General features: G+C 37.7%; 8 protein-coding genes across 13 annotated transcripts; 4 read left to right on the top strand and 4 right to left on the bottom strand.

Annotated features, from left to right (window-relative positions):
• Positions 1 to 3,158: 3,158 nt before the first annotated feature.
• Cad96Ca (tyrosine kinase receptor Cad96Ca) lies at positions 3,159 to 66,099 on the top strand. 3 transcript variants are annotated; one of them, XM_069502170.1, is made up of 11 exons: positions 3,159 to 3,317; positions 38,134 to 38,424; positions 49,903 to 50,135; positions 50,531 to 51,031; positions 51,610 to 51,717; positions 55,378 to 55,519; positions 58,440 to 58,591; positions 59,566 to 59,748; positions 60,250 to 60,389; positions 63,441 to 63,582; positions 64,793 to 66,099. In XM_069502170.1, the coding sequence occupies exons 2-11, from the start codon at positions 38,367 to 38,369 to the stop codon at positions 65,015 to 65,017; spliced, it is 1,884 nt and encodes a 627-aa protein (XP_069358271.1). In that variant the 5' UTR covers positions 3,159 to 3,317; positions 38,134 to 38,366; the 3' UTR covers positions 65,018 to 66,099. The 3 variants fall into 3 exon arrangements, with proteins under 3 accessions (XP_069358271.1, XP_034829845.1, XP_034829847.1); XM_034973954.2 differs by lacking the exon at positions 3,159 to 3,317 and adding an exon at positions 26,164 to 26,415; XM_034973956.2 differs by lacking the exons at positions 3,159 to 3,317; positions 51,610 to 51,717 and adding an exon at positions 26,164 to 26,415.
• A 4,680-nt stretch (positions 66,100 to 70,779) lies between these two features.
• LOC117987180 (glutamate receptor U1-like) lies at positions 70,780 to 72,762 on the bottom strand (the record flags this gene model as incomplete). Its single annotated transcript, XM_034974138.2, has 1 exon — positions 70,780 to 72,762. A coding segment is annotated over exon 1 (1,983 nt), but the record flags the coding sequence as incomplete, so codon positions are not given.
• A 2,929-nt stretch (positions 72,763 to 75,691) lies between these two features.
• Positions 75,692 to 91,958, bottom strand: CAH3 (Carbonic anhydrase 3). Its single transcript, XM_069502361.1, has 6 exons — positions 91,946 to 91,958; positions 87,018 to 87,167; positions 82,766 to 82,904; positions 80,719 to 80,915; positions 80,063 to 80,202; positions 75,692 to 75,846 (listed from the first exon to the last, which is right to left on the bottom strand). The coding sequence occupies exons 1-6, from the start codon at positions 91,956 to 91,958 to the stop codon at positions 75,721 to 75,723; spliced, it is 765 nt and encodes a 254-aa protein (XP_069358462.1). The 3' UTR covers positions 75,692 to 75,720.
• A 3,300-nt stretch (positions 91,959 to 95,258) lies between these two features.
• Positions 95,259 to 105,975, bottom strand: LOC117986998 (carbonic anhydrase 3-like). Its single transcript, XM_034973961.2, has 8 exons — positions 105,909 to 105,975; positions 105,280 to 105,398; positions 104,217 to 104,300; positions 103,659 to 103,689; positions 101,890 to 102,057; positions 99,288 to 99,535; positions 95,773 to 95,982; positions 95,259 to 95,385 (listed from the first exon to the last, which is right to left on the bottom strand). The coding sequence occupies exons 1-8, from the start codon at positions 105,973 to 105,975 to the stop codon at positions 95,278 to 95,280; spliced, it is 1,035 nt and encodes a 344-aa protein (XP_034829852.1). The 3' UTR covers positions 95,259 to 95,277.
• A 789-nt stretch (positions 105,976 to 106,764) lies between these two features.
• On the bottom strand, positions 106,765 to 108,699 carry LOC117986994 (MYCBP-associated protein-like). The gene is made up of 2 exons (XM_034973957.2): positions 108,160 to 108,699; positions 106,765 to 108,001 (listed from the first exon to the last, which is right to left on the bottom strand). Exons 1-2 carry the CDS (start codon positions 108,657 to 108,659, stop codon positions 106,768 to 106,770), a joined length of 1,734 nt encoding a protein of 577 aa, XP_034829848.1. The 5' UTR covers positions 108,660 to 108,699; the 3' UTR covers positions 106,765 to 106,767.
• Positions 108,700 to 108,884: 185 nt separating this feature from the next.
• Positions 108,885 to 115,192, top strand: LOC117987179 (carbonic anhydrase 1-like). Its single transcript, XM_034974137.1, has 6 exons — positions 108,885 to 108,974; positions 109,743 to 109,961; positions 112,007 to 112,167; positions 112,612 to 112,698; positions 114,074 to 114,301; positions 114,899 to 115,192. The coding sequence occupies exons 1-6, from the start codon at positions 108,947 to 108,949 to the stop codon at positions 115,190 to 115,192; spliced, it is 1,017 nt and encodes a 338-aa protein (XP_034830028.1). The 5' UTR covers positions 108,885 to 108,946.
• A 748-nt stretch (positions 115,193 to 115,940) lies between these two features.
• On the top strand, positions 115,941 to 117,184 carry fh (frataxin). The gene is made up of 2 exons (XM_034973963.2): positions 115,941 to 116,279; positions 116,881 to 117,184. Exons 1-2 carry the CDS (start codon positions 116,004 to 116,006, stop codon positions 117,127 to 117,129), a joined length of 525 nt encoding a protein of 174 aa, XP_034829854.1. The 5' UTR covers positions 115,941 to 116,003; the 3' UTR covers positions 117,130 to 117,184.
• On the top strand, positions 117,164 to 140,360 carry LOC117987178 (uncharacterized). Of its 4 annotated transcripts, XM_069502158.1 has the most exons (19): positions 117,164 to 117,298; positions 117,769 to 117,902; positions 118,394 to 118,509; positions 119,246 to 119,403; positions 119,975 to 120,158; positions 120,445 to 120,551; positions 120,909 to 121,130; positions 121,681 to 121,881; positions 122,390 to 122,576; positions 122,967 to 123,109; positions 123,598 to 123,717; positions 124,304 to 124,508; positions 125,165 to 125,248; positions 128,960 to 129,168; positions 129,614 to 129,709; positions 130,141 to 130,284; positions 136,351 to 136,587; positions 137,931 to 137,961; positions 139,615 to 140,360. In XM_069502158.1, exons 1-17 carry the CDS (start codon positions 117,224 to 117,226, stop codon positions 136,543 to 136,545), a joined length of 2,580 nt encoding a protein of 859 aa, XP_069358259.1. In that variant the 5' UTR covers positions 117,164 to 117,223; the 3' UTR covers positions 136,546 to 136,587; positions 137,931 to 137,961; positions 139,615 to 140,360. The 4 variants fall into 4 exon arrangements, with proteins under 4 accessions (XP_069358259.1, XP_069358258.1, XP_069358260.1 ...); XM_069502157.1 differs by having other exon boundaries at positions 136,351 to 137,961; XM_069502159.1 differs by lacking the exons at positions 136,351 to 136,587; positions 137,931 to 137,961; positions 139,615 to 140,360 and adding exons at positions 133,357 to 133,387; positions 133,858 to 134,819.
• The last annotated feature ends 3,819 nt before the right edge of the window (positions 140,361 to 144,179 follow it).

The following is a 144,179-nucleotide window of genomic DNA, read 5'->3' as shown; positions in this document are numbered from 1 at the left end:
GCCTTTCAAGGCCATCCGTTCAACCGATTTTGATGAAATTTGTTGCAGTGATAGCTTGCATCGGAGGGATAAAATAGCATACTTATGTCCATAAGTAGGCTATTTTATCCCGAAAAATCAAAGTGTTCCCGCGGGATTTTTGATAACCTTAATCCACGCGGACGAAGTCGCGGGCATCATCTAGAAGGCTATATTTTGTTTTCACAAAATTTGTAATAAGAGGACCTATCTTTGTGAACCGAATCGATCCGAGGTCGCTAGTAAATATATACCTAAATTCAACCGCGCTGAAATATTCCAACCTCCAAGTTAATAAAATTTCTAAGATTAATTAAATTAGAAGTAAGTATTTAAATTTAGTTAGAAGTGGGTTCAGCGGAAGCAAGCAAGGTCTAAAAATATCTGGTAGCGGAACAGGAAGCAAGTCTGAATCTACCTACTCGTCTAAAATGGACCGAGAGCCCGTAGGCAATTTTGGGGAGATACTTCATAAAATCTGAAACTGGTATGACGTGGTCTCCTTCTGCATTGCCTGCTATCTAGATATATGAAATTCAAAGTCCTGACTGCGACATATATCAACGCACAGCCTAATCCGCTGGTCCTAAAGACATGAAATTTGGAGGGTCTATTCTTTGTAAAGAGTAGGTATTCACTGAGGAAGGATTTTTCGAAATTCCACCCCTAAGTGGGTTAAATGGGGGATGGAAGTTTGTATGAAAGTCCGTCATTTTTCAAGTTATTTGCATGAAAATTGGTATTTGGGTTTTCGGTCACAAATGAAGAAATACGTGTTTTAGGATTTTTGGAAAATTCGCCCATAAGGTTCGTTCTTGAAGTTAGGTGTCAGCTAAGAAACAACATGAGAAAATCCCCCTCGGAAATCAAACTCGGAATCTTCTATTATTCGGACCACGCGCTCACCACTGAACCAGGGAGGACGTCATTCAGCTTTAATAATTTATTTGGCAAAAATTTTGTTACGGTCCCAAAGAGCGGCTCTCGGGTCAGTTTTCTTAAAATAAATATACTTACTATAAATAACCTCATCACTTTAGTTTAAGAGGCAATTCCATTAAGGAGTTCGGAGTTGTAGAGGTTTCAAGAGAACATTTCCCGTGTTTCTAAATAATTGAATATTTATTGTTTTACTAGCTGATGCCCGCGACTTCGTATGCGTGGATTTAGGTTTTTAAAAATCCTGTGGGAACTCTTAAATTTTCCAGGATAAAAAGTATGTCCTTCCCCGGGTTGCAAGCTACCTCTGTACCAAATTTCGTCAAAATCGGTTGAACGGTTGAGCCGTGAAAAGTTAGCAGACAGACAGACAGATAGACAGACAGACAGACACACTTTCGCATTTATAATATTAAAGTAAAATAAGTAATATAATTATGGAAGTATGGATTTTTAGGTATAAAAAGTAAAGTAATTTCAAAAGGATGGTTCTTTGATCAACATGAGTAGATGCGAATATGATAGAATGAATTGACAGACTTAATGTCTGAAAAAAACTTAAATAGTTGATTGTGGGAGTATCTACCTACCAGGGGTGTTCGGATATTCGAATCCGAATCCGCCAATGCGAAACATCCACATTAATTCAGACATTTTACGGATGCGGATTCATATTTACATCAAGTAACGACTAGCAAAGAAAGTGGGCGGGCCCAGAGTGGCGCGTGCTCGCGCGTGTTTGCTACTTGATATTTTCGTTCGCTTACTGACCAACCAAACAGTGTACACTGTACAATGGTACCCAACAGGGTGTTACGAATATTTCATCAAAATCGGTTTAACGGATGAGCCGTGAAAAGCTAGCAGACAGACTGATAGACGGATAGACAGACACATTTTCGCATTCATAATATTAAGTTTGGAAGTATGGATATGGATTAATTCGCTGTCAAGGGCTGAAGTTTGTAGTAGAATTAAAAAAAACCGTACTAAACTAAACTAAAGCCTGCGCAAAATGTCACAGCAATGATGACATAATACAATTTTATTCCCTAGTGGATTAATTAACGCTTGGTGGTTGGTTTGACTTCCAAAGTTCCGACTTCCAAAGTTCCGACTTCCAAGTTCCGAGAAAATCTATAATTTACCGTATTCTGTTCCGTACATGTTCCGGGAACATGTAATAAACTATACAGGAAGACTTTTTTGATATTTAAGAATACCAAAGTTATCGTTTACCAAATATATCCACTTTTGAACAGATGATCAGGGTCACCCTACAAAGGTTATCTTCAGCTGTTGATTAAAAATTAAAATACACGCACTCACGCCCGATGACGCGCGCGGCGGCTATTAACCTCTGCGCGCTTTAATATCGTCTAAGATGCGAACTTGGTACTTTTTTTTAAAGAGAAAACGTCAGAGTCAGCTAGCGTGCTTAGCTTGCTTTGTTTACGAATAGTATGACCATGATTTGCTTATTTTAAGGTAAAATGAAATTATTTCAAAAAAGGTACAAAATTATGAATGGAAATGTGTTCTATTAACGATACAGAACCACCAAAAAAAATTTGTGCAAAACACAAAAAATCTTCCTGTATAATAATTAGCACTTCGATACGGGTATTGAAATTGGCATTATATACCTACCGTTTGAAAATAAGATTATTTATTATTGAAAGTCGATACGGTTTTGTATTGCTTCAAGACCACATTATGTATTATATTAAAAAGATGGTTAGTATTTAAAATAGCCGAGTTCATTGTGAAAATAAATCAAATCCGGTAAGTTACTGAAAATAGACTTATCTTTCAGAGAATATTTAAAATTTTACAGCTGAATGTTGAAACCCGTTATCACTTTAAACCCGTTTTACCTACTATTTTTTTTTTAAACCGGTCAAGTGCGTGGCGGGCCACGTGCAGTGTAGGGTTCCGTAGGTCACAATTAACCTCGAAAAACAGATCACAGCCCCCACACTAACCTGGTGCGGGATAGCGCGGGTGACGTACGGGTGTGTGGGCTCATACCCCATTGCCATCTCGACCTATCGCGTACTTATAGGAACTCACTTTCCAAAACCAAAACACGATATTTAATAAATGAAATGAACCTTATGCGATTGCATTAACGTAATCGAACGAGTTGAAGGCTGGTGGGGGAAGGCTCTCGCGCAGTTTGACGTGAGCCAGCGTCTATTGTACTCGGTTTTAAAACGGTGTAAGTTCGTAGTAAATCGATACAAAAATAATCGATACAAAATCGTAGTGAAAGTTATATAATGTTATGTTAAGCAATTTATCTCACCGAAGTTTTTGTTTTCACTTGTGATTAGTGATGTGACATGGAATAACACAAGGTAGTATCTAGATAAGTTATACTTACCACGGTTATTTTAATCCTAAGTAGTCTATGGTTCGTTGATGCCTTGATAGGCAATTATGACCTTTAGGGGCACGTATTAAAATGAACCTACTGTTGTTTATATAGGTATCTCGTTTACTACTGATGAGTTATCTGTACAGTACGCGGCCGAAAGTAATGTACACCGACATTTAGAAGATAGCAGATTTGTAGAGCGCTGTCCCTGTCATTGAGACCGACAAAACATCATATAGGTATGAGCTATCTCTATGGGCAGTGGCGTGCAGATCATAGAGGCATAAATGCACTGCTTACCCCAGTTGTAATAGCTCAATGCAAATTTTACATTATGACCTGCCAGTAAACAGGTTCCCCTAACTAATGCCTACCCTGGCTGCAAACCCTGTGCACGCCACTGTCTATGGGTATGAGTGACCGAAATGTCATTCTAAGGCCCGATGTACAGTACTTTCTGCCGCGCACTGTACCTATATAAATTCCGTCGGTTCCTTCCGATGTAATGACTAATTTGTCAAAGCTAATGACATATTTTATTGATTGGATATTGGATAGATTGTTATTTTGTAACTCGGTAGGTAGCTGTTGAAAAATGACAAAATTTTAAGGCACTTTTAATACACCTTTTACAAAGTAGCTATGGTAAATAGATAATTGGGTATTTGACTGCAATTTTTTTATTACTTTATTATAAACTAGGATAAAAATAACGACGTAAACTGAAAAAAACTAATTAAATCGATCAAATAACAAAAAAGTTATAAACATTTAAATATTTCTGTTTAGACAGAGATAGCGATATAGCATTTTGACGTCACACCTTACTAATGCCATACCTAGCTTCGTACGGTTTCATACAAATTTTCGTTTTGCGAGAAAGGGATATACCTAAGACCCTCCCACTCCAAAATTAAAATGGCCAGGGCCAGCTTGGTAGACTATGGCCAAAACCCTTCTCACTTCGAGAGGAGACCCGTGCTCTGTAGTGAGCCGGCGATGGGTTGATCATGATGATGATGACGATGACTGTTGGTAGGTAGTAAGGTAAGCAGAAATAGGATTTTTATTTGCTTAGAAGATATTTTTTTCGATAATAATCTACCTACTCCTTTGATAAGGTTGGATTCGTGAGGGATGAGACAGCTTTACTTTGTTTCTTCAAAGATATCACGGTCCGAGGTGGGCTTAACATAATGGCATCTCTTGTATGTGAATAAAGACCTTATTTTTAGCAAGATTAGGTTTTTGGACAATTTTTAGGACTACCTACCATAGGTAGTACCTCAAAAGGAAAAAGGAATCCCTAATAGGATTACTTCGTTGTCTATCTTGTCTGTCTGTCGTGTCTTTAGAAAAACCCATAGAGTACCTACATCTCGTTGACCTAGAATCATGAATGGCAGGTACCTAGCATGTCCTATAGCACAAGTAAAGAAAAAAATTCGAAAACAGTGCATTTGTGGTTGCATCACAAAAATGTAAAGATTTTTGTCAGCGTGTAGGTACCTTAATTTTGTCAGAGCAAAGTTTCATAGTGTTTCCTACCAATTACAACCCGGGTATCTTTAGAACATCATTGGTATAGGCATCTTCTAGGTAATCGCGTCCCATAATAGGCCACATCATCACTTTCCATCAGGTGTGATTGTGGTCAAGCGTTTGCCTATAATTAATTTTAAAAACCGGCCAAGTGCGAGTCAGGCTCGCGCAATGAGGGTTCCGTACTACAGTCGTATTCTTTCGACATTTTGCACGATAATTCAAAAACTATGATGCATAAAAATAAATAAAAATCTGTTTTAGAATGTACAGGTGAAGACCTTTCATATGATACCCCACTTGATATAGTCACTCACTTCGAAAGTTGAAAATACTAATTATTAGTTCATGACCACAATTTAATTTTTTTTGTGTGATCTAACCCTAAATTCACAGTTTTCAGATTTTTCCCCAAATGTCAGCTATAAGATCTACCTACCTGCCAAGTTTCATGATTCTAGGTCAACGGGAAGTACCCTGTAGGTTTCTTGACAGACAGACGGACAGACAGACAGACAGACAGACAGGCAGACAGACAGACAGACAGACAACAAAGTGATCCTATAAGGGTTCCGTTTTTCCTTTTGAGGTACGGAACCCTAAAAAGCAACATAGACCGACATGGTAGCTTCCAAAGACCCGAAGAGGTTTTATTCGCATTCAGAATTTAAAATAATTATTGTTAATGACGGTCTCAAGTGGAATCACGCCAGTTTATTTTGAATGCACTAAATATGTAGTTCATTAATATGTCGGTACTGAAAATGCGATTGACGATTGTTCCAAACAAGAGGGAGAAAAGTATATTATTTCTCATTTCGTTGCCACGCAATCAATAATATGTTGAGTTTGTATACCTACTTAATATTAAAACAATAACCTACTAAAGAGAACATGGGTAAGTAGAAGGAGGCGAGCAAGATTCCATTACATAGACGGCATTCCGTAATTTCCGCTCTTATGATTCCTTAAGTATTATTCTTAAGCGGAATTAGTTGTTTCTTGGTGAAGGAAATGGTCTTCAATAAAAAAATATATTTTTAGGGTTATAATTTAACATTAGACATACTTTATTTATTGCTTGTTTATATTTTTTTTAGAATATACGATTATATTTAAAAAAACTTAAATCTAAAAAGTAAAAGTAAAATAAAACAACATTAAATTAAAACTAAAATAAATTAAATACAATAAAAAACTCTGACTAGATTTTAAATACATTTTCTATGGCATAAACTTAAATCTAAAAAAAAACATTAAATTAAAACTAAAATAAATTAAATTAAATCTAAAACCTCATCGAGACCACCGCAGCGAGGCATTGTACCCAAGATGCTGGCAGCATTGCCCCTTTGGATGGCCAAACTAATTCTTTGACCAAGGTAGCTGCCAGCTCTCGGGTCCCCGGTTGACTCGATATCCCTTTATTTATTTATTAGTTGAAATATCTTTACTTTGCAAACATACATTTAGTATTTTTTTCTCAAAAACACTTTTCGCTAAACCTTTTTCGCGCGCTTGCTTTCGGTAAAAATAATAGTGCCTACCACCTTTCTCATTCAATGTCAGTTGAAAAAGCAAACAGGTTACCCACGTGCGCCGCCAAGCACAGAGATAGCGAATATTGTGATCTCGGAAAATCGAAAAGTTCCCAAGGGTTTTTTAAAAACCTAAATCCACGAGGATGAACTCGCAAGCATTACCTACTGGTATCTTGTAAACCTAAAATATATAGGTTTACTAAATAGATGAAGCCCATTATTATAATACTTATGAGTCCACTGAGTGTAATATGAATAATGCTCGTTATCTCTACAACGGGTTTAAATTAATACGTGTATTGGAAAACATCACGTGTTTCAAAAGGTTTTACGTTTCGATAAATTTAAACAACAGGGACACATCACACAATACGCTTGAGCTGATTTTAATTTTCAGATAATTTAAAACAAGCGTATTTTGTTTTATTATTTGAATAACTATAAGTGCAAAAAGGACAATGTAGAGCGTGAAACTCAAAAAACTATATACTGATATATCTATGTCTGCAAAATGATTTATGAATTATTTAACTAGAAGACGCGCATGACTTCGTGTGGGTATATGTTTAAAAATCCTGCGGGAACCATAAATTTTCAAGGGATAAAAAGAAGCTTATGCGGCAATCCAGGGTATAATCTATCTCCATTCCAAATTGCAGCCAAATCAGTCCAGTAGTTTTTGCGTGATAGTGTAAAAAACATACACACATACAAACTTTCGCCTTTATAATAATACTAGCTGATGCCCGCGACTAAGTTCGCAAGTTTTTTAAAAATCCCGTGGAAACTCTTGTTTTTCTGGATTAAAAAGTGATAGTATAATATGATGCACTTCTCTACTCAGTGTTAGTTAGTTAATAGTGGCCTCACTCGGCCTCAGGTTCTTTGTCTATGTCTTAATACATGATGTATATTCACTATTCAGCCAAATCCGTCGAGAAGTTTTTGCGTGAAAAAGTAACAAACACACACACAAACTTTTGCTGTGATAGTATGATATGATGTATTTCTCTACTCAGTGTTAGTTAGTTAATAGTGGCCAAACTCGGTCTCAGGTTCTTTGTCTAGGTCTTTATAGGTACATGACGTCAGGTGAAACTAATTCTGAACTTGAACCTGCGCAATGGGTGATTAATCCATCTATTTAGAGACACGGTGCGGTAACGACGGGGTTGTCAGTTCCGCCGCTATATTGCTTCAGCCAATTTCGCTTGGTTTATATGTACCTATGCGTATACTCTCCACTGTTGTCCAGAGCTCTTTTTATACGATGGATATGCCTTATCGAAATCTGCCTACAAATTAAATTTTTGCAAATAACAGTTGCCCAAAACGTTTTAATTTTCTATATGACTGGTCCCTTTGTCGTTTGACTCTAAGAACAATTGATAATATAAATTTTCATTGGCGGCCAAGGGGCAAGGGCATATTGGCCACAGACTTATGGATTGCCAAAATATTTCATTTTCGGACAAGCCCATTTTTACTCTTTGAGTCAAATTACTCCGATTCGTTTTATTAATTGCGACTGGCCTCTTACTTCGGCGTCTTCTGGCGGAGTACGGATTCCACAGGGCCGCGCCGCGCGGAGTGGTAGAAATAACTACGCAAAATTGGTGATTTTTAGAGTTCCGTAGCCAAATGGCAAAAATGGAACCCTTATAGATTCATCATGTCTGTCAGTCTGTCTGTATGTCCGTCCGTATGTCACAGCCACTTTTTTACGAACCTATAAGAGCTATACTGTTAAAACTTGGTAAGTAGATGTATTCTGTGAACCGCATTAAGATTTTTACACAAAAATAGAAAAAAACAATAAATTTTGGGGGTTCCCCATACTTAGAACTGAAACTCAAATTTTTTTTTCAAAAATGATATTGAGGTTTCTAATATAATTTTTACTAAACTGAATAGTTTGCGCGAGAGACACTTCCAAAGTGGTAAAATGTGTTTGTCCCCCTCCTGGCCGGTTTTTAATAAGGTAGGTATCAGAAGGCCTTTTGCACATTAAGTGTATTAAGACAAGAAAAGATTAGTATAGCGGGTGCTAGTGTCTGATCCGACACACGAAAAAATATTATGTACGATCTCATATTACGAGTATAATGATCACAATACGACTGAGTTTCTTACATGATATTTCTCAGAAGACACATGAAGTTTTCTTGTAATGTGCAAAAGGTCGAAGGGTGCTAATGGGACCCTATCTGTCCGTCTGTATGTGGGCTTATCTCGTGAACCGTAATAGGTAGAGAGTTTCACAAAACATGTACTTAATTTCTATTGCCGTTAGAACAACAAATGAGTATTAAAAATTTCAAAATGGCCGCCATGAAAACCATTCGTGTGTGAGTAGGGTTGCCAGATGTGTTGAAAAAAAAAACCGGACCAGTTTTTAATTTTAATATTATTAACATAAAATTAACTTACCTAAAAAGGTAACTTTCTATCTTAACTAAATTTACATTGAATAAGAAAAAAAAACGATCAAAAGAGAAGAGAAAATCATTATTTCCAATAACAGTAGGTAAATCTACTTAAACTTTTTTAATATATTTTGTATTAGATGCCACTGCTTTCAATAAAGATGTATTGTCTGAGATGGCATCTTTGAATTCAGTGCAACTAGCAGATATATTAAAGAAAACGCACAATTCACTCTTCACAGTATTAACGGCGAGACGATTTCTTTCGTCTGTCCATACATTTCCCATGACGCTAAAGATTCGTTCCACAAAAGCATTAGATATGGGAATACTACACACATACTGCACTATTTTCAATAAATTAGGCGCTGCTTCGTTGGTAAAAAACTTGCACCACATATTAATAGAGTTTCCTTCAAGTGAAGAGAAAACACTTTGAAGTGCAGCCAGTTCTTCATAAATGTTTTCAGGGGGATTTTGCTGCTTCCATGGAGACAATGACCATAACTCAATCAATTGATCCAGCGTAGGAAATCTTCCGCATTCGAGATCTAAACAACTAAATGCCTTATAATTGTTATTTTCAAAAGAATACCACTGTTCTATATATGCTAGTGCTCTTTGGTAAACTATTAGAGCGTTTTTAGTAAATTCTCTTGATTGATTTTCTGAAAGATAGCCTTGTCTTAATGCCATATGAACTTTCATTCCGAAATGTTTGTCACTTATTTTCTTTGCAATACTGTCCCGGAATTTCACCATTATATTGTGCAAATGAAATGCTGCTGTGGTACGTTTTTCTAACAAAAGTAAAATTTCTTGAAAAGAAGCCATAAAATTATGAGTGAAATATAAATATAATTCATTGTAAGTAGGAGTGGTTTCACTTGCAATTTCGTCTACTTGATCAGACAAGATAGCCCAAAGAGCCCTAGGACAATTATCAGAACCTTGTTCTAAGAAGTACCTTTTCAATGGTCCCCACGACAAAAGCATCCTATCAAGAGCTTTAAACAAACTAAGCCATCTTGTAGGAACATGTCGTATAACTTCTCTGTATTCGCTCTCAAAGAAATCAAAGCACGCCTTCAACTCTTCTCGTTTCTTCGCGGAACAAGAAAACTCTGCAAATACTTTCATCACTATATTTTCGACATCAACAGGCATTACTTTCAAAGCGATTTTTGCGCAGTTGTGAAATATGTGGTCATTACAGTGAGCAGCTATAATTTCATTATTTTCTTCAGATTTTAGCTTTTGAAAAACGGAATTATTAACTCCAAAATTTACAGAGGCATTATCTGCTCCATATGCTGTTACTCTACTCCACGACAGTTGTGAATTATTCATGACTTGACATAATTGTTCCTTAATAGATCTTGAATCTTCGAATGAGTCTTCATAAAAGTCCAAAATTTTATGACAAATACCGTTTCTTGGTGAGAAATATTGAATCGCAACTGGAAAGAACTTTCTGTTTCCTTTATTAGAAGCATCGGTAGCAATGGAAAACGGAACTTCATTCTTTAAATCCTCCTGCACAAGTTCCATCGAATATGGATATAAAACTTGGTTTGCGATAGCAGTACATTTAGTGCGTCCTCCTGTCATTTGCTTTACGATATCTGAATCTATAATTATTTTTTTTAAAACTTTAAATGAGCAATCTTGAGCAAGATACGAAATATGGTGCTTGATACCATGATAAACTTCAGTCAATTCGGCAATACTAACTTTTTCACTTTGTGCGCTGCCTTTTCGTGTAAAGAAAGAACTCATTCGCTGAGACATGGCTGCAGCACTTTCTGAATCTTTGTGCTTCTTTGACGCAGCATGATGCGTTAATGCTTTCAAGCCATCATAAGCCACCGTGAACTTATTTTTACACAATTTGCAGTAGCCTTTTGTGTTGTCTTCGTAACATTTATTTAACCACGAAAATCGAGATTCCCAGTCAACATTATAGTGGCAAACCCTTCTTACTTTTTTAGGTGGAGTTTCTTTACTTGTTGATGCTTCCTCGTCTTCCATTTTGATTGACAAAGCCACACACAAACAAGATAACGATGAAACACAGCACAGGAAACAAAATATAATAACAATAATAACACGCTGCAAGCGTCGCTAAAAATACTTTAGGGCGCGACTACTTTCACTTGTAACTATTAAGCGACTGAAGTGAAACAAGTGCGTGGGAGCGGGTCGGGGGTGGCGGGCGGCGCGTCGAACGAAGCGTTCGAGAGTGGTTTAAGCGCCAGGTGAATGAACTACTCGTAATTTTTACTAAAACCGGACAATCTTTTGTCCGGTTTACCAAGATTTTCTTGACTGGACAAGCATAAAGAAAAACGGACTGTCCGGTCGAAAACCGGACATCTGGCAACCCTATGTGTGAGTCAGACTCGCACTTCTCTTTTTCACTTCTGATTTTTCTTTCTGTTATAATCTTCTTTAATCGCAGTAGGTAGGTAGGTACTAACTGAATGTTTTTTTAAATCTTTGATTAGATTTTATTTAACGCGGGCCGTTTTAACTGTTTCGTCTAAATGAGTGAGCAAAATATTAAAACATACCTGTTCAAAACTTTAAATTACGAGGTAGTAGCAGTGGCGTGCAGCTCATAGAAGCATAAACGCACTGCTTACCCTCATTATAACAAATCAATGCTTAATTTTCAGTATAACCTGCCGTAAAATAAGTTCATACCTAAATGCATACCCTGGCTTAAACTCCTGTGCACGCCACTGGGTAGTAGGTACACAGAATGGTCATTGCCGGTTTAATAAAGTTGGTGAAACTGTAGTGTAGGTGGCCCCGGGCATTGCTGGTTGGAATTGAGAATGTTTTATGAAACGTTTTACGAGTGGATACCTACCTACGTATTTTGCATGATATTCACAAAGATATTTCAGCTTTTTGGTAATTACTTTGAAAGCGACAAATATTAAAATCTCTGAGGACCTTTCTGGTACAGTGGTGAGCGCTGTGGTTTTATGAGCAGAAGATCTTACGTTTGATTCCCGGCAGGGGCAATCTGGGAATTTATAATTTCGGTCGGTTGAAGCACGGCCATCCGTGCCGTCAAGTGATTTAGCAGATTCTAAACTAATTCTAAACTAGGCTGTACTGTCCCACGTCTGGGCAAAGGCCTCCCTCCGATCCTTCCACCGTTTCATATTCCGTGCCTCTCCAGGCCACGTAACTGCAAAGTGCAAACTTGTCGAATTCATTACATTATGCTCGCGACTTCATCCGCGTAAACTACATAAATTTCAAACCCCTATTTCCCCCCCTTAGGGGTTGAATTTTTAAAAATCCTTTCTTAGCGGATGCCTACCTACGTCATAATAACTATCTGTATGGCAAATTTCAACCCGATCCATCCAGTAGTTTGAGCTGTGCGTTGATAGATCAGTCAGTCAGTCTATCATGTCAGTCAGTCACCTTTTCCTTTTATATATTTCGAGTAAGTGGCAGAAAAGGCTAGATGCTTATTGTGCGGGTACATATTTAAAGCGGGTATTTGACTCCAATTTTTTTACTTCATTAAAAATAATGACGTAAACTGAAAAACAAATTAAATCGATCAAATAACAAAAAAGTTATAAGCATTTAAATATTTCTGATTAGACACAGATAGCGATATAGCATTTTGACGTCACACCTTACTAATGCCATAGTAAGGTGTGACTTATAGTAGTGCTTCGTGCGGTTTCATACAAATTTTCGTTTTGCGAGAAAGGGATAGTAGACCCTCCCACTCCAAAATTAAAATGCCTGTAACTTTGTAAATCTTGTTGGATTTTAATATTTTTTTCAGCGAACGTCATTATATTTATCCTAGTTTATAATAAAGTAATAATATTTATCAAATTCAAAAGTAAGAAAATACCCAATTACGAGTGATTTCTATTACTTCCAAGTTCCAATCTGTACAAAAACCGCTCTATAATATAATTTAGACAAAGCTCGTCCATGTAGGTCTCGTACCTACATGGACAGTGGACTGTGTGGTATTTATTTGTGCTAAAGTTGGTAAACTTTTTGTTGTGATGAACTTTGCATGTTTACTATAGTTTTAGTTAGATTGATAAGGGTTTATTGCTGACGAAATAACACCGTACCGACAATAAATCTCTGGTCACACCAGCGACTTAGCAGCAGCTCTTAAAACTTGTAAAAAAATGAGAAACATCATTTTTTGTACCCCCTTGAGTGTTCGTTAAAATATTTTCAACGATAAGAATAAAAATCAAAAAGAAACCTGAGAAAACTTGCTTGATATAAAAATTTACTATAAATTAAAAAAGAAAACTGACTGTGCATAAACCTACGAAACTTACTTAGATTTTAAAGAATATCGCAGGCAGGAAAAGGTGACTGACTGACTGACTGACTGACTGATCTATCAACGCACAGCTCAAACTACTGGGCAGATCAGGCTGAAATTTAGCATGCAGATAGCTATTATGACGTAAGCATCCGCTAAGAAAGGATTTTTGAAAATTCAACCCCTAAGGGGGTGAAACAGGGGTTTTAAATTTGTGTAGTCCACGCGGACGAAGTCGCAAGCATAAGCTAAGTTGTAAGTAATATTGTTATCGAATTAATATGTAACAGTTTTTACTTTTGTATTTTCCCCGGCTGAGGTACCTACTCTCACTGAAGTTTAATCAGATTTTATAGGCTATTTCGTAGTCGTGGTTTTCTTTTATTTAATTTTTTCCTCTTAAATATTCCTAGTGTGTAGTTGTTGATTTAGGAGTAGCTTTTTGGGGATTAGAATTTTCTAGAGAAAGTTGAAAAATAAAAAAATATATAAGCGACCACAACTTGGGATCTAGTAGTTCTAACGTCTTCTTGCTCCTTTAGTTGTCCGGGCTCAATAAGTTCTTATACTTCCTACTGACTTGTAGAATAACCCTAGGCGAAATGGGATTTAAGTTGTACCACAGAATATATAATAGGTTGTACTTACACAATACACGTGTGTTCACGCGTTGCGGGCGACCGGGAGTGGTAGTCTGGGCCGCCCGAGCTCTTGTTGCACGCTTTTTATAGATATTTATATTAAAAATTCTATGTGCTCTGTTACCATAAAATTATACCGTAATCCCTTAGGGCGTTTTTCCACTAGCCGGCACGGCAGCCCAGGAAGCATAAATGTATGTAATTGTAAAATAATCGCGGACTTTCCGTCCGCAATTTTTTTCTATCGAACCAAATTGTGCCAATTGTGTTTTGGCTCTCGTAACTCACTAAAGGATATCTTTTATTTTATTATAATATTAAGAAATAAATAAACAATTTTGTAGTTTTTAAGGCCAATTGAACATCCGAAATCCGAAATCCGTCCGAAATCCGAAATGTGTCTCAACATCGCTTTTGGGACGGAGAAGTATAATAATTTATAGATCATCTTTATAATATAAAAAAAAATTAATCACTAAATGTGTTGCTCATCGCAAATCTCGAGAACAGCTGAACCGATTTCGCTAATTCTTTTTTTAAATATTCCTTGTAGTACAAGGGTGGCTCTTACGGAGAGAAATATTTAAAAAATTTGAGGCGGTACGAAGTTCGCCGGGGCAGCTAGTGTATAATAAAGACACAGAAAAAAGAACATATTGTATAAGTATACTAGTATTATTATTCAGGTCATATCGAAAAGCTCTTTTATGTACCTAGTTAACAAGTTTATTATCGTGAAAGTAGCAATTACCTACTTTAAAAAATTCCATCTGTCGGCATTGAGATGTACCTAGTTGGTGACAAGAGCGCCCCAGTCAGGCTTTTTACGATTTTTTTAAGATGAATGATATTATGTCGCAAACATACTTTGTAAATAACAGTGTCATATAAGTTTTGAATTTTCTTATCTTACTTTTCATTTTCTATATTAATTAGGTACTACCCATATTATAAACGCGAAAGTGTGTTTGTTTGTTGGTTTATTGGTTTTTTGGTTCGTCCTTCAATTACGTCGCGACCTAGTAACGGAACAAGGTGATTTTTTTCATGGGTATAGTTGAAGACCTGGAGGTTACATTTTATCCCGGAAAATTAAAGAGTTCTCACATTATTTTTAAAGCCTAAATCCACACGGATGAAGTCGCGGTCATCAGCTAGTACCTACTAAATATTTTTTTTGTTGCTGAAACTAGCTGCTGCCCGCAGCCTCGTACGCGTGGATTTAGGTTTGTAAAATCCTGTGGGAACTTTTTGATCTTCTGAGGTAAAAAGTAGCCTCAGGTACTTAACAGCTGTACCATTCAAAATCACGCCGATCCGTTGTTCCGTTGCGGCGTGATTGAAAGACAAACCACTTTTGCATTTAGCTATAAGGGTGTGCTGATGTATGAGGATTGCATCTCTATGGTCTATATAACTCAAGGCCAGGGAATGATTGAACCCGACGCGACGTTGGCAGCTCGTACCTACTTATGTTTAATTTTATGTGTAGCTACGTAAATAGAAAGTCGTTAAGCTTGCCAGGTGTACCGAAATACTTTACTTATTTCCCATAAAAGGTTAAATAGCTGCCGTATTTTAACTTGGGACCCTAGACCTAAAACAGCAAGAAATTAATTAGGTAAGGGTGTACAGGTGTTATAACGATCTCTCTCAGAATAATTTAAATTAATTAGGTACAAGTACTAAATTCTCTGTGCACTTAAGTACTAGAACTTAACAATTGGTTAATTAACACTTTACGACTATCCTTGCGGTTGCCGTTAAACCTTAACTACAAAAAAAAATCGGTCAAGTGCGTGTGGGACTCGCACACGAATGGTTCCGTACCATCGTACAAGAAATAAAACTATAATTTCTTCGCATCAACACATGCAAACTGTAAAACGAACTGCCTTCGACGGTGTTCCCGCTAGATTTCAACACAGGGTTATTCATAAGGAACGGATCAACGTTTTTTTTAAAGCTGGCTGATTGGCAATTCCTCTGGTGCTGCAAATGTTTATGGGCGGCAGTGATTACCTAGATTTCAACTTAGGGCTATTTAAGGGGGCGGAATCAGATCAACAAATTTTTGAAAAGCTGGAAACGCATTGGCGGTTCCTCTGGTGCTGCAAATGTTCATGGGTGGCGGTAATCACTTAAAATCAAGTGACCCGCCCGATCGTTTGCTCGCTATTTTATTTTAATAAACCTTAAGCTTTCTAGCAATTTAAGTAAAATACTGGCTGGCGTCAAGCTAGCTGGGAACAACTTAGCGGCTGGGAACGAGGTCGTAGACCAATTAAGCATTTATCGTTTTTCTTTAAGCGCCATAATTGCTTAAATGCTTGCAGAGTAGCTCCTGAGAACATTTACGATCTATAAAACTGGATAAGAAACCGAGACTGTCACAACAATAAAATACATTTTTCTCAATGGACACAACTGGACACAAAAGCCATTTGTCGAAGTGCCGAACGAATTTCATTTTATTTTGTCTGGATTTATACGAAATTGTATAGAGATAATATAATATAATACCAGCTATTATATAAAGTATACAATCAGGATCAGGAAATAATAACAGTGTAGGTGCCGTTGGCGTCGTAAAAATAGGATCTTACCTTAGAACTTGCGCAGTGGGAAAAACATGATTAGGTATCTCGACTACCTATAACCTACCTCATTTGACCAATATTTTAAAATAGTTTGTGAAACGTGATCAAGTCCGAGAGTTGTTTTTATCACTTCCCAAAATATTATATATTATTATAGCCTCAATAGCTCAACGGTAAAGCTGCGGACTGAAATTCGAAATGTCGCCGGTTCAAACCCTACCCGTTGCACTATTGTCGTACCAACTCCTAGCACAAGCTTCACGCTTAATTGGAGAAGAAAGGGGAATGTTAGTCAAGGGCCATGGGCCGTGGCTAATATTCTTTAAAAAAAAATTGGAGTACCAGTGGTACCAGTTTAGATATTATTAAGTAAGTACTAAGTATAATAGCTGTGTAGAAGGATTAGATAAGTTCCTATTAACCCGGGCATGAGTCACATGACCAATGAAATATCGAATACTTTCACCTGTCGCAAACGGATGCTGGTTGCCTTGCAATACCTAATTTGTTTTTATAGATTGCAAAACATACCAACTAGCTGATGCCCGCAACTTCGTCCACGTGGAGTGTGGGGACTCTTTGACTTTCCGGGATAAAAGAGTGTCTATCTTAAGCCACAGCCACAAAGTTGCCCAGCGATATAAAAAACGATATATCACGGGGTGGAACAAACATGTGAGACCAGCTCATGTAAAAGCTCGACTCTGCTTTCAGTCATGGGTGTGGGCGGGGAGGCCGACATGTGCAGTCACGTACGACGAGATGCGGGAATTCGTAAGTTATTTAAAAATAAACTTAAATGGTGCCAGAACAACGAGGAGCAAATCAAAATGGACATCCTAGCAACGGCGTATGAGACTAAGCATTTCGGCAAGTTCTGGCAGCACATTATTAGACTGAATGCACAGGCGAGTCTTCCGACCGAAGTAGGTGGCGTGAGCGGATCTCAAAAGATTGCTAATATGTTTAGGGAACAATTCAAAGTGGCGCCTCTTAAAATAGACACCATGAACAGTGTTGCTAAGGACATCGTGGTTGACAGAGAAGCTCTGGTGCGTTTTACGCTTAGTGAAGTTAAGGGAGCACTAAAGAGTATGTAATTTTTTGTAAGTAGTTCTATCGAAATCCAATCGATGATCAATAAGCCGAATCAATTTAACTTAAATTAACTGATCGTTGCCTAGCCAACTTATAACGACCTAAGTAATTTTAATGTTATGATCAACGATTGCTTGAATTTGATTCACTAATTTTAGAATTAAACTAGCTCTTACCCGTGACTTCTTTCGCTGGATATAATTTATAGCATAAATCAATCGGGGATAATGTAGCTAAATAAATAGCTATCTACCAGTGAAAGAATTTTCAGAATCGGATCATTAGTTCCAGGCATTACTTACCCCTTACTTCCAAACTTAAAAACTTTAGGTACCTCTTTATAACATTAAATAGTGTGGACTGTGCAGCGCTTCAGAAAAGCTGTTTAATATAACAAAGTATCCTTAAAACTATTATGGGGATTGGGGTAACTTATTCTATCAATAGATTCAACTTTCAAGTCAACGACATTAAATTAATGTATTTTTACTCTTCAATATTAGTTTGCAAGTTTCGAAACCACAAGTGTAAGCGCTTTATACAGAATTCTTTCAAGACATTTCATTTACTTTCCCGAACTTTATTTTACGCGAAATTGACCCTTAGTCTGTAGAAAGAGGCAGTAATAAACTAAATAATAGGTAGTGATTCTATAGGCAGACGTGAAACGGTTAATAGGACCACATTATGATGGAACTTTAAACTTTACCGCTCATAAAATAGAAGGCAATTTGGCTTACGAGCTTTCCAGAAAACCTAGCGTTAGAACATCCGTTTTCTAGATCTGTACTAACTACTACCTACCTGTACCAGTAGTCTAAGATTTTACGTCCCACCAAACGTTGCTAGAATTCGAGAGTCGAAACACTTCTGCTTTATAGTAAACTGGATCTTAAGTGCCTTGTTTTAAAGCTCAAGTTTGTCTACACATCTACAGCCAGCGCTCCAAGCGGAAACCTTGCGAAATTAAAATCAGTGGCATTGAATTTTTGACTTTCAAGGCTCTTTACGTCCATTTTACTTTGATGTTATTGTGATTCGATTCTCGAATTCTAGCAACGTTTGGTGAGACGTATAATCTTGTACTACGGATACTGTATTGACGTAATACGATTTTGCAAAGGACAAGTCGACACGGATCTTATGTAAGTAAACGTTAAAGAAATTTATAAAAGAACTAGCTTATGCTTGCAACTTCGTCCGCGTGGACTACATCAATTTCAAACCCTCATTTAATCCACTTAGGGGTAGAATTTCGAAAAATCCTTTCATAGTGAATACCTACTCTTTACAAAAAAACACACCCTCCAAATTCCATGTTTCTAGGAACAGCGGTTTAGGCTGTGCGTTGATATATAAGTCAGTTAGAGCCTCAATTATAGCTCAACCGGTAAAGGAAAGCCTGAAAACCGAAAGGTCGACGCTTCAAACCCCGCCCGTTGCACTATTGTCGTACCTACTCCTAGCACAAGCCTGGCGCTTAGTTGAAGAGGTAAGGGGAATATTAGTCATTTAGTTAGTCAGTCAGTCAAGACGTTGAATTTGATGTATATACAGATTCTGAATCATTTGGCTTATTTCAATCGCTGAATAGGTATTAATCTTTAGCGAAATCATAAATTTAGACGTGTTGGCAATTTTAATAAGTTTTTCCTTATTCGTTCCGATAAATAGATTTGATTTCTTGTTTCTTAATGAGAAAAGCCTCATCTCCTAATTGGCTCTGACTGCGAAAGATCTGAGGACGTACTTTATTATTATTATTATTTTACTAGCTGATGCCCGCGACTTCGTACGCGTGGATTTAGGTTTTTAAAATCCCCGGGGAACTCTTTGATTTTCCGGGATAAAAAGTAGACTATGTCACTCTCCAGGTCTTAAACTATACCTACCCATGCAAAAAATCACGTCAATCCGTTGTCCCGCTGCGACGTGATTGAAGGACAAACCAACAAACCAGTAAACCAACAAGCCAACAAACCAACAAACAAACACACTTTCGCATTTATAATAAGGGTGATTATACACACATTATGATTTAAAACAAACATCTAAACAACCCTTAATAGTAGGTAAATCTACCTAAAACCCTAAATCTAATATTCTTTTACTTATGTGCCATAAGACTTACCTACCTACCAAATTTATGATTCTAGGTCAACGGGAAGTACACGGAAGTAGACGGACAGACAGATAGGTAGACGGACAGATGGACAGATAGACAGACTGCAGACGGACAACAATCCGATCCAATAAGGGTTCCTTTTTTCCTTTCGAGGTACGGAACCCTAAAAACTTGGCATACCTTGTACCTTCCTAACAATATATAGATACTGTTAGGAAGGTCTGTGAAGATATACATGTATAGACATAGACGTTAAATTAACGTCTTTGAGTTTACTTTCTTCTTTCCCAACATAACAATTACAGCGGTCAGCGAACTCTAATGCGCTATGGGGGTTTCAAAACACAGTCTTCGTTCCAATGACTGACTATTATTTCCCATCTCACTCCATCCTCTGCTGTGTAAAAGAGACAGCATCAAGAGAAATTAGCCAAGGCATAACAGCAATTTTAAATGCTTTCACACGACCGTGTCTAGAGATGTTTGAAATGATGTAATATTGTTTTATTCAGAGCCATGATTGTTTAGAGCTTGGGTCTATTTGAAAGCGCATTGGTTCGAGTATCGGGGTTTTCTCTGATATTAATTTCCTACGTGTACTTACTTATCTATTTTATGAAGAAGCGACGAACTCCCTGGCGCAGTGGTGAGCGCTGTGATCTTATAAGTATACCTAATAAGGAGGCTGCAGGTTCGGTTCCCAGCAGAGGCAATTTGGGAATTTATAACTTACCTACTAGAGGCTACAGTCGTGGCTAGTGACTACCCTACCGGCAAAGCCGTGCCGCCAAGCGATTTAGCGTTCCAGTATGATACCTTGTAGAAACCGATAGGGGTGTCTAATGAAAACTGTCCCCTGCCAAATTTCATGCTTCTAGGTCACCGGGAAGTACCCTATAGGTTTTCTTGACAGACACGACAGACAGACAGACAGACAGACAACGAGGTGATCTTTTTTTCCTTTTGAGCTACGGAACCCTGAAAATATTTATGAACACGCGGCTTGAGCTTTAAATAGGTATATCTCACATTTATTATTATAGAAAATTATTGTCTCCATTGATCATTTCAATGAATATAAATTAGAATAACACGCTTATCAAAAAAGTAAACACGAGGTAAATAATGGACTCGTATGAACAAAACCCTAGTTGAATAGACCTTCTGAATGCTTTGATTTTGTAAGGAGTTTGATTGTGGCGTGTATTGCATTGTGTAGAGATACGTGCGCACTAGTTGGACATCAGTCTGAACTCTGATATACATTATACAGTCACTGATATACAGTGTGTTTTTTTTAACTGGGACGGTATGGGAAAATCCAAAAGCAGTGGCGGATTTGCAGTCTTGGCCGCCATAGGCCCCAGACCATGTAGTAAGTAGGTACCAGCCGCCCTTTTCTCAGCACTCATCATAATTTTATAGACTACATAATGAATTTAATTTATTGCCAACTTTATCACAACATCAGTGAATCCGAATAAATAAAAATAAAATAAAATAAAATAATAGACAACGATAGTAAGTACTTAACGTGGATACTGAAACGCAGATTACTTACTAAACGTAGATTTATGAATACTTTGCGTAGTGTAAGTACAACTAATAAGCCTGTAGGCCAACTCGCACGGTAGCTGGCACTCACGCACAGTGTATTATCCTCATTAATCTCATTAGTAAGTAAGTCGCAAGCTGATTTACACTTCATTATTACACAGTGAATGTCCAAGGAATGTTAGTTATGTAACAAGAGTCAGTGGGAACTGGGAACTTTGTGAGTTTTGTGACTCATAGCCCTAAGTCAATGGGCGCCTAGAAACCGATAAGGGGTTAGGTTGACTGATGAGAGTACTTAGTACTTAGTATAAAATGAAGAAGCGGACTGACTGACTGATCTAACAACATACAGCTCAAACTACTGGACGCATCGGTCTGGAATTTGGCATGCAGATAGCTAAAATGACGTAGACATCCGCTAAGAAAGAATTTTCAAAAACCCCTAAGGAGCTTAAGTAGAGGTTTGAAATTTGTGTAAGTAGTCCACGTGGACGAAGTCGCGGGCATAAGCTACCTAGCCATAATTATAAAAGCAGATTTAGTATCTCGTTGGAGCCGAAAAGTCCTAGAGTGGAGACAGGGCAGTAAAGCGTAGTCTGGGGATTTTGGGACGCTCTCTAGCACGATTGACCGACGATAAAAAAAGAAGATGGCGGCAAATGGCGGGATGAGGAAGGCAGTGTGATAGTGTTAAGTAGGGAAGGCCTATGTCTAACAGCTAAGTTCACAGGTTGACGATGAAGACTATGGTAATGATGAAATACCTAACTCAGTTTGAAACTTAGATCGAATCCAAACATCGAGTGCCCTTGTGTTCAGGTGTGGCAACTTATCAATCCATCCACAGTTTAATGACGTCATAATACACAGCAGAACTATTCTTTATTCACATGTACGTACCGTAGGTACCATCTTTGAAGATAAATATAATAAAATAATATTTTTTATTCAAATAAACTTTCACAAGTACTTTCGAATCGTCGGATGCATCTATCACTGGTTCGGAATGCCTTTCCTACCGAGAAGAACCAGCAAGAAACTCGGCGGTTGCGCTTTTCAAATATTTGCCAGCAGTATATATACATATTACTGTATGGTTGCAACTTGCAATTAGTCAAGTAAACTGTAAGTACCTGTGGTTTGGTAGTGAAGTAAATAAGCGAAATCAGGCGAATATCTATCCAAAATCCGAGTAAATAGATATATAAGTAAATAGATATAATAGGTAAATAGATATAAAAGGTACTAATTTCAGCCCGAGACTTCGTCTGCGTGATACTGAATTTTCAATCGTTGGACACGTACCTACTGCGTACGTACAACGTACAACTGCAGCACGAAAATTCTCGTAGTTTCTCCTGTTTTACCGAGATAAAAATATATAGTTAATCCTTGTAAGTTTCTATACCTGCAGTACCCAAGTGCGCAGTAAACTAAATCTTTGCCGGTAGGTAGGTAACTAGCCAAGGCTGAATTCTACCACCCCGTCAGATCAAACCAGAGCCAATTTTAAAATTATAAATTCCCAAATTACCCCTTGTAAGAATTTAGCATTCCACTTTTAACCACTTATAAGACCACAGGGCTCACCACTGCGCCAGGGGGGTCGTCAAAAGGTTAATGAAATGAATTACCCCACGATAAATACGGGCCCTAAAACAAACCAAACCAGTATTTGCCCTGCAGTGTCTAATTTAAACAAACAAACACTAACCAGCCTTGGAATGCAATACATAGAGTTAGTACGAGATTTTACATCTCGCCAACATTGATAGAATACGAGCGTAGAAATATTTTAACTTCAAAGTAAAGTTCGTCCATGCATCTATAGTCAGCGTTTCAAGCGTAAACCTGGCGAAATGAAACTCGATGCTACATGAGTCTCGAATTTTGCCATTGTTGGCAAGTTAGAAAATCTCATCTCGGTGGACGACTCGTGCACCCACCGGCTTCTTCCACCAGTGGGTGCAAGAGGAATTCGTATTTACCCGTACAGTGTACATCCACTGCATTAGGGTAGGAATTAAATTTAAATATGTTGATACGTGGTATCGATAAATAAATACAAAATAGAAAGTTGAATAGTAGCCCTTTTTATTAAGAGTTAAGAGTGTAAGTGAAGAAAATAGTAAAATATTGCTTTTCGTTCATTCAAGGTTTAATTATTATTATTTGTTTATTTTGATGAATACAGGTTGTGTTTCTGGATTTTTGTAATCGATCCGATGTATCGACATATTTTTAGATTTAATTCCCCTAGCACCCACTGGTAGGAGAAGACGGTGGGTGCACGGGACTTCCACCATGATCTCATACTTACCCTTCAGATATAATAGATCGAGTCCAGATAGGCGCTCGTCCGTTTTGATGCCAGCATTCGTTATGACCTGCCATGGCGTCTACCATTCAATGTCAATCAGATCTGCTGTGGATTTACAATTTATGTATAGTCGCCAAGTACGAATTGATTTTTTAGGTGTTGAGTTGAGAATGAACAGTTATTGGTATTTCTGAGAAAAAATCGTGCTTCAAGTTCAGGTGATATTAGAGAAAACTTGAAGATCAATAAAGAAGAAAAATAAAGCTTTAAGTTTAGTTCGTTTTTAAAGTAATTTAGAGCTTGTAGTTCAATTAGTTTTTGGGAAAATCTAGTGCTTGAAGTTCAGTTAGTTTATGAGAAAACTAGGTATTTAATTAGTTTTTGAGATAACTTAACTTGTACGTTGAGTTAGTTTTTGAGATAAATGGAGCTTAAAGTTTCTTTGCGACCGTCGAAAATATTATATTATTATCATTGATGTTAGAGGAGCCACTGTGACTATTATAGCAAAGTTTTATAGGTAGTACGTAAATATTGAGATAGGACTCTCCATATTTGCTCTAGGTATGTGTCAATTTTTCATATCAAAATTAGGCACCGTCATGGCACCGTACTAAACCATACTTTTGACATGACAGTTGACACATAGAGCAAATAATATGGCGAACGTCCTTACTTATAATATATGCATTACTTGGTTTTGGCTTAGAAAGACTTTATAAGTACAATGCGGCGAAATACCACGCCGATGACGCTACCGTTACTAAAGTCACTGACCATCGCACGTGCTCTCGCAACTTAAACGCCTTGAGACAAGCTTTAATGAGTTCCGTGCCCGAATATACCATAAATACCTGGCTGATGCCCGCCACTTCATTAGCTTTGTTAGTAGGACAAAACCAGGCCACTATGGAGGCATTATTTCCAGAATACACAGGGTCTCATCTTCGTAATAGACAATAATGATCGAAACAATCACGTTAATCCGTTGCCCCGTTGCGACAGGATTGAAGGGCAAACCAATAAACCTACAAAGAAATACACTTTCGCATTTATAATACAGTACGTGGCCAAAAGTGATGACCATCGGCATTTAGAATGACATTTCATCTTTGTAGAGCGTTGTCTCTGTCAGTCATACTCATATGACGCTTTGTCGGTCTTAACGACCGAGACAGTTCTCTATGTTCTCTACAAATCTGCTGTCTCCTTCTAAAGATCGATGTTCATCACTTTTGGCCGCGTATGTATGTGTGTATGTATAATGATGTAATGATTGTACCTGGATCAGGAGAATATACTATTGACCGAATTTCGACCACGATAGTTGACATCAATGCATATGTCACATACCATGTGATACATCGGAGATATAATGTATTGTACACTTGCACAGTTATCGCAAGAATATCATAAATTCAGAAAATTACAACCAAGTATCATGTCGCAAAGAGCGCATTGTGCCAGCAATAACTTCCAAGAATGCAAAGAAAATATGTAACAAAATGGCGTGCTAAAAGATTTATTAATTTTGAGTACGAGGCTCTGAAGATACGAAACAAATCTACCTATCTCTATTATGATAATAATAATAATTTATCTATCTATTACAGGTAAATAACTTTAGGATAGCTAAACAAAGCCTTTGTAAGTTTATCAGTGGTATAGGGATAGGCATTACTTACGAGTCGGTAAATTATAATACCGATTCACACAATTAATTGAATGGTTTCGGATAGGACTTCCTCTTATCAAACTAATGCTTTAATGTCCGAGGGACCGAAAGCAATTTCGATCCTTGGAGATAATATTACCTACCCGAATAGGTATGATGCTCCATGTGGCCAATTTATTTTAATTTAATTTAATTTAATTTAATTTAAGAATCTATTAAGTCATTTCAGACTATTTTGGCTTTAAATAAAATAGTACCCCTACTCAATAAATTGATTAGGTACAGATCAAAAGCACAACATACCTACAGACTTCTTAGGTAATTTGTGTCAAGAGGCACAAATATCCTTGATGGAACCTCAATTTTTGTACTTACTTTTTGAGGTGGACACTCGACTTCAGCTCTTTACAAAGATCTTTTAAAAAGTATACCGGGAATTTAGGGAAATTTATTTTAAATTTTAGTTAAAAATTAAAAAGAACTTATAGCAATACTTATGTTAGATAAAAATAACCGATAATAATAATGAGCATAAAGGAAACAAAAACGATAAAAAAATTGAAAGTCTTGGTCTGATCAACCATCTTGTTTTAAACTTGATTTAATGTTACCTACGCTAAACAACCATGATTAATTAACTGGTCACCAGGTCATAAAAGCTGATAAAAGGAAGTGAATATTACTCAACTTTGCAACTTCTACCTAAATTAAAGACGTTATGCTAATGAAGTGACTTACTTCACATTTTATGGGCAAAGTGAGAGAAAAGTTAACGCAACTTCATGCAAACCTGTGTTTTCCCCAATACGACATCAACCTGCTAATTCTTCAAGCGAATTGAGTAGAAGCGCCTTGACTTTTATTCAATTATAATCTTTATTACTAGGAAAATAAAGTTGTAATTTAGTTGTTAATTGGTTACTTGTGGTGGGGTTTGATGACATTGTCAAGTCTTTAAGTGAGCAGTCAGTAGCAAGACCCGGTGCGCGTGCGCTGTCTGACGCCATTTTGTTTATTTCAAACTTCGAAGCCTTAATTTTTTTTGTTCACGGCTATCAGAATAAATTGTTGACGGTTTTATTTACAAGGTCATACGGAAATTACACATAGTTGAACAGATCCGTGTGCTAAAGTTCTTTGAAATGTTCAATGTGACATTAAGTGTAGTGAATGTGATGTTTCAGTAATACAAATGAGATTTTTGGATTATCATTGGTTTAACGGTACGTATAGTTTTAATTAACTTAATATTGAAGTATATTCGAAGTCTGCACTGTATGAAAGGCAAGATTCTTAATAATTTTTTTTGAAAGTTTGCCTTATTGTTCCTTGCCTAGGTGCATATTAGTTTAATATTTTATTTTCACATACTTTCTTAGTTATGATAATAATGATTTTGATGAAGTCTTTGGAAAAACAAATTATCAAACATGCTACAGATTAAAAGCAAACGACTATTTCTGAATTGAAAAATAATTAAAGTAGGTACCTATGTAATTCCGTGAAGAAAAGCTGATAAAAATACTCTGTAAAAAAGACCGTTTAGATATTGTAACAAAAACAGATGTAGGTGCCTATGACTTTTTTTATTTTGCAAAGCTACCTTCTACCTATACCTTATAATACCATTATTAAAACAGTAAAGAAGATCTAATTACAGTAAAACAGAATAATGGAAGAATACATCAATTCATTATTTCTTATATAGATATAAGAAATAGTGAAACAAATCGCATATGATAAAACACTGAGATAATAGATAGGCAAGTATTAATCACGAACAGAAACAAAAACATGCAAATTCTGACATTAATCCAATTGGCAAATGTGTATTAAGTGTCAATACGAGATGGCCACATGTCGAGTCGAATTAAATTCGATATGTCGATACATGGTCGATACCATAAAACTTTCTATTGATTAATGAATGGATGTTGAACGCGGGTCCAGCGACTTTCCAGTACGTACACTTTCTCTAGACTTGTTGCGTCACTGCGCATGAGTTCGGTGAATTACACCTACTATGAAAATTATTATTTCCAACAAAAAGTTAACTGGGTTGTAGCAAAGCCAGGTTAACCTATATATATAATCTCCTACCCTCTCTTCCTCCACATTCCTGAAGATTATTATTCTTTAGCGCACTTGTGAGTACTGTGGTTTTACCAAATGCAAATTGGTCCCAGCCATGGTCCAATTCCCGGCAGCGGTAATTTGGGAATTTATAATTTAGCTTAGCTTGTAATTCAAAGCGAAAAAACAATATTCTGCGAGTGATCACTAGTTAAAAGATATCATAATAAAAATCCTTTCAGACGTGCCACAATCTCACCATACACAAACACTACACTACATACACTATCATGTATGAAAACGCATAAGTAGTTTGATTCTCAAATAATTATTTTCGTGTGGTAGACGACATAACAACCACTCCCATCACTCGCAAGTTGCTTATGCAAGCAGCCGACTACATCCGGATTCGTGACTTACCATTAATATTTTGTGGCTACGAAAACAATACTTCTGGCAACTCTGATTATTTGCACAATAATAAGAATATTAATACATAATTATTAATAATAAGAATATTAACAGCTTGTCTGAACGGAGACTATACAACTTACGCAGAAGACAATAAAATCCACTAGTCCGATGGGACTATGACAATATTATAAATAATTGATATGATTGAATAGACATTGCTCTATTGCCTCAATTCACTATAGTCCGATGAGTTGGCAATTTGACACGACTGGAGATACTTTAGGCGCAGTATCAACGACTTTACGACAGTTCTACGAGGCACGGGGTTGTAGCCAGGGGTGTCACAGATAATCGCATCTGCCTCCGCAAGTGCACAATATTCGCATTAATTCAGACATCTTGACCCGCATCCGTATCAATTAATGCGGAGCTTTTACGGATGCGGATTCATATCTGCAACAAGTAACGACTTGTGAAGAAAGTGGATTGGGCCAGAGAAGCGCGTGCCTCGCGCGTTTGCTCGTTGCTATCTTCGTTCGCTAACTAACCAATCTATCTTAAAGAATCCTGAAATCTGAATTCGCAGATGTAAACTTCTAATAATCCGCGTCCGCGGATGTCAAGTTTTTTGCATCCGTAAAACCGACCGCTTCCAAATGTCAAACTCCGGGCTGCTGCCTGTTACTGAGCATTTCACACGTAGTAATTTTGGTGTTGTCCGTCTAAATAGACACTTAGTTGAATTTATCACGGTTGTTGTTCAACATGTTGAGCCTTATTGAGAAATAATCGGCCGTATGTAACGCTATCAAACCTAATTTGTACCCGACTAAGACGCGTCAAACTGGTTTCTTGATAATAATATTATTTGGGATCATTCGCACAAACACGTTTTGTCTAATTATAGAAAAATACGTCCGAAAGATTAGTTGATTTACTTTCTAGCATTTAATTGAGTTAACTAATACTTATTTCAGATTAGCTTAAATGTCACTTACAAACCCCTATCAATCATTCAATCCCTAAGGGGGTTAACCCCTTAGGGATCACAATCGAGTCACAATAGAGCGCATGTAACGCTATCAAACCTAATTTGTATCAACTCTTACAAGACACGCCAAACAGGATTCTTGATAGGTAATGTGATTTGGGTTGTTGTTGATGATCCGGCGAGGCGACGTTGGCATGATGAATTAGATAACTTAACAGTTACATGGCCTGAAGAGGCACGGAATAGGAAATGGTGGAAGGATCGGAGGGAGGCCTTGGCCCAGATGTGGGACAGTACAGGCTGATTTAGATTAGATTAGATGATTTGGGCTCATTCGCACAAACACGTCTACTCTTACCCAATACTTTAGAAAATTACTTCTGAAAGATTACATGAATTTATTTCTAGCCTATACTTATTTCAGATTTCTTTGGTGTGTCATCCATGCCATATAATTAAATTAATCAAGTTATTGACTGGCTCCCGCAATTATTTCAAGATGTCGATTTCATCAAACATTCCTTTCTAAAAACACAAATATAAATCAGCTTTGAAAGCTATTTGAAATGATTTACGAAGAAAAGTAATAATAAAATGAAAGCGATTACAGACGTAATACAAACAAATATCATTAAAAAAGCATAAAGCGCTTTGGGTTCGGGGAATACTAAACAGACGATTTTAAGAATGACTAAAAAGACGATTCTCTTACATGACTATAAATTAATTGGAGTGAGTCAGTAACTGGTACGCTCGGCCTACCCACGACTTTTTCCAGCGCGTTGCGGTGAGCGGCAGACACAAAAATTATACCTAGTTTCGTAATCGATTAACAGCACCTTGACTCTCGGAGCTAGATATGTTGCCGTGACGTGAGCTATTCACGCCGAGCGCACTTTGAATTTGCTCAGATATAAGATAGAGTTAAAACGAGACAGATTTATGTGAGAGATATAGGTCTGTCTCGTTTTAACTCTGTCTTAAGTCTAAGCTAAGTCAGAGTGCGCTCTATAGATTTCACCCTAAGACTTTCGCCGAGTCGTGTCCAAAAAATTTGATTTGCAAAATTAGATTGAAGTTGTCGAGAGAGGGAAGGTGCGTGATTCTACGGATTATTACGCACAGCCGGATGTCCACGCACCGCACACAAGGATTTTCCAACGGTGCGTGTCAGTCTGTGTGGGTCTTGAGATTCGAAGCCATTTTAAAGTTGCCGAAAAAAAATTAAAAAAAAAGTACCTACATACCAGATAATTATAAGCTAAAAAAAATTAATTAAGATGTAGCTTTGTTTAATGTAACACTCCCCAACGAACTGCACTTAAGTGTAGCAAGTAACAATAAATTAGAGTAAAACGAAAAAGGCAAAAAAAAAGCCATTCATAGTACCGACCTACAAAAGTCTCCGACCACCATGTCGGAGGAAAAAAGGAAGGAACACAAAAAAAAAAAAAATGCCGACTAGTCGCGGATCACATGCACCGCACCCTACAAGACCTATAAGAGACTAGCTTCTGCCCGCGGCTTCGCCCGCGTGGCCTACAGGAAACAAATGGCATTTTTTTTTTCAGAAACAAACATTATAACATCAGGTTTCTTAGCTGACACCTAACCTCAAGAAAAAATCTACTTTCCAATACCACCCTTATGGGCAAATTTTCCAAAAATCGTGAAACACGTATTTGTTCATTTCTGACCGAAACCCCAAATACCAATTTTCATGCAAATAACTTGACAAATGACGGACTTTCATACAAACTTCCATCCCCCATTTAACCCACTTAGGGGTGGAATTTCGAAAAATCCTTTCTTAGTGGATACTTACTCTTTACAAAGAATAGACCCTCCAAATTTCATGTCTTTAGGACCAGCGGTTTAGGCTGTGCGTTGATATCTATGTCAGTCAGTCAGTCAGTCAGTCAGTCAGAACTTTGAATTTTATATATATAGATAATTTGTGTCCAGCTGTGTGGACGTCTATCGTTGATAATGATGATGATGGCACCTTCCAGGCTAGCCGGCTTCTATCTTAGATTGCATCATCACTAACCAAGTTACGGTCAGATCACAGTTAATTGTCTCTGTATAATAATAGTAAAAAACTCGTACGGTGTTCATGAGTTGAAATGTCACAATTATATTTTACGACTCAATATCCATTCATCTTCAATGTAATTACAATTGCTTGGCGTTGTGCTATTTGAACGGCTCAATCGTCTAACGGTAAATTTTTATAATTGAATTCATGCATGATCGACATGATATTATCCAATTGGGTCTCGACTCTTGCAGATCGAAGATCTCACTATAGACATGCGTTATATTATAACTTATTTAATAGTAAATTAATGTCAGGCGTAAGTATTTATGCTCGCGACTTCGTCCGCGTGAACTACACAAATTTCAAACCTCTATTTCACCCCCTTAGGGGTTGAATTTTCTGAAATCCTTTCTTAGCGGATTCCTACGTCATAATAGCTATCTGCATGCCAAATTTCAGCCCGACCCGTCCAGTAGTTTGAGCTGTGCGTTGATAGATCAGTGAGTCAGTCAGTCACCTTTTCTTTTTATATATTTAGAAGACTAAGTACTACTTGATCCGCCTCTACTTCACTCGGAATTTTCAGAAATTCCATTTTCTGATAGTTCTTAACAGGAGTCAACCTTATGTTGCAAAGAAACATGCAATCTAATCCCAGCTTAGGTTTGAGCTGTGTGTTAATATATTGTATTCTTCCTGGCTGCTAAGGTTTTCGAAAACTATATGAGACAATGCTCTACAAACCAGCTATTTCCTTCTAAAGGTTGATGTATATTACTTTCTGCCGCGTACTGTACAGTGCGACAATCGCAATCACCTTTGATCAGCCGACACTCGCTCAATATTGGCTACAAATTAGGGCATTGTTGCAACAAGAATATCATTTGGAACACCCTTCCAGCATCAGTTTTCCCCTCCAATCATAATATGGGTACCTTCAAGTCAAGAGTGAATAGGCATCTTCTAGGCAAGCGCGCTCCATCTTAGGCTGCATCATCACTTGCAACCAGGTCTGATTGCAGCCAAGCGCTAGTCTATAAATTTAAAGAAAAAAACATAAATTGAACCAATCACAACAATTACGATTGTACGTACATAATAATGATTGCAGCAGGTTTTCCAGAATCGATATGGTCCTAAAACTTAGAACCTCGTGACGATTAGCCGGTAAAAAATTATATGTTTTTTTTTTACGATTCATAGCTAGTTAATGATAGTCTCATAGTAAATGTTTTTTAACAAGTACCTACCACTTTGTAGCATGACTAGGTATATACAACTGTTTGATACATATAAATAAAATATTCGTAGGTTTTCTACCTGTTTGCTCCTGGAAAAAATAGAACTGTTTTGCATAAGGATGTTTAGTCGATTCACCTGTGATTCTTTTTCAGTTGGCATTTGACCTTCTTTTTCTGTGCCCAATTGTGATGTATGAAACCTTTTATATTGATAAATAATATAATAGGTGCTTGAAATTGATGTTTTATTCCCGTTTTATCAAAGTTTAACGTTCAACATAAATGTAAGTGGATATTCAAATTATCTAAAGAGCAAATTTCGCTTAAATCGTTTCTAAATAATAAAACATTTTTCTTTATTGAGGCAACTGGTGTTTAGTGTTTACCTACTTAGGTAATTCAAAATTTAGTCTCTTTATTAAATTTTATTTTCATTGATGAAATGTGCATGTAGCTGCGAACCTCTCTAACACATAAGTACCTTCAAACTCTACATACATGCAAGTAAAACCAAAAACTTATATTTTTGATGTTGTGAGGTGGACAATTTCACAGGTGGCATATGAAAAATAACGTGAAAAGCATTTCCTTTTAAAGGTCCTTCCATATATGTATCTTTCGCTAAATCACATCTTGGGAATCAAGCCCCTATTAGATATAGTACCTACCTACATTATGTGTCAAATAAATTGTATAAAACTACCCGTACCATACCCATACCATACCGTACCAGTACCCGTAGTATAAGATTTTACGTCTCACCAAACGTTGCTAGAATTCGAGAGTCGAAACACAATAACATCAAAGTAAAATGGACCTTAAGAGCCTTGAATTGAAGACAAATATTCAATGCCACTGATTTTAATTTCGCAATGTTTCCGCTTGGAGCGCTGGCTGTAGAAGTGTAGACAAACTTGAGCTTTAAAACAAGGCACTTTAGATCCAGTTTACTGTAACGCGGAAGTATTTCGACTCTCGAATTTGGTTTGGTTTGGTGAGACGTAAAATCTTGTGCTACGGGTACTGGCATTTAAATTTTGTGATAAAGACCGACCGACCGAAGAAGAGAGTGATTTTGTGATTTTGAGAAGAAGAGTGACAAAGGCTACTTTTATCTCGGAAAAACAAAAGTTCCCACGGGATTTTTAATAACCTAAATCCATGCGCAGGAAGTCGCGGGCAACAGCTAGTATGTAATAAAAGCGAAATACCACTTACTTCACTGATTCTCCTACGAATTACGTAAATAGTCTTAGTTAATGATCTCCGCGTAACTCCATTGAAAGCTTGTAGGCAGTTGTAAGGTATTCCTGGCAGGCTAATGCTTCCACTCCAATTAGATTTGGGCTTAGTATCGCTGGGTAAACGTAATTGGGCCCGAATACCTATTAGTTCATCTAGATTCTAATTGCTCTTCGGTCTTTAATTCGCTCTTCGTATCTTAATTTTTTAACCCAAATCCAAAAAGAGGGGTATTATCAGTTTGACGTGTATCTGTTTATTTGCGTATCTGTGCAGGTATATGTCAGCCTGTGTAACTGATTATCCGGAATAAAAGTGACCGTGACTCTTAAGGTCTTTAAAATATTTCTTTAAAACATTCACAGAATATACCGCCCCGGCCTTCCAACATCAATGGTCAAATCAGCTAATTTTTATCAAACGTCAAAACACTCGCTTAGTATGGCCGAGCTTGGATGAAATGCCCTGGAAATACCTACACATATTATTATGTGACGTAGGTACTTTTTTAGTTAAATAGATACCTAATTTAAAATGGTTAGCAAACTTAAAACTAACAGCGGACGTGGATTTTACGAATTTTGGAAGACCCACTATACCTACATATTAATAATTACCTACTAAGAAATAATTTTTTTTTGACCTAGGCATCATCCCCATTGTAGCCAACAGTAGGTTCAACACTGACCAGTCAGAAACACGGATTGCAGCCAAGTTATTAAATTTATATCGCCACCGAGCCTCAATAAAATAAACCGCATCTAACAGCCGCATTCAGAGTCGCTTAATCGTTACTTAAGTTTAGTTACGAGACAGAGCTATATAATTATCTCACATAAATCTGTTTCGTTTTAACTCAATATTAAGTAACGATTAGCGACTCTGAGTACGGCTGTAAGTGTAGAGGCCCATACCTCTAAAACCTGAATAAGCGTTTATAATGCGGAACTAATTCGTAAATACAGTAGGTATCATTCTCAGCGCGCATACATTGAGAAGTCAATTTTTAGGGTTCCGTACCTCAAAAGGAAAAACGGAATCCTTATAGGATCACTTTGTTGTCTGTTTGTCTGTCTGTCGGTCTGTCAAGAAACCTACACTACAGGGTACTTCCCGTTGACCTAGTCATAAAATTTGGCAGGTAGGTAGATCTTATAGCTCATTCGGGGAAAAATCTGAAAACCGTGAATTTGTGGTTACATCACACAAAAAAATTTAAATTGTGCTCATGAACTAAATTAGTATCTATTTTCAATTTTCGAAGTAAGATAACTATATCAAGTGGGGTAACATATGAAAATGCTTCACTTGTACATTCTAAAACAGATTTTTATTTATTTTTAGGTATAATAATTTTTGATTTATCATGCAAAATGTCGATAAATTACGATTGTAATACGGAACCATCAGTGCGCGAGTCTGACTCGCACTTGGCCAGTTTTTTTTTATCGGCGCACATTTTGATCTTTGACTCGGTATTTCAATGTCATTTTCCGTGTCCAATTTGGAGTGATGAGAAGCGAAAGAAGCAAATATGTATGTATTAGGAGCGTGCTCCGTTCAAACCAAGTTTGAATATCAATCAAACTCAATAAGATTTTTATTGACACGCTCTAGAAACAATATATGAGTCTGTGGTTTGCCCGAGTTCTGTTGAAAAGATAAAAACGCTTTTAGACAAGCGCGCTCCATCTTAGGCTGCATCATCACTTGCCACCAATGAAATGATAAAAATTGCCATACCTAAATGAAAAAAAAATTAACTACTTATTTTGTCCTTCTACCTTTTTACTCCTCTTAGAATAAGAAGGGTTTAGGCCATAGTCCGCCCCGCTAGTCAAGTGCGGATTGGCAGACTTCACACACCTTTGAGAACATTAAAGAACTGTCGGGGATGTGTTTTATCACGATGTTTTCCTCGATGATGGCAATAATGATTATTTAAATTTTATAATAATAAAGATTGAAGCTTTTGCAATAAGAGAAATGGTGCTTTTGATAAAGTAACCCAAATATGTGTGCTTTAAGTAAACGTTTTGTCTTAGTTTCTTATATTTTTGAAGTTATATATACGCTTAAGTTTATTTTTATTTTTTTATTGCGTAACAATTTGCGACAGTAGGTAATTCAATACATGATTTAAAAGATGCAGTAAAATCCTATCGATTGCGTGACCAGTCTGAAGTAATTGATTAATTGCAATCATTATTCTAGGTAGCAGATAGTATCTTAGACACATTATAGCTTAGATTGAGGAGATCATTGTGTAAATCGGGCTCGACCTTACCTACTACCAAACACACGAGTAAAGTAACCTATCAACACATGAGTAGATATCCATATGTGCTATCAACACCAAATAACTTTCACCTTTTATCAAATACGCCCTCACCCACAGTCTGGCCTTGTCCACGTCAAAGTTTTATTTCATTTTGATCGTAACATTTTCACAAATTCGCACCAGTTATTTGGGAATGAAACAATACAAAACAAAGGAATTCAGTTTCAACTTACGAAACTATTTCCGAACAAAAGTTCGAAGTTGAATGAAACTACACAATATCAAACCAGAAAACTCTTTCACAGAGCCTACATTTGAATAAGTACCTATATGCTTTAATATTAACTAGCTATGCTCTCGACTTCGTACGCGTGGACTACACAAATTTTAAACCCCTATTTCACCCTCTTAGGGGTTGAATTTTCTTAGCGGATGCCTACGTCATAATAGCTATCTGCATGCCAAATTTCAGCCCGATCCGTCTTGTAGTTTGAGCTATGCGTTCATAGATCTGTCAGTCAGTCAGTCACCTTTTTCTTTTATAATATTTCGGAAAATAGTTGATACTCGCGACTACGTCCGTGTGAATTTTTTTTTTTATGATTCCAAGAGAAATCGAACAGTTGTTCGATTTTCCGAGAAAAAGTCCATCCATCCATCCGTCTATTTAGGTGTCTATGTATAATTCGTCATCAGATGGTATGAATATGAAATAATTATTGTTCCCGTAGATATCGCTACCCAGTACCCATAAACTAGCTGATGCACGCGACTTCGTTCGCGTGTCTTTAGGTTTTAATAAATCCCATGGGAATTCTTTGATTTGGCTTTTCCAGGATAAAAAGTAGCCTATGTCACTCCCCAGGTTTTTTACTTTTCCATGCTAAAAATGACGTCGATCCGTTGCTCAGTTGCGATGTGATTGAAAGACAAGCCACAAACAACCAACCAACAAAACAAACATCAACAAGTATTTTTAACATCTGTTCAGCTTTTTTTTGTCATGTTTATCTAATATTTTGTGGGCAATAAAGTATTTCTATCTATAGATAGATGTCTATCTATCTAAATTCACGTGGACGAAGTAGCGGGTATTAGCTAATAAAATACTAAAGTACCTACTATACGCGCAAATTGCTAATGCGCGTGGCCGCCATTTTAGTGACGTCAGCACTAGACTGAAGTTTCGAGCTGACGCATATTTTTAACCGACTTCAAAAAAAGGAGGAGGTTCTCAATTCGTCGGAATCTTTTTTTACTTAAATATACGTCAAATGACGTCATTTCGATGTTAATGAGACATGGTTCCAGCGCAATAGCAATTTGCGGGACTCATAACTAGTAACATTACACTACTTTTTCTCGCCGAAATATATATTTAATCTAAGATTTAATCCGTCCGTGGAGAAAGCAGGCGCGCTCTAGTGGTCGTGGACTCGTGGTCAAGTGGCTCATACCGGAGTGGTGATTTCGTTCGCTGTACCGATTGAACGATACCATTCAATTATTACTGCCTCTAATTTCTAATGCTGTGATAGCCTAGTGGTTAGGATGTCCGCCTTCTAATCGGAGGTCCCGGGCACGCACCTCTAACTTTTGGGAGTTATTTGCGTTTTAAGCATCGATATAAATGACAAGATATGCCCAAGCGAACAAAATTTTTCACGGTTTTGGAACCAAATAAATAAGCGCCACTTCTTAGATACTAATGAACGAATCGTTTGAAATCCAGACGTCACTGAGGTTGCATTGGTGCTAAAGCACCAATGAGTCGGTGCCATTTTGTTTGTTCAATGGCTCTGTCCATACGAAGTAATATAATATTATAAGTCAATGGTTTTAAGTTATCAAATATCACTTGCTTTAACAGTGAAGGAAAACATCGTGAAAATGAAAAAATTAAAATTAAAATCTTTTTTATTCGTATAAACTTTTACAAGTGCTTACGAATAGTCGGATGCATCTACCACTGGTTCGGAATGCCTTTCCTGCCGAGAAGAACCAGCAAGAAACTCGGCGAGGAAACCTACATAATAATATGTTTGAGAGTTCTTAATAATGTTCTCAAAGGTGTGTGAAGTCTACCAATCCGCACTTGGCCAGCATGGTGAACTATGGCTACCCTTCTCATTCTGAGAGGAAATGCTAATACTTCTCATGATCAGTAGTGAACCGGCGACGGGTTGATGATGATGACGAAAGTATTCATTTGATACTGTCTAGTATCTACCTATCTAATCATAGCGCGTTGATTTCACGGACACGTCGGGCAAATATATCAAATTACTAGTCGATTTAATATTTGATCTCCATGAAAATGCCAAGTATCCATCACTATCAGTGTCTATTAGCTCTTATAGTATCACGATAGTAAATAAAACCCTGAGAAATTGGGCAATTATTTAAGTATACCTAATAACTCCTTATTTATTTATAGGTATTGAACTAAATTAGTACCTATAGAAGCGTTTTTTAAACAACATAATATTAGGTATAGTTTGTTCTATAAAGCTTTCAAAATTAGGATGATACTGGAAAATAACTGCCAGGTCATCCTCCATCCATCCAGTCAGCTTTTCCTTTAATAGTTAAATAGTTAAGTATATAGATGATGATGTTTCACTTCAAAAATGTAACTTTATATTTCTTTTGTTTCAGATCAACTTTTTTGGATAGTGCAGTGAACATTTGTGTATAAACAAAGTGCTTAATACAATAGTTATATCAGCGATGCACACCGCCACATTCCATTAGCTATTGTGTGTTAAACAACAGTTAGACCGTTGATTTACCGCGTGTGTTAACTAAGGTGTACATGTGTCTGTGATGTGGTTACACAGGGGACCAATGAAGCGACGCGGCCCGCGGCTTATCACCAACACATCGGGTCAATGAAAATGAATATAATACGTGTTATTATTGGCATCGTGTCAACATGCATTGTTTTTGGTAAGTACGATGATCTGCCAACAAGCCACTGACCCACCAGTTAAATAGGGGGCGACTGCAGGGGGTGCGGAAGGAAACCACATTTCCTTAACCTAATTTTATTTCAAATAATTTACGTATTATATTATACTATTATTATAAAAATTATCCTAATTGCTCCGACGATTTGTGGCGGAGGCTTCTATGTCTAGTTGTGATGTGTGAACCCAGTCCTCGCGCACGGTAAGCGATTTCTGCCGCGTCAGGGTGTCATTTTCCGCGGCGACTGTGGGAACGCAGTAAGCAGCCACGTCTAGCGTTGTGGCCTGACTATGCCTGCGTAACAAACCTATAAATATTTATTTCTTCATAATCATAATCATAATCATTTATTTATTTTGCTCAGATATGGTAGGTACATGTAAATTATTTACATGGGGTCTTAAAAGTTAGGTAATCAGTTACATATCCTGCCAAGCATGGCGTGCAAAATTATTTCTAAATTATCTTCATAAATTATCTAATTTCATTAATATTGTTATGTCATCACTCATCATGATAATGTTTTTAATAATTCAAATGTCTATTTCTATGCATGCATTATTTAAAATTTGTCATTAAAAAAATCATTAACACTATAATAAGTTTTATTTAGTAGAAAATTAAATAAATAACTTCTAAAAGATCTGAGGTTCATTCCATAGCTTACTTACTAACTTTCTAAAAAATACAGGTTACATACGAGTAAGGCTATGATTAGGTTAGTATTTTTATTTTAGTAAGTACCTATTTGGTTGTGACGGCATCTTTTGATTTGATTATTGTGCCCTAATCAAGTTAATATTGCAGTTAGGTTATTATAAAAGGTATAACTCTCGATAAGCCTCTGCGCGTCGTGATTAATATTTGACTTCACTTCTGGTATGTTTATAGGTATTTAGGTACTTACTCAGTATAGTACTTAGGTACCTAGGTCTACACACTATTATTACTGTTTGTAATTAGGGTCCTCATTAGAGTTTTGCGAGTTAAACAGTGAACGCGGAACGCACCGCTCTAGAGTCTAGACCGATGGCAGTAGGACCGATTTCTAAGGTTTTTGCAGGAGTATCTAAACTCTTTCCAAGAAATAAATAAGACAATTATCTAACTAACCGTTACCCCCTTTGGAATTTTAGTCCTCACCCCCCCGTTTACTAATGTATGGCTCCCGTCCCGCCTTTGAGTTTTGGTAAAAATATAAAACATCGCTGTTCAGCAAAACAAACCTCTTTCTCAGAACATCGTTTATTAATTGGAGGGTGGCACGCAAAAATGTTAAGAATCTTTTCTAAATACAGTCTTTGTTTCACTCTTTATTATTCTAATAACTTTATATTCATTATTATTATCGGCATTACTATTCCCTTTGTACTTGTAGGCTCGGGCTTACTCAAATCGATTTCTCCATCTATCCTTAGTTCGAATAATGAAAATCTTTTCATTTTCCGAAACAGTGAATTGAAAGCTGTTTTTCTAACATCAGTCTACCTAATGAAATGAATATTGCAAAGAGATAAAAATACTAATTGAAGTCTAATTTATCGCTGTCACACATGTCTCACGTTTATCAAGTTCTTTGAAACTTTGTTAGAAACCCCTTGCATTAGAATTCCACCAAGCATTAGATGTTCTTAGAAAGTACTAGGACAAAAGGAGTTTACAGCGAGTCTAGCTAGCGATCCATATGTGGCACACGCTCCCAGAGTCCAATTCACCTACACATTGGTAGACAGTTTTTCTATGATCCTTGTTCCCATCCCGTTCGCACTCATGAATAAATTGAACTTTTATAAGAGAAGGCAAACGGGTTCGTGTCTCTAAGTCATTGACGTGCTCTCCACGTTGGGAGTATCCATTATAATGTTATAAAAATTCCATGTGTGTTGCTTTTCTTATTGTTCAACCGTAGGGAGACGTATATGTATGTGGAAAAGGGACAACAAGGTGGTATTCTGGCATACGATATTCTCCACCATACAATACTAAGGCGACAGGAATACAAAAGGATTAAAAATTAAAAGTTGAGTTGTATAAGGCGGATAAGCTTTGAACTATCCCGAATCCCGATCCAATATCCGGGCGAGTTGCGAGTGGTATACCTACAAAAAGTAAATAATGTAACGGAATAGTTATTGCTACGTACCTATAAATGGTCCGGTTTTTGCGTGCACTGTAGAGTGAATTTTAAAGTTAAAATGACGCGTGAGGAGTTAAATTTTACGCGTTATAAGTTACATACATTATTAAGTGACAATAATTGACATTAGGTATATACCTACTACCTAATATAGGTAGGTATTTGTATAACAAATTGTATATTGAATTGTGCAAACTATTGAACGTACCCAAGTTGAACGCGGCTATGAGATCAAACCCGTTCGCGCAACCCAAGGCAGTGGCGTCTACTCAGGTGTCCCGGCACTAGTAAATTCCTTGCACACCATCTGAAGCGCACCAGGAACACAGAGATGCGCGTCCTATCGGGCGACAGACTGACTCCCCGTATCTATCGTCCCAAAGCCCTTTTCAAAGGGGCAGGCAATCATGGGCGGCCCACACCCAAACCTTCTGCGACGCATAGCATGAGAGCCCATATCATCCTCTCCCATGCACTCCGCTTACTCCTTCCGCGACATCACCCCTCGCAGAATGACTCTACCACCTTCCTAGCGCTGCCCGCCATGGGTTTTACCATGGCTGGTAAAGAGAGGTTTTGCCCTATCGTCACCACAAGCGTTCCTCGTGACTCCGCCCATGCTGGGCTCTGGCTGAGTATGGTCCGCCGTGTCTAAGGCATCGCTACACTCATGGCACTCCTCTGTAGGTTCTCTACCCGCAATCTTGCACAGGTACCTTCCGAAGCAGCCGTACCCCGAAAGATCCTGAACAAGATGGAAGGTAAGATGGAGGGCACGTGCGTGCCCTCCTTCTGTCTCCATCAAAAATTGTTGGAGAACGGGCCGGATCCCCGCCAAGAATTTAATAATTTATACACCTAATAAGCTTGCCTCAAGCACCCTCAACTCAAGTGGTACCTATATCATATATGGAAAAATAAATATTATTAGATAATAGATAATAATATTGCCGGTGTATAAAAGCTTTGAATATGCCGCGTTGAAATTGTACTCGATTTTATTTTATGATGTTTACAGGATTTATCACACTATTTCTGTTCAATATCTTGTACCTATTCAGAAACTGTGATTAGGACGTCCTAGTGGTTAGGACGTCCGCCTTCTAATCGGAGGACGGGGATTCGATCCCGGGCATGCATCTCTAACTTTTCGGAATTATGTGCGTTTTAATTAATTAAATATCACTTGCTTTAACGGTGAAGGAAAACATCGTGAGGAAACCTGCATACCTGAGAGTTATCCATAATGTTCTCAAAGGAGTGTCAAGGCTACCAATCCGCACATGGCCAGCGTGGTAGATTATGGTTAAAACCCTTCTCACTATAAGAGGAGACCTGTGCTTTGCAGTGAGCCAGTGATGGGTTGATCATAATGATTCAGAAACTATGGAAACTGTAAACTACCTAGTGTGGCTAATTCCATTGTTCACAATCTCTAAACTAAACTAAAATGGCACGTCTAAATCTATTGCTACCCCTTTCATAATGTTGCTTGCGGAAAAGGATGGCACTACATTTAGACCTGTTAATTTAGTTTAGTTTAGAGATTGTGTACAAGAGAATCGGCCCCATTAAATTATGAAAATTATGATGATTTATACCGCTAAATAGGTACGAATTAATCGAAATAAATTGCCGCTTAGAATTATTTAGATAAAAAATCAGCTCTAAAAATTTAAAATCGTGCAGTTTGCATCGGTGCATTTTTCGCTTGTCTAAAATAGCCTTAATAAGACCTGACGTGCTGGAAATTGGAATAGATTAGTCTAGACTAACCTAAGAGCTAGGTACGATACCTCAGCCATTTAGTCAAAAAGCTGATAGCAAAAATTTAAATATATTAGAGTATGAAATATTTATTAAAAATTTGTGAATTAAGTATATTTTTCTAGATAATTGGTAGAAATGGTCCGCGACAGGTTGAAATGGCAATCGGGGTATGAGGCGGGGTGACGCCTAGCACACCCGCACGTCACCCACGCTCGCCAGCACCGGGAAAGCACGGGGCCTGTGCGGGTGAGGGGGGCGGTTCCTCCGATTGTCATTTCGACCTGTCGCGTACTATAGACAGGTACCTACGAGATGTCATATCAGGTTACACTTCGTTGAAATCTATACCTAATATTATAAAGAAGTAAAGTTTGTAAGTTTGTTTGAAGGGGCTTATCTCTGGAACTACTCAACCGAAAGCCACATTATTCCTGAGTGACACAGGCATTATTTTTAGGGTTCCGTACCTCAAAAGGAAAAACGGAACCCTTATAGGATCACTTTGGTGTCTGTCTGTCTGTCCGTCTGTCTGTCAAGAAACCTACAGGGTACTTCCCGTTGACCTAGAATCATGAAATTTGGCAGGTAGGTACATCTTATAGCTGACATTTGGGGAAAAATCTGAAAACCGTGAATTTAGGGTTAGATCACACAAATAATTAAATTGTGGTCATGAACTAATAATAGTATTTTCAACTTTCGAATTGAGATAACTATATCAAGTGGGGTATCCTATGAAAGGTCTTCACCTGTACATTCTAAAACAGATTTTTATTTATTTTTATACATCATAGTTTTTGAATTATCGTGCAAAATGTCGATAAAATACGACTGTAGTACGGAACCCTCAATGCGCGAGCCTGACTCGCACTTGGCCGTTTTTTTTTTAATTAGAGATCCCTATGAAAAATATAATTAAGCTACCCGTGCGAAGTCGAGGCAGGTCACTAGTATTGAATAAATTGAATTTTATCTAGGTATGGTTAGGCATTTATAACACTAAATATTACTTTTATATAAATAAAGCGTGCCTAGTAGGTAGGTATATCATATTTTCTTTGAGGCAGGAAATAATATTGTTTTACAGGTTCTAATAGAGCAGTCCGCAATCCCGAGTCCGCTGTCCTCAACCGCGATTATTTTTATGACTTCTTACAACTCTTGAAGTGGGAAAATATGTTTGCGTATGTCATACAGAGGACAGGTGAAAATTGAATCTGCACTCGTTCGCCCCAATCACGAAGAAATATAATTCATAACAAGTAAGACTTAAGATCCAAAATAGTTCAAGCAAAGCATCGTAGTCTACTCCTATTTTTTTAATCCCATGACAAATGACTTCCAACTGTAACGCGTTGATTTTAAGAGTATTTTGCTACAGACAATGCTGTTCAGTAAAGTTCCATGCCTTTCTGCAGCCCTAGTACAATCTGACGCACACACATGGAGGTGGCCCGGTTGCTTCCATATATCAGGGTCACATACGTGCATCTATCTCGTTCGCACGTCAACTTAAATTATAGGGATGACAAGGTCGTGTATATTAGATTGGACACACGTACACGTCATGACTGTAACCGCAATAGAAACTTTCGCGTACAGTATGCCCTAACTACTTAGTACTGAGAATCGAGTTTCTAGTCAATCGCAAACTCTAATGAGGACCGGACCCTAACTACAAACAGTAATAATAGTGTGTAGACCTAGGTACGTACGTACTATACTGAGTAGATACCTAAATACCTACTAATCTTGGTATTTAATACACGTCGTGCGAAAGTCGCTGGAACATGTGGATTTCATCTATTTGCCTATTTTGGGCTAATTGTTTTAGCATATTAATGAATTAACTTACCTTAGACACGAGTAACATTAAACCACAATGTTGGCTCTGATAAGCAAGTCTAAACTAAAATTGATAAAATAATTAGGCACTCACTACTACTATAATAGGTAGTAGCTACGTACTACGTGCCTTTAGGAAGACGCGCTTCTCCATACAAACGTACTTTACGCTGATTATTCTATTAGGTATTTGTTGTCATATAAGTAACTAGCGAATAACCAGCATGTGCTGTTACGCTAAAAAACCTCTAAAACCATCTTCGCATTATTGCCTTTCCAATGAAACTGGTTTGGGGCACAACGATTGGATGGTTTCAAAATCTATAGGCGGACACAGGTAGAAATATTTTTGTGTTTTATACACTAAAGATTATGGGCCTTGAAATATTACCTTTATTTTAAGCCAAGTTTTGAGGCCTATAAAATCTATGCCATAAGTAAAACTTAAGCTTTTCCGATTTAAAAGTTTAATAGTAGGCATAAAAAATCAAATAACTCGGTCTGTAACTTTCTAAATCAGGTCTATACCTGAGTTATTAAATAAAATTGCTTCACAAAACATTAAAATGTAACGGCTACCATAAAACGTATAATATTAGAATCCGCCGTAAAATCATCTTTATGAAATGCCTAAAGGCAGTTTATGCTTAATTGTTTTTAACATAAACTGTTAGATAAGAAAACAGGCATTCAATGTTACGCAGCGGTAAAAATGTCCATTCTTTCAACCATAGACTCATCATAATCATCATTGAAAGGCATTCCGAACCAGTGGTAGATGCATCCGACGCGGACGATTCGAAAGCACTTGTGAAAGTTTACTTGAATAAAAATATTTATTATATGTTATTAGTATTATTGGAATTTCTTTGAGGGCCCGGGCCCTGTACCAAAAGATTTATCCATCTGTCGTTCAATTCTTGTCGATTTATCCATTAACGCTCCATTTCGAGCTCTTTTAGAAGCCGCTTGGTGTCTTGGTTAACTCCACTGAATGGATAAATGTTAAACTCCTGAGGGCCTGGCCCTATCCATACCAGAAGATTTCTCCATCTGTCTTGATGTCTTGGTCCAACCACCGAAGTTTTGGCTGCCAAATTTTCCGGGATAAAAAAAAACATCTCGATCCGTTGCTCTGTTGCATTGTGATTGAAGGACAAATCAATAAATCAAATTAGTAAGTAGTGATATTAGAAGTTGACTCAAAGAAGTCGTTAAGAAAGTAATTATTTGTTTCTTAATGACGGCTTTTTGTTTGGGTTAGACAAACTCAACAAATGATTAATTTTAGTCTTGTTAAGTCCCGAATTCTATTTAATCCCTCTCATGCCAGTTTCTGCCGTCTTTGAAAGTGGCCAATCAATTAATTTTCTCCATTAATTAAGCGCTGGACCAAAACGGGATAATTTATTGTAAGACTCTGAGATGGACAGACTGGTCTTTACATAAACTTCCAATTTACTACGGTTCGTTCACTTTATCGTTGCCTGTTACATATAAACAAGTATAAAAAGGCCCTGACATTAGTCGGATAAGGCAGCATTAACAGGAAACAGATTCCAGACTTGATGGTGAGACATTCAAGGCGTACTGTAGGGTAAGTCCAAGTTTGTACATCTCGTTAACGTTGATAAATTTCGAGCATCGAAAAAATAACAATTTGTCTTATTTTGATATTAATTCTATTTTTAGTTCTACTTAAGTAAGTATTATATTACTATTCATATTTATTATTTGCAACAGGGCCTCAATAAAAGGAAAAGGTGACTGACTGATCTATCAACGCACAGCTCAAACTACTGGACGGATCGGGGTGAAATTTGGCATGCCGATAGCTGTTATGACGTAGGCATCCGCTAAAAAAGGATTTTTGAAAATTTAACCCCTAAGGGGGTGAGATAGGGGTTTGAAAATTGTGTAGTCCACGCGGATGAAATCGCGAGCATAAGCTAGTGTAGTATATTATGTTATAGCTTTAAGCATCTACATAAATAATAAATGAAACATCACAGTTAGGTGGTCTTTAACCGCCTTATTACAAATCCCTATTAATTTCGCAAAGTTTTGGTTTGAACGCCTGGCTAAAGAATGTGGTTGTATAGACGAACTCGAGCCTTAAAACATGAAATTTTAATTAAATTTCACTTTGTCGTTATTTATTTTTGTTTTACACCCACTTTTCAGTGGTAATTAATTAAATTATTAATTAAATTAAATAACTTAAACGGTATACAATGACATATTTTTATATCTTAATGAAAAGTAAAAAAAAAACTTTGTCGTTATAGCATTCCTATGGTCGAAATCAATCAACGTTGTCGAAATGTGAATTCGTACTAATGCTACGGTTTCGCTCAGTGCGACCTATGAATGGAGTTCAATGGTATAATTATAGCTTAAATTACATTAGATTACGGAAAATATTTGTTGCTGGCAAGTAATAAACTTTGCTTACAACGCTCTGTTTTTTCCACAGGTTTTTTCGCTTACCACACTAGTAGATATATTCCTCGCTAAATGATTTTGAATCGTCTTGGCCGCTAGATTTTCAAGTAGTAGGTAGGTAGGTATGTAGGGTTTTTTTTTCTGAAAACGGTTTAGATTACTCATAATAATTTTCAAATAGATAGAGATAGATTTTCAGATAGAATAGTATCGTACCTATTCAACGAGGTCCCATTTCCCACTCAAAGGGTTATTCCACAATTTTTGAACAGAGCTAGATAGTTAAGGTACCTAGGTCTACGTTTTATTTAAAATAAGTATTTAGTCACAAGTTTTTACGACTGCACTGTGCCAAATAACTTCACAGCTAAGCAAAGAACCTACCTTTTGGTAACTTCTGTGTTTTAATTTCTGAATAAAATAGCCTACAAAGTACAGACAGGTACTATAGGTAGTACAGAGGACTGACGGACGGACGGTCCGAACAGACTAACTAGACCACGGAGTAGATATCCCTTGTTTCTTTTATCTGTGAGCTAGACGAACGAATCTATAAGGGTACCTTGTACCTAAGTACGGAATCTTTTCTTTTAATCCAATCCAGCTTTTATTAGAAAAAGTATCAGTAATTTCCATCGGGTTACTTTTATCGTCTTCAATTCCAAGTGGATGTCGGATCGAGTTAATTCACCCACAGCCGGTGAATTCAATGGCACAATGATGGATTCATTGTGCCATTGAATTCACCGGCTAAGAACACCATCAAAGGCATTCAACGCTTCACTTTCATATTTCGGTGTCAAAATCAGTCAGTTTAGTAACACGCGATCAGCATACGTAAGTGATAACGTTACGTGTCGCTCGTAATCCAAGGCTGGGTGAAAGTTCACTTTCACTGGCGCCGCGTTTATTAAACCAGTTAGTTATCCTCGTATTTTTGCATAACTATGAGTGTAAGGTCTGAGTCTGTTCTAGTCGAGTGTTTTGTCTGCGCGCACTGGCAGACGGGCTGGTAGAGGATTTTAAAATCAATGGAATTTAATACTCGGGCAGACGGGCCGGTAGGGGATTTTAAAATCAATTGAATTTGATACTCGGGCAGACGGGCCGGTAGAGGATTTTAAAATCAATTGAATTTAATACTCGGGCAGACGAGACGGGCCGACAGAGGATTTTAAAAATAAGTATTTTTTTCGAGAATGCGGCTTGTTCGCTTGGCCACCTTAACTGTTTAACATGGTTTAACATATAAAATATAATACCCGTCTGATCAGCTTATAGACAACAGGTTTTTATCAGAAGGATTATTATCATTTATTAAGTAGGTAGTGTTTTCTACGTCACCCAACAAAATAACTAATAAGAAACTAAGTTTTACTAACTTTTCAGTTGCTTTCGGCAAACTTATGACTTACTTACTGGAACCAATCACAAACACATAAATCATTGTATTATTATGACGGCAAAAAGCAGCAAATGTATTAAAATAGATGGATGTGAGTGTGCGTCAAAGTTACGATGTTCCCGACACGCGTAATTTTGACGCAATCATCTCAACTTTTCTTATTGGCTGATTCGATATCTTGTCAGTTGTCAACGACGCCACTGGACAACACCACACGCGACAGGCTGAAATGGCAATCGGGGAGGGAACGACCCGCACAGCCCCCGCGCCAACTCGGTGCGGGCGAGCGCGGGTTACGTGCGGGTGTGCGGGCGTCCCCCCGCCTCATACCCCGATTGCCATCTCAACGTATCACTGACTATATTAATTATTTATAACATTTAATAATTATTTTTTTGCTAACGACATTACCGCTGACCTGTGAGATTCTACCTACGTATAGTCGGCACAATTTTTTTGATCAAAATATTACCGTGTATAGAGGGTCTAGCTTTAAGGATTAAATTCAAGACCAACATATTATACGTACACATTCATCTGATAACTGAATGAATTCGATATCAATCCAGAGCAGGGAACATAAGTAACAAGAAAAAGTTAAGGTCGTCTTAGGAAATTCAGCCATGAGTCAGAAATAAAAATTTGTTGAAAAATTTCGGGACGGGTTGAGTAGTTGATCCATAAAGATTAAACGAATAAACATGCTCTTTTCGCCTGGCTGTTAAGTAGGTACATTCTTATTTCTTACAGAAATTGGTTTTATCTTTAGCTACGATTTTGAAAACCAATAATTATTGATCTTCGCCAGAAGCCAATTTATTTCATTAGAATCAAAAATAAATGAGCAAGTGCGCTAACAGAAAAAAGACGTGGATTCAACATCTAACGTTAGGGTTAAAACTCTTACAACCAAAATTGCAAACCCCAAAGGTCAAACCACTCGAACTGCAATTAATATGAACACGAAATCCGACCTACGAGTATAATATACTCGTATATTTATTAAGAATGCTCCATTACCAAAGACCCTTGTTTAAAGTCTGGAGCAAAGTTTAATTAATAAAATCCCTGAATGCTGGTCTTTAAAATACGTTTGGATTTTGGAAGTGTCTAGGTAGTAATTTGGAAAATCCGATAAATTTGTAAAGCTGGAAATTTATATTGTTTAGAGGACAGTTAATTTTAGTCTGAAATAAATTAATAAAATAAACTTTAGCTTAGTAAACAGAGCGGAATTTTCGATCCGATTGTCCGATTTGGTACTTAGTTTAGTTGTATATTTTAGTTGTATTTCGCTAGTTTAGAATACGAAGAGCATGCTATTTATTTATTCTTTCCATGTATTGTTTTTTGTGTTTGTGTTTTGAGTTTGCAACTTCCCCCGTAAGCATGTGATTCAGTGCAATAAAGATGATTCGAGCATTGCTTGAAATAAGTTAAAAACATACCTGACATCAACTGACATAGCATAAAGATGTATCCTAAATAGAAATATGCTGAGTTGAGTATAAACGTACAGGTTTAAACCAATTAGTGGCGTAATAATTTTATCACGTCATTTTTTACTCTAATTAATATACATCTGATTGATACACAAGTTTTTGCTCCACCGAGCTCATTTGACATTTATTTTTAATCCATTGAAGGTTTTCTAGGAAAAAATATTACTTAAATACTTAGTATCACTCAGTGAAGGCAAAGTAGAATCAACCAATGTTAAATGAATTTGATGGTTATCTTTACTGTTGATCACTGAGTTAGCGAATCAGACCGCTGCGCGCTGATCGCTTGGTATTGCTTCAGTTGAAGTTCCATAAATTAAAATCCTAATTTTTCCCCTTTGTTTTGTTTCCAGTGTCATCACAAATGATGCCGCCTGGATTCAGCTTGCCAGCCATCACTCACGTGGAACGGAACTGGTACGTGATGTCCACGGACCCGATTGGAGCTGTAGTCACCAGGGTACATCGGGATCAGACCGGCTCAGAATCAGTCACTTACGGCCTGGAAACTTCTGGGCCACCGACCCCTTTCAAAATTGATCCGATTTCTGGAGTCGTTAGAGTTAACGATACTCTGAAGGATAAGGTAAATAATAGAGTTTGTTATGGCTAAAAAACAAAAAAAAAATTAAAGTTCTTTAAAAGCCAACATGCATCCATATTATTTATAAATATTCAATTGAGTTAGGTAGGTAGGTAGGTACGTCATGCAACATGTTTCAAATTGTCTTAGAAATGGACATGGAATGAATCTTTTTTGTGGCACATACCTAACTTAATTCTAATAAAAGCCAATGGCGTCCATTTTACAAAAAATATTCCTGGCAAGGAAACTACAAGTATGAATTTATAGTTTATACCACTTAATGATGAAAGTCATTTTTCGTGATGATGAGATTGCCAAATAAGTTAAGAATACAGCAACAAAAATAAAGAATTTTATTACTTTATTATTACGAATGAATAATATTTTGATTTCAGGAAAACCGATCTTACTCACTATGGGTGACGGCATCCGATGGAACCTCAATTCCACAACGTACTGAAGTATTTGCAACAGTGACTGATAACTCAGGATCAAGACCAAACGCACCTCGCCCACCACCGTTCGCCATTCCAAACTATCCAAATATCCCACTAGCACCAAAGTTTCCAAGACCCACAGAAAGAACTACCAAAACTCCAGTACCCTTTATGTCAGAAATAACTGTACCTGATAGTAAAATAATTTCTAATGTAACAACAACGGCAACATCTGTTGAAGTCGATGAGCCTCATGAAGATAAAATGGTAGAGCAGGAGGAATCTAAGCGTAATGTTTCCGAAGTGCCAGTAAAAGAAACTCCTATAGGCAGTGACGTTCCTTTGACAGTAATACCTCTCGTTGCCATAGGTGGCTTGGTGGCTATAGTGGCTGCAGTTATTGTATTCGTGTGGAAAAAGAACAGTAGTAAAAGGACGAAGCCCAATAAGGAAGATATGGTAAGTTCAGGAAACGATTCTAAATATATCTAAATCAGATCTGAATACGATGCGATATAAATTAATAAGTATAGATCTAGAATATGGTTAATAATAAATCATTAGATATGAATCAACTAGCGATCTCGCATAATTTTAAAATAATAATTACTAGTTAAGCATCCTGGCATCGCTCGGGTGGAAATTCTAAAAAACCCTTTCTTAGAAAAAAAAATTGCATGTTGATTTTCTTTATAACGGAGACCAAGTTAAGTATTAAGTTCTAATTTTAGAACTTTTATATTAGACCGTGCACGAGGCAAGTTCATATCCAGGTAGGGACAGTTGCAGAATATACTATAATTATTATAATTAGTGAAGACTGTGCCAGACCATGGTGCGTGTATTACATAACTATTGACAGGTTATAGTTATTATAACAGTGAATAATGCATAATAAACATTATAGTATATCCGCAAGAGCTTACTTGAAATCACTCTTTAAATTAGTTTTACGAAAGCTTATAAAATAACTAAACTGGACCCAAACTAATTAATATTTAACTGCTTATCTAAGATTTCGTTACCGTTGTCCTCAGAGCAAAGACTCGAGTGGCATCGTGCTCCAAGACTCCACTTTCAACATGTGGGACCGCCCACGTGCTTATTCCAATCGATATGAGTCCTGGGATGCCAACCATTTACAGGTCAGTCTGTTTCTCTCTCATCTGGCTTTTGTCTGGGTCCTCTACCGTCATCTTGTAACTTTTAATTTGTATTCCCTGTTCCCCTTTGCCTAGATGCTCCGTTCGATGCAAAAAAACCGGCTTAGGGGTGGCTACTAGACTGCACCACAGATTTGCAGATATGCGACTAGCATGGCCCCCTCAGTCCCTCTCGCTCAAGCAGATGTACTTATGAAATGTTGTTCCTTCTATTTTACGTTCGCTTCAGCTATTGTAGCCTAGTACACTGCAACCCACCATTGCACAATAACTTTAAAAAGAAAAAACAACAAAACAAATCAATTATTTCTTTAAAATACTTGAGTCAACCTCACTTCACGTTGTTTGTCAAGATCTCAGGTTTAAATGTATCTTGACCAACGATATAAGGCCAAAAATTTATCATTTTGTCACGTTCTAATACGAGCTTAAATGCATTTAGCTATCTCGGTCTAACTATATGAGTCACAATAGGGCTACTTCTACAGGCATTTATTCTGAGGACTGCACGGTGCGCAGTGCAATGTCACAAGTCACAAGTCGTTAATTTACGGTCGTTTAGTAACATTAAATTAAATAATTACCTACATACATTTTAAGATTATGATTTCAGATTTCATTTGTATACCTACCTATTGTTAGTTAGTTGAGTATCTTAGATAGTTATGACTTATGAGGAATACGTGCAACATCCACATAAATTCAAGAGAGTTTAAGGATGTCAAGCTGAAAAATATACTCTTACTAGCTGATGCCCGCAACTTCGTCCGCGTGGAATAAGGTTTTTAAAAATCTCGTGGGAACTCTTTGATTTTCCGGGATAAAAATGCCTATGCCACTCTCCAGGTCTTTATTTATACCCATGCAAAAAATCACGTCAATCCGTTGCACCGTTGCGACGTGATTGAAGGACAAACCAACAAACAAACACACTTTCGCATTTATAATAATAAGGGTACTGATTATTTGGTTCAAAATAAAGTATTTAAAAAACCTTGAAATTATTAAGCTAGTAGTTTGTTATTTTATGCTGAAAATATCTGTTGGTACATAACAACAATAAACCTTTCATGTATTCGCCCTTAAAATTGTTATAGTATGTAATTATAAAGTAGTGGTGTATTAACTTAATTTATTTATTACATTAAATTAACATTGATACTTATTAACTTAAATTAACATTGATACTTATTAATTTAAATTAACATTGATGATGAACTTCATAATAATAATATTATGTTTCTATTATTATGCGGGATAATATAAATACTAACTGGAAATATACATAATTACTGTAAAGGTTAGACAAATACCAACATTACGCAACTAACTAGATATTATTATCGTTGATGGTGGTATTTTTCCACACATTAATTAGATACCTACAGCTATTTGGTAGCAGACACATTACGCAAAATCACTGGACTGAATCAAATACAAAAAATATTTGTTTATGAAGGTAGTAGTTTAGATTATTATTATATTCAAGGGGCGGACCAACAAATTCCTCAAAGGCCGGCAACGCATCGGCGGCTCCTCTGGTGCTGCAAATGTTCATGGGCGGCGGTAATCACTTAACATCAGGTGACCCGCCTGCTCGTTTGCTCGCTATATCTATTAAAAAAAAAAAAGATTAAGGATTTGTCTCCCCTAAGCTCCGACAGCGCAATCAATAGTTAATCTAAGGAGGTTTACTAAGTTTGGAGATGAAAACTAAGTTTGTGACCATATCTTGACCCAATTTCGTTTGGCAAAAGTTTTAGTTAATTATTTGTTTTTCAATACTTGGCCTTCGTACCCGATGGTAGGTACTGATGGTGTCTAAGTTAGGACGCTTTTGGCTAGAAGATTAAATTAATATTAATGATCTTAGCGTCTTGAAGGTTTCAAGGCTTATACGTAGCACTTTAGGTAAATGATCTTTAGGAACGTATGTGTTTTTTTTAAATAATATGTTCGGAGACGGCACTTCTGTCTGTCCCTAATAATTTCTATATTTCTCATTGAGTTTTAAAGGGCTTTTTAATAACATTATTTAAATTTTACATGAGGATCGGGGCGGAGGGGGATTTATATGTCTTACATTATGAACGTCATAATGTAAGACAATATAATAGTTTTTATATTGACTAGGTTTTTGCTTACAAAATAGCAAAATCGTGATTCGTAGATATCGTGGCAAGACATTTTAGAGAGATTTGAGACTAAGACCTCACGGTAACACTATGTCTGGTTGTGACACTGAAAACTAATTTGTAATACAATGAAAACTAATTTGTAATACAATGAAATACCAATGTTTTAGTCCAAAAGCGAACACAATACGGTTGTTTGTATTATAGTTTGTTTTGTTTGTCAGACTCGCCCACTGAGGGTTCAGTAGTTTGGAAGGAAACATAATATAAAAAACCGGCCAAGTGCGTGGCGGGCCACGCGCGGTGTAGGGTTCCGTAGTCAAAAGCTTGCTGGGTCAGCTAGTATAACAAAAAATCAATCTAAACTAAATGAAACGAATAGGATTACGATCAATCATAAATACAATAGATACAATAAAACTATAATATACATTAATATGCAACTCATTATATCTACGTACAGTAATTAACCTCGAAAAACAGATATATAACTCCTTAATCTGTGAACCCTACTTAGGCTTGATAGTTTTCCTTTAAAATCGATTATAATATATACTACTGCTGTGAATTTCACGTTCCTATATACATACTGCCATTTGGCTGATGAAGGTGGGGGGGACACTAGACTCTAATAAAAATTAGCACTTTAAAACATCATATTTTACAAACGGATCTAGAAATCGAAAAATGATGTTCCCACACCCACAGTATCTTTGAAAGACCTACCTAATCAACGATACCCCACACTATGGGGTAGACGAGAAATAAAAATTCATCCCCACTTTACATGTAGGGGAGCTACCCTAAAAAAAATATTTATCACATTTTATTTCACCACGTTGTGATTAATATTTATACCCATGCCAAATTACAGATTTCTAGCACTAATAGTCTCCGAGATTAACCGAGGACGGACGGACAGACGGGCGGACATGGCGAAACTATAAGGGTTCCTTGTTTACTACGGAACCCTAAAAAGTTGCCTACTAAGTATTTGGTTGAATTATTCTACCGTCTGAAAAACAAATCCTTTTTATTTGGGACCGCAAAACTAAGATTGTTCGTAAAAGTTTAATGCTGATTTCTAATAAAAGTCTCTGATAGTTATTTAGAGACTTTGTTTTAGTTTGCCTGAAGGTTTATAAATATAAACCTTTATCAGCTTTTAGAAAAACTAAGACAAATTCAGTACTATGTAAAGCTACTTTAAAATAATAAAATAAAAAGGAACAAATTATATGTAATTTTTTTTTAATATACACTTTTTTCTTTATTTTAAGGGTAGGTATAGATAAGTAACGTTAATAAATATTATTACAATTATTCTATTAAATAAACTTAAATCTAAAAAATTTAAATTTAATAATATTATGTTGTAGTCTTAAAATACTGTACAGGTACCTTTTTACTACATAATTTATTTCTTACTGAAGAAGGTTATATAAGGTTTTCAGCCATTTATTAGATACCTAATAACTGTGTTTTTTAATCCGGTAAATCTTTCTAGATCTCCGAAGAAACGACAATAAGCAGCAAGGAGGAGCCGCGAGACGAGTGGGAGTTCCCGAGGCATAGGCTGAGGATATTCAACATCGTGGGCGAAGGCGCTTTCGGACAAGTGTGGCGGGCGCAGGCCATAGATATAGACGGTGAGTAAAGTACAATCTATACCCGCTGAAATTTTAATGGTTGTTTTCCCGAAGCGAAATGATTTTGTCGTGGTATTACAATCGATTTATGGATATAAAAAGTTATTACAGTCAAAAATGTCAAATTTACAATCGAGAAAAACAAAAATCACAAAAATCGAATGAGACCTTGAACCAATAGTGATACCGCGTGCGCACAGGCTAGTTTATTTTGCTCTGAACTTTTTCACTTTATTGGCAGCGCGGTTCGAGTGGATGTACCTAGTACTATTCACGTTACATCTAGGGAGTTACTATTGTTTCTCACACTTTCGAGTTGTCGATTTTTATTTAAATTATTTCAAAACAAAAGTCAAGACTGTCAGTCAGTCAGTCAGTCAGTCAGTCAGTCATCTTTTACTTTTATAGTCAGTCAGTCAGTCAGTCAGCCAGTCAGTCAGTCAGTCATCTTTTCCTTTTATATATTTAGATTTCAAATTATGGGCATCCAAAATTTTCAAATTACGAACACAAAAAGGATTGCGAGAGTTGAAAAGATTTTATTCTTCATCCATGATTTTATTGTAAGTATTTGGAAAATCAACAGCTTAATTTTCTAAACAGACTTAAAATTTAATAAATAAAAGCTAATAATTTTCACAGATAAGATTTTCACAGTTAGATACAAAAGTAACAAGTAACTTGTTAAAAGCACAGCGAGAAGTAAACATGTACGTTTCGCTAGCAAACAACTTAATTAAACTTCGGCGTACACTATTCATATTTAAAATAATGGCCTTAAAATAATGGCCTAAGAGCCAGCGCGTGCCAGATTTTCCTTATTTTATAACAGCTGAAAGTTTCTCTGCGTATTGTCCCCAACACTGGGAGGAGCATTTGTTTGGATGATTTTTTGGATCATGGTGGCTTTGGGAGATAACAGAGAATAAAGGTGTAAAAAATCTTACGCCAAAGTATGAAGTCAATTTTTTTAATTTTCTTCAGAATGGTATTAGAAATCAAGTCGTCATTGCCAGACACTTAGTATGGTGGCAATCCCTTCCATATACCTTTAAAGTTTAACAAATTATTAACTAACGTTTAAGGGTGTCTGGCGGGGGTTACCACGACACTGAATGTCTGGCAATGCATTATGTGATTTCTGATACCACTCCGAAGAAAATATAAAAAATAGACTTTATACATTGACGCAAGATTTTTTACACCTTTATTACCTTTTTATCTCCCAAAACCACCATGATCCAAAACAAACATTCAATGATTACAAACAAACGTTCCTCCCAGTGTCGGGGACAAGACGCAGATAAACTTTTAGCTTTTATAAAATAACGAAGGTGTGGCACGCGCTCTCTCTTTATAAGAAGGTAAGTATAATATGCGGGATTCTTAAATTAAATTTAGATGGCGATGAACAATGAACTTTGATCTGTTATCCTTTTAGACAGTATGTGTAAAAAAGGTGATATTTTAGATACCGAATAAAACGTTGATCGCTTTCAATTTTCTTGGTATATAAACTTGAATACACACACATTACACATTATTAATTCATTATTATTAGTAGTGTACATCAACCGAGTCAATAAATCCATAAGTATTTTTGGACCGTCTTTTAAACGAACTTGCCGAGTAATTCGAGTATGAGGGCTGGATACAGTCGCTTGTGTTAGCAATTTTATACCTTATTATGCCTTTGTCAATATACGTTTCATGACAAGACGTATATTGACAAAAGTAATTATTATTGTCCGGAAGTAGATGTCATGAAAACAACAGTGTAGCCACGTCAATATACCTACCTAATTAAATATGTCAACATACGTTTCATGACAAGACGTATATTGACAAAGGCAAACATTACTGTTCGGAAGTGGTAACGACATGTATTTAATACGGGTGTTTTGAATAACTAGAGTTCAGTCTTTTGTAAGCCATAGTTGTGTTTGTACATTAATGGTGCGATAGTATTTAAGTTATGAAGTTGTGATATAGTGATTAAAGCACAAATTAGTTTGGTGTGATTCTCGAGTATTTATTACAGGGAAATATCCCCCTGAGCTTTCAGCTGTGAAACGTTTGCTTTCATAGATCAGAGTAGACAAATCACTACGGGGTTCATGCCCAATGTCCATGGTGGCATTACTGTTGTCCAGCAATGTAGGCTTGTATGTACAGACAGATCTCTAATGTTTACCGGCAACAGCCAATGCTGATTTGCTGTTATTGACTATGCTGTCATTACCTACCGACTGTTAGCTTAGGTATAGTCAATAATGAGATCGTAAATGTTTGCAGTCTTACTTACTAGTATTTTGTAGGTACATAATACATTGTCAAGAAAACCCTACGTAAATTAGGTCGCCGAAAGTTCGCTGGCTCAATTTTCGGTCGTAGTATTCGATCGACTGGCATTTTACGATTTGTTTTGGTCTTATAGGCATTTCGTCCAAATTGTTTTCAAATCTTATTTCATCCAGTAGATTGGTACTTTACTCATACGCATTTCATTACTTATTCGCATTTCGTCCAAATTGTTTTCAAATCTTATTTTATGCAGTAGGTACTTTGATTTTACTCAGACTTTAGTTTCATAGTTAAAAAGTAGCCCATATATCCGTCCCCGGGATGTAACCAAATTTCATCAAAATCGGTTAAATTGTTGAGCCTTGCAAAGTTAGCAGACAGACACACTTTCGCATTAATAATGGACTAGCTGATGCCCACGAATCCGTTCGCGTGGATTTAGGTTTCTAAAATTGATTGAACCTCGATTGCTATCTCAACCTGTCGCGTACTAAGTATAAGTGATGAATTAGTCTGAGATGGAAGCGCATTGAAATAAAGGGCACATGCCCTCTTTCCCACTTGGGACTACGGGAGAGAACTAATAACTAAGAATTAAAATTAGTTATTTTTTCAGGTAAAAAAGGAGAACAAACCGTGGCGGTGAAAACTTTGAAAGAAAACGCTTCAGAAAAGGAGAAAACTGACTTACTCCAAGAGTTAACTGTGATGAAGAATCTAGGCACACATCCTAATGTAGTCCGGCTTGTGGGATGCTGTACAGAGAAGGTATGTGCTATTTGAAAGCTGAAGTGGAATAGAAGACGGCAGTCTTATTTGGCTATTAGGTACCGCCAACAATAAGGCGTCTATGCTTCTCTACATAGTACCTATAATACAGGTCAAACACATAACCCTCCTTTGGGCTTCACCGCAGTTGGGTAAAAACAAATTTGCTTTCCGCTGTCTGTCCCTCTGTACGCTTAGATTTTTAAACTATGCAACGGAGTTTATCAATACCTTATAGAGTGATTCAAGAGAAAGGTTTATAGTTTAATATTGTTTTGTGTTAAGGTGGAAGACACGGTCTGCCCGCGAAATTCAAATTTAATTTAGTTTTCGCAATTTGCATACTAATACGACAAAGTAGGCTTATGTTATTCAAATTTCGCCCCTAGCAATATAATCTTCACAGGTTTATATAAAAATCTTTACTTGAAAGTGTCCAGTTGAAGAAATTAATCAAAATAGTGACTAATTTGTGAGTATTCACGTAAAACTCATTATTTTGACTAATTTCTTAAACTGGACACTTTAGCTAGTAGGCCTGAGTATTAAGCTATTTCACCGTCACCACCTGGGTGCCTGGTGCAATTCGACCGCCCGTTGTCAGATTTTTTCCATGCACATGCAAATTCCCTTGGGCGGAGTTCCCACTAGATTTCAACATGGGGTTATAACAAATTTCTGAAAGGCCGGCAACGCATTGGCGGTTTCTCTGGTGCTGCAAATGTTCATGGGCGGCGGTAATCATATAGCATCAAGTGACCCGCCAGCTCGTTGGTTCAATTTATTTTTTAAATAATGATTCATGATAATAATAATAATATGTATGTAATGTTTATGTAGGTTTATTTATTTTTATGTATGTAAGTATATTATATTTCTTTTGGCTGTTATATATATTTATCTTGTACACGGGCGTGAGAGTAGATATATCGAGAAAAAATAATAATAATGATATTTTTGGCAATTGTTCTCAGGAACCAACATTAGTGATAATGGAGTTCGTAAGTCTAGGCAAGCTGCAGCAGTTCCTTCGCGACTCGCGCGCTGAGCGCCACTACGGGAACACGCACGGGGGCAGTCAGTTCCTCACGTCACGAGACTTGACACACTTCGCCTTCCAAGTCGCTAGGGGCATGGACTTCCTCAGCTCTAAAGGGGTAATGTGAATGGAGTTCGTTAGTCTAGGCAAGCTGCAGCAGTTCCTCTTTTTTATTCCTATACAAGACTGCGATCTTACCTGGTGGTAAGTTAAGATGCACTGATACACTCTAAGATGGTAGCGGGCTAACCTACAGACGCAATGGCAGTTTCATTAAATCCCATAGCCCTGGTCGGTTTCTACGCGGCATCGGACTGGAACTCTTAATCGCTTGGGGGCACGGCTTTGCCGGTAGGGTGATTACTGGCCACGGCCGTAGCCTCCCACCAGACCAGACCAGAGACAGTTACATTTTTTTCAAAATGATACAGAGTTGATTTTTTGACTATCAGTGCTTTATTGGCATCTTTCTCGGTGCACTACAGTGACTAAATCTATTTTTCTCACATTTTTTTTAGTTCTGGCTTCCTATCGGATTGCTGATAAATGGCAAAAAGTTAAACGAATAAACCAACGCGGCACTTCACAACTTTTTATCCATGAAACATTTCTTTCTCAGATAATACACAGGGATTTGGCAGCGCGCAACGTACTCATCACTGAGGAGAGGACGTGCAAGGTGGCAGACTTCGGCTTTGCCAGGGACGTGGCTGGCACACATGTTTACGAACGGAAGAGTGACGGACGACTCCCAATAAGGTACTCACTACTTACCTATCACTACCATATTTCTTCTTGTTCTTCTCCTTATCCCACTAAGCGGGTTCGGCACAACATGTCTTCTTCTTCCACTCACTTTTGACATCCGTCAACACAATATTATCACTACCAATATTTATTTTTCTTCTTGTTCTTATCCCACGCTAAAATGTTTGTATGTTTGTTGATTTGTTCAAACCGGATATCTGTTAAGCTTGACTGAAGATAAAATAAATTACAACGTTTTCCCGTCCATAAGTGACGCATTTCCTTAAAGTTAACATGAACTTGAAAAGAAAGTTGAAAAGTTACACTAGGTTCTCAGAAAGATACTTACTATACCCGGCAAATAACAAGTCACGTTGTATGCGTGAACACGCGTCAAAAGTTCCAAGTTCTAAGACGGGTCAGATGTGGCACGTGGTAATGGATCACAGCATTCGTCGCCTGGGATCGTCTTGTAAACTTGTAATAGGATGTTTAAAGGTCTGTACGCACCTGAGCTGTGCTGCGCTGCACAGCAGGGCGCGTCACTTCAGGCCGCACGTCGGTACCTATCCCACTACAACTGCAGTAAGCGGCAGCTCGCGTCACTTGCGCGTCACTTCTATACCCGTTCACGTACGAGCAACAACGTCGCAAGATGAGCGACAGTGAAGAAGAGAAGGGGGAAGCCGACATCCTAGGGGTTGGGACTTTTGAGAATATAATTCTAAGAGCATAAGGAACACGTAATGTGTCAAAAATTAAAACTACGTTATTTATTTTGAGGTCTATCATGCCGGTACATTAAATACTTAACTCGATGCGCGTCGTATAAGAGCGCCGTACGCATACTAAAGCGACGCGATGACGTGTCGCTGGATATCTCGCACTAGCGTTGCTGCACAGCGCGTCTCTGCGCTGCGGTTCACAATATTCTCCGAACCGAGACGCGCAGCGACGCGTGGTGAAGCGGTGTGCAGCACCGCTCTAGTGCGACATGCACCATACAAAATGATAGAAATAATATTTTGACGCTCTGTGCCGCGAGGTAAAGCGCAGCTCACGTGCGTACAGACCTTTAGGCGTTATCTAGAGTTATCCTATACCTAGTTATCTTCAGTAGCTTTTGCGTGAGAGCATACTGTTTTATTCCTGACGGAAAATAGTCCAAAGCGAGTTTCACGATAGAACGCAAATTAACCTTTGTTATTATGATTTTATGGTCGCTAATTATGTACCTCATAAGAAAGCTCATACAGAGTCACTCAGGGGCAATAAATAGAGCAATATAGATACTAGGAGTTTCTCTACGTAATCAAATCAAAAATAAGAAGATCCTTAGAGAACCAGAGTAACTGACATAGCTAAACGGGTTGCAAAGCTGAAGTGGTAATTGTCAGGGCACATAGTTCGACAAAGTTAGTGGAGGTCCAAGCTGCTAAAATTGCGACCTTGAACTGAAAAGTGCAGTGTTGGGAGACTCTCCACTAGGTGGATAGAGGGCATCAAACGAGGCACAGTCGTGTTGGATTCCGGCGGCGCAAGACCGTGGCGTGTAGAAGTCCCTACAAGAGACCTATGTCCAGCAGTGGACGTCTATCGGTTGATAAAGATGATGATGATGATTACAATGCCATACAAAACGTTACGCAAATGTTATCATCATCATGATCAACCCATCGCCGGCTCACTACAGAGCATGGGTCTCCACTCAGAGTGAGAAGGGTTTTGGCCATAGTCTACCACGCTGGCCAAGTGCGGATTGGCAGACTTCACACACCTTTGAGAACATTATGGAGAACTCTCATGCATGCAGCTTTTCTCACGATGTTTCCTTCACCGTTAAAACAAGTGATATTTTAATTACTTAAAAACGCACAAACTCCGAAAAGAAAAGGTGCGTGCCCGGGATCGAAACGCAGACCTCCGATTGGAAGGTGGACATCCTAACCACTAGGCTACGCAAATGTATTATAGACCAATAGGCAACAAGTCTTATAAGTCTAGACTCTAGTGCATTGGCTAGCATATTCAGCTGGGCATCGCAAGGTTTCGGGTTCAAGTCCCGCGGGGTGATTACGTATCTCGCGACCGGCGTAAATGTCGCGATCATTGCTGTCAAACGTCACACGTAACAGCGGCTAGAGAGAGACAGCAATAGCCACAAAGCAAAATAAGAAGAAGAAGAGAGACAGCAAATGAACTGTCGCATTGCTACTGCTGTTGCGTTGCTGTCGCTACTGCAACGTTTTGCGTAATCACCCCGCCGATTTGGGAAATTTGGGAAGAAATTTTCTGTAGCAGCCCGGAGTAAGAAAATTGGCAGTATTACACTCCCGTGCCTCGGAGAGCGTAAAGCCGTCAGTACTGCTCCTGATCTCTCCCCGGACGTGTCGGATTAGTGTCCCATCATACTTTAAGAAGAGTAATGGAAAGAGTGCTCTTGTGAACTATAATATCTCCTGCGTAGATGGCTTAACTCCGTTGAGATTGGCTGCCATGACCAAAAATTGGACAGGCGATCATCACCTATTTTTATTAGTAATTTTTTTAAACAAATCAATATTTATTACTAGATGATGCCTGTGTCCATCCCCGGGATGTACTTAAGCTAACACTGTACCAAATTTCATCAAAATCGGTCAAATTGTTGGGCCGTGAAAACTAGCAGACAAACTTTCGTATTTTATCATATTAGTATACTTACTTAGTATGGATCACACTACCTAACAGGCATGTAAACTATGATAATAATTATTAAGTAAAGTATAACTTCTCGTTGTTAATTTTGCAATTATTGTATTTATTTGTATACTTAAATATCTATAGTTAGTTTACTCGCAAAGTTGCCTCAAAATTTTCCCTAATTTCAAAGTATCTCAAAACCTCTAAAGGATCCATCATAACCTTGCAAACAATTATAATATCACTAAGTTAATGAAGATCACAATTAATATCTTGCTTATTTTAAGATCTAAGATAGTAGTAAGATAGTACTAGAAAGATAGTAGTAGAAAGTAGACTAATCAGCGAATTAGTCTTTCTAAAAGTGAAATAAATTTTCAGATGGATGGCGCCCGAATCGCTGTACGATGACATATTCAGCGTCAAGTCAGACATATGGAGCTTCGGTGTTCTTCTCTGGGAGATTGTCACCCTGGGTTCTACGCCGTATCCTGGTTTATCCGCCGGGGATGTAATGAGAAAGGTATAAATATACAGTCTCACCACTGGACGCTTCAGCGCTCGCGCAAAACGGCCAATCTCAGGCTGCCTACAATACCAGTGCTACTAAACCAGTTTCGTACAAAGAATATTTTTTCTAACTACGAAACCATACGTACGAAACTTTTTATTCCTTGTACGATACCTACCATATCTTACCTATTATCATTACATACTTACCTATTATCGAATTTTTCATGAGAAAACATTTTTGGGCCGATTTGATGGAAGTCGCCATTTCAAACATGAAATCGCTTCCAAAACTTCAAGCCTTTAGAACGTGCTTATAAATAACATAACAGCTGGAAAAGCTATTTAACTTTTCCATGTTTTTATCCGAGTTTCAAAGAAGATGCATTCTGTCTACGATTGCATTAACATTTTCCATCTGATAAGATCGTGCTTATTGGTAATACTGTCACATCGTATCTGATATCTGATAGGAAAGTAGGTAAGTAGGTAAAGTTCGCGAAAGTTCGACATGGCAATCGGGCTATGAGACGGGGGGACGCCCACAACACGCGCACGCCACCCGCGCTATCCCGCGCCGGGTTACCGCGGGGCGTCACTACCCCGATGGCCACGTCGGTCTGTCGCGAACTATAGGTACATGCTATGTGAAGGGATATCCGTATCCTCGAACCTAGGGGTTTTTACACTCTTAGGGGGTAGTATTTTCAAAAATTCTTTCTTAGCGGATGTCGTAATAGCTATCTGCCCAATCCGTCCAGTGGTTCGAGCTGTGCGTTGATAGATAAGACAGTGAGTAGGTCAGCTTATCTATCATCATCATCATTATGATCAACCCATCGCTGGCTCATTCCAAAGCACGGGTCTCCTCTCAGACTGAGAAGGGTTTTAGCCATAGCTAATTAGCATAGGGTTTTACCACGCTGCGCTGGCCAAGTGCAGATTGGCAGACCCAAGTGCAACTTTTCTATATGTATAGACTAGCTTACGCTCGCGACTTCATCCGCGTGGACTACACAAATTTCAAACCCCTATTTCACCCCCTTAGGGATTGAATTTTCAAAAATCCTTTCTTAGCGGATGCCTACATCATAATAGCTATCTGCATGCCAAATTTCAGCCCGATCCGTCCAGTAGTTTGAGCTGTGCGTTGATAGATCAGTCAGTCAGTCAGTCAGTCACCTTTTCCTTTTCTATGTATAGATTTTGTTTGATTGTTACAGGTTCGAGAGGGCCACCGTTTAGAGAAACCCGAACATTGTCGGCGGGAGCTCTACAACATCATGTACTACTGCTGGGAAGTAGAACCAACCACGCGGCCGGACTTCAAAGAAGTAGTTAACATGTTGGAACGGCTATTGTGCACTGAAATGGACTATATCGAACTCGAACGATTCCCGGACCACTCGTATTACAATGTGCAACACTTGGACGGGGAAAAGTTATAGTTTATTGGACTTTTTAATATTTTTGTCTGGGAACCACACGCCTGCGATCGGTTAGCCAGTAAACCTAACGTAACCTAGAGCGAAGAACGAGAGTGGGACGAGAGTTAAATAGTGAAGATGCGAACGGGACGAGCTGCGAACGGGACGAGGACGAGATGCGAATGGGACGACTGGAATACTGATCAAATCATAAGCAATTTTATTTTGCCTAAATTGTAACTTTTATCTTCTAAATATATAAAAGGAAAAGGTGACTGACTGACTGACTGACTGATCTATCAACGCACAGCTCAAACTCCTGGACGGATCGGGCTGAAATTTGGCATGCAGATAGCTATTATGTCGTAGGCATCCGCTAAGAAAGGATTTTTAAAAATTCAACCCCTAAGGGGGTGAAATAGGGGTTTGAAATTTGTGAAGTCCACGCGGACGAAGTCGCGAGCATAAGCTAGTCTAAATATATAAAATGAAAAGGTGACTTACTGACTGATCTATCTTCGCACAGCTCAAACTACTGGACGGATCGGGCTGAAATTTGGCATGCAGATACTCGTAGCTATTATGACGTTGGCATCCGCTAAGAAAGAACTTTTGAAAATTCAACCCCTAAGAGGGTTAAATAGGGGTTTGAAATTTGTGTAGTTTGTATTGTAAACACGTGGATTAAGTCGGGAGCATAAGCTAGTTGTTGTATAAAAATATAAAATAAGACTCAAAATTTACTATCAGAGACACAGTGTGCAACTGCAAAAAATTAAATAAAATGTAGATTATTTTTAATTTTGTATATTATGTAAAATATCTAATTGTACATCTATAATATTTTTCTATACCCATGTTTTGGTTACGGATTTATAGAGAATAGGGTTATTTGTGTTTCGCCTGTGTTACAATGTACTTATTGCCTGTATCTACTGTGAAGTTTTCTTTTAAATAAATAACGATGTAGGCTCTGGCCTCTGTTGAACCAACCATAAATTTTAATTTAAACACGTGGGAGCTGGACGTCTGCTTCGGTGTAAACTAACGAATAGATAGAGGTGATATTCGTCGTGTACCTAATAAAATAAGATGAATGTTAATGAGTTATTTTATTCTGAGCGATCACGCACTCATCCGATCCGAGTCCGTGAAAATATATTCCGAAGTAGTCATAGAACTCTTTGTATGGTTACTTACACACTACATCCGACTTTCGTCATCCGTGGCTCAGATCTCGGATGTGCCTCGGATTTAAAATCGGACGTATGATGTAGATAATTATGTCAAAAATGTCCATTGATATATTTGGAACAGAGATCGGATTAGTATGTAAGGAATATCCGAGTTCGGTCCGAATTTATATCCGTATTTTCACGGACTCGGATCTCTCGGACTTACTGTTATTTTTATCAAAATGAGTTAGGAAATCAAATCATGCCATGAGCAACTCTTTTTTCCTTCTCCTATTTTCTTTCTTAATCTGTTTCTTAACTCTAATGAATGCTTGGTCATTAGACTGCAGATTAATTAATAGCCAAGAAATCACAATAAATCTTAGAAACGCAACAAGTTTTCGCACTAATCAAGCTTAGTAATCGACTAGGATTAACTAGTTAATCTCAGTTCTAACTGTTTGACTTACGTACTTTAAGAGCCACTACGCACAGTCAACTAGTCGCCCGGCGACTCAGTCGACCGTTAGAATCTGTAATTTATATGGAAGTTGTCGTGTCTAAACGCATGAAGTCGCGACGACTGCGTGCGCATACACACGATGACTTCATATAAATATATAAAAGGCAAAGGTGACTGACTGACTGACTGACTGACTTATCTATCAACGCACAGCTCAAACTACTGGACGGATCGGACTGGAATTAGGCATGCAGTCTGCAGATAGCTATTATGACGTTAGCATCCGCTCATTGAAAATTCAACCCGTAAGGGGGTGGAATAGGGGTTTGAATTTTGTGTCCGTGGGTAATGGCTCTTACTTACTGAATTAAAAAGAGTTTGTTGAACCTTTTCTTGATTTATAATTAAATAGGTACCTAATATTATATTATCTATAGAACAGGTATGATAACGCAGGTATAATAATAAAATTAAAATGCACACATTTCGTAGAATACTTTTTATCACGCCAAAAAATATCTATAGTATAAGTACTTGTAAAATAGGTAGGCAAGTAGGTATAAAATAACTAAACAATAGGTAACAAAGACACAATTACGGTGACGAATACAAAATTAAGTATCGATCTCCGAGAATTGTAATAACTATCTATTATTTCGTGTTAATTATTATGAAGTTGACCTTGATAGCTCCTACTCCAACCAGTATTTAAGTCGAAAATTAAAAATTTCTTTTCACACGGCGATATTTTCACAGCGCTTCAGAGTTAGACGCAACTCAAACTCGCTCCGAGCGCGATACTACGAGTACCTATGTGCTTAGTAGATTTCACATCTCACATAATAATTTACGCGACAGATCGAAATGGCAATCGGGGTATGAGGCTGGGGGACGCCCCGCACACCCGCACGTCACCCAAGTCACCCAACGTAAAGTATCCCGCACCGGATTAGCACGGGGGCTGTGCGGGTGTGCAGGGCATCCCCACCCCGATTGCCATCCCGATAAAAAATATTGCATAATTATGTACATTCTATTTTCAAAATATTAAATTTTTTATTTTATTCTGAAGTTGAACAAAATTTTTAAAAAAACCGGCCAAGTGCGAGTCAGGCTCGCGCAACGAGGGTTCCGTACTACAGTCGTATTTTTTCGACATCTTCCACGATAATTCAAAAACTATGATGCATAAAAATAAATAAAAATTTGTTTTAGATTGCACAGGTCATCCCTTTCATATGATACCCCACTTGATATAGTTAGTTATCTTACTTCGAAAATTTAAAATACTAATTATTTAGTTCATGACCACAATTTAATTTTCATGTGTGATGTAACCACAAATTTTTCCCCTAATGTCTGCTATAGAACCTATCTGCCTTTCATGATTCTCGGTCAACGGGAAGTACCCTGTAGGTTTCTTGACAGACCAACAGACAGACAGACAACAAAGTGATCCTATAAGGGTTCCGTTTTTCCTTTTGAGGTACGGAACTCTAAAAACAATATAATATGAGATTACTTAGAATAATAAACTTATTTTATAAGAACTAGTTTTTATATTGTAGGTAACTAGTCCACTAGGTGCATTATGATTTTTTGGTATAGTTCGTAGACTGTAATTTTTTTAAAGTGTATTAATCTAATCTGAAACTGCTCTTATTTTTATTAAATTTATCCGAACCTCTGCTTTGTATTGAGAAAACAATCACCAATGTCAAAAAAAGGTAGGCACATTTTTTGCAATAAATTTTGTTTTATTAATTAAAAATGTTGTCTTATATTTTATTGATATCCCTGAGCAATCTAATTATGTTTGATATTTTATTTAGATAACCATGATTTATTTATTTATTCAGAACCATGCTTTAGTAAATACCAAAGTAGGTACCTACTTCCTTAGGTACTTGAAATGAAATGAAATGAAAAATTACTTACCTATTTGTTTGATCTCTCTCATTAGACAGAAGGTAAGTAGGTACATTGAGAGATCGGCATATAAAATTAAAAATCGGTCAAGTGCGAGTTGGACTCGCACAGGAAGGGTTCCGTACCATCGTACAAGAAATAACACTCTTTGTTTTTTTTAATTTCTAATTTTCGGTGTCATATCCAAATCATCTTCTTCTTTATATATAAAAAAAAAGAATCGCTAAATGTGTTGCTGATCGCAAATTTCGAGTACAGCTGAACCGATTTCGCTAATTCTTTTTTTATAATATTCCTTGAAGTACGAGGATAGTTCTTACGGAGAGAAAAATTTAAAAAATTGTAAGTATTAAAAATATTAAAGCATCGACTGTTAGGCGGTACGAAGTTCGCCGGGTCAGCTAGTTAGTAGGTACATAATATTATTATTAAATTAATAAGTACTTCGGTAGTTTTACCTATTTAGATTTCCGATAAAAATGAAGAAATACCCTACGTTTCATTATTTTAGAAATTCCAGCCTCACCAGTTTTATAAATTACACTCAAGTAATTAAGCTATGGTGGGTCAGCTTCAGCTAGTAGATCAGGAACCTCCTCGTTTTTCGAAGTTGGTTAAAAGTAACTCTGAATGTTTATTACTTAGGTACGTAGGTATTTATTATTTATGTTGTGTTATTTCGGATTCCGTAATCGGTGTTACGAGAAACCTCATGTTCAATATTACTTTGCACGGTTCAGTTGTTTTCCCTGGAGAGATTTCCCACAGTTTTCGCCGGCTATTAGTATTGGAATAACACAGGTAGATACTCAGAGATGTAGTAAATATATTATGTTCTAACATTGGCATAAATAAAATAGTAGGTCGTCTATACGAGGGCTCACAAACAAATTGATATCGCTCAAGTGGCCATGTTTGCACACATGTTTCTTATTACGAAATGTAGAAAAAAAGTCTTATAATATCAACAACTTCCGTTTATCATAAACCTCAATACTTGAATATAAAGTTTAATAACGATTCCAAAATATTTATATTTTAGACCTCTTGTCATCTATACTATCTATACTAATATTATAAAGAGGTAATGTCGTTAAGTTTGTTTGTAGGGGGTAATCTCTAGAACTACCGAACCGATTTTGAAAATTCTTTCACCAATAGAAAGCTACATTATTCCTGAGTGACATAGGCTATATTATATACACGCGGGCGAGGCTGCGGGGATGAGCTAGTCGGCAATAAATTGAAAATATTCGAATTTTTCAAACGATAAACAAAATATTTATTCTCAATTAAAACTTAACACCAAAGCAATAAGTCTAAAAATGTTTGTAATTTGAAATAAGCTTTTTGGCTGATATTTTTCGGGCCTGCGCTTATTTCATTTATTGAGCATTTTATTTCAATGCATTTTAACATATTATGCGAGAATCGGAATTCTGAACTTAGTTGCGTAATTCATAAAGGCTTGGCGGAAATAAATTATTAGATGCGGCAACACGCGGTAAACACGTCTCCGTGTGTGCACATAATGCCAACAACAGAAGTCGATGGAGGGAGATCGCACGAGTAGCAGTGAAGAGTTCATAGCCACGACCACTCTGTCAAGAGTGAACGATTGAGAAGAAGAAGAATCTACTCTATATTATCAATCTCACAATATATTAGGTACCTACCTATATTAATTTTCTCGTCAAGCCTTTACGTGTGAGAGATTAGATTACTGTGTTTGTGTACCCACACAAACTGAAGGTCTATAGTTTCGTGTTTTTAGGGTTCCGTACCTCAAAAGGAAAACGGAACCCTTATATGATCACTTTGTTGTCTGTCTGTCTGTCTGTCTGTCAAGAAACCTACAGGGTACTTCCCGTTGACCTAGAATCATGAAATTTGGCAAGTAGGTAGATCTTATAGCTGACATTTGGGGAAAAATCTGAAAACTGTGAATTTAGGGTTAGATCACACAAAAAAAATTAAATTGTGCTCATGAACTAATAATTAGTATTTTCAACTTTCGAAGTGAGATAACTATATCAAGTGGGGTATCATATGAAATGTCTTCACCTGTACAGTCTAAAACAGATTTTTATTTATTTTTATGCATCATAGGTTTTGAATAATCGTGCAAAATGTCGAAAGAATACGACTGCAGTACGGAACCCTCATTGGGCGAGCCTGACTCGCACTTGGCCGGTTTTTTTTATTCAAACTTTTCTAATGAATAAATTATGCAGTTGCAATATTTTTTCCCGTAAAAAATTGGTATTTACTAAAATTTCAATAATTAATATAACAATTCCACCAAACATACCTACGCCCAAGACAAAGAATCCACCTTGTAAGTGTTCCATTGACAAAGAACTTATGTTATTCCGTCGAATATTTAATTTAAGCAGTAACTTCTCTCTTTTTCTCTTGTTTGATTTAGCAAAGCCGCGTCTTACGTAATCATTCATACCCAACTGTTTATAATAATTTAAAGTATGCGATAGATTTTTCATAAAAGGAAACCCTCTTAGACCTATCATTTCCAAAGGCACCAAGAATGTACTTTTCTCGAAAGCATAGTAATTATTTTTTCCAAAAGAATCAATGAGTTCCGGTAACTCCGCTGAAAGATAAGCTAATTCTAGCCGACTACATAGCACTGAAAAGTTTCTATGAACAACTACGTCTAACAATGCTTTTGTGATATTGTGTACATCTATCCATTCATCGTTTATCAAACTATCGAAAGGATCACTAGAATTGTAAAACAAACCACGCAATTCCTCTGAACCACCATATTTAAGCCCACTTTGCACCAAATCTTGAATAGTTTTGATTTGATATCCAAAAGTAGGATGTCGTAAAACAATGATCAACTTAGTTTGATATGCTGTCATAAACAAAACACAATAAATATTGAGAAACACGAAAAATATTCGCAGACTTGCCTTATTTGGGCGCACGTATGCAGAAAACCCATACAAAACTATCCAGGAATTTATAAAGCAATGATTGAATGTGCTGTTGTAGTTGGTATCGCCACTCAACTTTCCTAGTATTTTCCAAGTGAAGACACATACAAAAAATATTACAGTTGCTAAGTACCAAACTTCCTTTTCAAATGCAGCAGTAAGTGAACTCCAAGGTGGTGCAGGATTGGCCCGAGGAACTACCCAAGTGTACGAGTCCGCCAAATATGTCGAACTGCATTCAAAATCTTCATGAACGTCAAAATCAGGAAATATACCTCCCAAAAGAATTTGTCCTTTTCTAACAACCAATTCTTTCAATGCTCCATCCCATACACCCTCTTCATTTCTTTCACCTCGAAATTCATTAAATATTATCTCAAAACTTACAGAAAAGTTTAAGGATTGGAGCAAGTTCTTAATAAGTGTTTTCTCTAAATTTGGATCGTCATTGTATCTACTAACAAATGGCTGTTTTTCTAATGCTAGAATTTTGAGGCCACATCCATGCATATGTGAAGGTAATTTATCCTTAAAAATATTACCCTTGCTATTGATAACACCTCGCTCACACGCATTTTCAAAAAGTAACCTGTTTTTGGCAGTTTCATTAAAATACCCACAGTACTTCGGCGGATCGTATGGCTTCCAGCTATAGATTAGTGCATTACGTACATTTCGAGATTGAGGGACCAAGACGACAACATTGATAACATTGTACTTGAATAAACAGCTCAAAATATTTTCAACTTCTTCACGATATTCACCATCGTCCTTTGTTAAACGGTATAACAAAATTAAGAATTTGCCATGTGGGTTCCAGAAACGCGATCGAATAATTTTTCTCGCCAAGTATGTGAATTCCTGAAAGCTATCGACAATGATGACAAAATAATTCGCTACGGCCGTCACTTCAAAGGGATCCATGTGCACAACTTTAAACTTTTTGTTTGAGTCGTTGCAAACAGCTTTTCTATCAGGACCAGTAACTTGAACACTGTATTTATTGCTATCGTGTATTCTCTTTAAAACATTGGTTCGTATTCTGACAATCTTAGAATTATTGGTATTAATTGAATGTGGAAAAATAAGCAATCCAGGATTAACAAAATTAGTTTGTATCAAATTATTTATACAATTAACGAAATCGTTAACAACTGTTGGGCCGTCTGGATTTATGGCTTGAACACTAAACACAGTTAACAGAATAATTACTATTTTCATTTTAAAATGTAACACCATTTCCATAGCGTCGCAAGTTAGCGTGCAGAAAACCATTTACAAATTGTGTAAATGTATTTTAAATGTGGTTTTATCTACGAACATCAAATATTTTACCGTCATAGATTTTAAAAATTAAATAATTATCACTGGGTTAATTAACATAAAAACAAAGTGTGTAAAAGGAAAAACTGACTGACTGGCTATAAGTGTGTAGTGGCTGTTACAGTGGCTTATCACTTGCATACTAATGTACCTACAGCTCAAACCGTTGCGCATTGAATTTTGCATGTAGGTACCGATTCTTCATGTCTCCCAATAAGAAATAATTTTGAATGTGTGAACCAAGTCGAGGTGAAAACCAAGTGCACCATTAAATAGGCTACTTGACTCATATCTAATTTCGTCCAATAAATGATTATTTATTATAGTATTTTGCTTAAGACAACGAAATATATCAATAACAATTATTAAAAACGCAGGATGGAAATATAAATCCAATTTAAAAAAATACAGTTTTTATTTTTATTTGAAACTCAGAAAACGCTGTCAGCCATGATGTGACGTCATTAAATATGTAAACAAACAAATGTCATCCCTATTGACTAACGTAGTATCCATATATATAAAATTTCAAGTCCTGACTAACTTATATATCAACGCACAGCCTAAACATCTAAACAGCTGGTCCTAGATACATGAAATTTGGTGGGTGTGTTCTTTGTAGGTAAAGAGAAGGTATCCACTAGGAAAGGATTTTTTGAAATTCCACCCCTGAGTGGGTTAAATGGGGGTTTGAAATTAAAATAAATAAATAAATAAATAATTAAAATAAAAGTCCACGCGGGCGAAGTCACGAGCATAAGCTAGTTTTTATATATTTCTAAAAACTCATAGTAAACGTAAAAAATTATCGTTTTCTCTTTATAAATTAAATAAGTTATTAAGTAAGACTTACAACAAAGATCTTTGCAAAAATAAATTTGGGTTGCAGTCGTTAGTGATATAGGATCCCTTTAAGCAAGTCTTCACGTGTTACGTATATTTATTTCACTGGGCACTCTAATCCACAACTTTCCTGTGGTCTTTATCGATGCGTTTTTACATTCTCGGATGATACAATAACGATAATTACTATATTTTTCATGTAAACTAGTATAGAAGTCACGTTTATTAACCTTATGCTGTTGTTTACAAATGCATGACGTCAGAGCACAGATAATCTATCGGCCAAACATGGCCGACACTGTTTTCACCTGTCTAAGAAAAATATATTTTTAAATTAAAGTTTTACGGTTTTTAGGGCGCAAAAAAATATAGTGTTAATTTTTTTGATCTAATAGGACAAATATTAACCATTTAAGACCTACTTAAAAAAAGTGTCAACTAGCCTATTAAGTTTGCCTGCGCTCATTTTTATATTTCTATGAAACATAATATTATGTATTATAAGTTTAATTTTTTTAATCCCATGTAAATTCTTTGATTGCCCGTGATAAAAAGTAACCTATAATCGTTTCCGAGATGCGGGCTTCTGTACCAAATAGATGATGACCGCGACTTCTCCGTTGGGATATAGGTTTTTAAAAATCCCGTAAGTGCTTTTTGATTTTGGTAGTGATGGATGGTTTCGCATTTATTACATTAATAATACAACAACAGTAATAATGGCTATAAAAAGTTTAGTAGGTACATGGGTATATCGAAAACTCTTTACAACCTCTCGCACTGCCAAGGGTCACTGGTAGAGATCTCTCATAGAGATAAGTGCTTCCCTGTCAACTTTGTTCTCTTTTCCTCTGTACTGTAGGTACCTAAAAGTTTTAGGTACAAATAAAAACTCTGTCACTGTAATTTTACACGTGGATAAAAGAGATATTTTAATTTAAAAAGTATGCTTTGATATTAGAGACGGTAATAAGGCTTATGAGAAGAAGTTTTGGCTAAGACAAACAGTTTGAGAAAGCTTATTACTTTGAGGATTCTTCATCGAGTTTAAAGTGAAGACCTTGTGAGACAATGTACACAGACGCATAAGTTAAATTGAATGTTAAGTTTACTATACTGAAACATCACTACTGAACTTCCTAATGAAAATTGTTGAGTCAACTTTAAAGTTGTACTTATAAGAACTGGTTCCGTTTGCCGTCGAGCCCCTACGGGCCATGGAAACTTAGTACTGAAAAAAATAACGAGACATTTCACCGCGATTAATTGCCTCATTTGGTGACAGAAGGGCTGGCTCATTATTTGCGCAACGGATCAGCCTGGCTGTCCAGTGCAGAAATGCAGCCAGTACAACCGAATGGATGACCAACTTTGGCATTTAGTTTTCTTCAACCTTTCCCGTCGTCACTCGGTCCCATCCCGTCGGCTCTTTGGGAACGGGTTAACAACATTAATGTGCGATACAATTTATTGGGCAGTGGCGTGCAGGTCATAAAGGCGTAAATGCACTGCTTACCCCAGTTGTAATAGTTCAATGCATATTTTTCATTATGACCTGCCAGTAAAACAGGTTCCTACCTAGCTAATGCATATCCTGCATTCAAACCCTGTGCACGCCACTGTTATTGGGCCATCTGGTATGGATGTCTCATAGTTTTCACGTATACACCGAATGGCTCGAGGGTGTCACTGGGTAGGCCTCATTCCGCTCGATCAAGATCCTGTTAGTGCCTTCCAACTGTCTCAAGAGTCCATGAGTGCCGGTTACCATCACTACAATCTAGATAATAGTCGTTTAGCCTTAGTATTGAAACTGTACTTACCCTTTTTCGAACCACACCTGAAAAGATTTGGGAGCCTACCGATTTTGCATGTAAAGTTCTTCTACAACTTAGACACCCATGAAAAGATCACCTGAGTGAAGTCTAGGCAAGTCACCTAGTTAGGAATACGATAAAGAGTGGAGCCGGGTAGTAAAATAAACAACATAAAAATGCAATACAGTTTATTGGGGCATCTGGTATAACGGTGTCATAGTTTCGCCTTAACTTGTTTCACGTATATCACCGAGTGGCCCGGAGGGTGACGCTGAGTGGGCCTCACGTTCCGCTCGATCGGGATACTGTTAGTGCCTTCCAACTGCCTCAAGAGGCCCAGCTGGGGACCAAATGTCGTTATTAGAAAGGGGTTCTATTTGGTAACATTGAAATATACACGTAGCTTACTAGAAGAGACATCGCAAACATAGCTTTAGGCAGGGATAATTTATACTTGTAATTTACTTATCTATGCTTTAAGTAGTTACTAAGCGTTTCAAATGTAAAGACCATCGGTAAAGTAGGTACTAGGTACTTTAAAACTCTGATAGGTAATTAGATATCTATTAATTAAACTTTTACTACTTACGACAACTTTTTTCACATGCATCGTTTTTATTAATCATTTTATTTACCTATAAGAAAACCTACAAAACACAAACATTTTAAAAAACAATTTTTAATACCGATGGTCTTCACAGTTGAAACGCATAGTAAACATTTATTATTTGGTAACATTTAAATAATATAACATACTAGAATAAACATCGCGAACAAAAGTTCCACGCGATGAACACATTTCATAGTGGAATAAATGCTGCAACGCTTTTGCATATCTATAACTGTTAACTATATGGAGTTAGGTACTCCACAAGACCCTCTATGCATTAGTGAAAGTTTGATTAAAATTCGTTTAGCGCTTTTGAGATTAAATCTCAGTGATACACGGCAAGAATTTTATTACGACTTTTTTGTATTTTTAATGTTAAATAAGCGACTGAGCGCAAGGGATTGACTAAACTATGTAGATAGGTATGCTATCACTGCAAACAAAGGAATCCGTATTTTATATTATAGATAATGCACTTGAAAAGATAGCTTCTTACCTACTTTACTTGGCTATTGCATTATGGTTAGGTTTAAAGACGTTTAATTCTCATAAAGACAAAAAAGGTCACTTACATGAAAACTTAATTCTAAGAATAAAGTTTACAATATTATGGTTCCACATAATTCACACTAGAATTTAATAAATTAAGAAATTATTCTATTTATTGGTAAAAATCGAATGAAAATCGCTACAGTATAATTTTTTAAGGTAAGCGCGCACAGGCAGGCTGGGGTATACTTTGTTTTATAACAAGCTGATGCATGTGACTTCGTCCACATGGATTTAGCTTTTTAAAAATACTGTAAGAACTCCTTGATTTTCCGAAAAGGAAAAGTTGCCCATAATATGTCACTTTCCAGGCCTTTAACTATATCCATGCAAAAAATTACGTCTCTCGATCCGTTGCACCGTTGTGGCGTGATTAATGGACAAACTAACAAATACACTTTCGCATCACTTCATCGCATTTATAGCACTACCCATAGTGTTTGTTGGTTTGTCCCTTCTACGAGTATCACGTCGCAAAGGAGCAACGGATGGATATGATTTTTGCACGGGTTGACATAGGCTACATTTTATCACGGAAATCAAAGAGTTCCCACGGGATTTTTGAAAACATAAATCCACGCGGACGAAGTCGCGGGAATAAGCTAGTAATCATATGGGTAGTGAGGTACTAGAGATGCAGGTAGAGATGAGATACCTAGTCCTAAAACAAGATAACCTGATGCTAGTGGTAGATATTAAAAATCTAGTGAAATATGACGGTCTTATCATTGCATAGCCGTGAGTTTTTAGGGTTCCGTACCTCAAAAGGAAAAACGGAACCCTTATAGGATCACTTTGTTGTCTGTCTGTCTGTCTGTCTGTCTGTCTGTCTGTCAAGAAACCTACAGGGTACTTCCCGTTGACCTAGAATCATGAAATTTGGCAGGTAGGCAGATCTTATAGCTGACATTTGGGGAAAAATCTAAAAACCGTTAATTTAGGGTTAGATCACACAAAAAAAATTAAATTGTGGTCATGAACTAATAATTAGTATTTTCAACTTTCGAAGTGAGGGACTATATCAAGTGGGGTATCATATGAAAGGTCTTCACCTGTACATTCTAAAACAGATTTAATTTATTTTTATGTATCATAGTTTTTGAATTATCGTGCAAAATGCACACGAAAAAATACGACTGTAGTACGGAACCCTCATTGCGCGAGCCTGACTCGCACTTGGTCGGTTTTTTTATATCTTAGACAACCATTTGTTTTTAGGTGGTGAAATATAGTAGATAAGTTAAGAGATATTTTATACAACAACGAAAAACGTGGAGTAGGTAATAAATAAAAGTGAAGACTGTTATTTATCACTTTCTTCTGCGAGGCTATTTTAATTTTGCCAATATTTTTGGCTTATCTGACTAGTACAGGCAATGGGTCTTATTAATTTGGTTCTTTGGTTGAACATTTCTTCATGATCTAAACTAAAACGACAGGAGTATATTTTCACAAAATGATAGGAGATAGGTTTCCTCCCCGGTGTCCTAGTATACAGGCTGTAACCAGAACGCTAGCAAAAACAAACGAAAAATATGATAGACACAAAAATCTCAGTGGGCGCTAACCATTTTGAGACACCAACCAATCACAAACGACAATATGCTTTCTTATTGAATTTCGAATGTATTTGAAAACATTGTTGAATTGAATTTCGAATATTTTTTAAAAACATTTTTGTGATTGGTTGGTGCCTCAAAATGGTTAACGCTCACTGAGATTTTTGCTTCTATCATTTTTATAGGAATACGTAACAGAGAGAGCGCTACACTAATTTCTTTCCGCAGATAGAGTATAGTTGGACTGACAACATGAAACGAGTCGCAGGGTGCCGCTGGATTCAGGCCGTGGCGTGTGAAATTTCCTACAGGAGACAAGTCCAATAGTGGACGTCTATCGGTTGACGATGATAATGATGATTAAATTAAATAATATCTCTTCTAGTACACTACATTCTATGTTTGTTACTAGTCGGAATTGTAGTTAGTATTATGTACTACTAGTGAATAAGGCCTACACAAAATAAATGAGGGTCACATGGGTCAGATACTTAATTCAATTTATTAACGGTGAAGGAAAATATCGTGAGGAAACCTGCATGCCTGAGAGTTTTACATAATGTTCTCAAAGGCGTGTGAAGTCTACCAATCCGCATATAGCCAGCGTGGTAGACTATGGCCAAAACCCTTCTCACTCTGAGAGGAGACCCGTGCTCTGTAGTGAGCCGGCAATGGGTTGATCATGATGATGATGATGAACATCGGAATCCAATTGTCAAAATTGGGGCTTCTTTAGAGGACGTTTCAGACGACATGACGTCTTACACAATTTTAACTTGCATTGCACAAAGGTTGAATATGACACAATATGTGGTGCGAATCGTCCTCTAAAGAAACCCCTATCTCGACTATGAATTCCAGTATTTTAATCAAGTGTCGAAGTCTTCAGGGATCGAGCCAATGTTTGGAGTTCGAGCACGAACGTGTAATATATTTTTTTGACTTCACCTACTTTACCAACAATAATATACAACGTGATTCAGGATCCGAGGAAATGTAAAAAAATATACGTGACCAGAATCTAATCAGTACCCTTATTAAAAATGTGAAAGTTTGTTTGTTTGTTGGTTTGTCCTTCACTCACGTCGCAACGGTGCAACGGATTGACGTGATTTTTGCATGGGTATAGATAAAGACCTGAAGACTGACATAGGCTACTTTTTATCCCGGAAAATCAAGGAGTTCCCACGGGATTTTTGAAAACCTAATTCCACGCGGATGAAATCGCGGGCATCAGCTAGTAAATAATTAAAATAATGCTGAAATGTATAGTATGCGACAGGTCGAGATAGCAATCGGGGTATGAGGCGGGGGGACGCCCCGCACACCCGAACGTCACCCGCGCTCGCCCGCACCGGGTAGTGCGGAGGCTGTTTGCACTCCATTGCCATCTGGACATTTTGGGGATCGTGACGCCCCTTTGATGCGATCTTTGTTACGATGTTCTTTCAATGCTCTCTCGTCTCAACCGCGACGCGGGCGCGAAATGACTCCCTTGAAAAAGGACCCCGGATGGGTTCGAAACTAGTCGGGCTAACGTCGACTAAATACGTAAGTAAAGCTGTTGACAGATATTATATATAATGGAAATCACTCACGATAGTTTAAACGCTAAAGATTACACATGTAGGAGACACCGACCTTACTCACGTATATCGACGCTAGCCCGACTAGTTTCGAACCCATCCAGGGTACTTTTTTTAAAAAGGACTCCGTATGGGTTCGGATGGGGGTTGGGCTAGCGTCGAATAAATACGGGAGTAAAGCCGGTGTCTCCTACATGTATAATGGAAATTACTCACGATAGTTTAAACGCTAAGATAGGGAGATGCCATTACCTGTTCACTACCAATCTGTACGGGTTTCTCGTATATGATCCATGTGACACACTCGGTGTACGGTGGCGTCGTGAGCGAGCCCTTATACGTGACGTAGCTGCCCGTCGTAACGTCTTGTCTGTCCATCCATCCTAAGGATTCTGTGAAAGAATTGATTTATGAAATATTATAAATAATGAACTACATGGTGAAGATCAAAAGCCCGTAGTGCCTTGACGCGTCTCTATCCCGTCTGGCAGTCCAAGCACCTCTCGAAAGATAAAACTTAAAATGGTCAATACCTACCAATGTTAAATCTGTAATAATGTGGCTAATACCGTTGTACACAATCTCTGAACTAAACTAAAATGACTAGTCTAAATCTATTGTTATCCCTTTCATAATGTTACTTGCGGAAAAAGATAGACATTCAAGAAGAAAAAAGAACCAGCAAGAAACTCGGCGGTTGCTATTTTCAAAGATTTGATATACAATATTATGCCATGTATAAGAAAAGTATTTGCAGTCCTGCGCGTTGCTGCAACGAGCTGCAGGTCGAATCCACGCTCGTTTATCATTTAGATAATCTTCAATTGTGTAATAAGTATGCTTTTTTCAGGAGCATACTTTTAATAGATTTTTTAAACCTGTGTAAAGCCAAAGAAATAGGAACGTACCTGATGAGACAACCACACTATTCTCAGGCTTCCTTATCTGCTCCAGTCCTTCAACAAACTTGTCGAAGCTTGGGTTGGGAGCGTCCGTCGCTTCTAGGAGGTACCCAACCACGGCCAAGCCATCTGCATGTGCCACTGCCGTTTCCAACGATTGGTATTTGCTATTATAATGGACGAGGTGGCATTCGGCGGCGTAACTGTTCAAAGAAAGTTATTAAAGTCAGTGATTTTGAAACCTTCCTACGGCCTAATTTTTTTTGGGTTTAGCGAAAATATTGGTTAATGGAAAGCGATGATGAGATTAAGCTGTGATAGCCTAGTGGTTAAAACATCCGCCTCCTAATCGGAGGTCGGGGGTTTGATCCCGGGCCTGTAACTTTTCGGGGTTACGTGCGTTTTTGAGTAATTAAAAATATTTGCTTTAACGATGAAGGAAAACATCTTAAGGAAACGGGGAAACCTGTAGGTCGATTTCGTAAAACCTGCATCAAGCATTATTACAATCTCAATTGTTGTGATTGGCTGAATTTGTGCGATTCTTGTTGCAACAATGCACTGTAGCCAATAGTTAGCGAGCGTCAAAGGTGATTGCGATCGTGACATTGTAGCTCTCAGTCTACCGCATTAGAAAAGCTGCATGCCTGACAGCTCTCCAAAATTTTCTCAAAGGTGTGTACAGTCTGCCAATCCGCACTTGGCCAGCGTGGTAGGGTATGGCCAAAACCCTTGTAATTTTAAGAGGAGACCCGTGCTCTGTAGTGAGCCGGTCATCGGTTAGTCATGATGATGATGATGATGATGATGATGATGATGATGATGACGATGATGATGATGATGATAATGATGATGCGGTTTAGATTGGAGCACGCTCAGCCAAACGATAACTATTCATTCTTGGGTTGAAGGCACACGGACGCCGGAAAGGTTTTCCCACCTTAGCGGTTGGTATCAGAAACTTTGAGCAAAAACATTCTACTTACCTACCACATAAAGATTTCAACGCTGGAACAAGTTTTTTGAAGTTCTAGCCGTTTTTTTTAGATTAAGCATGTTAAAATAACATACAAACTGAGAGAAAACAACTCTAAAATAAGTAATACGAGAAAATTGTTATGTTAAAATTGGCAAGAACGAACTGAGCTAGAATCAACAATTCCGCAGTAACTTTCCGCATACAAAATTAACTAAGTTACAGCAGAGTCTCTTGTGTAACTTTTCAAGTTACACAAACTGATGGTTAGGTTATTACGAGATAATGCAATCTAATGGCCCTAGTGTACCTAACTAACATTTGACAACGTTAACGGTGCCTAAAATTACTATTTAGTATGGAGATGTAACTTAGTAAGAAGAATCTACATGGCAGAGAGTTTCTTCATAATGTTTTCAAAGGTGTGCAAAGTCTGCCAATCTGCACTGGGCCAGCGTGGCAGACTATGACCTATAACTTTCTCAATTTGAGAGGAGACCCGTGCCTTGTATTGGCCGAGCGATATGTTGATTATGATTGAAATGGCTTAGATTTAAAATATAGTGATTTATACACTATATTAGGTACAGGTGACAGGTCGAGATAGCAATCGGGGTACAAGGCGGAGGGACGCCCCGCACTCCCGAACGTCACCCGCGCTATCACGCACCGAGTTAACGCGGAGGCTGTGCGGGTGTATGGGGCGTCCCCACCCCGATTGCCATCTTGACCTAACGCGTACTACATATTATATATCATCTTACGAACTTATTATTATAAATGCAAAAGTGTGTCTGTCTGTCGATTTCGTTAAAGGCTGGCAAGCATGCTAGTCTTTCACGACCCATCCGTTCAACCGATTAAGACGAAATTTGGTACAGCGATAGCTTGCATCCCGATAAAGGAAATTGGCTACTTTTTATCCCTAAAAATCAAAGAGTTTCCACGGGATTTAAAAAAAAATCGCTGGCGTTTCAAGTTCAACAATAATTGACAATCAAAAAGTGTAGGTACAAGAGTATAATACCTATTTTGAATATATATTTTTTGAGTTTGACTTTAAGACGCATCACTTACCCATGGCCGTCCAACACGTGTTCGCAGCCAGTGAAGTCATCGACGGACCAGTGAAAGTGCATCTGCTCGAATATGTACTCGCCTATCAGCGGCCCTCCACTGAGGCGTGGTCTTGATGGTGTATCGAAGGTAAAGTACGCTGAAACAAGGCAAATACGATAGTTGTTAAGTTAGAAATACCTACGTAATCTTGTACGCAACTCATTCTTAACGATAACATTTAAGATCTTAATCCAGTCTTTCCAGCGAGAAAGAATCATAAAATGAAAACATCCCAAAATTTAACACAATATCTGCTGATAAAAAGAAAAACATTCCTATGGAAAATACATTCCATAATCTTCCAGAATCTTAAGGTACTTATACCTTTTTCAAACGCACGTTAAAAAGCGTCGAATGAATCGCACGTATTCAATTCAAAGCCCTAAAAGGCTGTTTCCTACCAAAGCACAACAGCGCTGCATGCCCTTATTATAAATGCGAAAGTGTGTTTGTTTGTTGGTTTGTCCTTCAATGACGTGGCAACGGAGCAACCGATTGACGTGATTTTTTGCATGGGTATAGTTAAAGACCTGAAGACTGACATAGACTACTTTTTATCCCGGAAATTTAAGAGTTCCCACGGGATTTCGCACGGCATCAGCTAGTGCTACAATAATTTAAAATGCAGCAAGAATCATCGGCAGACCTCAAAAGGATAAAAGGAACCCTTAAAGGATCGCTTTTTTGTCTGTCTGTCTGTCCGTCTGTCCGTCGAGTCTATCAAGTTATTAGAAAAAGTTTGTGTAAACGAGGCCTTACTTTCGTAACTTTTATCATTCTCTTTCTCCGGCTGGTAGACATCTGAAGACAATACACATGAATCCAACCTAACTGTGTCAATTACCTTAATTAAGCAACATCTGTACCTTAAAACTCTAGATTTTCAAAGATTATATAAGTAGGCTTAGTTGCCTACCCATGTAAATCTGTTTAATTTAGTCCTTCAAATCTCGTATATTCTATCCTCTCACAAGGTATGTGAATTCGCTACAGTAATTTTTATTAATGAAGCTTTTCCCGCGAATTTGTCAGCATGGATTTTGACCTAGATACCTACGATTGGAATCCCTCAAAATCCTTTCTTGTTGTGGGCTCTACCGTCTACGTTATACAGAGAAAATATTATGTACATGTAAAAACTCAAGTTTTTAGACGCAGCAATTTGCGCTGCACTTTGTTATGTCAGTCAGTTCGTTTCTATTTTTTTTGTATAATTATCTACTAGCCTACCTAGTGGCTCGAGCCAGATTTGGATAGGATACCTTAACGGCGGTTACACACTCATCCGATCCGAGACCGTGTAAATACGTTCCTATTTGTTTTGTATTGTAGCTTATGACATGTCCTAGATATTCTTTATATTCGTATTTTCACAGATTCGGATCGGCCATGGGTCGTCCGTCTGTCCGTCCGTCCGTCCGTCCGTCCGTCCTCGGTTAATCTCAGAGACTATTAGTGCTAGAAATCTGTAATTTGGCATGGGTACTATAAATATTATTCACGCCGACAAAGTGGAGAAATAAAATTGTAATAAATATTTTTTTATTAAGGGTAGCACCCCTACATGTAAAGTGGGGCTGATTTTTTTTTCTCGTCTACCCCACAGTGTGGGGTATCGTTGAATAGGTCATTTAAAAATACTGTGGGTGTAGGAACATCATTTTTCGATTTCTAGATCCGTTTGTAAAATATGAAGTATGATGTGTAAAATATGATGTAGAGTATTATAGGAACGCGAAAAATTCACAGCAGTCGTAATCAATTTTAAAGAAAAACTATCATGGCTAAGTAGGGTTCACAGGTTAAGGAGTTACATCTGTTTTTCGAGGTTAATTGTGACTACGGAACCCTACACTGCGCGTGGCCCGCCACGCACTTGGCCGGTTTTTTTAATGAACCAGTAGACTCAAGAAAACAAGAGATGTATGATAAATTGTGATTTATTTCAATATTATGCCGATTACAAAAATAATCTCTAGAATGTGAACGTAGTTTATTATCTCAATCTGTTAATGTCATAAAAATGTTATATGACTGATGGGTAGATAACGATATTGTATCAGTGGATAATCTGTATATATAAAATTCAAAGTCCTGACTGACTGACTTATATATCAACGCACAGCCTAAACCACTGGTTCTAGAGACGTCAAATTTGAAAAGTATGTTCGTTGTAAAGAGTAGGTATCAACTAAGAAAGGATTTTTCGAAATTCTACCTGTAAGGGGGTCAAATGGGGGTTTGAAATTGATGTAGTCCACGCAGACGAAGTCACAAGCATAAGCAAGTAATAAAATCAACAAGGAAGGAAGGCACTCATGCTCATACTGCTTGTGTTATTTGCGCCTACTTGAAATCTTATCTTTTTTAGGGTTCAGCACCCAAAGGGTAATAAAGGAGCCCTATTAATGTCACTTTGCTGTCTGTCTGATTGTTCGTCTGTCTGTCCACGTGTCACAGGTATGTAGCTCGTTGACGAAATGAGTTACAAACCTGAAAGTTTGGTATAGAAACGTTGACCCAAAACCGAATAGAACCTCCATTCAATTAGAAATTAAATTAAATTATTATTGTTCAGGGCGGTTCCATACATGATAGAGAGGGAAATTTTTGTTTTCTTGACCTAGCATGTGGGGTATCATTTTCCAGAACTCATTTAAATAGAGGAGGAATATATTTTTTAAAATAAAGTAATGGGGACCCGTCAAAGTTGTCAGTAGACCATTTTTGTGACGGGGACTATCTCAAAAACTTAACTAAGTAGGTAGTAAGGAATAATATGTTATTTTAGTATAGATAGCATATTATTTGTATATTTATACAATAAATACTGAAAACAACTAAGTATTCATAAATAAGTTTATAAGGTATGACCATAACAAACGGTCACTTTTTGGGTTTTCTTTTACGGTTTGTTACGTTGCTTAGAAAATAAAATATTTCCTACACTCAAAATAGTTTGTTCATAATTATGTACGGAACCCTAAAAGACTTGCACTTGCCCGGTTTTTTAGGGTTCCGTACCTCAAAAGGAAAAACGGAACCCTTATAGGATCACTTTGTTGTCTGTCTGTCTGTCTGTCTGTCTGACTGTCTGTCTGTCTGTCCGTCTGTCTGTCAAGAAACCTACAGGGTACTTCCCGTTGACCTAGAATCATGAAATTTGGCAGGAAGGTGGGTCTTATAGCTGACATTTGGGCAAAAATCTGTAAACCGTGAATTTAGGGTTAGATCACACACAAAAAATTAAATTGTGGTCATGAACTAATAATTAGTATTTTCAACTTTCGAAGTGAGTGACTATATCAAGTGGAGTATCATATGAAAGGTAGGAACAGATTTTTATTTATTTTTATGCATCATAGTTTTTGAATTATCGTGCAAAATGTCGAAAAAATACGACTGTCTTACCGAACCCTCATTGCGCGAGCCTGACTCGCACTTGGCCGGTTTTTTTATTCAATAACAGTATAGCCCTTGATTGTATATCACCTGGTGGGAATACACGTGAGGACCGTGATTATGTCACTTATGTATCTACTTAAAATAAAATAAAAGTAAAATTAGGAAGACTTTTGGCAAAACAGGATGTGACGAGAGAAATTATCATTATTACATAGACTTATGATACTAGGTATATAGACCTGCATTATTACCATACTTCGCACATTACGTCAATAAGCCATTCGGAACACGTTCACACCCATGTGGTACTTGAATAAACAATATCATACCGCATTATCATAAATTATTACATAAGTAATAGGTATTGCTTGCTTCTTCCTCGTTTGTTCCCGCCGCCATATTTTTTGTTTTCAAATATTTTTGTTTTTCTATGTTCGTGGCAATAATCCATCCCAATATTAGTACCTATATTTATACTTTTATACTAATATTATAAATGCGAAAGTGTGTCTGTCTGTCTGTCTGCTAGCCTTTCACGGTCCAACCGTTCAACCGATTTTGACGAATCTTATCTTATTATTGACGAATATAAAATTTTTATCAAAGAAAATCAAAGAGTTCCCACTGGATTTTTAAAAACCTAAATCCACGCAAACGTTTGCCGTTAAAGCGAGTGATATTTAATTTCTTAAATTTGAAAAGGTAGAGGTCCGTATGATCGAACCAAACCGACCGCCCGAATAGGAGGCGGACGTCCTAACCTATCCTATCTCGGCTATTTATCAGTAGTGTATAATAAGCTTACCAGTTTGGCCCGTATTGAGAAGGATTCCATTGGACTCGTTGTCCCAGTACTGCTTGAAGCGTAGAGGCTCGAGAGAGGACCAGCTCGGGCAGCGGTGTACCGAGATTGCTATTGGTGACTGCGATGCGCGGAGCTTGGATATTTGTTCCGCTATAAACAAAAAAGACCTTTCATATGATACCCCACTTGATATAGTTATCTTACTTCGAAAATTGAAAATACTAATTGTTAGTTCATGACCACAATTTAATTTTTTTGTGTGATGTAAGCACAAATTCACGGTTTTCAGATTTTTCCCCGAATGTCAGCTATAAGACCTACCTACCTGCCAAATTTCATGATTCTAGGTCAACGGGAAGTACCTACCCTGTAGGTTTCTTGACAGACCGACAGACAGACAACAAAGTGATCCTATAAGGGTTCCGTTTTTCCTTTTGAGGTACGGAACCCTAAAAACAGTGCACTGCTTAGTAAAAGTACCCAGTGTACATATTGTAACGTTGAAACACTTCAGTGTTAAAATAAAATGGACTTTAAAGCCTTTTATAAATAATTACACAAACAAAGGTTATTTTTGTGTAATTATTTGAAAGTAAAAATCAATTCTTTTCATTTTTTTTTTAATTTTTTTCATTAACAATGAATTCTAGCCCCATAAACTACCGCTGTACAAAATATCACTTCATTTAATTACTACAGTGCAAGACTCTATTGGCTGTTTACTAATACAAAATATGTATTGGTCGGATAATAATAACCGGTCTTACTAATATAATAAGAAAACTAGAAAAGGGCTGATAATCTTTAAACGAAAGAACCTATTTTTAAAATTATAGCTAAGAACACTCTCGATTAAGTCACCTCTCAATCAAAAAACCTAATTCAAAATCGGTTCATTCGTTTAGGAGCCACGATGCTACATACAGATACACAGACACACAGATATACACGTCATACTTATAACTTATAGCTCTTTTTGGGTCAGGGCCTTAAAAGAATCCACTCAACATAATATTAAGGGTACTGGACTGATCGGTACATTATGTCGCATTCTGACATAAGGACGTTGGGCTTATTTCCTTTTACTTTGGCACGTGACGTGACGTAGCTTGTACGTGATAATAAAATAACCTTTTAGGTGCACTGTGCTTAGGCGACTTACGTTGGACATATTTTATATTATGGTACTCATTATATGTGACAGGGTTTTTTACTCTACTTCGAGTTAGACCTTGATGCGATGTCAAGCCCTGATAGTTGAGTTTCTATACAATCTAAGACAGAAGTGCGGTGTTTCTTGAACAAGATATTTCCTTTGGGAGGATTAGCCATTAGGATCCAAGGAATGATTTGAGAAATGGAGCTATTAAGGCTGAGATCTATAGAGCGCACTTTGATTTTGCTCAGACTTAACATTGAGTTAATACGAGACAAATTTATGTAAGCGATATACTTCTGTGTCGTTTTAAAAGTCAGAGTGCGTTCTATAGATCTCACCCTGAGGCTGAAATCTATAGAGCGCACTTTGACTTTGCTCAGACTTAAGGTTGAGTTAAAACGAGACAGACTTATGTGAGAGATAGAACTGGTAACCTAAGACTTTAATGGTAAAGGTGGAGAGCCCTCAGTCTGATCTTGATCTTTATCAGTTAAACAGTATTAGGTTTGGTAAGTTTGGTATCATCTTCGAATCAAATATTAACCGTTAACACTACTCTCCCCTCTCTCCCTCCCCCTCTATCAATAATCTTGATGGCTCCACTTCTTGAATCTATCCATGGGTCCTTGGGTGTAAATGAAAAAGATCAATTTAAGAAGTGTACCTACTCTGTATATACTTACTTTGAATAAAATATTTGATTTTGATTTTGTATCTAGTTTTGGTTAGTCAGTCAGTCAATCTTTCTCCAGCCTTTTCCAAGTTAACAAAACCTAAAATAAAAAATTATGAAACTTCACTTACCATCGGACGCCGCTGTCTTCGAAGAACAGACATTTAATGACAATAAATTAGATCGCATTATAAATTTTTTGATACCACAATAAATTATTATGTATTGACTGTAAAGTCTAAACTAGCATAATATAGTAGAACTATATCTTAGGTAAGCGTATTACAGGGCTTTGAATCGTCGGATTCCGAGTCGAATAACTGTTAGATTAGATAATAAATAAACGTATAACGTATTATCTATTTTTTGACGATTGGTCGACCGTGAAATTTGATATAAATTCAAAATGAAAACAAATTTTATATTCTTAGTCGACTTTGCGTATCCATCTATACAGCTTGTAGGTATGTAGCATGTACCTACCTACCTACCTACCTACTGTATACCTACTGTACTGATTACTTTTTTTATAAAACACTGCGTGCTACTCTTTGTTGACCCCTAATAAAAAAATCATTTAGAGCATTCTATGAGGAAGATTTTTAGTAACATTCACATTTAAAAAAAAAAAATTAAAAGGGAAATCAACAGGTTACAAATAACAAAGAAATACATATTTATACTTTTTTGTAGATCCACTTAGTGATTGCCACAGCTTGCGATGAGAAACTAGATAGAAGAAAAAACGAGGGAAATTAAGGAAATGAGGACAAGAGAAGAGGTGGTAAAATTAGATCTAGCAAACTGAAGCAATCAATTAACTGGATCCAGTGCCACGAACAAAAACATATATACTTAAAGCAAAATTAACAATAAAAGCAAAAACATTAAATTAAGTATAAAAATAAAACATGAAAGGGCAGAAAGACATGTAAGAAAACGAGCAACAGCTATCTGATGACTACCACCTAAGGAAGAGAAAAAAAAACTAATATATAGTAGGATAGGTTTTAATATAGGATAGGTAGATAAAGCCACCCGGGCACCAGTGTGAATCTGAGGCAAGCTAGGTACTACCTATACCCTATCCGCGGAAATAAGTTAGTATAGCGCTCTATCTGTTACGTAATCCCATACAAATGATAGAGGCAAAAATCATAGTCAGCGTTAACCATTTTGAGGCACCAACCAATCATAAACAAAACTATGTTTCTAATTGAATTTCGAATGTTTTTTTGAGAACATTTTTGAACTGAATTTCGAAAGTTTTAGCAAACATATTAATTGTGATTGGTTGGTGACTCAAAATGGTTAACGCCCACTGAAATTTTTGCCTCTATCATTTGTATGGGATTACGTAACAGAGAAAGCGCTATATTAACTTCTTTCCGCAGATAGAGTATAGTACCTAATATTACATTGTCATGGGAACGACATTAAAGTGAGAAGTTTAATGAGAGTCCATTCAGTAAAAGTAATTGGGAAAATTCCTCGCTAGAATTACGAACTTGAAGCTAAATAAAACTGTAACACAAATTGGAGTATTAAAATTTTGAATAAAGGAAACGTACATTAATTGCCATGATCGCCAAAACTTTTTACCAGGGTTTGGCTTTTCCCGACCTTTTTCCAATTTTTTAACTTCTTGGGAAATCCCGGGAATTGGAAAATTTCGAAAAGTTTTTGTCATTTTACCTACCAAAAATCAATTAAAACACAATATTTAATTTAATTCGCCATTTATTTATTTCAGAAGTGCTTATTTAAAAACTCGTTAGTCACGTGGTTTGTTTTCGGTGAAATGTATCATCGTAAGAATAGGTACTAAAACAACGCGACTTAAGTCTAAAAGAAAGAAATGGCGCACAAACGAGCAGGCGGGTCACCTGATGTTAAGTGATTACCGCCCCCCATTAACATTTGCAGTACCAGAGGAACCACCAATGCCTTGCCGGCCTTATATAGGCAGCTATATAGGTAAATCTTAACCAAATCAATTATTTAAACACCTATCATTATAAAAAAACCGGCCAAGTGCGAGTCAGGCTCGCGCAATGAGGGTTCCGTACTACAGTCGTATATTTTCGACATTTTGCACGATAATTCAAAAACTATGATGCATAAAAATAAATAAAAATCTGTTTTAGAATGTACAGGTGAAGACCTTTCATGTGATACCCCACTTGATATAGTCACTCACTTCGAAAGTTGAAAATACTAATTATTAGTTCATGACCACAATTTAATTTTTTTTGTGTGATCTAACCCTAAATTCACGGTTTTTAGATTTTTCCCCAAATGTCAGCTATAAGATCTACCGACCTGCCAAATTTCATGATTCTAGGTCAACGGGAAGTATCCTGTAGGTTTCTTGACAGACAGACGGACAGAATTGAGTACAGAGATCGTTAATTTTGATCAAGATTTAATCGCAAATTTAAAGTTCCCGGGAACTCCCGCGATTTCGAAAATGACGTATTTCCCGGGGATTCCCAATTTCTGGGTCGCGGGAACGAAACCCTACTTAAATACTTTGCGAGCCTTGGAAAATTTATTGCTCGTAAAGAAATAGGAAGTTTGTTAACTCTCAGGAAGCAGAAATTAATCAAATTAACCTAATAGCCTAACAATCCAAAGCAATTTTTATTTGCTAATAAAAATAAAATAAAATAAAAATAAAAAAGCCTTTTATTCGTTACATTTTACAATAGTTGATAAATTATCTATGTTTTGTTATTTGGTTAGTTGAACTTATAATTTAGTTGTTAGTATTGTTAGGTAATTATTATTATTATTTATGTAAGAACCCCAGGTTGGGTAAAGGCCTCCTCCAAAGATGTCCATTTATCTCGGTCCTGTGGTCCTGTGCTATACGATCCCATTTCGGGTCAGCTGTTCTTAAGATCTCATCCTCCCAACTTGCCAATATTTTGCGGAATTTTTAGAACAGTTTTCTATAACTCTTTTTATGCTTTACATTTTTTTATTTTCGATGATAAACAAGGATTTCATTGACTGTGATCTCGCACGGTGTTATTTGTGATAGATGGATGATGCAGCCTAAGATGGAAGCAAAGCTATCTTGGACGGGGTTACCGGGCCAGAACATTTTTACCGGTATGCTAACTAAAGATAGGGTGATTTAAAGCAAAATCAAAGTTTCCGGGAACTCCCGCGATTTTGAAAACCACGTATTCCCGGAGATTCCCAATTTCTGTCCCAACTTCTGATTAAGGTTTTTAAAAATCTCGTGGGAACTCTTTAATATTCCGGGATAAAAAATAGTCTATGTCTTTCCCCGGATTGTAAGCTAATTCTGTACAAAATTTCATCAAAATCGGTTGAACTATTGGGCCGTGAAAAGCTAGCAGACAGACAGACTTTCGCATTTATCATATTAGTATGGATTCAGGCTTGTGGGATATCGTTGAAAATAACTTTTCAAACAAACTATTATTTAACTTTTATGTATATTGAAAAATGACGTGCCAGATGGATATTTTATTTTAGTTACAGTATTATTCATATTATTCTGTATTCAAACAATAGATCTACTTCTACTGACATAAGTAAATTAGAGCAAAGCAATATTGCTTTACAAATCAAACAATTTCAAACTTAGCTTGTAATTCAAATAATAAATAGACATTTAGGTAGGTATTCTACTTTAAACGCTGCTTTGAAAATATCAATCAACTCTGTTTGAATCAAGTTATTTGGGTCATCCTAATACAGTACCAAAGCACAGAACATAATATAATACGTAGTACTAACAACCAAAGTAAATATCTGTTATTGTAGACTACAAAGTAAAGTCAGTTAGTCGATTTTTAGAATACCTAATAGTAGGTATGCAAAAAACCCTATCGAATCAAATTTTATAGAAATGACTAGCTTATGCTCGCGACTTCGTCCGCGTGGCCTACACAAATTTCAAACCCCTATTTCACCCCCTTAGGGGTTGAATTTTCAAAATCCTTTCTTAGCAAATGCCTACGTCATAATAGCTTTCTGCATGCCAAATTTCAGCCCAATCCGTCCAGTAGTTTGAGCTGTGCGTTGACAGATCAGTCAGTCAGTCAGTCAGTCACCTTTTCCTATTATATATTTAGAGATACCTATAACATTTTTGTGTACCTACTGGGTGTGATGAAAAGCACAAGTGCATAAACTGTGAGCTCCTTTTAAACTAAACACTAATGGCATTAGAGCAATAGACTTATTTTATTAGGGTTCCGTACCTCAAAAGAAAAAAGCAACCATTATTGGATCACTTTGTTGTCTATCTCTCCGTCTGTCCGTCTGTATGTCGTGTCTGTCAAGAAAACCTATAGGGTGTTTCCTGTTGACCTAGAATCATGAAATTTGGCAGGTAGGGAGGTCTTATAGCACAAGTAAATGAATAAATCCGAAAACCATGGATTTGTGGTTGCAACACACCAAAAAATTAAAATGTGTTAATGAACAAATAATTAGTAGGTATTATTGTATCGGGGAACACAAGTGACACACATGGTAGCTTTAGTCACACTGCTTTAATGAAATAAGAGACCTACTTGCGATGAGGCACCATCGCACATATGTACCTAATACACACATTATACAAGTATTCTCAATATTTCTCCGTCGGGTGTGAATGAAGGATAAACAACAAACAAACATCTTTTCGTATTTATACTTTATATTATTAGTAGGATATCAGTTACCTATCTAATCTTGGATTTTGAATTTGAGGTGTAATCCTATCTGTTATAGCGAAAAATGTTCGATTATTATCGATATTTTTCGACTCAGCTTTCAATGGTATCTGATAACGGATGATAGATTGATGTAATAAGGTTGCCAGATTTTTCCCTTTACTTGTGCCATAAGATATTGCTACCTGCCAAATTTCATGATTCTAGGTCAACGGGAAGTACCCTATTGGTTTTTTCCCCTTGACGGATCAGCGGACAGACAGCGAAGTGATCCTCTATGGGTTCCTTTTTTCCTTTCGAAGTACGGAACCCTAAAATTACCTTTATAAAGGCGACGATCTCTTGATTTATTTCAAAGACAGGAGGTCAGTGCTTGTTGTTTAGGTACCTACCTAACTATGGACTTACCAAAATGACAAACGACTTTTGCCTGTTTCTGATGGTCTGGACCATCTTTACCACAAGGGCATGCGGAGCACGATAGTTAACGATCTCAAGTTGGGACTTAAAATGTACTTAGCGCTTTCTTATGATCAAGGTATACCTACTGTCGCTAAGGCATCAATATCTGGGGAGCAACTATTTTATCCATACCTACTGATATTATAAATGCGAAAGTGTGTCTGTCTGTCTGTCTGTACCGTCTGCGTACAGGTGCCAGGCCGGCACCACGGAGGAGCATCAGCGGGGATCTCAGCTGTGCTAGTGACATCTAGCCCCCAAGTGGGGAGAGTGAGCTTAAGGGGCAAGGAGGAGACAAAATAATTTGTAGGGAATCAAGAAGGCACCCCGGGAAAACGCCAAGAGCTAGTACCGAATGGGCGCCCTCCCGCGATTAGGCCCATGTAACCGAGAGGTCGGTGGGGCCATGGGAGGTGGAAGGTTGTCCGTCTGCTAGATTTTGTAGTGTGTCTGCTGTAGTGCGCGCGCTTCTATGTAGTTCTATAGTTCACAGATTTTGCGGAAAAAAACATACGGAAATTCACCGTGGTGCGCCCTAGCTCTTAAATTCTTTTAGGGATAAATTCTTAAATGCTGATTTTAAAACGCATCACAACTCGCCGCACCATCCATCGCGCTAGTTCTGACTCTGATGCTGCGTATAAAGCTTATTTTACACTACGGGATATAAATTATATTACAGTCCGCTCAAACTGTGGAAGGCTTCATTCAAGGTGTGGCGGTTGCCACAGATGCAACTAGATGGCGCTGTTCAATCGATAAGATTTCATGACGTAGTCCCGAACAAATGTACCGCCAACAATACACGCACTGACGGAGTTTTCTTCAATTTGGACTATATATAGAAGTTTCAAGACACAACCGTCGGCCCAGCTGGCGCTACCGATCACAACCAACCGCTCGGTGGGAGATCTCCCTTTGCTACGGTCGAGCTTGCACACCGCTCCCGTACAAATGTTACAACAATTCGCATAGGGTTAAAAATTGGTACAAATGTTTCGAACATCAATATAAATATATAAATTTATATCCCGTAGTGTGAGATAAGCTTCACTCGTGCAACCTGAGAAAGGACTCGCCATTTTTTTGAAACAAAGCATGGTGAGTCCTTTCCCAGATTGTACGCATAACCTACATGGACAGACTTGGACATAGGTTTCTTAAAATGATGCCGTCTGTCCACGCCTGTCCAAGGAGCCTGTTGGATACGATAAAAAGAGGTAGGGGATTTAAAAACAGGTAAATGTTATTTTAATCATTATTTTTTATTTAATCAAAAAAATAGACCTTCCTATCGTTAAGGGGTTGCGGTTGTCGGATGAAAGACCCCCTATACTCCCCTTCGCCAATCAAATTGAACACAATATCCATCGTTTCCTGAAAAAAGGCATTTATTTAAAACTAGCTGATGCCCGCGACCTTGTCCGCGTGGAATTAGGTTTTTTAAAAAATCCCGTGGGAACTCTTTGATTTTCCGGGATCAAATAGCCTAGCCTAGCCTAGCCTATGTCACTCTCCAGGTATTTGTCTATACTCATGCAAATCACGTCAATCCGTTGCACCGTTGCGACGTGATTGAAGGACAAACCAACAAAACCGATTGACGTGATTTTTTGCATGGTTATAGGTAAAGACCTGGAAAGTGACATAGGCTACTTTTTATCCCGGAAAATCAAAGAGTTCCCATGGGATTTATAACAAAACTTAATTCCACGCGGACGAAGTCGCGGGCATCAGCTAGTAAATAAATAAATAAAATCTTACCCTAGTAACAGGCAAGGCTCTAGCCCTGACCAGCCACAAGACATTTTCAGAGCACGGTGGCATTGTCAGGGAACCCTGGTAGACGACGTATTTCTTCAGTGGTGGGTTGAAATACATCAATGGTGTGGGTGGCAGGCCAGCTTCCATGTTGCGTGAATGTCTTGCCATCTGAATAATCTCGTTCAGCCCCTGTTGCGTTTCGTTACTATACTGTGGAAACAAATAAAGTTCAAAACTAAAACTCGCAAGACGACTGTGGACGCCTATCAATCGCGGTTCTTAGCCATAGCTTACGGACGCGTCCCATAGTTTGTTTCACGCTTTAACCTTGTGTTTTGTTTATTTATTTATTTTAAATAGTTATAGTAGGGTAGGGCGGGGCTTAAAGGTCCGCGGGTATAAAGGTCCACCATAAGTATCTAAAAAACTAGCGGTATATCTTGCGTTCTAACTATGTACGCGGAAAGAAGAGAGCGCGGGAGGTGTAACGGGGCATCGCCGGCAGTCGAGCAGCGTCGCTAGCCGGAGATATACGACTACATCTAAAAATTTTAACGTAAGTAAATTTTTTCATCATTTTACTTTTTAGTTTCGAGCAGTGGTTTTTCGTTTATCACACCTAAACATAATTTATTAGTATAAGTGATTTATTTGTTTTTCACGATTTATTATTAGTTTTAGGCTCGGTTTAACGGTTATTTCGTTATAACCTCTAAAAATATTTACACGTGGTTGGGGCAAAAAGGTCCAATGTGGACCTTTTAGCCCCTCATTAATATGAGGGTTAATAAAGACTTTTTTGTTTCAGTATGCGCAACTATAAAAGAAAATCGGATCGTGGTACTAAATCTGTTGAGTTGATGCAACGGGCAGCAGAATTAGTTATCAATCAAAATAAAATTAAAATAATATAGAGATACCAAGACATGTTGATTATGTTAATTTTTTGAAGTTAATAATTAAAGAAGATTTTAATTTTTGTGTTACGGTTAAAGAAGTATATTTTGTTTTATAAAAAAATGTTTGTTAAAAGTTTTTAAAAGATTATGTAAGATTAGTTATAAGATTTTAAATTCAGGCTATGTCAACATTCATAATGAATAGTGCTGTCTTGTTTAATTGTATTCTTCAATAGAGACTGATTAGTGATTAAGCTCAACAAAGTTAGAAATTATTAGTTCGACTGTTACTGTTGTAATACATTTAGAAAAAAATAAATTTTGTTTGGTAAAATTATATTTTCTTTTAGAATAGAGACTTCTTAAATAATATGTAAGTATCTTGGAATTATAATAAAGTTTTTGGTTTGTTTAAAAATTAAAATATTTTTAACTTTTCGTTTTTGGAATAAAAATAAACGACTGAATTTTATTGAACCAAATATTGTTTTAGTTCCATAAAATCGATTTTAAATAAAAATTAAATACTGGACCTTTTTGCCTCCTGCCTGTCCCTTTGTACCCCTACTATGGGGCAAAAAGGGACAGACGACAAGGTCTAAAAAAGTTGTAGAAACACATATTTCTATTATAATAATTCAACTGAAAATTGAGTCAAACATACTCAGATAACTGTTTGTTTGATTAGTGTTATTTATTTTGATATAGTAGAGTCAGTTTTCACAGTATTATTCGAAATAGTCAAATTGGACCTTTAAGCCCCGCCCTACCCTACCTAGCTGTAAATTATTAACTATTCATATCTTATGTTTGGGAAGGCACTGGCCCCTAAGACACGGGATTTCCTAGTTTAGGGGTCAGGATTCCAGAGAGTTGATTACTGTACTGAGTTGTTTAAATAAATAAATATTAAAAAAAAAACCCGCCTATTACTTAGAAGTCTCATTACAGACAAACGATTCTAGACAGAGCCCGCGAGTGCCATTTCATCATGTCGAAAGCCACCCTGATCCAAACTTCATAGTCGCTGATCGTTCTTCCCTGTGTTGGGGACAATATACGCAGATAAACTTTCAGCTTTTATAAAATAATGCTGGTCCTTGCAGGCTCAGTCCATTCATATTTTTCTGAATTTATTAAATCAACTACATACAAACAGTGTTGTGACTGATTGACAGACAAATGTAAATGTACAGCCTAGACCAGTTGATCTAGAGACTTGATTTTTTTTGCATATTGGTTCTTTCTTAAACGCAAACCCGCACTAAAAAGGATTTAAGAAATTTCAACGGATCCTTATAAACCTGAATCTAGTTATTTAGCCGTTATAGAGGCCTTTGCATATTATAGGAGCTAGTTATCGCGCTAAGCCAAAGCGCGTTTTACGACCGCACATCGACAGCACTACGAGTGTATATTAATTATTATGTAAGTAGGTACTTATGTCAAAATTTATCAAGATATAAAAAAATTAAGGTTTGGATAATATAAGTTTAGATATTTTTTTTATTACCAACGTAAAGAATGTTGAATAAATCCAATTTAAACACAGCAAAAAACCACGAAGGTTTAAAAAGTGTGTCATTCCGTCTACTTCTTAATACATAATAATAGTGCTTCTATAAACAATTTACATTGTTTATAAAAGTTAAAGTAGTGTATGAAACTCTACTTAATTAGGTAGCTGTTAAAACACTCGTATGAACACTATTAAAAACCTCGTCTGCTGCGGCTCGGTATTTAAACTCACACTCCTGTTATAATACCTCTATTATGCAACCGTTTCATAAACTAGGTAAGATATTAGTACTATTATTACACACTATGAAAACACAAAACCAAATCTTAACATAACATATATACGTAGGTCGTAGACACAGTAGAGTAGACAATCTGAAATAATTTGTGAATTGAAATATACTAATTTTCATACAATTACATAATACTCGTATATGCTTGGCGATGTTTTATGATGCTGTGGAAAGCTGTAGTTGCAGTACGTCTGATAAGACCCTTAGACGGGATAGTTAAATGAGCTTTTCCAGTATAAAAGAGCAAAAATAAGCCAGTATTCTAATGAATTTAACTTCAAAGTTATATCTAAGTATTTAATCTTGACAGACACTTGTCAAAAGTTAGTTTGCGGAAAGGGATTTTAAATATTATATCCATCTGACCTTGTCAAGAAAATTTCATATTCTGTGACAAGATTTTTACTTACTTATCTAAAACGAATTAAGTAGGTACCTAGGTCTACTTACTTATCTTTCCGGGTGAAAAAGTTTTCGTGGCTTAGAGTTAGGCTATAACTTTGTTACCTGTCTACCTATAGGTAAAAATAATTTAACAACAATTTCGAATTCGGACCTGACTGGACGGACTAATACCTACCTAATAATAATTTGTCAAATAGTGCCAAGTTGTTTATTATTGATTACTGATACTGAATAATTGATAGAACCAAAATAGAATATTGGCTTTATTCAACAAAATAGTAGTTAGGTACCCACATACAAGATTGCAGACATATTAATATTTAGAATGTTTTAATGTCATAATATACATCGTCTATAAGTTGAAAACCTTAATAATATATAAGGAGGTCATATCATTTACCTTGTAAAGATTAACGATGCCAAGTATCGCCTGGGCGTCCCGAGGCGTGGCATTGATTGCGCTGTCAAACGTTTTGTACTCTGCCGATATGTGGACAACTTGGCTCTCCAGGGGGTATTGTAGACCCCCTATTCGATGCTCGGAGGGCCAGCGGAGGATTATCGAGTGGAACAAATAGCGGCGACTGTGTGCAGCGCCGCCGTATACGACGGGTTGACGCTCGTATTCCCATTCGCCGTACAGGATAACTGAAATTAGTGAAAATTTAATTTCGGGCGTCGTCGATAACATTCTAACAGAACGGAATAAACGGAATTTCCTCGTATTGTTGACTGGAATTGAAATGAATGGACGTATTTGTGATTTCACATAGATGTGGTGGGTGGGTTGAATGCAATGAAACTATGAATAGAATGTGTATGACACTCTATACTTAGAATTAGATAAAGCTGGTCGCATATTAAGTACTAGGATGTCCGCGACTTCGTCCGCGTGGATTTAGGTTTTTAAAAATCCCGTGGGAACTCTTTGATTTTCCGGGATAAAAAGTCTAAGCCTATGTCCTTCCCCGGGATGCAAGCTATCGCTGTACCAAATTTCGACAAAATCTGGATGGGCCGTGAAAGGCTAGCAGGCAGACAGACAGACAGACAGACAGACGGACAGACAGACAGACACACTTTTGCATTTATAATATTAGTAGGTACATATGGATTGTAAGAATTTTTATTTCATAGGATGAGCCTCTGCACACCCCGCACAGTACAAAAATTTTGCTCCTGCTGAAAATCTGAGCTAGCTCTCTGGTTTTAAGCAAAGTAAGATGATGGGGAATGTATATGAAACCTGGACGTAAGGTCAACAGAAATCTGTCAGTTGAAACTTAGCATCAGCTGTTAGGACTCAATGCTAGAAATTAAAATCCGGATTGTCAGGGTTTTCCGTACCTACTACTCTTAGAGTAGTACAGAAAACACAGCCTATGTTTGTGATTGGTTGGTTACTCAAAATGGTTAACGCCCGCTGGTTTTTTGTCTTTTTCATTTGTATGGGATTTCGTAACAGAGAGAGGTTTATACTAACTACTCTTCGTTGTTAGAGGACCTGTAGTGAAAATACATCGGTATAAATGACAAGATATGGTCAAGCGAACAAAATTTTTCACGGTTTAGAAACCAAATAAATCAGCGCCACCTCTTAGACACTAATGAACGACCCGTTTGAAATTCCAACGTCACTGAGGTTGCATTGGTGCATAATTAACATTTACGCACCAACGAGTCGGTGCCATTTTGTTTGTTCAATAACCATGTCCATAAAATCCATACTGAAAGTGTGTCTGTCTGGCTGCTAGCTTATTACGGCTCAACAGTTCAACCGATTTTGACGAAATTTGGTTTTTATCCCGGAAAAACAAAGAGTTCCCACGGGATTTTTAAAAACTAAATCCACGCGGACGAATTCGCGGGCATCCTCTAGTAATATATAAATCAATGTGTTTTTTTTTAAATTATCAACATAAAGAATGTTTAACAAGTCCACTTTAGACACAGCAAAAAAAACCACCAAGGTTAAATATAATTTCGAGTGTGGAAATTAGAGTAGGAATTGGAATGATGAAAAGGTAAATGAATTTCAGGTATTTATAGAGTGTAATTATTCACAACGAAACTATGAATGGAAAGTATTCTGCGACATGCTATTTAGGAGTTCCTATTTCCTTATGAACGAAGTTTCCTCGTAACTATTCAAAGCTGTGTACGGTGGAGCTATACAAGATTCATAAAGGAGCGTGGATTTGAATAGCTCACACCCATGTATGTCAAGTCAACTGGTAGAAATCCCTGTGTGTAGTTTTTTTTTTTTTTAAAGAATATTAGCCTTGTTAAATGACTAATATTCCCCTTTTCTCTCCAACTAAGCGTCAGCAGGCTTGTGCTAGGAGTAGGTACGACAATAGTGCAACGGGCGGGGTTTGAACCGTCGACCTTTCGGTTTTCAGTCCACTCCTTTACCGGTTGAGCTATTGAGGCTATAAGATTCTATTCTTTCTATTCGCAAACCAACTGCGTTGTGTAGGTATCCCTAATCCTAAAATGATTTTTGCGTTTTTTTATAGATAACTAGGTGATGCCCGCGATTTCGTCCCCGTGAGTTTCGATTTTTAAAATTGCCGAGAGAACTCTTTTATTTTCCGGGATAAAAAGTAGCCTATGTCCTTCCCCGCGATGTAAGCTATCTCTGTACCAAATTTCGTCAAAACCGGTTAAACGGATGGACCGCGAAAAGCTAGCAGACAGACAGACACACTTTCGCATTTCTAATATTATTATGGATATGGATGGTACGGAACCCTTAGTACGCGAGTCGGACTCGCACTTGGCTGGTTTTTTGAAAACATTTTCAAATTGAATTTTTAATGTTTTTTGAAAACATGTTTATGATTGGTTTATTACTCAAACCGCCCACTGAGTTTTTCGTCTCTATCATTTGTATGGGAATTAACATAAGTGATTACGTGACAGAGAGAGCACTGTACCTGTACTAACTACTTTCCGTGGATAGTGTACAACAGAATTAGCCACAATATGAAATATCTCACTTCTTTTCGGATTAGTTTTCAACGTGAGGCTTTTCGGGACAATGTCGTAGTTGAGGAAAGAGAGCTGTCTGCATCCCTTGGCCTTTATCAGTCCCACAGCTGGGAGGTCCACTGGCGACTGGGAATGACCTCCGCACTCTGGATACTGTTTATACCAGTTGGATTGGTCTATAAATGTAAAATTATTTTTAAACTGTAATATGATGATGATTTAGAAATTTAGAAATTCCATGGAAACTCTTTGGTTTCCTGGCATAAAAGCTCAATGAAACCACTGACCTAATTTGACATTGGTTGGTTCTACATTGCTGCTTTGTTGAGTGATATCGAAATAAATTTTCATAGAAAACTTTCAATGGAAACAAAATAAAATCAATGTCAAATGAGCTCGGTGGCTGCCATTTAGTGTTAGCGAATTATTAGCACCATGTTAGCGAATCTGTCAGTTATTATCTTTAACTATATCCATGTAAAATATCACGTCGATCCACGTTGTTCCGTTGCAGCGTGATTGAAGGACAAAAGAACATACTTTCGCATTTAAAGCTCTATTCCGGAAAAGATTCAGTTTATTTGGTCCATAAAAAATCGGTCTGGATACATAAACCACATTCAAGAAATTGTTATTTTTTGCACTTACAGTCTTTCCGCGAAAAATAATATAATTCGAAAGGAATATTTCTTCTGTCTTTCGTGAACCCCGTGTGGATTTCAGACGTAATAAGTCGAGATCACGTTTTTTGAGCCATAATAAAGGTAATATGTTATGGGAATACATTGATTTATGTGGAATCTACTGTGTGATTACAGTTCACACGTAGCACACGCCGAATCAGGTCACAGATCAAAGAAAGTAAAGATTATTATTCAAAAAAGTCGAAATATTTACCTACCTTGATAGCTCCAACGTTTAATTTGTTTCAGCAAACATTCATTTTTATCAACACCTGGAAAATTAACAGTTCAGTATCAGATAAATATATATTTAGTAAAAACCGGCCAAGTGCAAGTCAGGCTCGCACAACGAGGGTTCCGTACTACAGTCGTAATTTTTCGACATTTTGCACGATAACTCAAAAACTATAATGCATAAAAATAAATAAAAATCTGTTTTAGAATGCACAAGTAAAGCCCTTTCATATGATACCCCACTTGATATATAGTTATCTTACTTCGAAAATTTAAAATACTAATTATTAGTTCATCACCACAATTTAATTTTTGTGTGATGTAACCACAAATATATATAATAAATAAGGGTTCCGTTTTTCCTTTTGAGGTACGGAACCCTAAAAAATAGGTCTTCTTCTTCTTCTTCTCGAGCCCAAAAAGCCGCAACCGCGATCTTAAAGGTAGCCGTTGTGGTGAAAAGATTAGTCAGCCTACTGATTTTGTTCATGTAGTAGATGATTCCAGGGACGCCGGGTGCTTGTGATCGGTATAAAACTAAGGACCACGCAGGGAGGCTTTTTTCATGTCCCAAAAATTAGGTAAGTATACGCTAGGTATGTACCTACGTTACTTAGACATTCTAACTTTTTTAGGAACCTTTTTCATTACTAAGTACCTAACCTAAGGTACCTACTTACTTATTTAATACCTAAGTACAAAATAAAATACTAAGCAGGTAAAATGAGTTACCTATATGAAAAAACCATTGTAATAGGTAGCTAGGTAACTACTTGAAATTAATGTCAAATGACAATAGGGTAGGCACCCTTATCGGAGACATAACCCTAAAAAGTAGAATGGAAAATTTAGGTACTTACCTAGCTTTGTCGGCGTCGTTGTCTGGATCTGCTAAAAAGGTAAGAAATGTTGGAAATGTCTGATATTGTCAAAAATTGGTACAGTCAGTAATTTCGCGATATTTGTGATATCAATTATAATGCAAATCACTCACCATAGATTAAACGCTAAAATATTTTGTGTTAATAGGTATTGTTATTACAGTATAATATGAAGTGCGTGATGGAGAGAGCTATGCTTGGAGTTTCTCTACGTGATCAAATCAGAAATGAGGAGATCCGTAGGAGAACTAGAGTAACCGACATAGCTCAACGGGTTGCGAAGCTGAAGTGGCAATGGGCAGGGCACATAGTTCGTAATACCGATAGACGTTGGGGTCCCAAGGTGCTGGAATGGCGACCTCGCACCGGAAGACGCAGCGTTGGAAGACCCCTCACTAGGAGGACGGACGACATCAGACGAGTCGAAGGCGTGACAAGACCGTGGCGTGTGGAAGGCCCTACAAGAGAACTATGTCCAGCAGTGGACGTCTATTGGTTGATGATGATGATAATATGAAGTAAGAAATAAAAACTAACGAAATGGCGTGTATGTCTTGACCACGGTTTTGTACTGCTTTGAGGAAATTCCGGTGGCAAGTGCAACACCCACACTGTCTTCGGCTAAAATTAAATTGCTAAATGGGTATAAAAGTGGGAAATCTGTGGAAAGTCTACAGGGACGTCCTTAGAACTCCGTAGAAGTACGGCGAATGCGGCGTGCGACGCGTCTTGCGATTAACTTCAAGAAAGACTATTCTATTAGCGCGAACTATACGGGCGGGGAAAATCGTAGCCGCAAGATAATTCCATAGTCTAGCACATTCTTGGTAGGTAGGTATACGTACTGTATTTTAATATTATTATTGTTGTTATTCTTTTTACGCGCGATTGTGCACTGAATACTGATTCGCCTTGGTAATATCTACTTTTGTTTGTTTAGGACTGAGACGGCGCGGTTGAACGATAATATGTTAGTCCTCTTTGGCTTCACTCGAGCATGTTATTACCGATTGTATCAAAAATAAACTGAAATACCACAGACTATACCTTCTGCTAGAAGCGGTGATAGCTTAGTGGTTAAAGTTCGATTCGGGCACGCACTTCTAACTTTTCGGAGCTATGTGCGTTTCAACTTTCAAGCTATTAAAATATCACCTGCTTTAACAGTGAAGGAATCCATCGTGTGGAAACCTCACGTGGTACCGAGTTCGAATTGCAGGTCGGGTCAAAAAAAAATTGGGGTTTTTGTCAAGATTTTTGGCGGTGTAACATCCCTGGGCTTCGGAAAGCCGTTGGCCTTGCGTTAGTTAGATCCTGTTATACCAAATTTCTGCTCTATCGGAATAACAATGAAAGTATCTAAGGAAATAGAGAGTACACAGAATACATACTTGTGCATTTTCAATATTATTATCTACATTATCCACTGTAATACAAAGTCCGCCAATCGGGAATTGGCAACTTGGCAACAACAAACTGACCCGTGCTCCGGGTTGATGATGTGCTCCTATCCTTTGAGATTGACTGCTGTGGTCGAAATTCGGTCAGGAGAACATTATTACAAAGACTGTAGGTATATAAACTTTTGCTAAAATTGTACCTTTCCACTTCCAAAAATCATATTTTTGTCATGAGCTTCATTGTTGAGCTGTCGTTGAATATCGTCTGCATCGTCGAAAAGAGTATTAGCTCGAGGGGAGGTTTGGTCCTTTGTATTTTCTGTTGAGAAAGTAAAATTGTATTAAGATGTTAGTCTAGTCGATAGTCAAGTCTAGAAGCTGAAGTGGCAATGGGTAGTGCACACACTTAGTTTTAAAAACCGATAGCCGTTCCCACGACGATTCCCAAGTTCCTGGAATGGCGACCTCGCTTCGGATGACCGCAGTCGCAGTGTTTGTAGACCCCTTCAGGGAGCAATACCTTTTATTTACCAACTAGCTTATGCTCGCGACTTCGTCCATGTGGACTATACAAATTTCAAACCCCTATTTCACCCCCCTACGTCATAATAGCTATCTGCATGTGAAATTTCAGCCCGATCAGTAGTTTGAGCTGTGCGTTGATAAATCAGTCAGTCAGTCAGTCAGTAAGTCACCTTTTCCTTTTATATATTTAGATTTCACTTTTATTTTGTTATTTAAAATACCGTAATAAGCTAATAACAGCGAATTACTTTATTACATAATAACTAATTAATTATTATTATTAATATTAATTTAACGAACTGACCCTTATAGCCATGAATTGTTATGATGAATATCAAAGTATAAAAAACGATTCCTGTATGAAACACCATACACTCAACACATACACATTTTTTTTATTTCATACTATAATTATTTTACAAAATTCCTACTGGTAGGTACAAATTTAACGGATTTTGTGGCTATTGCGGCTTGCAGAACTGGGCAGGGCAAAAGCCAAAAATATACATCGATGGCCAAAAAGAATATAACAGGAAAGCAGAAGCAGTATTTTGGTTTTTAGAAGGTTTTTTGTGGATTTTTCGTATTTTACACTTCCCTCTTTGCCCTACGCTACTACTATCAGTCATGTCAGTTGTGTCAGTCAATCAAAGTGTATTACAGATTTAATCAACACAACAATCCAAACTTTTGAACACAACTTTTAAGATAGGTTTTAGTGGTTTTAACCGATGGTTTTAACATCATATACTTAGTATGGTTTTAACATCGATGGGTTTTAAGCTTTAACCATCATGGTTATAAAACTAAATGAAAAAATTACTACTGAATTAATGAAAATACTTAATAAGCATGAAACTTAAAAACGATGTGCTATCCTACAAATAGAACATCAGAAAAATATAACCATCTAGAATGTACCTACTATATAAATGTTTTAAAAAGAGGAACGAACGTCTCGTTAATGAAAGTGACATTAACATCATAAGAGTCGTAATGAGAATAATTTCGTAACTTTGAAGCTTGTAATTGAAAAACTTTTCAACAAAAGTTTTCTGTATTTGCAAAATAATAATTATGTTGAGAATAACAATTTTAATTTTTAATGGCTTAAGCTTGGCAATAAATAGGTCAAGACCAAACAATAATTATAATAATAATAACTAAGTTCTGCAAAAATCAAATTGGATCCATCGATTTAAATCCAAACTACTAAGAACTCCAGAACATAATTCTATGGCAATGCCAAGATGTTCATACATGCGTAAGTAAAATATGTGACGAACAATAGAGGAGTTGGAAAAAGGCATTAACTTCTCTGGCTGAGAAACAGTGCTCTCTTTTGATTCTTGACTTATGTCATAAAACAATTCTGGAATATGCGTATATTCTTTGTCAAATTTATCAGCCAATTGTCCAAGAATTTGTCGTACAGCTTCAAGCTTCTGTGCACAAAGATCGTTCTCTTCATACCACGGTTTTAATAATTCCCTGTAGGAACTTCTCAAGAATTTGTAATATGTCATTCTCTCGTCGAACCCCTGATTGATCATCGCTGCTCGCCAACTGTTAGTTGATAGGTCCCAAAGTTCTCCAGGAACCATTTCTGCATACACATCTTTCATTTTCTCAACTTCAGTCTGATGGTAGAAACATACAGGATTTTTCATAACAAAGAAATCAGCTTCCAGAAACATTTTCTCGTAAGGATAAAGTTGAGGCTCATCACTTGTAGACTTTATTATTATTTCTCCGATCAAATCTCTAGCAATATTTGTAAGCACATTAGCATAGATAAGGTTTTCCAATTTTTCAGTTTTCTTTTTGATTTTTGCTAGGTTCTCTACGGAATCAGCATACAAATTTACAATGAGTTGATTTTCAAGCGAATCGAAAAAAGAGATATTCAAAAATATCAACTGCCAGCTCTCCTCGTAAGTTCCAGGTTCATTAGACATGAAAGTAAAAGAGACTTCTTGTGATTGTCCGGGACAAATAACGTTTTCATTTTTGTTGAAAAAGAAAACCTGATATTGTGATTCATCTCCGTTTACTCGTTTAACCTTTTTCCAGCAATATCTAAGTGACAGAGTACCAAGATTTTGCAAGTAAAGTTTACTTTGCCCAACTCTACTGACGGGACAGTTAAAATAGTAAGACCAAGAGTCGCAATAATCGTGCCCATAATCACTTTGCATTTTTGTCAAATGACTTAGAGTCTGGTGAGGTATTTCTTTAAAAAATATCGTATCATTTATTCTGACCGCATATACTGAACATAATACTTCCTCAGGGGGCTTATCGTCTGATGAGAAAGTTATATTTGGCAATGGTGGGAGCTTTATTGTAGGTGGTTTAGGTTTAGTGCCAATAACAATCAATTCCTGTAATTCAGACCTGTAAGAAAAAGAAGAATTTCGTGACCTGTGACTATTACAAATACCTAGTGAAACCCATTAAGAAATTGGACAAAAATAGCTGAAATACGTTCGCAAAACTTCATGCACCAAAATATGTTAATAAATTTGTCTCTAGCCTTAATTTGACTGAAATACCTATAAGGATCGATTGTTTTTATAGCCCCTGCGAGATCTTTTTCTCTTTTTTTCTTGTAGCCTTCGTATTCCGAATCTAATTTAGTAAATGGTTTTCTTTGTAAACCTGATATGCCTTTTTCTGTTTCCTGTATGTGTCTCGGGACACCAACATGCCGAATAATAGCTGGGCGACCCATTTCAACTCGTGTTCTCTGTACTTCATACACCGGCTCGCAATAACATTTTTGCTTTAGCCTATCAGGCTGGTCCCATAATGCTCCTCTTACTCCAACCTTTTTCTGAATTTGTGCATGTTCTAATACTGTTTTCTCTTCCTTCTTTTCACGGATCTTTTCACATAAATTCATAACCAGTTCCCCTGTAGTTCTTGCTGTTTTATGAGCTAGATGCTCTGTTTCTTTTTTTCTTATTTTTATCCATTTCTCCCAAATAAGAAGTTCAGGGTCCGGATCGACTGAATCTTGGCACAGAAAAAGCTTGTATTCTTTTTTACTCATTTTATTAATTTAAGGTTTTTAAAATAAGGAAATCAGTGAACTTTTACTGTAATCTTCACAGTAATCTTGCAGATATCGTTGCGATGACAAAAATAATGTAATTTATAGGAATTCAAGGATTTTGCATCTATGACTGTCATTTCTTTCTGTCATCATCGTTGTCTTTGTTATATTTTGTCCATGGCTCACCTAATGGTTTTGTCATATAAATAAGTTGTGTTTTAAGTGAACACCATTTCCACAGGCATTTAAATTTCAGTGCAATTTAAGACTAAATTTGAATAATTATGTTAAAAGCAGCAGTATCTCAAACTCGTAAGTTAATGTATCAATTAAGTGGGTACCCGAAAATTCGATTCGGTTAAACCATTGATGTTGGAATCCCCCGAATTGCCCATTAATTAATCTCTATCGATTCTCCACATATATCTCTCTCTGCTTTTTCTTTCTTCCTGGGTTCTTTTCCGCACTTAGACGTAGCCGTCCGTTGTACGTGAGACCCCAGGTGCGTCTCCTCAGCCTGGGTGCTGCTGGTCCCTTTTGTATGCACCGGGCATCCGAGGGGAAGAGTAATATTCGGGCCGGTGCACCCCGGTAACATGGTTAACAATCTCTCTTCGGGGATATTGTTAGCCAAGGCTAATGACCTGGCAAGGGGAAGGTTTCTCCGCGTGTCCCTCTGACTAGCAGAGGGCACAGCGGACGAGGCGGAGGAAGGGGCGCGGGCGACGTACGTGGAGTGTGCAGTTGTCGCCCCGTCCCCGGGTCGGGAGTCGCACGCACTTGGTCGGTGCGCCTCGGACGTGCGGTGTGGGGACCTCGTGAGCGGGGCCCCGGTGGACGGTCTGCCTCGGCGGATGTCGCTGACTGGGTCGCGGTGGTTTGCTTCGGCGTTCCCGTGACCCAGTCACCAGGCGACGTGCAGGAATGCCGCTGGGTTTTAGTGGGTATCCAGGTCGCCTCTCGGCCGGCGAGTCCCACATACCTTCCCTCCGGTTGGTTGGCTGGCTGGTCAGCTGGCTGGCTTCCAGGAGGGGGGGATGCGTAAACGCATTTCCTTACGTTAGCCTTTTATTTTTTTAGCGGACGAAGATTTTGTAGCACCTGTTGAGGAGAAGAAAGAAGTACCATCTTTTGGAACTCTAGAATACATTCATTATTGGAGTGAATTGGAAGGGAATCTACCATCTCCGATTGATGTGTCTATAACAGGTGCTGTGAAATATACCTGCCCTGATTTGGTTTGGTACAATTTCGATATCTACCCTCACAAAATTAAGCTAACGAACACTGGATATACAGGTTAGAAAAGTATGGGATTTTTAGGAATATCTTTACAATACCTATGCAGTCAGCACCTCTGTAGAATGCATGGCATAGAACTTAGGAATCGACTTAGCTTCAGTATTCATTAGTTCTGTGGTAGAATGCGTACTGTGCTCGGATCTCTCGCATTCATCTCTCGCTCACCCAAATCATGAGGTCATCAAGATCCTCAAGATCAGTAATGCACAGACGAGAGAATCGCAGCCATAATCCCGCCGTGCCACCAAATTCGATACAACTCCAACCTCCACAGGGCGATACTATCGCCGATGATAGTTGGTCGGACTCGTTGCGGTTCCCTCGCCCGTAGAGATAGTGCCTTACAGCGATTACGCACTGCACTTCCGTCATCCGAGTTCTATCCGTCAGTCGTGAGAATACCAGCGATTGTCTACGACATAATATGTCATAAGCTGCCATACAAAACAAAAAGGAACTTATTTTCACGAACTCGGATCGGATGAGTGCGTAACCACCGTTATAGTGATAGGTAAAAGAGAAAGGACTCGCCATATTATAATCTTCTTAATATATGTCTTCTTAGTATGTATATAAAACACAAGTAACTTCTTAGTATATAAAACACAAAAAAAATTGTGTGTCCGTTATAGACTTTGAAACCATCCAACCGATGCATGTCTCATCTGTCCGATAGTTTCAGCTGTGCTTTGATAGATCAGTCAGTCAGTCACCTTTTCGTTTTATATATTATTTAGATAATAATGGTGTAAACTGTAAACATTTAACGCAATTTAGTTTTTCTGGAATTTTTAGTTGAATTATGTCATAAAAATCGCTTAAGTGCGAGTCGGACGCAGTGCTGACGGACGGACGGACAGCGGAGGCTTAGTAATAGGGTCCCGTTGGCATCCTACGAGTACCTGCGGAACCCTAAAAAGGGGTGTTGTGGTTACATTACTTTATTTCTTTTTTTAATTAATTATTATTAGTAGATATGTGCTATGTACCTAGGTACTTACTTGGAAGTAAGGTAACTCAGTAGGTTAAAATATTATCTCGTATAATAAAATAAATTGCTACGTCAAGCTTTAATCTAAACTTTTGGTTGACTTTGCGCTGTATATTATATCTGCCTAGGCCCCTCTGTATATTAAAATCCCTAAAGAACAAACTGATTTATAAAATGAGTCGGAAAGTAAATTAACCTAAATACTACGGGAATATACCTACTTATTACTCGTAATTTTCACCACCATTACCTACTATTAGGTATAGTCTGCCACAGGTTGAGATGGCAATCGGGGTATGAGGCGGGGGAACGCCCCGCACACCCGCACGTCTACCTTCCTTTCATGATTCTAGGTCAAAAGGAAGTACCCTTGACGACCTCCCTGGCGCAGTCGTGAGCGCTGTGGTCTTATTAGTGTGAGGTCCCGGGTTCAATTCCTGGCAGGGGTTTGGAATTTTATAATTTCTAAATTTCTGGTCTGGTCTGGTGGGAGGCTTCGGCCGTGGCTAGTTACCACCCTACCGGCAAAGCCGTGCCGCCAAGCGATTTAGCGTTCCAGTACGATGCCGTGTAGGAACCAAAGGGGTACGGGTTTAATAAAAACTGCCATATCCCTTCTAGGTTAGCCCGCTATCATCTTAGACTGCATCATCACTTACCATCGGCACCTCGATTGCGGGAGAATGACAGCTACAATGTCACGATCGCAATCACCTCTGATTGGTTGACGCTCGCTCACTATTGGCTACAATGCATTGTTGCAACAAGAATCACACAAATTCAGCCAATCAGAACAATTGAGATTGTAATAATGATTGATGCAAGTTTTCCGCAATCGAGGTGCAGGTGAGATTGCAGTCAAGGGCTAACTTGTATCTGAATAAAAAAAAATAAAAAAACCCTATGGGTTTCTTGATAGACAGACAGACAACAAAGTGATCCTATAAGGGTTCCGTTATTACTTTTGAGGTACGGAACCCTAATAAAACTGCCATACTCTTTCCAACTTAGCCTGCTTAGACTGCATCATCTTATATTTTGGTCATTATAGTATTGTTTGGTGCAAAATGGAGAACCGAGAGACCGTATCTAGAAGGGGGGCCGTTTTTGGAGAAACACGTTTTCTCACAGGCTCACTTCCACTGGGGAGCTAACATGATGGAGGGAAGCGAGCATACTGTTGATCAACGCCGGTATCCCGGTGAAATGCAAGTAAGATACGTGTTTTGATGTAAGGTACATATTTCTGGATTGGATCTGTCTGTTGGACAGACCCAGCTGACGCGACTGAAAACTGGCGACGGTATAGTTTCGTTTCAACTAAGAGAGATCTTGAGAGAGGTAAAGAAGTTCTCTGGAAAGATAGTCGACGCATTTTACACCGAGTCGTCGAGTTATCTGTCTGTTTCGCTCGCACTAGCGCAGATAACTCGACGACTCAGTTTAAAATGCGTCGATAGTGCAGTGTTTACTTTTAAAAGATTTAACATAGTTGTGCATGATAGAAAAACCTATGTATATATTATAGTTAGTAAGTTTTATGTTAAAATCGCTAGTAAACCATTCAATAAAAATAAAAAAAAATAGTTCACTCTCGTTATACACCGTATCGTATTCAATAGTCATTTAAGTAGGTACAAAAATCATCTGTTCCAGGCAATTTTCTTTAAATCTGAATACATGACACAAGAAGAGGCGCTGCATCACCCTGACGGTGTGGTGGTGATCTGTTATATTATCAAGGTATTACTTACATTGACGAATTAACCCAGGCGCATGAGATCCTAACCTCGGCTTTCAAATCATGAGAGTCAAAACCTAAATCAGGCTGTAATAATAATTACCTATGTATTGTGTTTCGTACCTAAACAGAGGCGTCTTTACCTATGGTGCAGGGTGTGCGGCGCACACGGGCGCCGGGTCTAAGGGAGCGCCGAGCGCCCTCTAATGCGACACCTCCAAAGATACGTCGATGCCGGCGCTCTCAAAGACCCTGCGCTCGTGTTATGGCCGAAGCCGTCATCATTTAAAATTGCACCATTTGCATCCGAATTTCCGTTTGAAAATATAACTGTTAGTATTTCATTTTGACCCTGCTCCTACTAGACTAGAGGGCGCCAGGGTACTGGTTGCACACGGGCGCCACAAGGGCTAGAGACGCCTCTGTACCTAAATAAGAGCCAGTATGGATTGGCCTGCCCCTGAATATTATGTGATATTATTGTTTGAGTTTTTAAAAAAAAAAAAATACCTAGGGTATGCCTCGCTTCGATCACTCATCGCGCTTATATTTTACATACGATGAATTAATTATTTTCTGTTCAATAAAAAATATGTACCTAATGGTGTTTTTTTTGCTCGGGATGTTATTATCTGAACGCTGATTTCCTTGTTCATTTCAATATGAGTCAAATTGAAGAGAATATGTAATTATATTAAATGGCGATGCGGAAGTTTCTGTGAGAGTTCCCCCTATTAGGTTCCTACTAATAATTGGTCGGTCACTTGTTAGTCTGTTGAAGTGATTGAGAAGTAGAACACAATATCTCCGTTCCGATTCAGTGGACAAGTACCGTTAGTGGTCTTATTACAAAAACCTTAAGTAAACTCGTACAATGGCGCCGATTCTGTTGTCTTTCTTGCCTATCTGCATTTTTTTGTTTTTAATATTGCTAAAAAGGACGGAACATGAATTTTACATTTAACGACTGAATTTTAGTGCACGCTCCAAATTTAAACAAGGTTCCCGACTGGCAACCAAAGTCACAAAGTTTGACAGCTCTAAATTAAATTTAAAAATGTGAAACTGTAGGTAGGTATCTATCTTTTAGGTACCTACTTACATATAATTATTACATCAGTAAGAAGAAGATGCGAATACTCTAAAATTAGGCTGTGCTCAGAATCAGTACCAGTTCCATACCAATAATTGTTTGGATTGGAATAGACGGTAGAACGTCGTTTAAATCCGTCTATCGAGGCACGGAGGAAAAGAAAATGTCAAATTCGGACTTCTAAAGTCGGTCACCCATCCAGTTACCGATCTGGGTCTGCATTATTTTTCACTATAAGTGATGCGCTGTCACAAGGCCCTCACTTCCTCCATGTTCCCTTTCAGTACAGTGTAAACCCAGACAAGCGTCTGCAATGGGTGATAGAAGGATTCCCACGCATACAAGAGGCCCAAACGAACACACGCATCGGACCGTATCCAATGTCACGGCTATTCCCTATGTTCTATGAAGACTACTTCTTGTATTGGGGAAGTTTGACTACCGTGAAAGGAGAGAGCTACACAGTTCGATGGCTCGTTCCACGGATAACTTTGTTTGCTTCCTTTGAACAGGTACCTTATTAACGCCTTGTATTGAACTTACAAGTTCCTTGAATGCTTCTTGAATACTGAGAACTAGTTCATAGATGTAATAGATAGGTAACTTGTAACTTTAAGAACTGCATTGGATATCAATACAGTACGCGGCAGAAAGTAATGTACATCGAAGGAGATAGCAGATTTGTAGAGCATTGTCCTCTGTCGTTGAGACCGACAAAACGTCATAATATAGGTAGATATATGAGTGACAGACACAACGCTCTACGAAGCCGAAATCTATATATATATAAGGAAAAGGTGACTGACTGACTGACTGACTGACTGAATGACTGACTGACTGACTGACTGATCTATCAACGTACAGCTCAAACTACTGGACGGATCGGGCTGAAATTTGGCATGCAGATAGCTATTATGACGTAGGCATCCGCTAAGAAAGGATTTTTGAAAATTCAACTCCTAAGGGGGTGAAATAGGGTTTTGAAATTTTGTAGTCCACGCGGACGAAGTCGCGAGCATAAGCTAGTGTCATTATAAAGGCCGATGTATATTACTTTCTGCCGCGTACTACACTGTACCTACCTATAATAGGTGATTTGTTTTTATAAGATGAAAGAATTCCGAAAACTCTGGGATCCCTGGGACGAACCGAACTTGGGTAATTTCAGACCGTTGCAAGCGAATGAAGGCCGTCACGTATTTTTCATACGTCCGCATTGGAACCAATATAACTCCTTGCTGCCGATACCTCGGGAGCCTGAACCATCAATAGCAATAATTTCTCCAGAATATCAAGCAAAACCTTGGATGTTGCCGCCGCAAAATGCCTACATGCTGCCGGAAAAAGAAACGGAAGAATCTAAAACAAAACAAAACGAAAATATTAATATTGATGATGAATAAAAGTAGGAGACGCCTACCTACCTATAATTATAACTCTAATTTCTATTTTATTAGTCGTAGGTACGCGACAGGTCAAGATGGCAATTCCGAGTCCCTACGTCACGTTGAGTCTATGGCGATCGGGGATGGAACGCCCCGCACACCCGCACACCCGCACAGCCCCCGCGCTAACCCAGTGCAGGCGAGCGCAGGTAACGTGCAGGTGTGCAGGGCGTCCCCCCACCTCATACCCCGATTGCTCGCGAGTCGCGACCTGTCGCGGTTTATACCTACCTACCAACCTATTCATTACAGTCCGACAAGGCTATCTTGGCGTGTGGCGAAAATCGGAACTAACGTTGCCGTTAAGTGTCCCCTTTGTTCTTGTTTGAATATTCTAAGCTGAATTCTAAGCCTTTGTTCTCCGACAGCGCCCCCCTGTCAATGTCATTCAAGTGCCAAGAGAGCCTTGTCGCACTGTAATTGGAGATCATAGAGTAAAGTAATACGTCTTACACGTGGAGATGAGCGGAGATGACTTATTTAGCAGACCAGTCATATCTTCTCTGCTTCTTCAGAGCGTCTTTGAAACGTGAGCGGCCACCCGCAAAAGCGGCGACCAAAGTTATATTATTGCCGTGCCGGAACGTATGCCGGTACCGGTATTGAGCCGGACAGTGGAAGCACCTATTTTTAGATTAAGCGTCTGTGATGTCATTGTCAATAGTTACGTGTTGACTTTGACAACTTGTTTGAGTTTGACTTTGACAATCAAATCAAAACAAAATTGCGAAAACAACCTAAACCAGCGGAAATTTTATGTTTTATCAATATGCTGAGAAATTTCTTACGTACCAGCCGTTGGCTGGCACGAAGGCAAATAATTATTGCGCCAACAATATGCCGACATTGGGACGGAAACTTAAAGTTTAGTAAAATAGAAAAGTTAACAAAACGCATGTATTGTTCCCAAAACATTCAACTTTCCGACGTAGATCCTGTGATATTTGATAAAGTGTGCAACGAAACATTGGAATCTCTGTGTGAATATTTCGAGGAACTAATAGATCAGTCGCCTAACTTGAAAGGAGCTGATGTTACGTTCAGTGTAAGTTACCATACTTTTCTTTTCTTGGTCGTATTCTTCCTAGCTGAAGGTCGTGTCGGTAAGTGAAGAAGAGTCTCCGTCACTCGCTTCATACAAGTCTCCATATATTATATAGTTATGCAATTAATTTTTCCTGAAAATATTCCTTATAACTTCTAAGAGCCATCTGGCTTAGTTGTGATACCTAGTGCATATTAGTTGACTATTATTGTTAAGCATGTCAACCCAAGCCTGTGAATGGATGAATGATCGAATTTGTTCTGAATTAAGCCTGTTGCTATGCAATGGCACCGATTTCGTTGTCTTTCTCTAAACTAAATTTAGAGTATCTGCATCCTTTTCTTTTTAACAATGCTAATAAGGGACAGAACATGAACTTTACATTTAAAGACTAAATTTTAGTGCACCCTACAAATTTAAACAGTAGGCTCGCGACTGTGCGCTAAAATCACAGATTTTACCATCTAAAAATTAAATTTAAAACTGTCAAACTGCGTCTGTCCTTTTCATATTACATTAGTAAGAAGAGTATGCAAATACTCTAAAATTTGGTTGTGCTCAGAATCAGTACCAGTTATTTTTATATTTTATTTCATTACAGGATGGAGTTTTAACAATAGCCTTAGGACCTAACTATGGCACCTATGTAATTAACAGACAAACCCCTAACAAGCAGATCTGGTTAAGCTCACCGACAGCAGGTCCTAAACGCTACGACCTTGTCTTAAAAGAGGGTGGATATTGGATTTATAAACATGACGGAGTAACACTACATCAACTTTTGCAACAAGAAATTTCAAAAATCGCTACGAACGTAAATTTCAAAACGTGTACACACGCTTTAGTTTAATTTTTGGTTCTATATATTGTATAATTTATTGTAATATAAGTAGGCATTTAATTTATTTTGTTGTTTTATTTGTTTTTTAAATAATAAATACAAAATGGAGGTTATAGAAGATGGGAATATTATGGATAGGATCCCTATTCTATTGCAGAGGGATTTGGAATATTATCAGGTCAGTAACTTGGTTGTCATTTTATTATGTTTTCTGCTTGGAGGATAAATCCACGGTTTTATGCAATTTTATATGTGAAATGAGATGTTCTGTGTCCAAAATACTATATGCATCAGTCCATTGATTGATTGCCCAACTAAATACATAGGATTTTTGAAAATTCAACCCATAAGGAGGTAAAATAGGGGTTTGAAATTTGTGTAGTGCATGTGGGGATACGCTAGTTAGTCCATAAAGCATTTACAGCTCACTCTCAAATATCGTGTGACAGCAGCAACTCTCCAAGATATCATGTTTAACGATTGGCAACGGCGACGCATCATGGCATCAACTGCTGTAATAGATTTTTTTTAACACAAGGCCCTATGAAGCATGTCATACTACAGAGCACTGCCACCACTAGAAGCACATTAGAGAGATTGTAGAGCGCCTCTGTGTTCTACAATAAGTTATGAGTGTAAAAATTTCAGACAAACCAAACAGTGCTATCGGAAAATGTTTGCTGTGGAGTTGTTGGCGGCAGGTTGGATTTTCCGAGGAGTGCGTCATTTGCAGCTGTCAAAATAGTGCTGTGGCTAGAAGAGGAGTTCTCAATTGCTTTTCAGTAAGCATCAAATAAATCAAAGCGGCAGATATTGGGAGAATTTTTGTATAACAAAAAAGGGCAATACATGCAATTTATAACTTAAAACCACCTAACCTCCGCCTCAGGAAAGTCCAAAAGGCGTTTGTGGGTCCCATACCCAAATTCCGCAATCTATTTTGGACTTAACTAAGTTAAGTTTAAAAAACCGGCCAAGTGCGAGTCAGGCTCGCGCATCGAGGGTTCCGTACTACAGTCGCAATTTTTCGTCATTTTGCACGATAAATCAAAAACTATTATGCATAAAAATAAATAAAAAATTGTTTTAGAATGTACAGGTAAAGCCCTTCCATAATATGATACCCCACTTGGTATAGTAATCTTGCTACGAAAGTTGAAAATACATTTTATTTGTTTTTGTGATGTAACCACAAATTCACGATTTTCGAATTTATTCCTTTACTTGTGCTATAAGACCTACCTAAAAAAAACGAGTTTTTTTCAATTTTCAGACAAGGTTCTGGAATGTTCGTGAACATTGGAGAAGACAAAGTAGATGGTGTAGCGAAAACCTCCGATCCTGATAAATTTGCACAACTGGCAACCAAATCCAGTGACTCTTTGCTAGGTAAATAAGTATTAAGTTTAGTACCTGTGTACAGTCAAAACAGTTTGAAACGATATCACTATCCATATTATAAATGCGAAAGTGTGTTTGTTCGGTTGGGTTATTGGTTTGTTCCTTCAATCACGTCGCAACAGAGCAACGGATCCTGGAGAGTGACAAAGGCTACTTTTTATCCCGGAAAATCAGAATTCCCATGGAATTTTTAAAAACCTAATCCACGCGTACGAAGTCGCGGGTTTCAGCTAGACAAAAAGTAATAGCCTATGTCACTCTCCAGGTCTTAAACTATAGGTACCCATGCAAAAAATCTCGTCGATCCATTGCTCCGTTAAGACGTGATTGAAGGACAAACCAACAAACAAACACACTTTCGCATTTATAATAGCCAGGGGTTAGCCATATTGGGACAAACGCATCGTGTGGCCCAGTCTTACATTATTTAAGTGGCTCTTAAATACAAAAAGACATCCAATTTCTACTGACAGCATAATACTTAGGCTGCATCATCGCTTGCCACCAGGTCTGATTGCAGCCAAGCGCTAGTCTATACATTAAAAAAAAAACCTACCACCTCAAATTTTTTTTTTTTAAATGTATGTTTCGCTAGCAATCCTCTGACATGGTTATCTGAGACTTTGTATAGCTTAACACGGCATTTTTTTTACCTTTTTCTTTTTAGATTGTCATGAAACAGGTTCTCTAATAGAATATTACGCCTCTATAATTAAAATTCCAGAACACCTTCACGTCCTAGCGCAAGAGGCGCTCGACCACGCGGATCTGCCCGTGCTGACCGCAACGTTAGGGGCCGCTGCGTTGTTGAAGAACAGCTTGTATTGCTACGTGCAACATGTTGAGGATGCTGGCAACGCTGAACGACATGCTATAATACAGGTACATCTATATAGATATAAAAAGAAAATCTGACTGACTGATTTATCTATGAACGCACAGCTCAAACTACTGGACGGATCTGGCTGAAATTTGGCATGCAGATAGCTATTATGACGTAGGCATCCGCTAAGAAAGGATTTTTGAAAATACTACCACGCTGAGCGGTCGCGACTGCTCGGCGTGTCTCGGTCTTCTATTTGGGAGGTCTGGGGCTCGATTCCTAGCACCCATGTTGAGTTATGTGCATTACATAAGGAAAACATCGCGAGGAAACCTTATTTAACACTGCCATCTAGCTACTGGACTGCAAACTACATTGTCAAAGATGAGAGATTTGAAGACTATATAAAGTAGTTTGATAGTTCAACGCTAGATATACAGCCCGTACACAATGTTTGATCTCACATTCGATAGATGGCGCCGCGAATTTAACTTGATTTTTTACTAAATAAGACTCGTTATCAAGAAAATGGTGGACAGTAGGCAGGACAGACTCCAGTCAAAGTCTAAAATACTCAAACCCCTATAATTTAGAAATAGGTAATGATAGTTGAAATCTATTTCTTCTCAGGGATGTTACAAACGCTACGCAACGATGTCCGAAGCAGTAGGAGAGAGAGTACTAGACCTCCACAATCGAGTACTCTCTCTGTACATCCTGCAGGACTCGGGCGGGCGGCCCATCGACGACCAATCCAACACGGCGCACGAGGCTGGCACGCCGTCTGTGCAGGGATGGTGGCTTTATATGAACGGTAAGACTTTTACACAGCCATTTTTAACGTTCCGTAACCAAAGGGTGCCTACGTGACCCTACTAAGCTTCCGTTGTCCGATCCGCATGAACTACACAAATTTCAAACCCCTATTTCACCCCCTTAGGGGTTGAATTTTTAAAAATCCTTTCTTAGCGGATGTCTACGTCATAATAGCTATCTGCATGCCCAGCCCGATCCGTCCAGTAGTTTGAGCTGTGCGTTGATAGATCAGTCAGTCAGTCACCTTTTCCTTTTATATAATTATTATGGGTACTGATTTTCAGGTAGTAAGAAAGATTTATGGGACACAGTGCCGCCACGGATGGCACAAAGAATCTTTGCTGGAATGTTGAATGAAACGCTAACTATCTTGACTGTTAGGTATTGCCAGGTAAGATATTATTTCCCTATATAGCTAAGTATAGAAAAACAAACTTTTTCTATAAAAATGTAATTTTTACTTATATTGGCCCCTCGAAACTTCACATGATTACTAATTTTTACTTTAAATTATGACGTATTCATTCGCTAAGAAAGCATCTTTGAAAATTCAACCCCCAACGGGATAATATAGGGGTTCGAAGTTTGTGCAGTCCACGCGGACGAAATCGCGAGCATAAGCTAGTTATATTATATGCATTCAGTCAAATGTTATGAGGTTCTGAAAGGGGGAAGGACGGGCGGACTGAAATTCACCCAAGTGGACTCAGAGGCCTACGGTCAGTAATTAATCAATTATTGTTTTTAGACAATCACTTCAGACTTAACAACACGTCTCCTCATAAACGACATCCTCAACATCCTGCTGTGTGTGGGCCAGCTGTTGCCGGCTATATGCAGCAGCGGCTCGGATCTAGCCGGGCTAGAGGAGGCCCAGCAATGCAGGGATGTGAGGGACGTACATGCCAAGTGCAACGAACTGTTTAAGTGTATGGTCTATAGAGGGGCAGCTTTACACTTCTTACATCAGGTATGTAGCTGCTTCGTTGGTCTAGTGGTTAGCATGTTCGACTTCAGATGACGAGGTCCTGGGTTCGATTCCCGGGTTCGACCAAAAAATTTGTTAGGTACTTATTGGATTTTTCTGTTAAGAAGTTCTTAACTCCTACTCCCCGGAGTTAGAATGTTGGCGGTGTTTCACCCCCGTGTCTCAGAGAGCACGTAAAGCTGTCGGTCCTGCGCTTGATCTCTCTCCGGTCGTGTTGGATTTCCGTTCCATCGTATGTCCAGCTGTGGACGCATGCAGGGTCATGGATCGGAAGAATATTGGATTTTCCTAGATGATGCCCGCGACTTCGTCCGCGTGGATTTCGGTTTTTAAAACATCCCGTGGGTACTCTTTGATTTTCTGGGATAAACAGTAGCCTATGTCCTTCCCCGGGGTGTAAGCTAACCCTGTACCAAATTTCATCAAAATCGGTTAATCCGTTGGGCAGTGAAAAGCTAGCAGACAGAGAGACAGACAGAGAGATACACTTTCGCATTTATGATATGGATTTATTAGTATGGATTTTTTGCAGGCGTTCACAGAGCAAGAAGAAACAAAATTCTCAAAAGATACTCCATACCCGTGGTTCACGTTTATCAATCCGAACCTCTTCGATAATTCTGGAGATATAACTGCGAAGACAACTCAGGAGCTGTCGACAAAGACCGCTTTAGGTTTGGAATTGATGGTTTTGCTTGCTCAACCGCAGCCATCTTGGTCTTTGATTGTCAAGGTAATTTTTATCACATTACTATCTAACTGTTTGGACAGCTGTGATAGCGTAGTGGTTAAGACGTTCGCCTCCTAATCGGAGGTCGGGGGTTCGATCCCGGGCTAAATCTCATTGATCTGTGGCGGTTGCCACAATTACAACTGGATGGCGCTATTCAATCGATAACATTTCATGACTCAGTCCCGAACAAATTTACTACCGGCAGTACTCGCACTAACGGAGTTTTCTGCAATCTGAACTAGGTATATTAAGTACGGTATGGTGGAGTATATTTGGTCGAGCCTGCACAGCGCTCTCGTACAGATCTATTGCTGTGTGATAATATGCTCAAATTTTTACAGAATGTGTATCTATTTCTATTGCCACTATAACATCAAATAATAAAAGTTTCAAAATGGCCGCCATGAAAATTTAAAAACAAAGTCTTGTACGATGGTACGGAACCCTTTGTGTGCGAGTCCGACTCACACTTGTCCGATTTTGTAAGTAGCATTTTTTCCAACTGTAGGTTCTAATGATGCGCAACTGCCACTTGTTGCGGATGCTTCTGATGAATGCCATTCGCAACATGTCTGCGGATAACTCGCGCTGGCCGGCAGACGGGCTGTGGTACAACGTGGAGGGGTGCCGGCAGAAATGCGATGGGTTTCTGTGCACGGCTGATGGGTTTTGCAGGTTTAAGGGGGACTCCAATGGTAAGTTATTAGTAAAGTACATTATAGATGAGCTATTTCAAACAAAAATCGTATTCTATGAAGCGGCTAATATTAGTATGACATTTAAGAAGTTGGAACCCGCAAATTTTATTGTTTGGAACCTAGATTAAAGTTGACAACCCACTTGAGCTGCGCGGCAAATATAGTTTACTAGCTGATGCACGTGACTTCGTCCGCGTGGACTTAGGTTTTTAAAAATCCCCCGGCACCCATAGTATGGTTCTCAATAGCTGAACGGTCAAAGGAGAGGACTGAAATTCAAAAGATTAGCGGTTCAAATCCCACCCGTTACACTATTGTCGTACCTATACTCCTGCGGACAAACTTTTAGGTATGGTTTCTTTAAAAAAAATCCGAATTAATTTTCAGCGGGTGAAGAGTACGCTCGCGCGGTTGGAGCTTTGACGTACATATTGGCGACAATAGGCAGCAAAGAGGACTTGAAGTCGACCCTATGTTACGCCTTAGAAGTATCTGGGCGAGACTGGGCCGCTTGCTTGGATAAACGACAGGTGTGTTTTGTAGGTAAAATTAGGAGGGGACTCTATTCACAAGGTATTTGAAAAATGGGTATTTGAAGAAACTATTGCCGTCACGCTGCGCTCGCTGCTCAGGCTGATTTTACCTACAAAAACTTTGACCGAAATACGTTTCGTATTCCGCTGTTTTCATCTTCAAAACTGGACAGACCTCAAAAATTCTTATTCGTTTTGCTTGATCAAGCTGCATGATGCGAGCTTGATGCGCCCATCAAGCAACTTGATCAAGCCTACAGTACTTTTCTCATATCGCGAACACTGTTCGAACGTCGCGGCAAGCAAAAATGAATAAAACCGCATCAATCACGCGTAAATCTCAATACCCTCAATAGGTCCTCGGGTGTGGACTGAAAACTGAAAGGTCGGCGGTTCAAACCCCGCACGTCACCCACGCTCGCCCGCACCGGGTTAGCGCGGGTGTGCGGCACGTTACGTGTCGCGGACTATACCTATGCTTGCAGGTGTGGTGTGACCGTCGTCCGCCGTGGCTAGCCGGCCTACTGGCAGTAGCGGGAACGTTGCTACAGTTCATACCATCCGTCCTTGTTAACGCTGTACTGACCGGAGCTTCTATGTATCAGGTAACATCAACTATTCAACTAGAGTGTTGGAGTTCGCGTCTTTAATCAATCGATTCGATTACGAGAAGCAGTATCGATTTAGGAGCAACGCACATCGGTCGAGTCGATGTTCTGTGCAGAGTTTTCTTGATAACAACACTGTATCTGTTGGATTTTGAACAGTGTGACCAGTTGATTTGCCGAATGCCGAACTATTGTAAAACTCTCGAATCATTTGCCGAATCCCGATAGTGGAGCCGAACCAAAAACCTCATCATCGTGACCAACCTATAGCCGGCTCACTACAGAGCACGGGTCTCCTCTCAGTATGAGAAGGGTTTAGCCATAGTCTTCAACGCTGGTCAAGTATAGATTGTTAGACTTTACACACCTTTGAGAACATTAAGGAGAAATCTCAGGCATGCAGGTTTCCTCACGATGTTTTCCTTCACTGTTAAAGCAAGTGACATTTAAATTCTTAAAAAATACATAACCCCGAAAAGTTATTGCGGTGCGTGCCCGGGGTCGAACTCCCGACCTCTCGAATAGGAAGCGGACATAAAAACCTATCAGATCAAATTTAAAATTTTTAGTTTATTGTCTGTAGACTATGTCCCTGTGCCTCACCTGCATATCCCGCACGCTGGACTGCATCCCGCGGTGTTTCATCAATGCGACGTCCACACTGGAGGGCGCTCTGCCGTCCAATGTGGCTCCGGTGGGCGGCTCCCTCCTGCTGCAGATGCTGATCACCATCGCGTACGAGCAGCTACAGATATGGGCACAGAGGGAGGCGGCTAAGGAAAAAGCGGGTATTTTTATTGTTAATGGCTTTCACAGACTATAATGCATTACCTGCATATCTCGCGATGTTTTATCAATACAACGTTTACACTAGAGGGCGCTCTGCCGTCCAATGTCGCTCCGGTCGGTGGCTCCCTCCTGCTGCAGATGCTGATCACCATCGCGTATATTTAAACAAGCTTATGCCCGCGACTTCGTCCGCGTGGACTACACGAATTGCAAACGCCTATTTTACCCCCTTAGGGTATGCATTTTCAAATATCCCTTAGCGGATGCCTACGTCATAATATCTATCTGCATAGCAAATTTCAGCCCAATCCGTCGAGTAGTTTGAGGTGTGCGTTGATAGATCCGTCAGTCACCTTTTCCTTTTTTTATATTTAAACAAGCTCATGCCCGCGACTTCGTCCGCGTGGACTACACAAATTTCAAACCCCTATTTCACCCCCTTAGGGGTTGGATTTTCAAAAATCCTTTCTTAGCGGATGCTTACGTCATAACAGCTATCTGCATACCAAATTCCAGCCAGATCTGTACGGTAGTTTGATCTGTGCGTTGATAGGTTGTGCGGCGCGCGCGAAAACACTCTATTCCGTCACTCTCATAGACTGACAGGCATTGATTCTGTTTATATTCTGTACCTAATGTATATATTATTTCCCAGTGGCAAATGGTGAAGCCCATGATATGAACGCTAAACACAAGCCGAGAGCAAAGCACGTTAGGATTTCATCGCATAATCGCACTAGTAAGTAAAACTTGGGTAGCCGGCAGGAAATATTGTACATCGACCTTTAGAAAGAGATTTCGGCTTCGTAGAGCGTTGTCTCTGTCACTCATATATGTGACGTTTTGTCGGTCTCAACGACAGAGATAACGCTCTACGAAAACTATACCTCTTTCTAAAGGTCGATGTACAATATTTCCTACCGCGTAGGTACTGTAACTAAATGGGCCATAAAATCGTACTCTTGCGGATAATTACAACCTAACATTTTTCCGAGTTGCCCGCAAAGACAGCAGTATAAAAAATAACTATCTGATATTCGCGGCCTATTAAGACCAAATGACAGAGAGATCGTCAAATGTCCCAGACAGCCCAGTGAGATATGTTGTGGCCGTATGGTAATAATTAAATGCGGCAACGGTGAAAGATGTTTATTGAGAGCCGACTTATGATCTACTCTCGCTTATGGACTAACAATAACAATAAATAAATCTTACATACTATTGTTTAAATCTTATTGCCTAACTACCTAACCTACATAATTTTGCATCACCTCTCTTTCAATCCGATGTGCAGGCAACCTACTTTGATATATTGAGGAGTTGCATTTTTATGTTACAGCTAATATGAACATGCTACGTTTAAACTGTCAATTCGTACATATTACAACTCCCCTGAAAATGTATGCGGTTACCCCTCCCCTTAAAAGAAAAAAAAATGTTAGACGCTACATCGAATCAGAAGAAAAGATGATGACAATCACAAAAATAAAATCTAATGCTAAATAAAATTAAATTATGTAAGGAAACATTTTTTTTAGTTACTTCCTGTGCTTAAAGTGCAATTTATCTTATCTCTTACTTCGTATGGGCATACTTTTAACCTTACTTATATAAATATAAAAATCGTAATCTATTAAGTGCACAGTCAAGGATTTAACTTTTACAAAAGTTTCGAAAAATCTCATCATAATAAAATAATCTCAAAATAGCATCATAGGTATTAGATATGTATAAGTTGAGGTATCGATTTCACAAATCGACTTCAAAAGATTCTTTGACCTATCAAATCGTCGTCATCATAAGTATACAGCTGTCGTATAGCATCGTCGTAAGACGGTAAATATAAGGTTTCTATTCTATAACCCATAATAATACCTATTATTAAGTAAACATCTCAGGTATTCATATTTCCTGGACAGTCAAAATAAATCTCTCCTAGTCTTCATCTTCCTTTCAAGTTACTTCTTCACATAATACAAATAAATAAACAAATCAACAAACGCGGCGCGTACTCTCCTAATTAATATTTAACATAACATGCTTGCAAGCATTTTTCATAAGACTTATAGTCTTCATCAAACTTATTTCTTTCAATAAGTATTTCAATAGCATTCAACTTTTCATAAAAAATTCTAGGTCTTTCACTAACACCAGCGCGGTAGATAATGATCAAGAGTCTAGACAAATATAGTTGAATGAGGAGGTACTAAATATGCGCAAAACATCGCGTCCAAATAAATAAATAACAATCATCTTCCTACGTCAGTATGTCTCAATCCAAAATAAATATTTGTATATTTTATACCTAGCAATTCTACAGCCGAAGGGTGATCAAGCCTTTGGTTTGCAGAGTCCTAATTTGTCAAAGCCGGGTATAGTCTTATATCGTCAAAACTTGCACGAAACTAGACGAAAAACGTCTGTAGGGGAAAAAATTCTCCTTATTTCATATTCATTTCCTTGTATTTGCAAATTGCATCTCGAGCAAAACCATTGTCTCGTATAACAATACAAAATGTTCGGGTACGCGTGTGTCGTTGACCACGCGATGACACCGTTATAATTCTCTGAATTATTATATTTCGATTTTAACACCGAATATTTACGAAAGAAGTAAGTACCTACCTACTTATTCATTTATTAATTATTATCTATTATTAGTTTAAACTATCCTACACACTATATAAAATCTTACAAATAAATCACGAATGGAACTTATTAGTAGGTAGTGGAGCAAGTGTTATTTATTATATAAAAAAATTACCAATACGTACGTCCTAGCCTATACGTACAAAATTAAATTATCTACCCAAAAAAAAAATTACAATACCTACACATTCTAACTATTTGCCCATTAAGGTACGGACAGACGTGCTCATTACTAGCACGAAAGCATGCTTTTATTGAGCAAGTGCTCATTAGTAGCACGTGTGTCATGTAATGAGCATGCTTATTTCGAGCATGCTCAAAAATCAACCGACGTTTGATTTTCGAGCATGCTACCTGAGGCGCGGGTAGAAGGGGGCGTGCTCCGAGCGCGTCTGAACAGGGTTTGCTTATTAGCATGTACTCAGTACAACATACAACATATAACTCTACAGTTTATTTAAGCATGCTTATTGCTGGCAAATGTGAACAGTTGCATGAGCATGCTAACATTAAGCTAGCATAAAAGCACGCTTTTTTTGAGCACGTCTGTCCGTACCTTTACGAGAGATAAATTGCACTTACTTTAACTATTAGCGACGCATTTTATCAATCAATTTCGTGACCGCCGTGTAGTCGCCGTCGTCGTCAGGACTGGTTTTGGTCATCAGGTCCGGAGGTCTGGAGTCTGCCTCTTCTTTACTGCATCTTAATGGGCCGGGAAAACCCTGGACTCCTCGAACTGGGCCGGGAATACCCTGGACACCTCCTAGTTGTGGCCGGGATAACCCTGGACGCACGATGATGCTGGGCCGATCAATGAAGCTTGAGATTGTCTTCTGTTCATAAGCGATTCATTTTTGAACTTATTTCTTGATGTTAGTGTTTCATACAGGACGTGGAATTATTTTCTTCTTTTTGTTTTAGTTGAGTCTTGAATCTTGATATTCTTTAGAAAATTGTGTAGTCTTCTTCTTGATCGGTGCCCAGCCGGTGCACGCACTTAGATTAGGCATGCACCGACTGGCAAGGGTCGCCATGAGATATGTTGTGGCCGTATGGTAATAATTAAATGCGGCAACGGTGAAAGATGTTTATTGAGAGCCGACTTATGATCTACTCTCGCTTATGGACTAACAATAACAATAAATAAATCTTACATACTATTGTTTAAATCTTATTGCCTAACTACCTAACCTACATAATTTTGCATCACCTCTCTTTCAATCCGATGTGCAGGCAACCTACTTTGATATATTGAGGAGTTGCATTTTTATGTTACAGCTAATATGAACATGCTACGTTTAAACTGTCAATTCGTACATATTACACCAGACAGCCTTTTTGTCTGCTTCCACCCACACTAATGTTTCTGCCGGAGGAAAGATAGAGGAAATATACCTTTCCTATTCTTAGTTCCGACCATAGACAAAAGATATTATTCCCTTATCTGTGGTCCCGACGCATCAACACGGTCTGTCGCGGTGCGAGTAAAGAGTGGGCGTTAGAGTTTTTTAAATAAAAAATATAGCGAGGAAACGAGCGGGCGGGTCACCGCCCAACTTTTGCAGTACCAGAGGAATCGCCAATGCGTTGCTGGCCTTTCAGGAATTTGTTGGTCCGCCCCTTGAATAACCCCATGTAAACTAGTGGAAACACCGATGAAATTTGCCACTAGAGTATGGGAGTAGTTGATAGAATAAAATTGGCGGGTATTTCCATTTAGAAATTGCCAAAAAATACAGCACACGTTCGTTTGTTTTTATGAAGTGTTTAATCTTTTATTTCTACATTTGGATCACAGTAACATCATCTTCAACTTCGTTCGACGGCAGCCAAAGTTCGCCATCCTCCATAGCTCTGGCGATAGCCGAAGCGTTGTGTTCCATAGACGAAGACCACAAACACACGTCGGAAATAGAGGCGCTAGTCGCTCAGACCAAGAAAATGTATACAGTCTCTGATAACTTCGGCTTGGAGGACTTCCCAGAATTTGCCGAGTTTTTTGAGGAGGTTTGTATACAATACAGTCCTAGATTTGTTAAAGGTTATGAGCGATTAAAGAAGCAATTAAATATAATATAGCTTTATAGGAAAACATCAGGAGAAAACGAGCATGCCTAAGAGTTAGGATGATTTTGCTGATAGTGACTATTTAAATAAGATTTTAAATCCCAAGGCTGTATAAGTTCTTTTCACCCGGTTTTCTGGGTAGGCATAAACTATTTACTGCTGCAATCATACTTTGAGCCATTACGATCGTGCGGTCTGTATCATAAATGATTACGATCATAGGATAACTTGTGTCCGATAAAAATGATTTTTGCCCCAGTTGAAGTTTGCACCTTCGTAATGGCTCAACTGTCGTATGTTTCACGCTGGATAAAAGAGTTGAATCATCGTCATGTTGTTTGAGATATTTCTCAAGACTGTAGCTTTCCAAAAAAAAAATTTATAGGGAAAAGTCCCAGCATCGGATGCCGAGCGGGCGAGTGATGCCGTGGCATTAACCAGCCAGATCCTCATGACATCCGCGGGAAGAGACAGTCTCAGAGTAAGTATCCGTAACTTCCTTTTCAGATTCTTAAGTTTTCTAAATTCTTACGCTTAAATCTGTCATCTCACCTTATGACACAGAAGGCTCACTCCGTTTTTTATTTAAATGTCGGTCGTTTAAATAATCTTTTTGATTTTACGGGATAACAAGTAGCCTGTATCGATTTCCGAGACGCAATCTACCTCTCTGTGCTATGTTTTATGTAAATCGGTCTAATGGATTTGATTTTCCGGTCCATCCCCGAGGTGTAAGCTATACCAAACATCAAAATCGGGTAAACGGTTGGGCCGTGAAAAGCTAGCAGACAGACACATTTTCGCATTTTTAATATTAGAATAGAATGGATATGGCGAATAAAAATAACTTCAATAGCCTCAATATTGCATCAAAGGAAAATGTCAATCAGCATTGTAATATTATATTGACAGGTAATCTACGACCACGTGCAGTTACACTGTGAGACGATCTATAAGGAGCTGGGCATACAAGACCAACAGGACGCGGAGATCACGTTGAACAAAGCGCCTCTGCTATACATCATGTTCCATATCGGAAAGCGGCCTTTTGACCAGGTAAAATTAAAGTGCGGTTTGGATTCGCACGCGAAGGGTACACAAGAAATAATACTTTTTAATTTTCATTGGGCTATCTTGAAATTTTGATTATTTGTTGTATATTCTTTGTTTCAACTCCCAAACCATTATGGTTCACTAGATACAGCCCGCTGACAGACGGACGGACGTTCAGACGGCCTTGTTGTTGTTGTTCTTTTCGCTGGAACTTCACGAGCTGAGAACAACAACAACAAAGTGGACAAGAACAAGAAAGAGGGTAGTTCGCTAATGTCCTTGACGCTCGAACTTCATCTTTCATAGCACTGCAGACCCGTCAGGACCACGAACCGTACAATTGGGTATTTGGCTCCAATTTTTTTATTACTTTATTATAAACTAAGATAAAAATAATGACGTAAACTGAAAAACTAATTAAATCGATCAAAATATAACGAAAAAGTTATAAGCATTTAAATATTTCTGATTAGACAGAGATAGCGATATAGCATTTTACGCGATATGGCATTTTTCGTTTTGCGAGAAAGGGATAGAAGACCCTCCCTCCCACTCCAAAATTAAAATGCCTGTAACTTTGTAAATCTTTGTAGCTTTAGTTTTAAGTTTGCGTTATAATTTATTATCACCACTATATCTTAGAAATCCAACATCTGACCATCAAAAAGAGTTATTTAAGTATTACCTATTTTGAATAAATCATTTGACTTTGACTTTGATCTTTGTTGGATTTTAATATTTTTTCAGCGTAGGTATGTCATTATTTTTATCCTAGTTTATAATAAAGTAATAATATTTATCAAATTAAAAAGTAGGAAAATACCCAATTGGGTTGAAATATCGACAAATAAAAACATCAAATTAACCGTGGTATGTACCCGTTATCTACATCAAAATATGTCATTAAACCACGAAATAAGCTTATAATCATTAGTTATCTTTTAATACCAAGTTTCGAAAAAGTGTCAACTTATTTTTATTTTATCCTATCTATTAGATTACGGTTTACGATTTCAGAAAACCCGGGATACCCCGCGGAAATGTCAAATTGCTCTGTTTAGTAAACATTAGAATTTGTCCTGAGTTTTTGTTTCTCAAAAGTGCAAAAAGGTCAAGTTCGATAACATTAATAATTATTCCTGGGTTCCTCCAATATTATCTATTTATAAGTATTCCCTAAAAAGATAAAAATATTATCTATCAGCTACAAGTGTTATGAATATCTATACATACCTACTGTGTAATTTGTTTCGAACTACATAGTTACGTAGGGAGCACCATGGCAGCATCAAGATAGATATAGTAGGCGACAAGTCAAGATGGCAATCGGGGTATGAGGGGAGAGGGTGCCTCGCCACCCGCACGCAGGGCCCTCTTTCCCACTGGGCACTCTGGGCACGTGCCCAGGGCCTACGATCGATAGGGGCCCACTAGTCCCTGCCACTTGTATATATCAATTATATATTTTTGTAAATATGCCAAAAATTTCGCGCTCGCTTCGCTCGCGCTTTGGTTTTGTTTTGGTTGCTACTGTTCTAGGCGTTGTAAAAATCCCGTGGGAACTCTTAGATTTTCCGGGATAAAAAGTAGCCTATGTCACTCTCCAGGTCTTTATCTATACCCATGCAAAAAATCACGTTAATCCGTTGCACCGTTGCGACGTGATTGAAGGATAAACCTATGTTATGTTATGATAACTAATGTTATCCTATGTATATGAGTGTGATTCTCATAATATCATCTCTTTTTTATGGTTCCGTACCTCAAAACGAAAAAAAGTAACCCCTATAGGATCACTTTATTGTCTGTCATCACAAAAAGAAAATGTGTTCATGAACAAATAATTAGTATTTTCAACTTTCAAAGTAAGATTACTGTACCAAGTGAGATATCATAATATTATTATACCTGTGCATTCTAAAACTGATTTTTATATTTTATTTATATATTAATTGTTTTTGAATTATCGTGCAAAATGTCGAAAAAATACGACTGTAGTACGGAACCCTCGTTGCGCGAGCCTGACTCGCACTTGGCCGGCTTTTTAAACGTATTGCTTTGTTTGATAAACATTACAATTTGCGTTGAGATTATGTCTCTCAAAAGTGCAAAAAGGTCAAGAACGATAACGTTAAATTGTGTTAAATTGTTAATTAATTAGTGATATTAAATTATCCCTGGGTTCCTCCGGTATCAATAAAAGAATTCCCTAAAAAGATAAAAATACTATCCATCAGCTGAAATGTTATGAATACCTACCTATATCTACTGCGTAATTTAAGTTTTTGTTTTGAACTAGTTACCTAATCTACAACTACTTACTAAATTAATAAAGTTAGAGCCGCAATAGCTCAACTGGTATATAGGAGTGGACTGAAAACCGAAAGGTCGATGGTCCAAACCCCGACCGTTGCACTATTGTCGTACCTACTTTTAGCACAAGCCTGACGCTTAGTTGGAGGGGAAAGGGGAATATTAGTCATTTAACATGGCTTATACTTATTCTTTAAAAAAAATCCTATAGGTTTCCTTGATAGCCACGGCGTACAGACGGACATACAGACAGACAGACAACAAAGTGATCCTATAAGGGTTCCTTTTTCCTTTTGAGGTACGGAACCCTAAAAAATAAGATTGCATCGACCCCTTGTGCCGGGTAGCTAGAGTCGTAGCCTCCCACCAGACCAGACGAGAGACAATTTAGAAATTATGAATCGAACCCGGACCCTCGCACTTATTAGACCACAGTGCTCTCCACTGCGCCAGGGATGTCGTCAATTTTTTTGTATGATTAGTATTGATTACTTGCCGTAATCATTTTAGCAAAACGAACTAGGTAAGTACGGGTAAAAACCAAAACTTCTTATCAAATTGACCTCTCCCGTTTTCATGTAGGTATACTTATTCCATCTTACAATTCATATAAAAAGACTTTGCGTACCTACAAGATTAATTACAGTATTGTCAATCGCATCCGTCGATTCACATTTGATTCTAAAATATCTTAAAACAATAACAAAAAAATTAAAATGCAGAAATCTCTGTTGTTTATTCTTTGCATCGTCGTTATCTCAGCATCAGTTGAAGCGAAACCATCACCAGCAGGGTAAGTACTATAATTTTATATAGGTACAACGATCTTTGCGAGTCTAGGCGGGTTGCTATCTTAATATTTTAGTAAGCTAAGCAGGCAAGTATTTCTGAAACATTTCTTTAAATTTATTCATATGCGTTTTTTTTTTCGACTGAAATAATCCTGGACCGAAAAATAAATATAATTGGGATCAATTTCAAAATTATTTAAGGCAAAAAAATAATTAAATACCACGTTTTTAAAGCAGACTAAAAAGTATAGAGTAAATTATAGATACCCAGCTATAAAAATACAAATTGTAAGATTAAAGGGAAAACGTGGGGCACAAGTTTTTAGTATAGGTACATAATACTTCAGAATATATAATAAGTATTACTATATATTATACTATGCGGGCAGTAATTACGACAGGCTAACTGAAAGTTTAACTAGAACATTTTTTATATTAATTAATATATTAACGACTCTTAAATTTATAACAGGCCGTGCGGAACCAGAACTGATATTGGAAGAGGGGACTACAATACCAACGACGTACGCAACGCAGAGAAATTAATAAAATCTTCCTGCGGAGGTAACGCTGACTTTACCGTTGGGCATGGTAGCCATGGTAGTAACACTGTACAATTTTAACCTATAAGTACCTAATATAAACTTATTTATGCACTTCACAGAGGAAAAGTATACTCGGATGTGTAAATTAAATATTGTTTATGTCATTAGCTAATTATTGTTATTTACAATGTTTGTATTTCATGTATCGGAGGAACATAATACTTCAAACTTAACATAGATGTTAGTTAAGTAGGTACTAAAACTTACTTAACCTTTGGTAGGGATGTATGATTTTATGATATTGTTACATTCGACCAATGCATGTAAATATTACGTAAGTAATATTAGTTTTGTAATCTATTATTTATTTTAATCTTATGTAATACCTATGAATAAGGTACATTTATTAGAACGAACGAAGCTAGTGCTCATAGCTCATAGGTACCTACGTGTTTTACATTTTTTTTTTCATAAAATTTAAGTAAGTCCCTGGCTGCCGGCTGCATGATGTTCGGAACCATAAATCTGGTAGCGGAATGTAATTATATTGTGGAAAAAAGATAACAACACACTGTACCTACGTCAAAATGTTACAAATTACTTGAGCAAAGTACAAAAAATAAAAAATACAATGAAATACCTTTTTGAGTTACTTACTCTTGTAATAATTTAAATAGTAATTATTATTGAATGCGAAAATTGGTTATAGTTGACAACCAAATACCAATGAGGCATCCCTGGTAAGGTGGTATCTGCTAGTTAAGCTTAGACCTAGACCTAGACCTAGATAATAATTATTATTTTAATTAATTATATTATATCTGTATTATTATTTGTTTTCTTATATTAGAAAATAAAAAGGAAATAAAATTTATGATTTATGAAATTATTTATCTTCTTTTATTCTTATAACTTTCCCTTTCCGCGGGTAGGTAATTTTTCAGAAATCCGGACGTATTCCTCGTTTTACATTATAAAGGGAACCTCTGTGCAATATTTCAGCTTACTAGGTCCAAGGGTATGGGCTGGGCGTTGATAAGCCAGTCAGTTGACTTTTCTTTCTATAAACCTAGGCGGATTGAAAAGTTCGCGGCCTTGTATAAAAGTATTTTAGTCGCTACATTTTTGAGATTCCGCACCCGAGAAGTGCCAACGAAGTGCCAATCCTAGTACTAAGCCGTCCGTTTGTCTGTCTGTCTGTCAGCGGGCTGTATCTCATGAACCTAATAGGTAGAGAGCTGAAATTTTCACAGCGTGATTTTCTATTGCGAATACAGATAACTAGAGATAATAAGAATTTTAAAATAATGGCCATGTAAATTTAAAAAAGTAAATATTCTGATAGGATGGTACGGAACCCTTCGTGTGAGAACCTGACTCGCACTTGACTTGTTGTTATACTGCCCTCAATAAGTTCATACATTTTCCGGTCGTGTAAATGTGGTTTTTAAGTTAGGCCAAGTGCAGAGTTTTTGGAAAATGGAGAACATTGAACGATCAATTACCTACCTACCTATTAAGAAATAAGGCAACTTTAAAGCGAAAATATAAACCCTCCTTGCTCTCTATCCCGTGGGAATTTCAAAGAAGACGTATCTGTACTTAGGTATAAAGGGAATCTGTACAAAATTTCAGCTTTCTAGATCCAAGGGCTTGGAATGGGTTTTGATGAGTCAGTCAGTGAGTCTTGTATAATTAGATTTCCAGTTCTTGCTACCAACAGTAAAGGTATAGTAGGTTGAGTAGCCTACTGCGGGCAATTAGGAACGACATCAGGGGGGGTAAATGTGAACGTTTCTAATTACGCCTATCAGTTTGTCTTAGTATCAGTAATGCTTTGAAACATGTCATAAGACGATCATTTACTACCTACTCACATTTAGCAAAATTAAATGATTTCATTTCATTTCAAGACGAATCTAACATCAGCCAAACTCAAGATTCAAGTACTTCCGTTCATGAAACTGCAGCCGAGCAAGACTTTATTGAACTCATTGACAGTCAGAGTCAAAATGCCACTTCTGTTGCTGAAAAGTAAACTTAAATAGATGTGACCAACTCTAGTAAGAGTTACGTCTGTAATTTCTGGCAAAAAAAGTAATTATAGCATTTACAAAGATTTAATTATATTCCCATATAGTTCCTATTCCCCCCGCGGACTGATCTTAAGCGGAATTACCCCACACGGTATCGGGTAAATAAGAACGACAGTGTTTTTTTATTATTAATTTTTTTAATTACAGAGTTTATTTGCAAGAATCTTGATTGCATTTTTTATAGCTAGATAAGTAACGTTAATGTTGCAAGAAAATTTGATTACATTTGTGACTTTATTATTTTAGAGCGCTTCAAGTTAGGTGTTCCCCATTACCCCACTTTCCCCAACCTAAGTAGCGACTTATGACTTACTTTCTCCCTAGTATCTGCGAGGAGAGTGGACAATGCCGTGGAGCAGGCTAGTATCGCTGGCCAAGGCGTGGTCGGGCCCCGAAGGTGCCAAGCTGCACGTGAGCAGACGCACAGACATACGCGGCGTGAAGACGCACGGCAAGACCAACAGACAGCTACTGGACTTGTATAGTTTATTCAAGTCGCCCCCTGAAGGACTTTTGTAACAGCTCAAAAGGCTGCTGAAACAGTAGAGTGAACTAGCTTAGGTATAGGTACTACTCTACCACTTCCGAGTACTCTTAGTTTCAGTAGAATAAATGTTTACACGTTGTATTATTAGTGTTAGTAGAGTAATTAGTGTTTATTAGAGTGATACGTCGCGCGTCGCTTCTTCGGAAATAATCTATTCTTGTAGAATCATGAAATTTGGCAGGTCTTAAAAATCCCGTGGGAACTTTGATTTTCCAGGACAAAAAGTAGCCTATCTGTAGTAGCCTGTCCCCGGGATGCAAGGTTTCTCTATATAAAAAGATTTTTAAACGGATGATCCTTAAAAATCCCGTAGGATCACACGATTTAGGAATGCAATAATACTTACAGCATCAGGGTTGAGGAGTTGGATCCTCGGTTCATCGATAAAAACTTTACTTGGTAAGTAGGTACCTCCAATATCAATCCATAACCGACAGTTTCTAAATCCCACCAGTTTTGGTGGTCAGGTTCCCTGCAGCATCAGGATTGAGGATAGGACAGGATGTACTATACTGAAATACATTCTCCCAGTCAAGATCAGGTCTGCAGTTGAGCCGTAAAAATTAACAAACAGACAGACAAAGTTATTTTTGCATAATATCATACTAGATGATGCCCTCCACTTTATCCGCGCGGATAGTTTTATTTTTTAAATCCCGTAGGAACTCTTTGATTTTCCGGCATAAAAAGTAGTCGTTTAGTTCGTCTCTGGAATGCAAACTATTTCGGTACAAAATGTGGTCAAAATCGTGACCATGAAGATGGACTATAAAAAGATAACAGACAGGCAGAAACGTCTATACAATTTTTTTTATTTCATTTCATTTTTACAAGTTAGCCCTTAACTGCAATCTTACCAGATAAGTGATGATGAACCCACACCGCTTATCGGTTTCTACACGGCATCGTACCGGAACGCTAAATCGCTCGGCGGTACGGCTTTGCCGGTAAGGTGGTAACTAGCTACGGCCGTAGGGCGTAGCCTCCCGCCAAACCAGACCAGACTAGTTGCCCCTGCCGGGAATCGAACTCGGGTCCTCGCACTTAAGACCACAGTGCTCTCCACTGCGCCAGGGAGGTCAGCAAAAAATTTTGTATGATTAGTAATCTATGTAGCAAAACGAATTAGGTAAGTACGGGTAAAAACCAAAACTTCTTATCAAATTGACCTCTCCCGTTTTCACGTAAATTCCATCTCACAATTCATATAAAAAGACTTTGTGCAAAATACTAATTACAGTATTGTCAATCGCATCCGTTGATACACATTTGCTTCTAAGTATCTTAAAATAATAACAAAAAAAAATTAAAATGCAGAAGTCTCTGTTGTTTATTCTTTGCATCGTCGTTATTTCAGCGTTAGTTGAAGCAAAACCATCGCCAGCAGGGTAAGTACCATAATTTTATTTACAACGATCTTTGCGTGTTTATTAAAGTAGTTTGATGATAATCTATATTAAGCATAATTATAAAAGGAAAAGGTGGCTGACTGACTGACTGATCTATCAACGCACCTGTCGTACAACTCAAACTACTGAACGGGCTGAAATTTGGCATGGAAATAGCTGTTATGACGTAGGCATCCGCTAAGAAAGGATTTTTCAAAATTCAACCCCTAAAGGGGTAAAATAGGGATTTGAAATTTGTGTAGTCCACGCGGACGAAGTCTTAATAAATTACCTACATAATTAAGTTCAATTTCAAAATTATTTAAGACAAAAAAAAATTAAATACCACGTTTTTAAAACGGACTTAAAAGTATAAAGTAAATTATAGATAGCTATGAAAATACCAATATGGTATTTGACAACTAGTCAAATCAGTAACTTTTTATCAAACGTCAAAACGCGCACTTAGTACCTATGCGATATCCTATGAAATACTGAAATGTGACGTCACATCATAATGACGTACTTTTTTAGTTTAATCGATAATTTAAAATGGTTTTTACACTTAAAACTAACAAAGGACGTGGATTTTACGTATTTTGGATGACCCTCTATTTAACAATCACTGAGAAATAATTTACTTATTTTTGATGTAGTCAAATACCCAATCTACACTAATCTACATCTACACTAATATTATAAAGAGGAAAACTTTGTTTGTTTGTTTGTTTGTTTGTTTGTTTGTTTGTTTGTTTGTTTGTTTGTTTGGTTGTACTGAATAGGCTCAAAAACTACTGGACCGATTTTAAAAATTCTTTCACCATTCGAAAGCTACATTATCCACGAGTAACATAGGCTATATTTTATTTTGGAAAAAAAATAGGGTTCCGTAAGATATTTGGGTTTTTCGGACACAAGGTGTAAAAAATCAACCAGAAAAGTTACTTATTTTGCGTACGCTGCCTAAACTATAAAAGATAGAACCATAAAATGTTCTAATTAATTGTAGATCTTATAAATATCTACAAAAAAGTCCGCGACACACTATACCCATCTATGTCGAGTGAGGCACAGCAACCATTTTTTTATTTAAAAATCTTGAATTTTTTTTGGACTACATTTAAACGCGTTTATTTTACTCATGCTATTAATCCTTATCAAAATAAATGATTTCATCACTAAGAACAGTTTATGGAGATAATATTTGGTCTTTGAATGATTAAAATTGGACGTTTGGTTTTGAAGTTATGGCGAAATGAAAATATTACGATTTCTGCTGCACGGCCCGTTGTATTATATAAAGAGGTAATGTCGTTAAGTTTGTTTGTAGGGGGTAATCTTTAGAACTACTGAACCGATTTTAAAAATTCTTTCACCAGTAGAAAGCTACATTATTCCTGAGTGACATAGGCTATACGGGATCTTTAAAAACCTAAATCTACGCGGGCGAAGCCGCGGGGATCAGCTAGTTGTAAAGTAAAAGGGAAAACGTGGAACACAAGTTTTTAGTATTCTTGACATATTACCTCAGAATAGGATCATAATAGATATTCCCTACTATGCGGGCAGTAATTACGACAGGCTAGCTGAAAGTTTAACTAGAACATTTTTTTATATTAATTAATATATTAACGACTCTTAATTTTTTAACAGGCCATGCGGAACCAGAACTGATATTGGAAGAGGGGACTACAATATCAACGACATACGCAACGCAGAGAAATTAATAAAATCTTCCTGCGGAGGTAACGCTGACTTTACCGTTGGGTATGGTAGCCATGGTAGTAACACTGTACAATTTTAATATAAATTTTACCTAATATTAACTTATTTTATGCACTTCACAGACGAAATGTTTAAATTAAATATTGTCTATATAGTCATAAGTTAATTATTATTATTTACAATGTTTGTACTTCATGTATCAAAGGAACATACTTAATACTTCATGTATCAGAGGATCAAATCATCATCTTCAAACTTAACCTAAGTAGATGTTAGCTGAGTACTAAAACCTACTTAACCTTTGGTAGGTATGTATGATTTTATGATAGTGTTACATTCGACCAATGCATGTAAATATTACGTAAGTAATATTCGTTTTCTAATCTATTATTTATTTTAATCTATTGTAATACCTATGTAATAAGGTACATTTATTAGAACAAAATAAGCGAGACTCCTGTAATAATAATTTAAATAGTAATTATTATTGAATGCGATAATTGGTTTCATTTGACAACCAATGAGGCATGCCAGTCAGGTAGTGTCTGCTAGTTAGGCTTAGACCTAGACCTAGTTACCAATTATTTTAATTTTTTATGTACTTATCTATATTATTATTTGTGTTCTTTTGTCAGTAAATCAAATGGAAATAAAATTTATGACTTATGAAATTATTTATCTTCTTTTATTCTTATGTTTCCCTTTCCGCGGGTAGGTAATATTTCAGAAATCCGGATGTATACCTCGTTTACAATTTAAAGGGAACCTCTGTGCAAAATTTCAGCTTTCTAGGTCCAAGAATTCTTTCTATAACCCTAGGCGGATTGAAAAGTTCGAGGCCTTATATAAAAGTATTTTTGCTGCTACATTTTTAAGGTTCCGTACCCGAGAAGTGCCAACGAGATCCTATTACTGTTGTAGGCACCTTCTCGGCATCGCCAAAATAGAAACATTATTTTATTATTTTACTGAGTTCCTAGAAAGGCATTCGTATAATGCTGTCGGCAATAACTTTTTTTTTTTACGCCGCCTTCTAGAAATCCTAATGAACAAAAAACATTTTTAGTACTCCATACGCAGACAAACAAAAAATAAGAAACGGCCAAAGTGAGTCGTTCCCATAGCATAAATAACAGGCAAGGCGCCATAAAGCGATAGTTCTGAATACAGTTTTTACGCTCGAGGGTACGAAAATGCGAAACAGATGTCGGTTCAGATTTACCATTGCAACTAGAGAATTTTTTCTGCCGAGTGACTTTTGTTGACAGAGAAGGCGATAGTTTGGAGGAAGCGAGAGGGGACAAACTCGGAAGCGGGGGAGACGACAGGAAAAAAGGAGCGCAGGAGTCGCACAACACAGTTCGAATCAACCTCGCAAAGGGGACAGAAGTGTGACGCGCGAGTGCCACGACGAAGCTCTACGTTTCCGAGCGGCCTTCCTTTCTTAAAATCTCTTTGTTTAACGAGTCGTCCGGGTACCTTTTATCCTTAATATCTGTATAAAGTCGATAAGTGGAAATTAATTAAAGCCAGTGTTAAGCAAGACGGTCTACACTTTCCAGTCTATGGGTAATGTACAACTTAAACTGTCTTATTATGTAATATCCGAGGATCTCTTAAATTACAACATATAATTGCTTGCCGGAATTAAATATAGAACGTGATTTTCAAGGTAATAGAAGCGAGTATACTATCGCATGGATAATAAATTACCTCTACAAGTCTGGAATGGCTTAGATCAAATTGTCTGAGCTTATTTCTAATCTTCTTAATACTGCTGGCTTGTATAATGTTCAAGGAAGCATGGGTCAAGTGCACCCAATGGGTTAGTGGTTACAGACCTAGCCGCGATCCGGAAATACCTAACATAGAAATGTTAAATTTGTGAAAGCCAAGATAGGTTGCTTTTACGATGTCCTCGGATATGATTATTATGTTCGCTGTAATAACACATGTTGTCTGTATTTCGTGTCTCCATATGTAAAAGTTTCGTAGGACTGTAGCTTATAGACTGTACTTCTAAGATTAATGTACGTAATTGTAATTTAAATATAAAATGTGTATATAACATCAGCCCAAGGGTTTTTTGGTCAGGGCATTCTATTTTTCCCTTGAAAATATAGCATGGCTTTTGAATAGAGTGCCCGACCACTGGAAAAGAAACATAAAGGACTTTTCTTCCAGTGGTCAGAGTAGAGTTTTGCTCCATCAGAGATTGACTAATACATTTAACAAAGTAAAGTACAATAATAGATTTTGAATTAACCAACCTCTTTCATTTATTATAATATTAGTCTGTTTTTCAAAAGAGGTCAAGAGATAAGGGGCTACATCGATCTATGGTCTGAGTCAAACAAGAGATTAAATTATAGCTCAATGTAATAATATTATTACTACCTATCTATGTGATATGAGCCCTTACCGCTTGACGCTTTCGTGAAATGAGTTACCCTACCTAGCATTATAGAGACAATAGACAGTGTGAAACAATAGACGAGAGGAACTAACTACCTCTTTGCCACGCAAGGTTCATTCTTTCTTAGAATTATTGAAGAACTTAACCTCATACTAACTCGAGGACAAAGAGCTATTTCCAATACCTTCCATAGCTAGTTAATACAGGAATAGGTCTCTGTAGATGTCTTAATCTAGACAAGATAGAATGCTACCACCTTAGTAAGCTACCGTTTGCAAATACTGTACTAGCACATAATTTAAATTGCTAGCTTTAGTACGAGACAACGACATTGAAACGAGAGGAGGATCTAGCTGTTGCTGATAGACTCAAATGAGTTGAAGTGCTAAGTAAACTACTTTTCACCTGAGTCTAAGTACATAACGGGGCGAATGGCATTTGGTATAGTGACAACATATATATATATACATATCGTCTTACCTTTGGGTTCGACTATCATAGCTTGGCTGTTCCTGATGGGCAACCGCTAGCGGCATCGTCTGGGCATACCAAACACGCCCTCCCAGCACGAATGAGTTGGGTTCGACCTGACTTGGCCAAGTCAAAAACCATACCATAACAATTTATATATATATCCAAAATCCATGGTACATGGGGCGGGCTCTAAGCCCACATAGTTAGCTCCTGGCACTAGTTGTCAGTCGAAGATATAACGCTCTCAGCGTGATAAAAGAACCAACTCTGTGCGCCCCAATAACTTGATATCAAGGCTGTTTTGACAGCGTAGGGATAATCTCAATGCTACGGGACGATGGTTAGAATGGGCTAGCGACTAGAATTTGTAGTCTAGCACTTGGGCGGCATAATTATCTCCCTCATCCCGTTTCGGAAAACCCTAATTTCATACTTGTTCGATCAGCCTTAGTCTTACGCTTGCGCGAGATCTAATTGGCAAAATTCATTAAATAACATCGCGAGTACCTATAATGGGACGGGACGAAAAAAGCCAACCACTGTTTTCCCCAGGAACCCAGCTATTTTGAAAAGGAATTCGCTAGAATTCACAAAGGGAACTACCGCCAAGGTACCCGAATGCATTCGCTGACTGTTATTGTACTGTGACATGACCGGTACACTACCGAGCACCTACCTATTATTTTACGGAAAAGGGGATTTAGTTACTATCTATCATACTGACTAGATTGATTAGCCACTTGATTAACTTTGAACGAAATACATGTCCTTCCATTTTATTGTTTGAAAAGAAAATTTGACGATCACGCATCCGGGCCACCACATTACTAAGCCTCCTGTCTGTTTGTCTGTGTATCTTTCTGTCTGTCTGTCAGCGGGCTGTATCTGTAGGTACCTAATAGGTCGAGAGCCGAAAATTTTACAGCGTATTTTTCTATTGCCAATACAGATAACTACAGATAATAAGAATTTTAAAATGATTGCCATGCAAATTTAAAAAAAATACTGGTCCGATGGTACGGAACCCTTCGTGTGAGTCCGACTAGCACTTGACCGGTTGTTATAATACTGCCCTCAATAAGTTCATACATTTTTCGGTCGTGTAAATGTGGTTGTTAAGTTAGCGCTAGTGCAGAGTTTTTGGAAAATGGAGAAAATTGAACAATCAAAGGCGAAAATATAAAACCTCTTTGTTCGCTATCCCGCGGGAATTTCAAAAAGAATTTCCGTATCTGTACTAGGTATGGGTACAGCTACAGGGAATCTCTGTACAAAATTTCAGCCAAGGGCTTGGAATGGGTGTCGATGAGTCAGTCAGTGAGTTTTTTTGTATAATTAGATTTTCAGCTATCCAACACGCCATGGTTCTTGCAGATATCGGAACTCCATGAGCACTTAAATATCAACACAGTAAAGGAAGAAATTAAAAGCTGTAGTTGCGACTACAAAACAAGACTTACTAACCATCCAAATCGCCTGGCAGTGCAGTTGACAATGCCGCAGGCGATCCGTCGACTAAAGAGAAAGCATAATATACTGGATAATTAGCTGAGACTCATGGAGTTTTCCCGCTGGGGAAGTTGTCCCCGATTACGCCAATCTG

Source organism: Maniola hyperantus, chromosome 12 (assembly GCF_902806685.2).
Source record: "Maniola hyperantus chromosome 12, iAphHyp1.2, whole genome shotgun sequence".
Classification (NCBI taxonomy): domain Eukaryota; kingdom Metazoa; phylum Arthropoda; class Insecta; order Lepidoptera; family Nymphalidae; genus Maniola; species Maniola hyperantus.
The sequence above is the reverse complement of the archived record's forward strand: the minus strand, read 5'-3'. Positions and strand labels throughout refer to the sequence as shown.

Coding starts and splice junctions, on each gene's coding strand:
- Cad96Ca (XM_069502170.1), top strand. CDS start 38,367: ATGAAAATGAATATAATACGTGTTATTATTGGCATCGTGTCAACATGC. Junction 38,425..49,902: donor GTCAACATGCATTGTTTTTG/GTAAGTACGATG, acceptor TTTTGTTTCCAG/TGTCATCACAAATGATGCCG. Junction 51,718..55,377: donor GGGATGCCAACCATTTACAG/GTCAGTCTGTTT, acceptor AAATCTTTCTAG/ATCTCCGAAGAAACGACAAT.
- CAH3 (XM_069502361.1), bottom strand. Junction 80,916..82,765: donor CACGTGTTGGACGGCCATGG/GTAAGTGATGCG, acceptor TTCTTTGAACAG/TTACGCCGCCGAATGCCACC. Junction 75,847..80,062: donor TACAGATTGGTAGTGAACAG/GTAATGGCATCT, acceptor TTTGGTCCCCAG/CTGGGCCTCTTGAGGCAGTT.
- LOC117986998 (XM_034973961.2), bottom strand. CDS start 105,975: ATGGTGTTTCATACAGGAATCGTTTTTTATACTTTGATATTCATCATA. Junction 102,058..103,658: donor AACGACGCCGACAAAGCTAG/GTAAGTACCTAA, acceptor TTACATTTATAG/ACCAATCCAACTGGTATAAA. Junction 95,983..99,287: donor GCATCGTTAATCTTTACAAG/GTAAATGATATG, acceptor TTGTTTCCACAG/TATAGTAACGAAACGCAACA.
- LOC117986994 (XM_034973957.2), bottom strand. CDS start 108,659: ATGAGTAAAAAAGAATACAAGCTTTTTCTGTGCCAAGATTCAGTCGAT. Junction 108,002..108,159: donor AAAACAATCGATCCTTATAG/GTATTTCAGTCA, acceptor TTTTTCTTACAG/GTCTGAATTACAGGAATTGA.
- LOC117987179 (XM_034974137.1), top strand. CDS start 108,947: ATGTTAAAAGCAGCAGTATCTCAAACTC. Junction 109,962..112,006: donor AACGAACACTGGATATACAG/GTTAGAAAAGTA, acceptor TGGTCATTATAG/TATTGTTTGGTGCAAAATGG. Junction 114,302..114,898: donor TGTTTGCTTCCTTTGAACAG/GTACCTTATTAA, acceptor TGTTTTTATAAG/ATGAAAGAATTCCGAAAACT.
- fh (XM_034973963.2), top strand. CDS start 116,004: ATGCTGAGAAATTTCTTACGTACCAGCCGTTGGCTGGCACGAAGGCAA. Junction 116,280..116,880: donor GAGCTGATGTTACGTTCAGT/GTAAGTTACCAT, acceptor ATTTCATTACAG/GATGGAGTTTTAACAATAGC.
- LOC117987178 (XM_069502158.1), top strand. CDS start 117,224: ATGGAGGTTATAGAAGATGGGAATATTATGGATAGGATCCCTATTCTA. Junction 121,882..122,389: donor CTTGGTCTTTGATTGTCAAG/GTAATTTTTATC, acceptor TTCCAACTGTAG/GTTCTAATGATGCGCAACTG. Junction 123,718..124,303: donor CCGGAGCTTCTATGTATCAG/GTAACATCAACT, acceptor TATTGTCTGTAG/ACTATGTCCCTGTGCCTCAC.